The sequence below is a fragment of the Dryobates pubescens genome, chromosome 27 (assembly GCF_014839835.1).
Source record: "Dryobates pubescens isolate bDryPub1 chromosome 27, bDryPub1.pri, whole genome shotgun sequence".
Lineage (NCBI taxonomy): Eukaryota > Metazoa > Chordata > Aves > Piciformes > Picidae > Dryobates > Dryobates pubescens.
This window is the reverse complement of record NC_071638.1, coordinates 1,838,392-1,967,462: the sequence shown is the minus strand read 5'-3', so window position 1 is coordinate 1,967,462 and position 129,071 is coordinate 1,838,392. Positions and strand designations below refer to the sequence as shown.

Genomic DNA, 129,071 nt, shown 5'->3' with positions numbered 1-129,071 from the left:
TCTTGAACTGGGGAGCCCAAAACTGGACACAGTATTCCAGGTGTGGTCTCACCAGGGCAAAGCAGATGGGGGAGAACCACCTCCCTGGACCCGCTGGTCATCTGGTCCAACACCCTCTGCAGTAAGCAGGGGCATACTCCACTAGATCAGGTTGCCCAGAGCCCTGTTGAGCCTCCCTTGAGTATCTCCAGGGATGGGACCTCAATCACCTCCACAGGCAACCTGTTCCAGTGTTCCACCACCCTCATGGTAAAGAGCTTGTCCCTGACATCCAATCTAAATCCAATTTGAAACCATTGCCCCTCATCCTATGCTTTTGTAAGCAGCCTCTCTTCATCCTTCTTGTAGGCCCCCTTCAGGTACTGGAAGGCTGTTATAAGATCTCCCTGGAGCTTCTTCTCCAGGCTGAACAACCCCAACTCCCCCAGCCTGAAGTGCCCCAACCCCCTGACCATTTGTGGGGCCCTCTTCTGGCCTCCATCAAATCCATGTCTGTACCCTCAGCTGAAGTTCCTCTCTATCATCAGCAGCTACCTACAACTAAGAGGCTGGCAACGATACCTTCCCACTCTAAGAATCTGTGACTCACATCACAGTGCAAGTGGAGAGAAGGCTGACTTTTTTAGCCATGGCTATGGCAAAGTAAGGCTGTGCCATGCTGCCTACACAGACAACACAACAGACAGAGCCGTGCTTTACAAGCAGCTTACACGGTAGGAAATGTTCAGGTTTAAATGCTCATTTGTTGAAAGTCTTAATGTTTGCATAAGAAATTTCAGTCACATCCCCAAGAAAACAAAAAAGGATCCCTTAGCTTGGCAAAGGCTAAAACTCAATAGAAAGCTATAGATAGTACAATCTGAACAGCCTATTTTACCATGGTTGGTTGGAATTTACCCCCCAACAAACATCTGCCAGACCAGCTCAGCTGAAAGGAAATGAAGCTATACTTACTAGCAAAGCTACAATCTAAACTACAAAGCACAATGAACATCCACAAAAGGTACAATATTTGCAGTTTATAAAGAGCACAACCAGGGGGTTACCAATGTCTTCCCCCTCCCTGCTCCCTTCCCTCCCCCTGCACATGAGACAAAAGAAAGAGCAGAGATTTAGTACTTAACCACAACAAAGAACACAGCCAAGGTCAGCAGAAGCACCAGTCAGTGTCTGCCAGAGTGAGGAAGCCAAGTTAGTGTACAAAACTAACTCTGGTAGATATCCCCTGTACTCTGCACTGGTTAGGCCACACCTTGAGTCCTGTGTCCAGTTCTGGGCCCCTCAGTTTAAGAAGGACATCGAGACACTTGAAGGTGTCCAGAGAAGGGCAACAAGGCTGGGGAGAGGCCTTGAGCACAGCCCTGTGAGGAGAGGCTGAGGGAGCTGGGGTTGTTTAGCCTGGAGAAGAGGAGGCTCAGAGGCGACCTCATTGCCCTCTACAACTACCTGAAGGGTGGTTGTAGCCAGGAAGGGGTTGGTCTCTTCTCCCAGGCAACCAGCACCAGAACAAGGGAACGCAGTCTCAAGCTGTGCCAGGGGAGGTTTAGACTCGAAGTGAGGAAAAAGTTCTTCACTGAGCGAGTCGTTCATCATTGGAATGTGCTGCCCAGGGAGGTGGTGGAGTTACTGTCCCTGAAGGTGTTCAAGGGGAGATTGGACGTGGCACTTGGTGCCATGGTCTAGCCATGAGGTCTGTGGTGACAGGTTGGACTTGATGATCCTCAAGGTCTCTTCCAACCTTAGTTGTGATACTGTGATCAGTCCAATGGGATTCTTTAGACCCTATCATTTTCCCTTCTGCATCCAATGGTAATTTATTTACATTCTATCACTTTCTGTTCAAGATCTGTGGAAAGTTTTCTAGGCACAGCCTAAAACTAGCACATTTACTAACTGTATTACAGAATCTTTTAGGTTGAAAAATGCCTTTAAGACCACCAAGCCCAAGTGCAAACACTACCAAGTCCTCCATTAAACCATGTCCCTAAATACCACATCTATCACAGTATCACTAAGGTTGGAAGAGACCTCGAGGATCGAATCCAACCTGTCACCACAGACCTCATGACTAGACCATGGCACCAAGTGCCACATCCAATCCCCTCTTGAACACCTCCAGGGATGGTGACTCCACCACCTCCCTGGGCAGCACATTCCAATGACGAACGACTCGCTCAGTGAAGAACTTTCTCCTCACCTCCAACCTAAACCTCCCCTGGCACAGCTTGAGACTGTGTCCCCTTGTTCTGGTGCTGGTTGCCTGGGAGAAGAGACCAACCCCTTCCTGTCTACAATCACCTTGCAGGTAGTTGTAGAGGGCAATGAGGCCACCCCTGAGCTGCCTCTTCTCCAGGCTTTTATATCCCCAGGAATAGCAGCAACCACCCACCCAGGGGAACATCACTTGGAGATTGCAGAGATCAGCCTCTGGAGCCAAACCATCCCTGTGGCAGCTCAGCAGAGTGGCAAGGCTTGGTGTGCTGGATTGGAAGGCCAGCAGAGCAACCCCTTCATCGAGCTGGCTGCTCGAGAGAGGTGGTGAAGTGGGGGTGGAACTGCAGCCTCAGCAGACTGTTTAAATGTCCTCAGGAACCAATCAAGGTCAAACAAGATGGGGTGGGTGAGTCATCTGGGCATGTGGTGGAAGTATGCCAGTTAGTCACATCGGTGGGGAGGGATATGGTTGCAAGCCAGGCAAAAGCTGCTGACACAAGAAATGTGGTGACCCAGACAGTGGTCCCAGGTAAACTGGTCAGTGTCCAGGCCCCTGGCTGTGGGGAGCACCACAGCCTTTCCCTTGCAGTGACAGACTGCACAGACAATGCCTGCCTGAGAGCAGGTCAATGACCTGATCGACCTGCTGGCTGAGCTGCAAGAGGCAGTTGAAAGGCTGAGGACTCTAAAGGAGTGTGAGAGGGAGATAGGCTGGTGGAGCCAAACTCTACCTGCCTTGAAACACTCTCAACCAGAGCAGAGAGCTAAGGATGCAGAGAGCTCTCAATCCTCTCTCCAGCTTGCTGCACAGGCTGACTTACAAGACAGGGAACAGTGGTGACAAATTCCTGCCAGGTGTGGTAGGCATCACCTCAGAACCTACCCCACCTCCACAGGTGCTCTTGCAAACTGATCCACTGCTCTGCAGGGGGAGTCAAATACCAGTGAGGATAAAGAGTCACCTAACTCAGTGAAGCTGCCAATACTAAGTCAGACTAAGCCTCAAAACTGCCCCAGTAAAGAGAAAAAGACATGTTCTTGTCATAGAGAACCTTTGAAGGGGACAGATGGCCCTGCCAGCAGACCAGACTTAATTCTTAGGGAGGTCTGCTGCCATCCCAGGACAAAGGCCAAGGATGTAAAAAGAAAACTTCCCAACCTGCTTCAGTCTTTGGATTACTGCCCAGTGCTAATTTTTCAAATAGGTAGCAATGAACTCAAACCAAGACATTCACAGGCAATGAAGAGAGACTTTAGGGCTCTGGGATAGCTGGATAGGGGATTGGGAGCACAAGCAGTGTTCACTATCCCACCAATTGCAGGGTGTGATAAGGGCTTTGGCAAAAAGAGCCATCAGATGGATTCTTGCCTTTGAGCCTGATGTCACCAGCAGAACTTTGGTTTCCTTGACCACGGGTTGGTCTATAAGACCCCAGGTCTGATAGCAACAGATGGAGCTGACCTGTCTCAAAGTGGGAAAATGATCCTGGGACAAGAATTAGCAGAGCTTAAAAAAGAGCTTTAAAATTGGATTGGAAAGGACATGGGGATGCGAAGGGAGAGAGGGAAGAAATCAGGCTTGCCTGCAACACACAGAGCATCACCTCACTGGGGGCACCTGAGGCAGTAGAAGCCAACAAAGAAACTCCCATGAAATCACAGTATCATCACCAAGGTTGGAAGAGACCTCGAGGATCATCGAGTCCAACCTGTCACCACAGACCTCATGACTAGACCATGGCACCAAGTGCCACGTCCAATCCCCTCTTGAACACCTCCAGGGATGGTGACTCCACCACCTCCCTGGCAGCACATTCCAATGACGAATGACTCGCTCAGTGAAGAACTTTCTCCTCACCTCCAGCCTAAACTTCCCCTGGTGCAGCTTGAGACTGTGTCCTCTTGTTCTAGTGCTGGCTGCCTGGGAGAAGAGACCAACCCCTTCCTGGCTACAACCACCTTGCAGGTAGTTGTAGAGGGCAATGAGGTCACCCCTGAGCCTCCTCTTCTCCAGGCTAAGCAACCCCAGCTCCCTCAGCCTCTCCTCACAGGGCTGTGCTCAAGGCCCCTCCCCAGCCTTGTTGCCCTTCTCTGGACACCTTCAAGTGTCTCGATGTCCTTCTTAAACTGAGGGGCCCAGAACTGGACACAGGACTCAAGGTGTGGCCTAACCAGTGCAGAGTCCAGGGGCACAATGACTTCCCTGCTCCTGCTGGCCACACTATTCCTAATGCAGGCCAGGATGCCATTGGCCCTCTTGGCCATCTGGGCACACTGCAAATAGCTCAAGGGAATCCAGGGGAGCTCTGCTAAGAAAATGATGCAGATAACTGCCCAGCTGAAGTGCCCCCACATGAACACATGCAGCATGGGCAACAAACAGGACCAGTTAGAAGCTACTGTATGGCTAGAAAACCATGATCTGAACATTTTGCCAGGCCAAGAGATTTGGTATAAAAATAGCAATTAGATGCTTTTGCACTTCAGTCTGGTAAAACAAGAGGAAAAGGTCATGCAGAACTGGTTTCATTATGGTGGCTGCAAAACTGAACACTGTCTCTTAAAAGGTGCTTGTTAAAAATAGGATAGGAGAAACTGAGTCATTCAGCACTCAAAGGATAACTGAACTATTGAAGATAAAGCTTCCCAGATGACATTAACAGAGAGAAAAGTCAGTTAACACAGAGCAACCCAAGGACAACTCAGTTTTGAACTAAGGTTTCTGATAGCTGTTATGGCTCACAAAGTCCTGCTCATGTCTTCTGCAATTGTCCATGTAAACCACAACTCACACCAGCTCAGCTTTTCTGCAACACTCACCTTATGTCAATAGTTCAAGTAAGAGAGACACATCAAAGCCACGTGTGCTGCCTGCCTCAGCCCTGGTGTTTGTTTGGTGAAGGAACCTAAGCACCACAAGGCAGTCCAAACTTTGGAATTCTGTAAGAAAAGGCCTGAAATGCAGAGTTTGCAGTAGCACAAGTTCATATTCTAAGGCCTCAGTCCTGTGCGCCCTACTCAGAGTGTTGAAATCGCTATAGCGTGTAAGGCACCTTGCCTGCTATCCAATCCCTTACAGTACCCGAAAGCAGAACCTTAGGAGAGACAAAAACAAACAAACAAGTAATCCAGAACAGAGCAAGCAAGTTTAGATACTTCTCTAAAACACTTCCAAGAGCCTGCACCTCAGCCTTCCTAAATTGAAACCGGCATCCTGCTAATTAGAAGCTGTCAACACATTCACTTTCCAAGAACTTCTCCTTTGCCCCTTGAATATGTGCAACCCCCACCACTCAACAGGGAAGAGATGAAGAGCATGGCATCCCCCTGCATGAAGCACCACCTCCTGTTGCTGCTCAGACCTGCAAACAGCACCTTCTCCTGAGGTATCCCCACTATGCACAATGCAAAGGACAGCAGTTGATTCATAGAATAGAATAAACCAGGTTGGAAGAGACCTTCAAGATCATCGCATCCACCCCTCACCCCAATCCAACCCACCTAAACAACTAACCCATGGCACCAAGCACCCCATCAAGTCTCCTCCTGAACACCTCCAGTGATGGCGACTCCACCACCTCCCCAGGCAGCCCATTCCAATGGGCAATCACTCTCTCTGTGTAAAACTTCCTCCTAACCTCCAGCCTAAACCTCCCTTGGAGCAGCCTGAGACTGTGTCCTCTTGTTCTGGTGCTGGCTGCCTGGGAGAAGAGACCAACCTCTGCCTGTCTACAACCTCCCTTCAGGTAGTTGTAGACAGCAATAAGGTCACCCCTGAGTCTCCTCTTCTCCAGGCTAAGCAACCCCAGCTCCCTCAGCCTCTCCTCACAGGGCTGTGTTCCAAACCCCTCCCCAGCCTTGTTGCCCTTCTCTGGACTCGTTCCAGCAAGTCAACCTCCTTCCTAAACTGAGGGGCCCAGAACTGGACACAGGACTCAAGGTGTGGCCTAACCAGTGCAGTGTACAGGGGCAGAATGACCTCCCTGCTCCTGCTGGCCACATTGTTCCTCATGCAGGCCAGGATGCCATTGGCCCTCCTGGCTGCCTGGGCACACTGCAGGCTCATGTTCAGCCTACCATCGACCAGCACCCCCAGGTCCCTCTCTGCCTGGCCGCTCTCCAGCCACTCTGACCCCAGCCTGTAGCTCTGCATGGGGTTGCTGTGGCCATGGTTTAGTTGATTGGGTAGTGTTGGATGATAGGTTGGACACAATGATCTCAAAGGTCTCTTCCAACCTGGTTTATTCTATTCTATTCTATTCAATGTGCAGTCTCATGCCCTTGGACTCTGCCCATCTTTCCAGCCTGTCCAGGTCCCTCTGCAGAGCCTCTCTACCCTCCAGCAGATCAACTCCCACCCCCAGCTTGGTGTCATCCCTAAATTTACTGCTGATGGACTCAATGCCCTCATCCAGATCACACTATTCACATCACTGTTACTACTGTGTGACTATCCTACATCCTCAACAGTCATCTCTCTCCAAAACTGAAGAAACACAACTTACATCTCACTTGTCCTTCCTGGGGAAACCACTCTGCTGCTTTCTGAACTCTCTCCCAGTGCTATCATAGTTTTCTTAAGTGCTGGGAAGCAGGCCTGCAGGAAGGCGCGCTGCAGCCTCTCATCATTTGCTGTGCTGTTCCCCGTTCCTAAGATAATTTGCTGTTTTAGATCACCGTTTAGCACCAAGTCAACAGTTTAACAGACCTATTACATCCCCAAGATCTTATTCCTAAATAGCAGTGCTCTGCTAAGAGCCCATCGGGAGAGCTGGAGTCGGTCGTCCCCCACCCCCCTCCTTGTTCACTTCACATTTACTCAACTTGATTTCCCACCCCTCAGTACCTGGAGGTGCAGCTCCTTGGCTTTTAATAGACTCCTTGCTTATTACTAGTAATCAGTATTCACAAGCAGGTTTTCATGTGACAAGTTCAATATTTGTGAGGCTTGACACTAGACAACAGCATTTCAAAGGACAACACACTGCAGGAACAACAAAGGGGAAGACAGCTGGGCTGGGACTCAGCCGTGGGGTTAGGTGTTTAAAGAGAAACAGGAAGCTATGAAAAATTTGGTTCCTGCATGCAAGCTTCCATGTTAGCCTCATTCAGCCTCTGCAGCCCACCTTCCAAATCTGCTGTTCAGAGCTGTGACTCACAGGCTGTTTTTCCCAGCTTCCATGCTCCTGCATGTATTATTTACCAGTGACTGGAGAAGTGATCGTTGCAGGAAACAGCAGCTTGAATGCCTTTCACAATGGCATTGCTAAATAAGACTGAGGGTTCATTACTGGCTATTCAAATGAAATGGTATCATTCCATCCTTCATTCTCTGTTACTGAGACAAGGTCACAAACAGTACAGGATTGCCTTTTGCCAACTCAAGTAATGTTTTATTTCTCCTCTGTCACCTGCTGAGCAGCCAACAAGCGAGTGTGTCTTAGGTCACGAGCTAGAGTATCGCAGCATTGCAACGCCACAACTACCTATAAAACAGCTCATTCTCTATGTGGGTCAGAGCAGCTCGCTTTTCCTCCATGAGCCTTCACACATTCTGGTTCCCACATAGCCCCAGTGTAAAGCACTCATGAGCTGCCAGAGGTTTCTGGTATTTCACCTGCTGTAGAATACACACAAGGCACTTACCAACCATACCAAACTGTTGCAGATGTTTGATTGTCTGTTTGAAAAGAAACCCCCTGCTCCTGCCTAGGAAGGCATTGCCCTAGCAAAAGCTGTCAAGTGAATCTCACAAAGGAGGAGAGAAAGCCTCATTAGAAATGCCAAGATGAACAGCAATACTTCTGCCTTCAGAAAGCCAGAAAGAAACAAAAGTCCTTTAAAAAATACACGCTGTGTGCCCAGTTTCAAACTTACTTTTACTTCCTTGTTTAGCACCAGACTTTTCGAGAGCTGTGTTTGTTCATAAGCATCAGAAGAGATGTCATCCTAGCATGAACAGTCCCTGTGACACAGAAAGCCTTGCAGTTTAAAAAAGAAAGAAAGAAAAAATGGAAGGGGGAAAAAAAATGAATCTCTGAGGAGCCCAAAGAGCTCCTGCCCCAGACTTACAATTCCCTCCTGCAGTACTTCTCCAGCAGCTCACCCAAGATCTTCTCACAGCAGGTATGATGAAATCTACAGGGAGAGGAGACTGACTCTGCAGGCTGTGTCCCCTGCACCCAAGCTGCAGCCTGCCATGCGGGCTGGTGCCAAGCACCCAGAGTATGGCAGAGGGAAGCTGTGCCACGCGCGGCTGCCTGCTCTCAAAACCGAAACCACGGCCGCGTCCGGAGCTTCATTGTCTCTCTGCCTGCTCCCTGCTGGAGACTAAAATAAACAGAACGACAAACACAGGAAACATGCAGCTCCACAACTCCTGAAACACATGCTTGCCCTTCCACGGCACTGCATGGCAGAGCTGGTTGCTAGTATGCACCTGGGGCAACACAGTGCAGTTTTTCTTTGCATGTAACAGCCAACAGATGCAATCGTCATGCTCCATTACACCTCTGTCATGATCATTGGAGCGTTCTCTAAAGCTGATCAGCACTACTCTTAGTATCATAGTAGTATCATAGTATCAGTCAGGGCTGGAAGGGACCACAAGGATCATCTAGTTCCAAGCCCCCTGCCATGGGCAGGGACACCCCACACTAGATCAGGCTGCCCACAGCCTCAGCCAGCCTGGGCTTAAACACCTCCAGGGATGGGGCCTCAACCACCTCCCTGGACAACCCATTCCAGGGCTTCACCACTCTCATGGGGAAGAACTTCCTTCTCACCTCCAGCCTGAATCTCCCCACCTCCAGCTTCATTCCATTCCCCCTAGTCCTATCACTCCCTGAGATCCTGAGCAGTCCCTCCCCAGCCTTCTTGTAGCCCCCTTCAGATCCTGGAAGGCCACAATGAGGTCACCTCGGAGCCTTCTCTTCTCCAGACTGAACAGCCCCAACTCCTTCAGTCTGTCCTCACAGGAGAGGTGCTCCAGCCCTCTGCTCATCCTCGTGGCCCTTCTCTGGACACCTTCCAGCACCTCCAGATCCCTCTTGTAACAGGGGCTCCAGAACTGGAGGCAGTACTCCAGGTGGGGTCTCAGCAGAGCTGAGCAGAGGGGGAGAATCACCTCCCTTGACCTGCTGGCCACACTTTAGCTTGGAGGAGACCAAGGGGTGACCTCATCCATGTTTATAAATGTGTAAAGGGTGAGTGCCAAGAGGATGGAGCCAGGCTCTTCCAGGTGATGCCTAATGACAGGACAAGGGGCAATGGATGGAAGTTGAAGCACAGGAAGTTCCACTGAAACATGAGGAAAACCTTTTTCCCTGTGGGGGTGACAGAACACTGGAGCAGGCTGCCCAGGGGGGTTGTGGAGTCTCCCTCTCTGGAGATATTCAAAACCTGTCTGGATGCGTTCCTGTGTGATCTACTCTAGGTGATGCTGCTCTGGCAGGGGGTTGGACTGGATGATCATTCTAGGGCCCTTACAGCCCCTAACATTCTGTGGTTCTGTAGAACAGCACTAGCAAAATCTGTCAGAGGTGCACTGATTTCATGCTTGTGTGCATACCTTCCTGCCAGAGTCTTTGTGCATTCCCAAAGCACATCTCATGCACAACCCCCCGTGGCCCTCACATAAAAATAGCCACTGAAAAACAATTCAAGGAATCAACAGCACTCCCATCAATAACATGTTCTGATAATGCATCTTCCTGCTTCTCCACACAGCCTTGCTTTACTGGAGAGCCACTGGATGCTCTCTCCGTATCAGAGCACAGGGAAGCACGTAGGCATCCAAAGAGCAGAGGTCAAGAGGATGGGGCTGGGCTCTTTTCAGTGGTGCTCAGTGATAAAAGGAGGAGCAACAGATGCAAACTTGAACACAGGAGGTTTTGTTTAAACATAAGGAAAAACTTCCTCACATAAAGGGTGCTAGAGCACTGAAAGAGGCTACAGAGAGAAAATGCAGATCCTCCTTCTCTGAAGAATTTCAAAGCTTGCCTGGACACATTCCTGTGCAACATGATTTTAGGAGAACCTGCACAAACAGGTAGGTTGGACTCGATGAGCTCTGGAGGTGCCTTCCAACCCCTACCATTACAGTATCACAGCATAACTAAGGTTGGAAGAGACCTCAAAGATCATCAAGTCCAACCTGTCACCACAGACCTCATGACTAGACCATGGCACCAAGTGCCACGTCCAATCCCCTCTTGAACACCTCCAGGGATGGGGACTCCACCACCTCCCTGGGCAGCACATTCCAATGATGAATGACTCGCTCGGTGAAGAACTTTCTCCTCACCTCCAGCCTAAACCTCCCCTGGTGCAGCTTGAGACTGTGTCCTCTTGTTCTAGTGCTGGCTGCCTGGGAGGAGAGACCAACCCCTTCCTGGCTACAACCACCTTGCAGGTAGTTGTAGTGGGCAATGAGGTCACCCCTGAGCCTCCTCTTCTCCAGGCTGAACAACCCCAGCTCCCTCAGCCTCTCCTCACAGGGCTGTGCTCAAGGCCTCTCCCCAGCCTTGTTGCCCTTCTCTGGACACCTTCAAGTGTCTCGATGTCCTTCTTAAACTGAGGGGCCCAGAACTGGACACAGGACTCAAGGTGTGGCCTAACCAATGCAGAGTCCAGGGGCACAATGACCTCCCTGCTCCTGCTGGCCACACCATTCCTAATGCAGGCCAGGATGCCATTGGCCTTCTTGGCCACCTGGGCACACTGCTGGCTCACGTTTGGGCAGCTGTCAATCAGCACCCCCAGGTGCCTCTCTGTTTGGCAGCTCTCCAGCCACTCTGACCCCTAAGACATTCTATGATTCCATGGGATTTCAATATCACTCTGGATTTACTTGGGCTTCCAGCTTCCCAAGTCCTCTGAAGACACACAGGGGACTAGCTTTGGCATACAAGGCTTCCCTCCTGTGTGTCTGTGGAGGAACTGGGCCCTAAGTCTTCCAACATTGTCAGAGAGTGTAATTCAGTTTATTTTTGTGGAAGGAAAAAATCAAACAACTTGACCAGGTCCAGTAGCTGAGTAGTACAAAAAAAGAAGTGGATGATGAAATCACTCATTGGTGCCTGCTCACACAGCCCTATCACCTGTACTGAGCACCAGAGATCAGAGATCACTGCTTCGCTCATCATCTACCTAGGACCCTTGATGAAGAAGAGAGCTGAAGCTCACCTTTCAGGAGTTCTTCCCATGGACCTACAAAACAAAGAAGAAGAAAAAAGCAAAAGGCAGAAAGCCAAGTGACTGATATTTATTTCTTTATTTCCTGGAATAAATAGCACAACTGTCACAGACCATGCATAACACTCGTGCTGGCATTTTTAGCAAACATAGCATTGCATTTTGACTTGCTCACAGTACACAACTCTTGTCACAAAGGCCATGACAAGTCCAGAATTTTATCTGTAAGGCTGGTTTTAAGTAGTTAGAAATCCAGAGTAAACACTGTTAAAAAAGAGTAGAAAAAAACCTCTTTAAAAAAATCCATTAATACTGAAAGCACTGGGCTGGGAGGAAGAGGGGTTAAAAGTCCCAGGAGGCTTAAACTGATCTCCAAAAATCTGCCACTGTTGGGTTTTCATCTTCAGAAACAGGATGCAGCTGAGGAGTAGCTGTGCTGCTTCTGTGCTAATAAGGCTCACTGTAAGTCAGTATGTCGAGCAGATGCATCTAAAAGGCAAGTGCTGTGGACTGGAAAAGACAGATGTTCCTTAAGTACTGACAAATGTGGAAGCTGTAATGCTGCAGAGCATTCAGCTCTCCAGATGAACTCAAGAGCATTCAGATCCATCCCACTGACTCCCTGGGAACAGATCTAAAACTCCAGTATCACAAAGAGGTCTTGAATAAAAATGTTCACATTGACTTATCTTTTTGAGAGGAAAAAGTACCACACATGGGCAGCAGAAAGGAGAGAAGAGCAGGAGTTTAAGGCAGCTTTACCCACATTGCTCTTCCTGGAAACTGGATTGATCAGGATGAAGCTCCAGTTCAGTTAAACCCACCCTACTGTGAATCTGGTTAACAATAAGTGTAGTACCTACAGGAAGAGAGACCTGGCTAGACAGCAGGGCAACAAGGAATGCAAAACGTGTTTTCCCTCTGCAACATTTATCCACAGACCTCTGCCCAAGTGATTTCTAACACAGTCCTCACTGACCCAGGGAGAGTTTTCCATTCTCCAGACTTCCTCTCTTACCTCCAGGGACTGGGATTCCAGCCTGTGCCCATCTAACCAGTTCCTGACTGACCTGATTGAAGCTCTATGATTAACAGGTGACAGTGGCTCTAGCAAATAAATTTCTCCTAGTCAGGAGATGAATTAAAAAGTGGACATCAAAAAGATTAGCTGCTGATCCCATTGCAAGGTATATTCTGTGTAAGCAGTGTATGGAAATAACACTGAGTAGCATATGATTAACACAAAACCTGAAGCTTTTGCCATCAGCCTCAGACAGTGCTTGTAATTCCCCTCATCCCCACTCCCCCAACAGCACACAGAAACCCTTATTTCTAACAGAAAAGGGTCACCTTCCAAATAAATGTCAGTGCTGACTTTCTATTGATAACAATTAAGATGGGAAAATCATCAAATACCAGTTGCAACCGAGGAGTATGTAAAAGAAAGTGAACTGTAGGACTGAAGACTCTCCAGCCACGAGGAAGGTCTGATGTTTTCCCTGCTCAGTGGGATAGGGGTTAGTGGTATATTTCCTTTATCAAAAGAACATGTTGATCATCACAAACAACAGAACCAGCAATATCTTTGGGTAAAAGTGTGACATACCTACATATTTTTCAAGTGACCTAGAGAATACACTTGTATTACTTCCAGTGGGAATGTCAGGCAAACAGCTATAGAGAGACCACAGCTGTAGAGAGAATGCATAAGTATAGCATAAGGCACAATGGGAGCATGCAGAGGGAGTTCATTGTGATTTCTGCCTCAGGAGGTTGGAAGAATGAAGACCTCAGCAGCTTCCAGGATCATTCAACATTCTTGTACTTTGTGAACAGGTTGTATAGAACCCTGAGAGTAGACTTCAGATCCAAGTTGACAACATCTGTGGAAGTAAAGGAGAAATTCTTAATTTGCTTTTTATTCTCCTTTGTTTGTCTTCAAAGGAGGAAAAGTCCCCACGTGTCTGCACCTGTGAGATCAGCAACAAAGATCTCCAGAGCTCTGATCTCCCCAAGCCAAGCTTCTTAAATGTCCCATATGATGTACTCCAAACCAGCTTCATGATAACACAGCCACAGCTAACTTCAATGGAAAAAAGAGAAAGAAAAAGAAGAAGAAGAAAGGTAATTCCCCTCCTCATCTTCAATTGGTTACAGAGAAAGTCTGCCTTCGTCTGAGACCTGGGATAAAGACTTGGGGAAACGCTTCCACTGACCTGACTGGCCAGAGAAGCAGGAAACAGCCACACACATCATATGAGATGCTGAATCTCACACATTCACAAGTCTGCAATGTTACAGCCTACAAATAAACAAAGCCTGAATTCTCCTAGCAGAGTCAAAGGTTTCTATTACCTCATAACCCTTCTTACCCTCCTAGGCCAGGGAACAGGTCTGAAATAGTTCTCAACAACAAAACCCCAACAGTTTTCTGCCAGCGCCTCCCAACCTATCACTATACTAAAATGCCAGGAAATACCACAGACATGTCATCCAGAAGCTATGGGGGGGAGCATAGCACAGAGAAGGCTGAAGAGGTAAAACAGCTGAAAATGATGTTGTAAGAAAGGAGGAGGAAGAGGAAGCACAAAGACCATAGTAAATAATATACATGGAATTAGAAGTAAGGAAGGGCAGATAATTAAATCATTCAAAGAACTAGGGAGACATCAAACAGTTACCAGATGAAGTACAATGAATGTGACAGCCAAGGTAAACATCTGCTGCCTGTTTGGAAGAATCATTGCTAGGACCTCTCCACCCTTCTTTCCCACCCCATACTGGATAGCATGCTAACCCCCACACTTTACCTGTTATTTTCAATAACCTCTCCAGCTTTCCTTTCTATCCCTTTTCCTGTATAATTTTACACATTTCACTTAGCATTTGCTGTTGTTCCTCCTGCCCCAAAGACAGGAAACATCCTAACTCCCTGAAAAAAACCAGCTCTCTGCCCTGGGTAACTGAAACACAAGCTGCTGATCTTTCCAGGCATCATAGAAAGTTGCTTCCAACCATAGCATTCCCAGTTAAGGTAACATCCAGAATCAGCATTAGTTTCTCTTCAAAGACCCAGTTTCTCTTCTAAGACCCAGTACATTTTAAATCCCCAGATGCATTTAAAACATAAATTCAGCCATGGGAAACAAGACTTTGCAACAGCCATACATTTCTTTACCTCAGTTTTTACTACCTGGAAAGAACGTCTACCAGACAGCTGGCCTGCAGAACTGGCAGAGGGAGCCAGGGAGCTGCATGGTTTCCCTTTGTTCCATGAGCAAGTGATAGGAGCTCTCCTCAGCAGCTTGGACCCCCACAAGTCCATGGGACCAGATGGGATCCATCCTAGGGTGCTGAGAGAGCTGGCAGATGAGCTGGCCAAACCACTCTCCATTATTTTTCATCAGTCCTGGCTCACTGGAGAGATCCCAGCTGACTGGAAGCTGGCCAACGTGGTACCCATCCACAAGAAGGGCCGGTTGGATGAGCCAGGGAATTCCAGGCCTGTCAGCCTGACCTCAGTACCAGGAAAGATTATGGAGCAGGTCATCCTGAGTGCAATCACACAACACTTAGAGGATGGCCAAGGGATCAGGCCCAGCCAGCATGGGTTTAGGAAGGGCAGGTCCTGCCTGACCAACCTGATCTCCTTCTATGATCAGGTGACCCGCCTGGTGGATGTGGGGAGGCCTGTGGATGTAGTCTACCTGGACCTCAGCAAGGCCTTTGACACCGTTCCCCATAGCAAGCTCCTGGCCAAGCTGTCAGCCCATGGCTTGGATGGGAGCACACTGCGATGGGTTAGGAACTGGCTGGAGGGCCGAGCCCAGAGAGTGGTGGTGAATGGTGCCACATCCAGCTGGCAGCCAGGCACCAGTGGTGTGCCCCAGGGATCAGTGCTGGGCCCCATGCTCTTTAACATCTTTATTGATGATCTGGACGAGGGCATCGAGTCCATCATCAGTAAATTTGCTGACGACACCAAGCTGGGCGCAGGAGTTGATCTGCTGGAGGGTAGAGAGGCTCTGCAGAGGGACCTCGACAGGCTGGGCAGTTGGGCAGAGTCCAACGGCATGAGATTTAACACATCCAAGTGCCGGGTTCTGCACATTGGCCACAGCAACCCCATGCAGTGCTACAGGCTGGGGTCAGAGTGGCTGGAGAGCAGTCAGGCTGAGAGGGACCTGGGGGTGCTGGTCGACGGTAGACTGAACATGAGCCTGCAGTGTGCCCAGGCAGCTAAGAGGGCCAATGGCATCCTGGCCTGCATCAGGAACAGTGTGGCCAGCAGGAGCAGGGAGGTCATTCTGCCCCTGTACACTGCACTGGTTAGGCCGCACCTCGAGTACTGTGTCCAGTTCTGGGCCCCTCAGTTTAGGAAGGAGGTTGACTTGCTGGAACGAGTCCAGAGAAGGGCAACGAAGTTGGTGAGGGGTTTGGAACATAAGCCCTACGAGGAGAGGCTGAGGGAGCTGGGGTTGCTTAGCCTGGAGAAGAGGAGACTCAGGGGTGACCTTATTACTCTCTACAACTACCTGAAGGGAGGTTGTAGACAGACAGATGTTGGTCTCTTCTCCCAGGCAAGCAGTACCAGAACAAGAGGACACAGTCTCAGGCTGCGCCAGGGGAGGTTCAGGCTGGATGTTAGAAAAAAGTTCTATACAGAAAGAGTGATTGCACATTGGAATGGGCTGCCTGGGGAGGTGGTGGAGTCGCCATCACTGGAGGTTTTTAGGAGAAGACTTGACAGGGTGCTTGGTGCTGTGGGTTAGTTGCTTGGGTGGTGTTGGATTGGTGATGGGTTGGACACGATGATCTTGAAGGTCTCTTCCAACCTGGTTTATTCTATGTATTCTATGTATTCTATGTATTCTATAGCTGGGAAATCAAGGCAAACACCTGGAGAAGAGACAACTGCCAGCACATTTGACCCATGATGCTGTTTGGATAAACAATTAAATGCCAAAAACCTGGCCCAGACACTTAGGTTTGTAGTGGCCAGAGATTTGTAGTGTGTGCTTGCCCCATTCCACTAGGAGAGGATAGGATAGGATAGGATAGGATAGGATAGGATAGGATAGGATAGGATAGGATAGGATAGGATAGGATAGGATAGACCAGGTTGGAAGAGACCTTCAAGATCATCGCATCCAACCCATCAACCAATCCAACACCACCTAATCAACTAAACCATGGCACCAAGCACCCCATCAAGTCTCCTCCTGAACACCTCCAATGATTAGTTTTCTTTTCCTCAGGCTTGGAATGCTTCCAGAGAGGGAGAGTCCACAACCTCTCTGGGCAGCCTGTTCCAGTGGTTTGCCATCCTCAAAGGCAAGAATTTTCTCCTTATGCTTACGTGGAACCTCCTGTGTTCCTCTTTGTGCCCTGCCACTGGACACCACTGGGCTCCATCAACCTGACACTCCCCCTTTAGACACTGCTAAGCATTATTGAGATCCCTCATCAGCCTCCTCTTCTCCAGGCTAAACAGCTCCAGCTCTCTCAGCCTTTCCTCATAAGGCAGGTGTTCCATAGGAGTCCCCCACTCCAAAACCAGCAATAGACCCTGTTCTTCCACGTGGCAGTGTACTGGTATAAAAATATAGGGTCAGAAGAAACTGCTGTGGTCACACAGTCTGACCTCATGTACAATACAGTCCTTAGAGAGCTTTACCTTGGAAATCCTGCATTAAGCATGAGCCAACCAGTGGCTGAATTAAAACATATGGTTAACATTGCATGGTTTGGGGTTGGGTTTTTCACCTTGTAAATCCTCCAGTAGTGGAGATTCCACATCCATCCCAGAATGACAGAATCACAGTAAACATCTGGTTGGAAGAGATCTCCAAGATCATCCAGTCCAACCTTCAGCCCAGCACTTTGGGTCAACACTAAACCACGTCCCTAAGTGCCAGGTCCACATGCTGCTTAAACACTTCCAGGGATGCTGACTCCACCACTGCCCTGGGCAGACCATTCCAATGTCTAAGAACCCTTTCTGTGATAAAGTATCTCCTCACATCTTAAGCCTGAGCCTCCCCTGGAGCAGCCTGAAACCATTTCCTCTACTCCTGTCGCTTGCCACCCAGGAGAAAAGGCTGCCTCCTCCTCGCTCCAACCTCCACTCAGGCAGCTGTAGAGAGTGAGGAAGTATCCCCTCAGCCTCCTCTTCTCCAGACTCTCTAACTTCTATTTATAATTACATTTTCAATCAATAAATACACTTAAGCATATTCTGCTGCCTACCAAATGTACACACCTTATCCAGAGCAAATAAAAGATCTGCTCCACTGGTGCTAGTGTAAGGATTACCTCATGGGAAGGAAATCTACTCTTTTAGATCAGCCAATTAAGCAATGAAAATAAAATACAACCACAAAAAACAAGGACAAGCTTTCAACTGGAGAAGTCTTCTCCTAGTTTTTTTGAAAGTCTTTCTCTCCCAGAACAGGTTTATGCAGCTTCCCCAGTCTGGTACTGCACCCTCCTCCACTGTTCTACTCCAAAAACTGCCGCTCCTGACTGGGCACTTGCATTTCACCAGGTTCCTTGTCCTCCTCTTGCATCCACTGACTCAGCTCCAGCACTCAGAACACTTAGTTACTTTCCCAAGTTAGTCTTGTTTCACTGAGTTCCTCAGAAGGACTTTTCACCCCCAGATTCAAAAGAACAGCACTGACAGGATACACATGCATTTAATATTGGCTTCTGCCCTTTTCCCCTCACCATAACTACCTCCACTACTTTTTAATCTATTTATTATCACCACTTTGTCTCATTTTAAGTCAGACTGAACATTTCTTGGGGGCTCCTTTTCCTTTTCCTTCATTCTGCAGAAGCCTCTAACATATGTAGCTTGTAACATCAGGAATAAAAGTTGCTCATTTAGCAGTCATGAAGTTTGAATTCCTCTTTTTATTCCTAGCAGCGTGTCCATACCTTCAGGGCGAGCTTTGGGCTTCTTCAGTCCTCCATCTTGCATCAGCTCAAAAGCAAAGGAAACATTATGGACCTGAAAGAGGCAAAGTGTTAGAGAGGCATTAAGAACCCTCCAGCCAGATTTTATCACTGCTTTATTCTCTCTGCACTTGACACAGAGAATGATCATTCTGTTTAAATCAATATTAAACGTGAAGGTGTTTAAGTGCGGCAGAAAGTACATATCAGGGACTAAGGCACCGAAGTTTGCATCTTTGTAGGGCAAATATTCACTTTCTGATACAAAGGAAGTAATTTAAGATTTCCCAATTTAAAATGTAGAAATGTGAGTAGGTACCACATGAACCAAGAAACTCTATTAAGCACTGATCTCAGTCTCTATGGCAGAGGCAGAGTTCCCAGTAGCAACTACAACAGAGTTGCATTTGTTGAGTTCTTCCTGCCTGTACCCAAGATCAGAATTTCACACGACATGGCAAGAGATCATTTGCCATCCAGACCACAAGGGACTTAACAGAAGTGAGATAACTGAGCAGAGATGAGAAAATATACATGGGTCTGTAAGAAATAAGATCACTAAATGGAATTGTTTTCCAACAACATTAGTCTTTCATACATTATCCTCAGCTGCATATCAGACAACATCACAACATTAAGGAGCCAGGCTGCATGACCTTGTCCTGCTCCCTTAGCCTCTCAGTGCTCTGGCTTCCTCTACTTGAAAAGAGAGATAAAAGTCAAACTGAGTTTCTCTAATGAAGCAAATGCTTCAGACAATGCTTGATGGTGCTAGTTCCCAGACTTCCTCATGCAGCAGATCTGTAAAACAAGCTAAGTACCACTGTACAGAAGAAGCTTCCTGAATAAGCCACCAAGGATCACACAAGAACATAAAGCCAAAGGAAAGAAAATGAACCAAAAGGAAAAATGCAAGAACCTGGGTGTCCTTTAATCTCTGCTTTGAGAAGCAAACCTCACGGTGTAAAGAGATCTGCACAGCATCTTTCTCATCCATGCTCACTAAATTTTGAGCAAGGCAATTTGCATTATAAAATCTGTGCATTTTTGTTACTGCAAATGACAGTTCTGGAGACACATAGCAAGGGGAAGAGATTTAATTAAAGCTACTCATCTAGAAAATCAGAATTACACACACAAAGCTCCCCTGTCGGCGCTCGCTGCGCAGGACACTGCTAAGCTCTGTTTACTTGCCACAGCTCATCCTCATCCATTGTGACAAAGCCAATCATTGTAAAGACACAACTATTTATTCTTAGACTAGAATAGAATAGAATAGAATAAACCAGGTTGGAAGAGACCTTCAAGATCATTGCATCCAAGCTACCATCCAACACCTAATCAACTAATCCATGGCACCAAGCACCCCATCAAGTCTCCTCCTAAACACCTCCAGTGATGGTGACTCCACCACCTCCCCAGGCAGCCCATTCCAATGGGCAATCACTCTCTCTGTATAGAACTTCTTCCTAACCTCCAGCCTAAACCTCCCCTGGTGCAGCCTGAGACTGTGTCCTCTTGTTCTGGTGCTGGCTGCCTGGGAGAAGAGACCAACCTCTGCCTGTCTACAACCTCCCTTCAGGTAGTTGTAGAGAGCAATAAGGTCACCCCTGAGTCTCCTCTTCTCCAGGCTAAGCAACCCCAGCTCCCTCAGCCTCTCCTCACAGGGCTGTGTTCCAAGCCCCTCACCAACTTTGTTGCCCTTCTCTGGACACATTCCAGCAGGTCAACATCTCTCTTAAACTGAGGAGCCCAGAACTGGACACAGGACTCGAGGAGCGGCCTAACCAGTGCAGTGTACAGGGGCAGAATGACCTCCCTGCTCCTGCTGGCCACACTGTTCCTGATGCAGGCCAGGATGCCATTGGCCCTCCTGGCTGCCTGGGCACACTGCAGGCTCATGTTCAGCCTACCATCTACCAGAACCCCCAGGTCCCTCTCCAGCCACTCTGACCCCAGCCTGTAGCTCTGCCTGGGGTTGTTGTGGCCAGTGTGCAGAACCTGGCACTTGGATGTGTTCAATCTCCTGCCCTTGGACTCTGCCCATCTGTCCAGCCTGTCCAGGTCCCTCTGCAGAGCCTCTCTACCCTCCAGCAGATCAACTCCTGCCCCCAGCTTGGTGTCATCTGCAAATTTACTGATGATGGACTCAATGCCCTCATCCAGATCATCAATAAAGATGTTAAAGAGGATGGGGCCCAGCACTGATCCCTGGGGCACACCACTGGTGCCTGGCTGCCAGCTGGCTGTGGCACCATTCACCACCACTCTCTGGGCTCAGCCCTCCAGCCAGTTCCTAACCCAGCTCACTGTGCTCCCATCCAGGCCATGGGCTGACAGCTTGGCCAGGAGTTTGCTGTGGGGAATGTGTCAAAGGCCTTGCTGAGGTCCAGGCAAACTACATCCACAGCCTGCCCCACATCCACCAGGCAGTCACCTGCTCATAGAAGGAGATCAGGTTGGTCAGGCAGGACCTGCCCTTCCCAAACCCATGCTGGCTGGGCCTGATCCCTTGGCCATCCTGTAAGTGCTGTGTGACTGCACTCAAGATGACTGTTCCATGATCTTGCCTGGCACTGAGGTCAGGCTGACAGGTCTGGAATTCCCTGGCTCATCCAACCGGCCCTTCTTGTGGATGGGCACCACGTTGGCAGCTTCCAGTCTCCTGGGACCTCTCCAGTGAGCCAGGACTGTTGAAAAATGATGGAGAACAGCTTGGCAGCTCATCTGCCAGCTCTCTCAGCACCCTAGGATGGATCCCATCCGGTCCCATGGACTTGTGGGGATCCAAGCATCTGAGGAGATCTTTTCCCCAAACCCCCAGAGTCCACCTCTCCTTCTTTGATTTACAAATCCCCTTCCCTCAAGGCAGAGTCTCCACATAAAAACTAGCACAACATTTATGAATTTGCCCCATTAACAACAAAATCCTACGTGACCAGATGCCACCACTCAGCAGCCTCCATTTCCACAAGAGTGAAAATTCAAGATATTAGGATAAAAAAGCATGAGAAAGCTCCAAAAGAGAGCTTCCATAAGACAGAATAGATAATAATTTTCCCATTATTCTGTCAAGTTCCTCTGCAGTATTTAACATTCAGAAAGAACTCATTCCTATCCTGTTCATAAACTCCACGCCTAAAGAAGCTTAATTTCCTGCCTTCAGGGAGCCCCTTCAAGCTTACAAACAGCAGCTAGTCACCTCCTGAGGAAGCCAACAAACCCTGTGGAACCTTCAGAACCAGCAGACTCAGCACAGCAGCCTGAGTCAGTAATGGTGTTTGTTTGGAGCTGCTCAATCCTCTTGCTATGATCCACCCAGGCAAAGCTGGGTTATCTTAATGAAGATGAAGTCCCATTCCTCAGACAGGATGTACCTTTGCTGAGGGGTGCTTGACAGTAACAATCTGCACAGAAGTCATGATGAAAACCTCACCATTTTAAATAGTCCTGCCTCACAAAGCATTTCATCTTTCAACTTTTGCCAGGCTTTCCACCACTGATCTATCCATCTCCTGCTCCAGCTCAGCCAGCTCAAGACTTGCATCCTCTCTACTGCAAAGCCTGGCAGAATATAAAGCAGGGGCATCACTCCAGCACAACCAAGCCCAGAGTATTCTGATACCAGGCACCAAATATGCACAGGTGTGTGTGCACATCCAGGAACAACTGCAGAAAGAGGCAAACTTCTGCTTACAACAAAAAACTGTGTTCCTCTCATTGTCAACACTAGGAAGGACACAGGACAATGGAACAAGTGTGGGACTTGGACACTTATTTAATGTCTTTCTATCTCTAATACCCTGATTTTAAGTTAGACAATCTAAGGCTGCAAAGAATCTGCTCTTCTTTCTCCTCAAACCTCATGCCTCTCAGTCTGAGGCACTGCTAGGCAGCAAGTTATTCACTCCTTAGCAAGCAGAAGGAAAGAGCCAAAAAAGATAAGCTAGCACATTCTTTCAAAAGTTAAAGTCAGCAACACTGGCAATGATTCTGCCAGAAACTGGACACACCACTAGCTGTCTGTGCTCACAAACTGACTTCAGACAGGCAATTTTTTGCATGCTCTTCCCCAGCAGGATCAGGGCATCCATTTGGCTTCAGATCAGCTATAGTTTGTAACTCCAGATCAGCCAACATCTATGGCCCAGGTACTTCTGCTGCAGTATCTCATTTATTTATCAAGTGCTTGTATTTATTTGCTTTGTTGGTAGGAACATTAAACAAACTATAGGAAAAGAACTAATGGGTGTTAGGTAACTGATACTAATGAGGTGAGGGGGCAGTTTTTAGGGATGGTATTCTGTGACCTTGGGAAGAAGCTCTATCTCCATGTCACTACCAGTGTATAGGATGCAGCTAAAGCAGCGCTTCCCATCTCTCACTTTTTGTCTTTCTTGCATATTTACAAAGCACACACTGTGCAAAGCCAGACAGCAGCTCTGATGTCCAGCACTATAAAGCATCCCTTCAGGCAGTACCACAACATAATAAACCACTTTGATTGTGCATCACTTTATTGACAACCTTGATGAAGACATAGAGTGTGTCATCAGTAAGTTTGCAGCTGACACCAAGTTAGGTGGAGTGTTGATCTGCATGATGGTAGGGAGGCTCTACAGAGGGACTTGGATAGATTGGATCAATGAGCCAATGTTAATGGGATGTGTTTCAACAAGGCCAAATGCCAGGTCCTGCATTTGGGTCACAACAACCCCAAGCAATGCTACAGGCTTGGGGAAGTGTGGCTGGAAATCTGTCTGGCAGAAAGGGACCTGGGGGTTCTAATCGACAAGCAACTGAATAGTAGCCAGCAGTGTGGCCAGGTGGCCAAGAAAGCCAATGGCATCTTGGCTTGGATCAGAAATGCTGTGTCAGCAGGAGCAGGGAGGTGATTGTCCCCTTGTCCTCATTGTCCTCACTCAGCTCTGGTGAGGCCACACCTTGAGTATTGTGTCCACTTTGGGGCACCTCAATACAAGAGAGACGTGGAGGTGCTGGAGCCAGTGCAGAGGAGGGCAACAAAGCTGAGGAAGGACCTGGAGAATAACTCTTATGAAGACTGGCTGAAGGAGCTGGGGCTGTTTAGTCTGAAAAAGAGGAGGCTGAGGGGAGACCTCATTGCCCTTTACAACTACCTGAAAGGACATAGTAGAGAGGCTGGTGCTGATCTCCTCTCACAGGTGATTAGTGATAGCACAAGAGGGAATGGCCTCGAGCTGTACCAGGGTAGGTTTAGACTGGATGTTAGGAAAAAACATTCACAGGAAGAGTGATCAGGCATTGGAATGTGCTGCCCAGGGAGGTGTGAGTCACCAACCCTGGAGGTGTTTAAAGATCGCTTGAATGTAGTGCTTGGGGATGTGGTTTAGGGGTTGGCTTTGTAGAGTAGGGTTATCAGCTGGACTTGGTGATCCTAAGGGTCTTTTCTGACCTGAATGTTTCTGTGATTCTGTGAAGCATACAGTACAAACCACCTATTTATTAGTTCCAGATATTTGTGAACTTTAAGTCTCATATGATGCTGCTAACCAAATATTTTTCTTCCTTAACTGTGGTAAATTTACCCATCCATTTCACAAGTAACTTTAGTCACATTAACTATCAGGTGTCACAGCCAGTGCATCTTTGCTAAAGCTAAATATCCTGAAGAGAAGAACATACCAGGTTCTGATTTACTGGGCACAAAGAGAAAGAGCACCCTGTACACTGCACTGGTTAGGCCACACCTCGAGTACTGTGTCCAGTTCTGGGCCCCTCAGTTTAGGAAGGAGGTTGACTTGCTGGAACGAGTCCAGAGAAGGACAACGAAGCTGGTGAGGGGTTTGGGACACAAGCTCTATGAGGAGAGGCTGAGGGAGCTGGGGTTGCTTAGCCTGGAGAAGAGGAGGCTCAGGGGTGACCTTACTGCTCTCTACAACTACCTGAAGGGAGGTTGTAGACAGGCAGAGGTTGGTCTCTTCTCCCAGGCAGCCAGCACCAGAACAAGAGGACACAGTCTCAAGCTGCACCAGGGGAGGTTTAGACTGGAGGTTAGGAAGTTCTACACAGAGAGAGTGATTGCCCATTGGAATGTGCTGCCTGGGGAGGAGTCACCATCACTGGAGGTGTTCAGGACCATGCTTGGTTGCATGGTTTAGTTTATTAGGTGGTGTTGGATGATAGGTTGGACACGATGATCTTGAAGGTCTCTTCCTACCTGGTTTATTCTATTCCTTTCTATTCTATTCTATTCTATTCTATTCTATTCTATTCTATTCTAATTGGAAAACATGTGATAACACAGCAAAAAAGAATATAGGGTTTCTACCCACCTTTTGATCAAAACTTTCAGGTGTTAAGTAGAAGTTGTGAAGTGGAACAAAATAGTCTTCAAGGAGACCCATGAGCAAAACCAAGTAAACACCATCTGCAAACTAAACAGAAATACTGCTGACATGCCTGGGTGAAAGCATCTGTCTTCAAATAAGCATTCACAAACAAGCAGAACAAAGAATGCTTGGCCCAAATTATGTACCTTGATTTCTACCAGTGCTTCTTGCTAGTACAGAAGGGTAAGATGGTTCAGGAGTCAAAGACTGTTTGACAGCAGTGTCAAAAAGTATTTAGGGCTTTGCATCATCTGTTCCTTGGATTCACCTAAACCATTGCATCCATCAGTGAATCAGTCTTTTCTTAAGAGCCTGCTGATATAACTGCTTTAATATCAGTTCTCTAAGAAAAGAAGAAAAACACAGGACACAAAGCTTTCTCCCTACATCTGGAAGCATTATTTCCCCTGCTCTCATTTCCCAAGCAGAACAAGGCAGCCCATCAGTTACTGCTATAGCATTAACCCATGCAAGATCATAAGCCAATGACTAAATTGCCTACAGACAGTAAATAGTCCTAAGCAGAAGACATTAAGAGCAATTCACCTGTAAGTTATTTACAATTTGTGCTCTGTAGTTGTACAGATTATTTGGTCTGAACAGGTGAGGGCTGAAAGCAAAATCTTTATCTCCAGCCAGTTATCTATTTACTAGGATACTGAATACTCTGGGCTGAGGTTAGACTGGGTCTCTGTGTTCTTGCCTTTCCTCGTGTTCATTTTGTTTGCTTGAGGAAACTTATCACCTTTGCCACAGTATTTATCAACACTTTTTTGATGGGAAAAAAACCCACAACAACCAACAGGAACAAACAAGCCAAGAGACCAAAAAAGAGAAACCCACTTCCTGGGGAATATGCTTGCACATTGCATACTCCCAGTTTCACTACTACAGTACCTGGTCATTTCAGTCAACATTCCTTTTAAGCTGTGAGTGTTGGACATTCAAATCTCTGCCCTTAATCAGAACCTGAAATTAAGTCACCCCTCTCACAAGTAGGAAGTTTAACTTCACAAATGAAGTATTTTGTTTCAAGTCAGAATAGATTGCTGACCCTTTCACTAAATACTAAATCATATCCTAAATGCTTTCAGCAATACCCTTCAGTATTGCTTGCAGATAGGACAACTGCTCCTGGCTCAGGGGGGTAATGTTGTGATCCTCATATGGCCTATGTGATATCCTTTAACCCTTTAGAAAATACATTGTTGGGGACTTCCAAGGCATTAAGCAACAATTCCTTACAACACATCAGATTTAGCCACCCATTTACTTCAGCAAATCTATAAAATAGCAGTGAATGAGTGGTATTAAACTAACAGCAGCTTGGGTTCAAATCAATTACCCATATTCCTGATTTAATTCTCTAGAGGTTGTGCTTATTTTATAAGTGGGTGAGTAAGATAACCATTTCTCCACAGTTCAGCAAACTCTGGGAATACTATCTGCTTCTGCTTAGCCAAGCCCATCCCTGAAATCTGCTTCATTTTACCTGTAAAGTGAGAACAACCCCGCTGACACTGAAATTCACACTCACTTAAGGTTTCTAAGCATATTCAGTACCCAGCTGTGCACTAGAAAGAGGGAACTCCACAGAGGAGACAGTGGTTGTTGACAGTCACCTCCACTAGCTTTAAACAAACTAACCTGGATGCTACTGGCAGTCAAGCCACTACAGTATAGGAGTTCCAAGTCATTAATCCACACTGCTGAAAAGCAAGCATAGTGCATGTGCTCACAAGACAGCAAGGTAAAGAGGAGGATATGAAGGCCTTTGCTGCAGCAGCAAAATTGTTTCCAGTCCCACTCTGATGTGATCAAAGCTCTCACTGGTATCTCTACAATGAGCTGCATGCTGCAGTCTGCACTCCTCCCAAGAACTGCAGACAGCTCACACCAGTTCACCATGAATCACCACAGCTAGAAAAAACACAACCCATTATCCAGCCATAACTGCACCAGCTGCTTTGCAGCACTCCTTTCATCCAAGAGACAGGCTGCCCTGAAATCCACCCATGTTCTACAGGCATTACTAGGACCCAAGAATCTCACATTATAATACAGATTTCTACAGCCTTTAATAGGACCCAAGAATTTCACCTTACAACAACATGAAGTAAGGAAGGAACAAAGAAAGGAAGCATAAGTGAATGTCATTGCTACTTCAAAGACAGAGGCCTTAACCCATAAATTAATGTGCCCAAAGATAAACAATTCCATCACAAGGTTTTATGAAGTGAGGGCCTAGATTTGTAATTCACAGTCAAACATGACATACAAAACCCCCAAAGCCTCCTACCTGGGTTTCTAACTCTGTTACTTCCAAATTCAGTTTATTCAAGTGCTTGTTCACAAAGGTGATCAGAGACTGTAAAAGGGAACAGCAGAATCAGCGATGTTAGACAGGATAGTCAGTGTGGGTGTGACAGGGTTAACATCAAATGTTAAGATTTTCTAATGAACCTGCACGTGTGCTGTTTGTTCTTGTGGAACCAAGCACACAAACCCGAAAACCATGTAGCTGAAGTCATTTCATTGCAGCATGTGCCAGAAGTCACCAGATGGTGCTATAACACGCAGCTTACTAGCACATAAAGCCGACTTCAGCGCCACAGGTAAAAGCTGTGATGACATTGGTTCTTTTGTAGGTCCTTTACGAAGACGAAGCAAGCAGTAGGTGCGCTGATTGTCCACACTACTCTCTTCAGGTTCCTAGGGAAGATGCACTGCCTGGCAGCAAGGCATCTACAGCACTGTGCTGAGACTCCCAAGAGAAGATGCCAACACCGCCCTGCAGGCGCCTCGGTTCCTGGGTGATGTGCGCATAGCAATTAGCAAATTACAGTCAGGATACAAACCGAGTCTGGCATTTCTGTCTCCCCACAGAGCAGACACATGAGATCCTGTTGCTATGAGCCAGACACATGCTAATATGTCAAAGCACAGAGACCTGCCAACCTGCTTACGACAGCTTCAAAAGGGACAGTGTTAACACTTCAATTGCATGGACAGAGTTATCTTCATTCTTTATCAGCTTTCGAAACACTCTTCTAGAAGATGCTTCAGCCTGGCAAGAAAAAGTCTTCCAGAAACTTCAAAGCATTATTTTAAATGCATACATCCTCTGTTTCACACAAAGAGAAGGGGCAAATTACAGCACTGATCTTCACATACCACTGCTCTAATAACGAGCTTAACAGCCATGGTGGAACTCGCTGATGGAGCAGTGTGGAGTCTCTTCTTTATGTGCTCTCTAGAGCTAAAAAGCTGTCAGAAATCAACAGCTACTTCACTCCTCCACTATGGCTAGCACAAAGAGCAATGTCAAGAATATGTTTGCAGATGTGCTTTGCAATGATGCACAGCCTTGGAGGAGAGACCAGAGGACCATATGAATTAGTGTTAACTAGAAGAGCTCTGTGACAAAAGCAGCTCTTCTGTAAGAGCTTTACATAAACACAAGCCAGTGTACTCAGGTGGCCAAGAAGGACAGTGGCATCCTGGCTGGGATAACAAATCACATGAACAGCAGGATTAGGAACGCCCACACCTTGAGTACTGTGTTCAGTTTGGGGTCCCTCAGTACAAGAAAGACACTGAGGTCCTGGAGCAAGTGCAGAGAAGGGCAGCAAAGCTGGTAAAGTGTCTGGAGAAAAAGTCTTGTGAGGAGCAGCTGAGGGAACTGGCGATGTTCTGATAGATAGATAGAGTGAGGGAGAGGAGATTCGAGGAGAGGAGATTCGAGGAGAGGAGATTCGAGGAGAGGAGATTCGAGGAGAGGAGATTCGAGGAGAGGAGAGGAGAGGAGAGGAGAGGAGAGGAGAGGAGAGGAGAGGAGAGGAGAGGAGAGGAGAGGAGAGGAGAGGAGATTCGAGGAGAGGAGATTCGAGGAGAGGAGATTCGAGGAGAGGAGATTCGAGGAGAGGAGAGGAGAGGAGATTCGAGGAGAGGAGAGGAGATTCGAGGAGAGGAGAGGAGATTCGAGGAGAGGAGAGGAGAGGAGAGGAGAGGAGAGGAGAGGAGAGGAGAGGAGAGGAGAGGAGAGGAGAGGAGAGGAGAGGAGAGGAGAGGAGAGGAGAGGAGAGGAGAGGAGAGGAGAGGAGAGGAGAGGAGAGGAGAGGAGAGGGCTGAGGGGAGACCTTGCTCTCTACAACTTCCTCAAAGGAAGTTGTAGCCAGGTGGGGGTTGGTCTTTTCTCCCTAATATCAAGTGATAGAATGAGAGAAAATGGCCTCAAGTTGCACCAAGGGAGGTTTAGGTTGGATTATTAGGAAAAAAGTGTTTACTGAAAGAGTGGTGAGGCACTGGAACAGGCTGCCCAGGGAGGCTGTGGAGTCACCACCGCTGGAGGTGTTCAGAAAATGTGTAGACGTGGCACATTGCAACACGGCTTAGTAGGCATGGTGGTGTTGGGTGGATGGTTGGATGTGATGATCTTAAAGGTCTTTTCCAAGTGAAACAATTCTATGATATTTAGCAAACCTGTTTACAGGTGAATCACATTTCAGGGCACTGTGGAAAACATCTTCCAGTTGTGGAAAATCATCTTTAGTACAGGAATGAGCTGAAAACCAAGCAGCGAGTGTCTCTTAGGGAGAATGAGGCTGAAGACACGCACAACCCTGGCGGCCAGAGCCTAGCAAAGGGGTCACTACCACCAGATGCTCAAATACTGCCAGAGTAGTTTTTTATAGCCTGCATCATTTTTATTGCCTCTAGCAGCACTACCTAGAAAAGCCCTGGCCAATAAACCTGAGTAATGAGACAAGCCTGACCGAAGATAATGAGTCCAGGTATCATCCAGCTTTGAAACAAGCAATCTTTGGGGGATAAACACCATTTTCACTATTTCAGAATCCTCTTTTGGATCCTTTTGGATAGCTCTCCAAAGCATAAGGGGGGGGAAAAAAAAGGTAACATAGCAAATAAAACCTGAATTATAATTTTTTACCTTTTTGACTATGCTGAGTTTGTCTGGAGCGTGATCGAAAAGAGTGTCAAAGGCATCGCGCTCTGGTTTGGGGGGGAAGCAAAAGCAACATAAAATCAATATGCCTCCAACAGCTGAGTATGAGAAGCAGCTTATGCTGCCAAAGCTTAAAGGTTGTTCTCAGAAAGCCACACAACAAGCTAGAAGTTATCATCTTAATTTGGTGTCTGTCTAAATGCCAGAGTGAACTGCCCTGGGAAACCTAGAGGTAACTGGAAATAAATACATCATTCATTGATTTCCTTCTTATGCCATGCGTGACAGGTACACAACACAGGCAGGTGGAAGAAAAATGGAAATGAAAGATAAATCCTAACTTAAGTAATGAGCTGGTTTAAAAATAAAGGGCATAGAAAGTGCTGGAATCTGAGAGTTTTTCCAGGTTTGAGTTATTTCCACTTACAGAGCATATTTTTATAGTTCAATGGGCAAACATGTTTACTGTCCAAATGTCTTTGGTATCTGATGTTACTTAGCACCTTCTTCTCCAAGTATCATTAATCACTAATATAGATGCTCTGCAAAAGGAGGAATGGTAGGGTGCACACATTTTAACTGGGGAACAGAGAAGCTAAACGATTTGTTCTTCATCACAGACAGTCCCTTAGAGGACCCCACACCTCTTTGGTGAGAAGTGACTCCATGTCACTAACAAAACTGAATGCAAAGAGAGAAGGCTCTCAGCTGCAACAAATCTTTCTTTAGAAGGTCTGTGATTGGTAAGATCCAAAACCTAGTCAACACAGAAGAGACAAGATGCTTCATGCTGAAGAATTAGAGAGGGTTGACTGGTCCTGGAAAGTGGGCAGATAGGCAGAGCTTTCTTAGGTCTGTATCACAGACATTAACTTCAGTAATTTCCATGGATTTGCTTCCACAGAACTGAAAGGGTCACCTTATGAAGCAGGTGTTATTCTTGTGGCTGGGGCTTACAAACATTTTCACTTACAAGCCACTAACAACAGCACTAGGAAATACTGCCCTGTGTTGTGGTTTTGCTATTTCTTACATTGTAATTAAAACAAATCAATGGCAAGCAGTCTACAGAGCAGAAGTAGCACACCGGAGGATCGGGTTCCTCTCATTGTGCTACACAGCTCTGCAGAGTAGCAAAATCTGCCCCTGCAGTGCATTCCCCCCTCACAGAAGTGCTCAATCCATTGTCTTCATCAGCTGATGGAAACCAGACAAGATGCCTTTGCCTGGCATAACAAGAAATTTCACAGACAGCTGGTTTACTTACCGAATCTTCCCATCATCATCCTGCAAGTGAGAAGATGCAAAAATATCGCATTAGTTCATGAACAAGACAAGACCCTGAGCTTCACAGGCCTTGTCCTACAAGATGCTGAGGGCTAACCACTCCCACCAAGTCAGGAGGCTGAGCTGATAGATCAGACCCAACATGCTGCAGAATGTCCCCAGCAGACCACCAGTGATGTCAGGGAGACACATTTGAAATGAATGGTTATGTACTTACATTGCACACGTAAGTATGATGTCTCATCCACAACGATTTTAATGATGAAGAGTGAATGAACAAATGGCCTTCTGTGTACAGTTTCCATATACACAGTCATAGAGTGGTCTGGGTTGGAAGGGACCTCCAAAGGTCATCCAGTCCAACCCCCACTGCAGTAAGCAGGAGCATCCTCAACTAGATCAGGTTGCCCAGAGCCTTCTTGAGCCTCACCTTGAATATCTTCAGGGATGGGGCCTCAACCACCTCCCTGGGCAACCTGTTCCAGTGTTCCACTACCCTCATTGTAAAGAACTTGTTCCTAACATCCAATCCAAATCTACTCTTCTCTAGTTTGAAGCCATTGCCCCTCATCCTGTCACTGCAAGCCTTTATAAGCAGCCTCTCTCCATCCTTCTTGCAAGCCCCCTTCAGGTACTGGAAGGCTGCCATTAGGTCTCCCTGGAGACTCCTCTTCTCCAGGCTGAACAATCCCAGTTCCCTCAGCCTGTCTTTGTAGCAGAGGTGCTCCCATCCCCTGATCATTTTCGAGGCCTTCCTCTGGACCATCATGTCCATGTCCTTCCTATACTGAGGGCTCCAGAGCTGGACACAATACTCCAGGTGAGGTCTCACCAGAGCAAAGTGCAGAATCACCTCTCCAGATCTGCTGGGCAGCACATCTTTCGATGCAGCCTAGGATGTGATTTGCCTTCTGGGCTGCAAGCTCACACTGTCTGTTCATGTCCAGCTTCTCATCCATCAGCACCCCCAAGTCCTTTTCCACAGGGCTGCGTTCTATCACCTCATCCCTCAGTCTGTATTGATAGTGAGCATTGTTCTGGCCCAGCTGCAGAACCTTGTGCTTGCTTTTCTTGAACCTCATGAGGTACACCTGGATCCACTTCTCCACCTTGTCCAGGTTCCTCTGGATGACATCCTGTCCCTCTGGTGTATCAACAGCACCACTCAGCTTAGTGTCATTTGCTAACTTAATGATGGTGTCCTTGATCCCACTATCTATAGCATTAGACAGTACAGGTCCCATCAGATACTACACAGCTCAGCAAGGACATCTAGCTATCTATCCATCCATCTGTCTGTCCATCTGCCTCAATGTAATCTGTTTTCTCTCAAGAAAGAAAACACACATCCTACCTGGATATTATGTATATAAAACTGCCACAAATGAATTACACACACAGCTAGTGACATCACCAGACATACACAGATGTTTATCAGCTGAGAATCAGGCTCTGGTTTGCACAGAGGAATCTGAAAATGTTCAATGAATGTTGAACTCTGCTACTCGTTTTCTGTAGCTGCACAAACATTAAACAGTGAATTTCTTAACAGAGTGCAGTATTAACTAATTCAATGGAATGTGTGTATGAACACACACACACAAATCTGGAAACAGGGCTCTTGCTAACAAATGCCTAAACCCCACTCCACAGATTACACCTTACAAACCACATGTGAAGGAGAGGACAAGCACAGTGCAAGAGCATAGGAGTGAGGGGAGGAATTTTGGCCCACAAACCTCAGGCAGAGCTCTCATCCTACAAAACCCACTAGGAGATCTTTAATGCCTGTGCAGAGATGTGGTGATCTCATTTGTGAGCGTTTCCATCTGAAAGATCACCCCCACTGAGCTAGCCACATGGTACTTCATTTATCTTCAGAGTCATGAAAAGCTGGGCCAACTTTACAGGGAGTCAATGCACTGATAAATTGGAGGAGGGCTCAGGTAAGCCCCTCATAGATGAGTTGCAAAGGAAAATCTCAGATTTATTTGCAGCCAAAGTGCATGTCTAGCCTTCTCATTATAAAAAGGCCTGTAAACACATAAAGCAGAGTGACCTGTTACAAAATCCAGAGAGGAAAGAGGCTCATTTATTTATTTTTGCAGAGCTCTAGCCCTGAGGCACTATAAAAAACAAGTGATAATCTCTCCTTACAATTTTAACAAGGAAAAGTATTTCAAAGCTGCATGTTTCATAGCATAGCATAGCATAGCATAGCATAGCATAGCATAGAATAGAATAGAATAGAATAGACCAGGTTGGAAGAGACCTTCAAGATCATTGTGTCCAACCACATCATCCAGCACCACCTAATCAACTAAACCATGGCACCAAGCACCCCATCAAGTCTCCTCCTGAACACCTCCAGTGATGGTGACTCCACCACCTCCCCAGGCAGCCCATTCCAATGGGCAATCACTCTCTCTGTGTAAAACTTCCTCCTAACCTCCAGCCTAAACCTCTCCTGGCGCAGCCTGAGACTGTGTCCTCCTGTGCTGGTGCTAGTTGCCTGGGAGAAGAGACCAACCTCTGCCTGTCTACAACCTCCCTTCAGAGAGCAATAAGGTCACCCCTGAGCCTCCTCTTCTCCAGGCTAAGCAACCCCAGCTCCCTCAGCCTCTCCTCACAGGGCTGTGTTCCAAGCCCCTCACCAACTTTGCTGCCCTGCTCTGGACACATTCCAGCAAGTCAACCTCCTTCCTAAACTGAGGAGCCCAGAACTGGACACAGGACTCAAGGTGTGGCCTAACCAGTGCAGTGTACAGGGGCAGAATGACCTCCCTGCTCCTGCTGGCCACACTGTTCCTGATGCAGGCCAGGATGCCATTGGCCCTCCTGGCTGCCTGGGCACACTGCAGGCTCATGTTCAGCCTACCATCGACCAGCACCCCCAGGTCCCTCTCTGCCTGGCCACTCTCCAGCCACTCTGACCCCAGCCTGTAGCTCTGCATGGGGTTGCTGTGGCCAATGTGCAGAACCTGGCACTTGGATGTGTTCAATCTCCTGCCCTTGGACTCTGCCCATCTGCCCAGCCTGTCCAGGTCCCTCTGCAGAGCCTCTCTACCCTCCAGCAGATCAACTTCCTGCCCCCAGCTCGGTGTCATCTGCAAATTTACTGCTGATGGACTCAATGCCCTCATCCAGATCATCAATAAAGATTTTAAAGAGCATGGGGCCCAGCACTGATCCCTGGGGCACACCACTGGTGCCTGGCTGCCAGCTGGCTGTGGCACCATTCACCACCACTCTCTGGGCTCAGCCTCCAGCCAGTTCCTAACCCAACACAGTGTGCTGCCATCCAAGCCATGGGCTGACAGCTTGGCTGACAGCTTGGCTGACAGCTTCTTTCCCCCAAATACCTGCATTGTCCCTTCACCTGACAGGCAACAGCACTAGGTAGAAATTAGTTTCTCCTCCAGAAGGAAAGGGACCCAAATAACCCAAGAAAGGCCCACAAAGATCACTTCCAATGAACAGCTAAAAGCTTCTGCAACTCCAGACCGCCCAGACCACAATTTTCCCTCTCACAACACATTCCCAGAGATCAAGTTATTTCTATATGTTTCTATTCACTGCCACATTAAGGGATTCTGTTAAATTTAGCAGGGGCTGGGGGAAGATTAAAGTCTCTCCTCTTTGTAAGCTGCCTCACATCATGCACCACAGACATATTCACAAGCTGAAGTGTTTTGTGCTTACTCTGTTGTAGTCGTCAGCTCCTCCGTAATGTGCGTGGTCTGAAGGAGGCCTTCGCGCTTCTGCAAAGGAAGATGGAGTTAGAAACTGAGATGGCATTGGTGAAGGAGAAGCTCCTTAGGGGCTCTCTAGCATTCAGCATCTTTCAGAACCCCAGAGGAGAAAACTGGATAAAGCTTGCTCACTAAGTTTTGTAGCGTTAGAGGTGAAGCAGCTGACACAGGAGGGCTCGCTCCCATCACCGTGGCATTTATCAGGCTGGCGGCCAAATGGATGTTTGTAATATGGATATGTGTGTGCATATATAGATGGGGAGAGAGAGAGAGAGAGAGATTTGTAGCCAACAAACCCACTAACAATTCTGCTCCTCAGGCCAGAGCCAACATCACACTGGAAGCCAAATCAGAGAGAGTTTGTCATCCCCATCTTAAATTCCCCAAGGGCACCCATTCATCTCATGGGGTCAACCAACAATTTCACACAATTGGCAGCCTGTCTCTCTGGAGAGATCTGGAGCTGAACTAACATGAATGGCTGCCCCAGACCAGGGCTCTGGTGTGCCAGCAAAGCTTTTTTGGCATGAGGGCAGCTCTCCTGGAGCTCTCCTAGCGCCTACGGAGGCCACCAGTCCGAGGAACACATCCACCAAGGAAATGTAGGGAGCATAAAACACCCAGCCAGTGAGGTCACAAAAAATAGTGTTTTCCTGTTAACAGATTTCCTCTGCTTGGCATCATTTTCTGCATGAATAAGGAGTCCCTTACCAAACAGAGATAGCAGGCAGTGAGATTCAGCCTGAAAACAGCTTTATAACAGCTTTCTCAGGTCTTTGAAGACACAGCCTCCTGACACAGGTAGGATCAACTGTCCCTGAGCCTCTCTACAACTTTGGAGACATAGCATGTGCCTCTCAGAGGCAGGAAGAGTTTTCACCTGAGTCAAAACCTTTCTTAACATCTCTATGGGTGCCTTCCCAAACTATGGGATGTGACTATAACTGAATGGCAGGATTTCTGTGCTTCCTGATGTATGCTTAAAACGCTGACACAAGTTGCTCAAAGCTCAGCAGCCATCTAGGAATCGGATCTGTCAGAATGATTTATGGCAGGGTGAATAAAGCTGCTAGCTCAGATCAGCAGGGAAACCACACCTGTCAGGCACAAGCTCCATGCCTATAGGACACTGCAATAATTTTTCACTAGCTGAACCCCAAACAAGAGCTTCTTAGGGAGAACAGATTTGAAGAGAAAGACATCCTTCCCCAGAAGCAATGCAGGAAATAAAAACTGAAATCTAGATACCAGTAAGAAGAAGAACTGCCCTTCCCCTGCCCTACTCAACAAATGAAGGCAGCATTGCTTTCTCAAGCCACCACCCAGGGAACCTGGCTGAAAGCACAGTAGGAGCCAGCCTCCCAGTGCTGTGCTCTTACAGCTCCATGCCTGAGCTGGGCCCTGTGCTGGATGCTGCCAGCTGGCCACGTCTTCACAGCCTCTCACTTCCCTGCCATGCATACAACTCATCCTGCTCCCACGAGGGAGCCATGGGAATAGTACCAGAAGGTTTAGGGAAACAAGCCAGGATGACAGCATGGATGGAAAAATGAAGCAGCATCTGACAGGACAAAGTTTTCTTGCATACAAAGCAATGTTGTCTTTATTCCACCCCACCACATCTCTACTTTAATTAACACAGGTTGTGGACCTTCCAAGCATCAGGTACTCAAAGGAGAAGATCCTATGAACCTTGAACAAAAACTCAGTAAGTGGTGACTGGTGTGTAATGTCCCCAAATGCCTGACTTCCCCAGAAGTGGAAACAGCAGCATTTCTGCTAAGCCCCTTCCAAGGCAGCTGAGCACGCTGCTCACACAGCAGGCTCAGATCCCCTGGCCTTGTTATCCAAAAGCAAATGTCATTCCTTGATAAAACTTTGAATCCTTACACCACTGCCACCAGACTCGTTTGTTCTTCACCGTGCCTTGCCTCTGACCTTTCAGTCTGCAACTCAAACTGCAAGGGAATTATTGTGAAAATACCTCAGATCTCCCAGCAGTACCAAGGTGGTACAGGCTGCAATTAAAAGCATTAGGATGAGGAAAGCTAAGTGCAAAAGATGGCAGTTCCTGAGCCCTGTAAGAATAACTAGCACAGTGAGCCTTAAAAACAATTGTCATGCTGGTTTACACTTGGTTTGGTTTGCCCCAGGTAGGGCATTTCTTTGTCCTGCAAGTTTACATTTCACATGCTCTTTAACATCTTTATTGATGATCTGGATGAGGGCATTGAGTCCATCATCAGTAAATTTGCTGATGACAACAAGCTGGGGGCAGGAGTTAATCTGCTGGAGGGTGGAGAGGCTCTGCAGAGGGACCTGGACAGGCTGGACAGATGGGCAGAGTCCAAGGGCAGTAGACTGAACACATCCAAGTGCCAGGTTCTGCACATTGGCCACAACAACCCCATGCAGAGCTACAGGCTGGGGTCAGAGTGGCTGGAGAGCGGCCAGGCAGAGAGGGACCTGGGGGTGCTGGTCGATGGTAGGCTGAACATGAGCCTGCAGTGTGCCCAGGCAGACAAGAGGGCCAATGGCATCCTGGCCTGCATCAGGAACAGTGTGGCCAGCACGAGCAGGGAGGTCATTCTGCCCCTGTACACTGCACTGGTTAGGCTGCACCTCGAGTCCTGTGTCCAGTTCTGGGCCCCTCAGTTTAGGAAGGAGGTTGACTTGCTGGAACGAGTCCAGAGAAGAGCAACAAAGTTGGTGAGGGGCTTGGAACACAGCCCTGTGAGGAGAGACTGAGGGAGCTGGGGTTGCTTAGCCTGGAGGAGACTCAGGGGTGACCTTATTGCTCTCTACAACTACCTGAAGGGAGGTTGCAGACAGGCAGAGGTTGGTCTCTTCTCTGAGGCAACCAGCACCAGAACAAGAGGACACAGTCTCAGGCTGTGCCAGGGGAGGTTTAGGCTGGAGGTTAGGAAGAAGTTCTACACAGACAGAGTGATTGCCCATTGGAATGGGCTGCCTGGGGAGGTGGTGCAGTCGACATCACTGGAGGTGTTCAGGAGGAGACTTGATGGGGTGCTTGGTGCCATGGGTTAGTTGTTTAGGTGGTGTTGGATTGGTTGATGGGTGGATGCGATGATCTTGAAGGTCTCTTCCAACCTGGTCTGGTCTATTCTATTCATGCCCTTGGACTCTGCCCATCTGTCCAGCCTGTCGAGATCCCTCTGCAGAGCCTCTCTACCCTCCAGCAGATCAACTCCTGCCCCCAGCTTGGTGTCATCAGCAAATTTACTGATGATGGACTCAATGCCCTCATCCAGATCATCAATAAAGATGATAAAGAGCATGGGGCCCAGCACTGATCCCTGGGGCACACCACTGGTGCCTGGCTGCCAGCTGGCTGTGGCACCATTCACCACCACTCTCTGGGCTCAGCCCTCCAGCCAGTTCCTAACCCATCGCAGTGTGCTTCCATTCCAAGCCATGGGCTGACAGCTTGGCCAGGAGTTTGCTGTGGGGGATGGTGTCAAAGGCCTTGCTGAGGTCCAGGCAGACTACATCCACAGCCTGCCCCACATCCACCAGGCAGTCACCTGATCATAGAAGGAGATCAGGTTGGTCAGGCAGGACCTGCCCTTCCTAAATCCATGCTGGCTGGGCCTGATCCCTTGGCCATCCTGTAAGTGCTGAATGATCTTCTTAATAATGGGAACAATATTAATTTCATTACCTCTCTTCTGTGTGTCATTAGTGCAACAAAGGCTAAATAAAATCCCTTTAAAGGGATCTGTGTTACACCACCAGTGGTATTTTGGGACTGATTATGGATGCTGAACTACAAAAATTCAATCACCAAACTACAAAGCAAAAGTTGTTGTTCCAGCAGAAACATTACTCAGTTTATTCTGTGCCTTGCTTTCCATTTAAATAAACTCTTCAGAGCTGCAAGCTTCTTCTAGCAGTGGGACAGCAGGGTCAAACTAAGACCTCTTGCGTGGGGCCAGCTGAGCCAGGCTCACAGACAGACACTGCCATTACCATGTCCAGGACTCCAGGCTTTAGCTCTCACAGCCTTTCAAGCTTAAATTATTGGGGACACAGGAGCTCTTCCTTTCCCTTTCTTTCCCTAGTTTCTGTCAGCCTTCACCTCATTCTGCCTTCACCTCAGCCTTATCTAGTCTCCACATGCAGTGACTCTGGTGAACCAGATGCTGTCAGTAGGTATCTTCTCTATCCCTTCATCAGGCAAAGATGTGAAAACATTTTCTTCACAGCCTTCCATCTCTGCTAGAGGTGAAGGGTCCTGAAGCTTGAAACAAGCACAAGGAAAGGGAGGCTTTATCTCTTTGCCTAAAGTTTTTTCCCAATTTACCAGTTACAGAAGACACTTTGCTGTGCTGGACAGGAGGAAATTTCTAGCATCAGGGGGCCAGAGGACTGTTGACTGTCTTATGTTTACATTTTCCTCCTTACCTTTCCAAGACATTCAAAAGGAATTAAACAAAACCCAAGCAGTCTCCTATCGCCCTTCATGTTGCTTTATACCTAACCCATCATTATTTAAATGAATCAAATACAGAAGCCTAAAAGCAGTTCAAAATCACCTCTTAAAGATTATACATCCATTTACTGTGAGCCAACAGTTGTTCCTTTACATCATACCCTGTATCTCCAGAGCACTCAGGCAGGGAGCCTGGAAAATGCCATTATTTAAATGTAAAACATAATGAGGCTTGCTTTATCAACCACTGTGCAATCTCATCTTCTGAGGAGATCCACATTGCCAAAACAGAGTCTGAGATCACTTCATCTTCTTTGTGCTTTAAAAGAAACCCACTGCAGCCTGACAGCTCTAAGAGTAAATGACACAAACAGAAAGCACTTCCACAACCCGCTGCCAGCAGCTGAGCTGGCCTTGCAACAATGGCACTGAGCACCACAGCAGTCACGGCATGATCAGTGCTGGCTGGAAGAGCTGTGGCTGGTGTTTCAACAGCTGCTGAGAAAAGCTGGGTTTGCATGCTACAGACTGTACTGCCACAGGGTTTCATCTGGGATAGAAGGAGAGATAAAAGGCAAGAGCACATCTGCTCCAACTGTCTTTGCAGAGCGAAAGGAAGCGGTCAACACCAAGCACAGAAAGGAATTAGTATAGCATAGCATAGCATAGCATAGCATAGCATAGCATAGCATAGCATAGCATAGCATAGAATAGAATAGAATAGAATAGAATAGACCAGGGTGGAAGAGACCTTCAAGATCATCACATCCACCCTATCATCCAACGCCACCTAATCAACTAACCCATGGCACCAAGCACCCCAGCAAGTCTCCTCCTGAGCACCTCCAGTGATGGTGACACCACCACCTCCCCAGGCAGCCCATTCCAATGGGCAATCACTCTCTCTGTGTAAAACCTCCTCCTAACCTCCAGCCTAAACCTCTCCTGGTGCAGCCTGAGACTGTGTCCTCTTGTTCTGGTGCTGGCTGCCTGGGAGAAGAGACCAACCTCCACCTGTCTACAACCTCCCTTCAGGTAGTTGTAGAGAGCAATAAGGTCTCCCCTGAGTCTCCTCCTCTCCAGGCTAAGCAACCCCAGCTCCCTCAGTCTCTCCTCACAGGGCTGTGCTCCAAGCCCCTCACCAATTTCGTTGCCCTTCTCTGGACACACTCCAGCAAGTCAACCTCCTTCCTAAACTGAGGGGCCCAGAACTGGACACAGGACTCAAGGTGCAGCCTAGCCAGTGCAGTGTACAGGGGCAGAATGACCTCCCTGCTCCTGCTGGCCACTCTGTTCCTGATGCAGGCCAGGATGCCATTGGCCCTCCTGGCTGCCTGGGCACACTGCAGCCTCATGTTCAGCCTACCATCAACCAGCACCCCCAGGGTCCCTCTCTGCCTGGCAGCTCTCAGCCACTCTGACCCCAGCCTGTAGCTCTGCATGGGGTTGCTGTGGCCAATGTGCAGAACCCGGCACTTGGCTACAGCAGTGTCTAGGGCAGGAGGTTCCTCAGGTCAGACGTCTTCTCCATATCTAAGGGAAGCTAACTAAAACACAATTCTGTGAAAGAAATGATGGAAGTCCATTAGCATGCCAAGGAAAACAACATGTCTAAGTCTATACAATCAGCCACTGAAGAAAAACAACATCATTAACAGTCTCCCCCGACTAGGGAGATTCTACATGCTGACACTCTTTCCTGTGCTGCTTGTGTTTTAATGTCTTCCCTGCAAAAAAAGGCATGGCAAAAACTAATTCCTAAAGTTCAAGAGATTAGAGATACAACTCTCTCTTCCACAACATCCCACCACGTTTTCAGCTGGGTACTACAATAGGAAACGGTGGTCCCAAACATAAGGGCAATGAAGTTTGTGAGGGGTTTGGAACACAAGCCCTATGAGGAGAGGCTGAGGGATCTGGGGTTGCTTAGCCTGGAGAGGAGGAGACTCAGGGCAGACCTTATTGCTCTCTACAACTACCTGAAGGGAGGTTGTAGGCAGGCAGAGGTTGGTCTCTTCTCCCAGGCAGCCAGCACCAGAAGAAGAGGACACAGTCTCAGGCTGCACCAGGGGAGGTTTAGGCTGGAGGTTAGGAGGAAGTTCTACACAGAGAGAGTGATTGCCCATTGGAATGGGCTGCCTGGGGAGGTGGTGGAGTCACCATCACTGGAGGTGTTCAGGAGGAGACTTGGTGGGGTGCTTGGTGCCGTGGGTTAGTTGTTTAGGTGGGTTGGACTCGATGATAGGTTGGACACGATGATCTTGAAGGTCTCTTCCAACCTGGTTTATTCTATTCTGTTCCATATTACAGATACGATGTTCTTGGGACTCACACTGAAGCACACCAATAAATGCATTCCTGGGACTTGGATTAATGAAGCAGCTTGGACAAGAGTTTTCTAAATGACAAGAGACTGAAGTGCAATGGGTGGAAGCAGCCCAGTACTGCAAGATCCGAACACCAGACCGATTATGCCGATCAGTCTCTCTTATGAGCTCATACTCACCCGCACAACTACCACTTGCACTGACACATGTTCAGGCAGTCGAATGGGAGCCCGGAAATGCATTGCCAACGCTACCAGAAGGTGAAGAATGGAAATAAGATTTTTGCCATGGATTGCTGCAAGAAAGAAGGAAAAAGAAGCAATTGAAAAACTACTCAGGCCCTGTCTTAAACAAACATCTCTGGGAAAAAGGCAGCAGAAAGACAATGCAAAATGCCTTTGGTGAACACCAAGGCCTGCAGTATAATTTTACAGGCAGCAAAGCCTAGAACCAAGCCTCTCCTTAAGTTACATGCCTAACTTAAGAGTCCAAGCAGTTAGGCTCCCTCTCTAACCTATGAAGACAAGCAGACTCAATGGCTTGCCTTCCACTGTACTGGAGAGTATCCTTTGATGCTCACTGTGGTGGTCTGAAGAATTAGATCACCCTCCAGAACTGAATGGCTAACACATTGTTCCTATCTGTAGAGATTCAAATTCAGAAAGTGAACAAAAACTTCCTAATAAAAGCATATCCTTAAAGGAACAAATAGCTTCAATTATCCCTTGTACAGCCATGCACATCTTAAAGACCACAGAAGAAGAGAGCAGTTACAATCCATATGTGGATGTGGTGATGCTCTACACAAGTAATGACACCAAGCTGGGTGGCTGTGTTGATCTGCTAGAGGGTAGGGAGGATTTGCAGCAGGACCTGGACAGGTTAGATCAATGTGCCAAGGTCAATTGCATGAAGTTTAACAAGGCCAAGTGCTAGGTCCTACACCTGACTCACAACAATCCCATGGTAAGCTACAGACCTGGGGATGTGTGGTTGGAAAGCTGCATCTCAGGAGAGGGACCTGGGGGTTCTGGTTCATAGTTGACTGAACATGAGTCAGCAGGGACAGAGAGGTGATAATCCTCCTATACTCAGAAATGCTGAGGCCACACCTTGAGCATTGTGTTCAGTTCTGGGCCACTCACTACAGGAAGGACATCAAGGTTCTGGAGTGTGTCCAGAGAGGAGCAATGAGGCTGGTGAAGGGCCTGGAGCACATGGCCTGTGTGGAGGGGCTGAGGAAGCTGGGGGTGTTCAGTCTGGAGAAGGCTGAAGGGAGACCTCATTACTCCCTACAACTCTCTGACAGGAGGTTGGAGAATGGGGAGGGCAGCCTCTTCTCCCTGGTGGCAAGCACTAGGACCAGAGGAAATGGTTTCAAGCTGCACCAGGGGAGATTCAGGCTTGATGCTAGGAAATATTTCTTCACAGAGAGGATTCTCAAACATTGGAATGGTCTGCCCAGGGCAGTGTCAGTGTCACTGACCCGGGAGATGTTCAAGCAACGTGTGGACCTGGCACGTAGGGACATGGTTTAGTGTTGACCCTTCAGTGCTAGGTCAAAGGTTGGACTGGATGATCTTTCAGATCTTTCCAACCAGATGTCTTCTGTGATTCTGTGATGTTAAAAAACTCCTTGCAACAGAAAGAATATGCTTAACCTATTGATTGCCATGTCCCCCTTGCCCATGAGGCTGAGTCAGACAGCATAACAGAGTCCTTACAGTCAACATTCCACTTGATTGTCCAGCCGTGGGGTCGGAGTAAATCATGGACAGCTTCCAGGACTGTCTGCAGCTTCTGTTTCTGCCCAATTTCAGACTGTGTCACTTCTGCCACGTTCAGCTTACGGTCAGCCAGTTTTTCTGTGTTTGAGGAAAAGAACAAAAGAACAGGCAGCATTAGACTGAACAAAGGCTTGAATGGGAATAATGAGCACAGAGCACTGGGCAGAGCTGGACTCTGCTAGAAAGTTTCCAAGAGAATAATTTTCCTTAGGATGCAAAATGGCTGAAAGCAAGCCTTTAATCCAAGTGTGTCAGGTCCAAAACCTGTGACAGAAAACTAATGAGGTCTGGCAGAATATGCTTAGCAATCCAGACTCAAAATATGGAACAACTTTCAGACAGGCATCAATTTAGTGCTAATACTTATTGTACTTTCCATTGTCTTTCACTGTTGCATATTGGCACAACACAGCCACAGGGTTTAATGGACTGCACAGGTTTAATAGAGTTTTCTTGCAACAAGTTCTGCCAGGTGCTGCACATTGGCCACAGCAACCCCAGGCAGTGCTACAGGCTGGGGTCAGAGTGGCTGGAGACCACAGCAACCCCAGGCAGTGCTACAGGCTGGGGTCAGAGTGGCTGGAGAGCAGCCAGGCAGAGAGGGACCTGGGGGTGCTGGTTGATGGTAGGCTGAACATGAGCCTGCAGTGTGCCCAGGCAGCCAAGAGGGCCAATGGCATCCTGGCCTGCATCAGGAACAGTGTGGCCAGCAGGAGCAGGGAGGTCATTCTGCCCCTGTACACTGCACTGGTTAGGCCACACCTTGAGTCCTGTGTCCAGTTCTGGGCCCCTCAGTTTAGGAAGGAGGTTGACTTGCTGGAAGGTGTCCAGAGAAGGGCAACAGAGTTGGTGAGGGGCTTGGAACACAAGGAAAGACTAAGGGAGCTGGGGTTGCTTAGCCTGGAGAAGAGGAGACTCAGGGGTGACCTTATTGCTGTCTACAACTACCTGAAGGGAGGTTGTAGACAGGCAGAGGTTGGTCTCTTCTCCCAGGCAGCCAGCACCAGAACAAGAGGACACAGTCTCAGACTGTGCCAGAGGAGTTTTAGGCTGGACGTTAGGAGGAAGTTTTACACAGAGAGAGTGATTGCCCATTGGAATGTGCTGCCCAGGGAGGTGGTGGAGTCACCATCACTGGAGGTGTTTAGGAGGAGACTTGATGGGGTGCTTGGTGCCATGGATTAGTTGATTAGGTGGCATTGGATGATAGGTTGGATGTGATGATCTTGAAGGTCTCTTCCAACCTGGTTTATTCTATTCTATTCTATTCTATTCCATTCCATTCCATTCCATTCCATTCCATTCCATTCCATTCCATTCCATTCCATTCCATTCCATTCCATTCCATGTTAATTCAGGACAAAAAAGGGGGAATATTGTGTTACTTGAGCTTGGGAATCTTTACTGCAGGTTAGCTGAACATATGAATTTAAGACAAAGTAAATATTGTCTTCTCAAACCATCACGTCAAAGACTCCTGTTGCCCCTAGATTTGCACTGGCTCAATGGAACTCACAGAAACCCATCATTTGGTACAATTTTGTCATGTTCTTATGGCTCTGTCAGATCATGGTCAATTACTTCTAAAAATGAACTAACACAGGAAATTTTGCAAAATGCTGATATTGGCTTTGAATTCTATTCCTGCAATGTAACTATCTGTTGACAAGGTCATAGACAAGTCACTCTGCAATTCCTTTGCATTGTGGCCCTGCCAGAGACACTGGAGATGAATTTCTCTCCAAAAAAATGTTAAAAAAAAAAGAAGAAAGAGGCCTGAGGAAATTGGGGTAGAGTCCTCCAGACCCCAGAGCAAAGGGAACAGTTGATCTCTTTTCTCCCTCCACACTTGGGCAAAAAACAGTCAAGCTCACTCTCCTACTAGGACTAAGAAGACAGGCATCCTGGCCTGCATTAGGAATAGTGTGGCCAGCAGGAGCAGGGAAGTCATTGTGCCCCTGGACTCTGCATTGGTTAGGCCACACCTTGAGTACTGTGTCCAGTTCTGGGCCCCTCAGTTTAGGAAGGACATTGAGATACTTGAATGTGTCCAGAGAAGGGCAACGAGGCTGGGGAGAGGCCTTGAGCACAGCCCTGTGAGGAGAGGCTGAGGGAGCTGGGGTTGTTTAGCCTGGAGAAGAGAAGGATCAGGGGTGACCTCATTGCTGTCTACAACTACCTGAAAGGTGGTTGTAGCCAGGAAGGGGTTGGTCTCTTCTCCCAGGCAACCAGCACCAGAACAAGGGGACACAGTCTCAAGCTGTGCCAGGGGAGTTTTAGGCTGGAGGTGAGGAGAAAGTTCTTCACTGAGAGAGTTGTTTGTCACTGGAATGTGCTGCCCAGGGAGGTGGTGGAGTCACCATCCCTGGAGGTGTTCAAGAGGGGACTGGATGTGGCACTTGGTGCCATGGTCTAGGCATGAGGTCTGTGGTGACAGGTTGGACTCGATGAACTTTGAGGTCTCTTCCAACCTTAGTGATACTGTGATACCGTGACTGGTTGAACATAATCCAGGTAGATATTGTAATTCCAGTCTTTAAACCAAAACCCCATACTGCATCAAAACTGTTGTGACAGTTTAGGCTGGGCCCTTAAGGAAAGGACAGCTGCAGAATTCTCTAGCTGAATGTTTGGGTGCAAAAAGGAAAACAGAGATTAATTCTAAACGAATTTCATTGGTCAGATGTGAGATGTACCACAGCAAATCTCTCTCACATTCTCTTCTCTCACTCACCCCAGCTTCAGTCTGTCTTTCATTTCTTGGCCAGAGTGCATGCTGCTTACCCTGGGCTGAAACTGATAAGAAAAACTAACTTCTTAACAAAGCTTTGTCCTAACAAATTTCCTTAATATCCTTTTCTCTCTCTTTCTCCTTTATCATCTAATTAACTGGACAGAAAGGGAAGGGGGAGAGAGGTTGGGGGGAGCCCAAGGTGGAATCCCCCTGCAAGGAGGCTTTCTGTATTGTGTTCTTCCCTGTGAATTCTTGTCCAGTATTTGTCAATACTGTGTATTTGGTATATATTCATTGCATTTCATTGTTGTTTGTAAAATACAGCTGCACTTGCTTCTCCCACTGAGTTTAGCTGTGCTTTATGCTGGTGGGTGGCTTAAACCATCAAACCACTACAACTGTTTTCACAAAATGGGCTGGCCTTCAACCCCAAAGATTCTTTCAGAAACATTTCAGAGTTGCCAATAACTTACTATGCCAGCAATGGAAATATTTCTGCTCTCATGCTCAAGATTCTTTTGGCCATTGTGCCTAGCTGAAGACACATACATCCATTTAAGACAAAAAGAAAAAGAAGTGACAGAAATCCAGAAGCACTTTAATCACTGAAACAGAACAGACTCACAAATACTTTGAACAGTTTGACTGCTTCTGTCCATGTACAGTGGGAAATTTTTACCCATATCTGAATAATATGCATGGGAAAAATGTTCTTTAGCCAAGATGTCTCTGAGTCTTCTTTAAACTGACTGCCAAAGCATGCCAATAGTATTTTCAATTATTTTAGACTGTTTTACAAATATAAAAGGAGATTAATGTTTTGGTCACTGTTATGGCTCCTATCTGTCCTCAGCCCAGGTTAGCTGCCAGGCAGGAAGTGCAGATTTACTTCGTTTCTTAACACCACGTGTACCAAGCCACTCCAGTCTCTCTTTGTGGCACTACTTGCACCTTGGTAAAACTAACTGAATAAGGAGCTTCACCACTTAGCCTGCAGAAGAGGAGACTCAGGGCAGACCTTATTGCTCTCTACAACTACCTGAAGGGAGGTTGTAGACAGGCAGAGGTTGGTCTCTTCTCCCAGGCAACCGGCACCAAAACAAGAGGACACAGTCTCAGGCTGCGCCAGGGGAGGTTTAGGCTGGAGGTTAGGAAGAAGTTCTACACAGAGAGAGTGATTGCCCATTGGAATGGGCTGCCTGGGGAGGTGGTGGAGTCACCATCACTGGAGGTGTTCAGGAGGAGACTTGATGGGGTGCTTGGTGCCATGGGTTAGTTGATTAGGTGGTGCTTGACTGGTTGATGGGTTGGACGTGATGATCTTGAAGGTCTCTTCCAACCTGGTCTAGTCTGTTCTGTTCTGTTCTGTTCTATTCTATTCTATTCTATTTGCTAATTCCTTACTCCAAACTGCTTTAAAACAAACCCACTGACAAGCTGTTTGTCTTTCACCATTTTCGTGTGTGGCTGCCTACCAAGACAGTTCTTCCTGAAACGTCTCTCACACACAAGGAGTGATAACTACTACCTCCAGTTTAATGTCCCTACCTTGTTGGCCATTCCTTCAGGCCCCAGAAAAGACAACATGCACAACAAGTCAATCCTTAATTCTGATGCCTGAAGTATCAGGAACACCACCACAGGCATAGCATTCTTTGCCTCTTGCATGAAGATGGATAGATTCAGCACAATCAGTCTTGCTCTTGCTGAAGAAACCAAGGCACCACTGAAGAACGACATCAGACTGGGGCTGAGCTGTGATAGATTTAGGTTGGGGAAGAATCTTTTGTTCTCCAGTCAGAGGCCCAATAGGAAGAAAATGAGGAAAAATCAATCCATTTGAGGTCTCAGGCTGCAGGGTGCACATGCCCACCTTTCCTAAGGCCAGCTGAGCTGCGTATGTATGGATTAATGGATTCGTAACTAAGCACTCTCTAAATGCATGCAGGTCTGAGGGTGGAACTGTGGCCTTCACAGAGAGCATAAGAAAGCAGTGATACCCACAACAAACAGCTACTGTGAAGTGCACCACCACCTGCTGAAGCAGTAGTGTCTATATGCTATGAAATACAACTGCATTCAAATACTCCCCAGCTAAAATGAATCCTATGCTTCTGCTCCCCACCATGCCTAGAGGGTGCCCACTGCAGTTTGACCAAGCAGTGGTAAAAGTACTCTTCTTTTACTCCTTGAGCTTTCTTTGAGGAGTTTTAATTGCACACAAAGTTAATTGCTGTAACCAAAATGCTGCAGACCTGCTATTTTAAGGGCATACAAAAAGAACTCGGTAAGCAGCATCAGTGGAGTTAGCACCACTAAATCCTCTAGCCCTGCTCTGACATGTACATCCCACATCCCAGCTCACTCCTCGAAACATGTCAGAAGTAAACTGAGAGCAGCCTGACTCTCTGCCCTCAAGAAACTGTGCCTACGGCATGAGATTGAACACATCCAAGTGCCAGGCTCTGCACATTGGCCACAGCAACCCCAGGCAGAGCTACAGGCTGGGGTCAGAGTGGCTGGAGAGCAGCCAGGTAGAGAGGGACCTGGGGGGTACTGGTTGATGGTAGGCTGAACATGAGCCTGCAGTGTGCCCAGGCAGCCAAGAGAGCCAATGGCATCCTGGCCTGCATCAGGAGCAGCGTGGCCAGCAGGAGCAGGGAGGTCATTCTGCCCCTGTACGCTGCACTGGTTAGGCCACACCTTGAGTCCTGTGTCCAGTTCTGGGCCCCTCAGTTTAGGAAGGAGGTTGACTTGCTGGAACGAGTCCAGAGAAGGGCAACAAAGTTGGTGAGGGGCTTAGAACACAAACCCTATGAGGAGAGACTGAGGGAGCTGGGGTTGCTTAGCCTGGAGAGGAGGAGACTCAGGGGTGACCTTATTGCTCTCTACAACTACCTGAAGGGAGGTTGTAGTGAGGCAGAGGTTGGTCTCTTCTCCAAGGCAACCAGTACTAGAACAAGAGGACACAGTCTCAGGCTGCGTCAAGGGAGGTTTAGGCTGGAGGTTAGGAGGAAGTTTTACACAGAGAGAGTGATTGCCCATTGGAATGGGCTGCCCAGGGAGGTGGTGGGGTCACCACCGCTGAGGGTGTTCAGGGCGAGGCTTGACAGGATGCTTGGTTGCATGGTTTAGTTGCATGGTGTTGGATGATAGGTTGGACATGATGATCTTGAAGGTCTCTTCCAACCTGGTTTATTCTATTCTATTCTATTCTATTCTATTCTATTCTATTCTATTCTATTCTATTCTATTTACAAAGCCACTTGAAGCTTCAAGTCTCTTTGTTTGCTAAAAGCACTCCATAAATCACTGCATCATCCTAAGGTTTTCTCCACTGAACACACACATTGCAAAGATGTAAGGGGGTAGCAAAATGTCAGTTGCTTAACTGAGTGTATCCTTTAATGAATCATTCACACAGAAGTGCACATCATGAGTATGTGACTGCTGCTATGCATTCTCCTTTTCCTTCTCCCCTAAACACCATTCTGTCAGGACTTTAGAAAAGAGCTCTCAGGCCAAAAGCTCTCAGAAGCAAACAACACAGACAAAATTTTTGACCAAAAGGCTTCTGCTGTAAGCTTCATCTTTTTTTCTGCCACATATTTCAGCAGTCTAGACTATACTTAGTCCATGAAACAGATATGTAGGAATCATCTAGATTTCCTCCCCTTTTAGCAGACAGCCTGAGAAGAACAGATGGAGAATCTGACACTGTAGCTGTCGGTGAAACAATTTGCATCCTTAGTGAGATGGTGGCTTACTGCACAGCTCTGCTGCTGTCTGCAGCTTTGGAAGAGATCAGCTTTGGGCCCCTTCCCTTGCATGAACTCACCTAGCAGCTTTTGCAGCACCTGCCCATCATAAAGGTCTTCTTCAAGTTGTTTGACAATGATTCTTTCCTCTACCAGCACATCATTAATCCAGTCAATTAGAACCTGGAAAAAGAAGGCAAATGTCTAAAACCAACTGGTATAAACCAACTGGTATGTGTTCCTTCCAATCAAGGCAGTGATAAGGAGCAGAGAACAGAGCAAGAGTACCTATATTTATGCATTTCCAAGTTACAGAGAAGTAACAAAGACATGCTTTTGCTCTGTTGTCTTTAGTTCAGGTCTCGCAGCATTGCAGTTAGAATTACCTCCATTTTTCCTCATTAAAATGTTTCCTTATTGCAACAATTCCAAAGCAAGTAGCCAGCAGCAGCTCTGCAACATTAATCTTTGCCAATATCCGTGTTCTCCAGGTCCCAAAGCTCAAGTCTTACCTGGTTTATGTGAAGAGCAGACCTGCCAAAAGATGACAACACATGTGCCCACGCTCCCACCATGTTGTCTGCCCTGAAGAGGTGTGAGTGGTGCGCCAGAAAAAAGAGGTTCAAAGAGTGAGATGCTCCTGCTAACAGAGGCTGAACAGACTCACTGGCTAGATTTCTGCCCTTACCAACAGGACGAGGCATTTTATCTCAAGCTACTGCAGCATACAGAAGTTTGCCATTAACATTTTGGTGAAAGTGGCCAGATAAGCATTCTACACATACATATTCATCTCTGTATGCTGACTACTGTAACTAGTGAGATCACTCCATCACCTGCAATGAACATAAAGAACCTTCCAAAAAGAAAAGGAACTGAGTTAAGTTTTCCAGGTGCCAAAGACAATAATTTCCAAGCAGTTACAGGAAGAAGCAGCCTTGACCACTGGAAGTTGGCAGTAGTGCTTTCCTCCAGCTTGTCATTTGAAAAACTGAATTACTTTCTCAAAAGCAATACAATTCTGTGAGGGGAAGCAACGGCAAATCCTGCTCAATTTCTGTCTCCACAAGAGGCAAGAGTATTGCCAATGGCAGACATGCCAAATCCAGCAATCAGAGTGACCCAAAGCAGTAAGCCTTGTTCAAAAACTCAACACACACACAAAAAAATCATATAAAATTGTGGATTCTTTACATGCACTTCTGATTAGTGAGACTTGGACAGACTGGAGAGCTGGGCAGAGAGGAACCTCATGAGGTTCAACAAGGATAAGTGCAGAGTCCTTCATCTGGGAGGGAATAATAAGCTGCACCAGTACAAGTGGGGAGGTGATCTGCTAGAGAGCAGCCCCATGGAGAAGGACCTGGGAGTCCTGGTGGATAACAAGATATCCATGGGTCAGCTATCACAGTATCACAGTATCACCAAGGTTGGAAGAGACCTCAAAGATCATCAAGTTCATCCTGTCACCACAGACCTCATGACTAGGAGACATGACAACGTGTCCCTGTGTGCAAGAGGGCCAATGGTATCCTGGAGTGCATTAAGAGGAGTGTGATGAGCAGGTTGAGGGAGGTTCTCCTCCCCCTCTACTCTGCCCTGGTGAGACCTCACCAGGAATGTTGCATCCAATTTTAGGCTCCCCAGCTCAAGAGGGAGAGGGATCTACTCTCCCTATTGGAGGGAGTCCAACAGAGAGCTACCAGGATGATTAAGGGACTGGAGCACTGCCCTATGAGGAGAGGCTGAGAGCCTCTGGAGAAGACTGAGAGGGGATTTAGTAAATGTTTATAAATATCTGAGGGCTGGGTGTCAAGAGGGAGGGGACAGCCTCTGCTCAGTTGCACCCTGTGATAGGACAAGGGGCAATAGATATGAACTCCAGCACAGGAGGTTCCACCTCAACCCGAGGAGGAACTCCTTCACTGTGAGTTTCACAGAGCACTGGAACAGGCTCCCCAGAGAGGCTGTGGAGTCTCCTCTGGAGACTTTCAAGAGCCACCTGAATGCATTCCTGTGTGACCTGTGCTAGATTCTATGGTCCTGCCCTGGGAGGGGTTGGAATTGATGATCTCCAGAGGTCCCTTCCAACCCCTAACATCCTGTGATTAGATCCCACACTTCTGCCTTCTCTCAGCAGTGATGACAGATTAAGAAAGGTTTTTTTGGGTTAATACACAAGACACTGGGAAACAACAGCAAATAAACAATAGACAGACAGAACTGCACTGGGAAACACCCACCTTTGCTATCATAGCAAGCATGTGAACATATTGGTCACAAGGGCATTGAAGTAACTCATCCTGGTTACTGCAGTTCATTGAATTTACCAATCTCAAGCAAGTCTCACTAGTGTCCATAAAGAAGTTTATAATCCAAACATGAAGTATTAATCCTTCTAGTACTTTGAAGTATTAATCCTTCTAGTACTTTCAAAGCATGCTGAAAATGTGCAGGGCTGAAACTCAGCTCTAACAAAAAGTGTAAGAGGCAAATCTTAGCTGCTTGACTTTAGAAGGCAGCTGATGGAAGTCAACCAATGGAAAGCAAGGATGAGCATCAGCGCCCACTTATGTAAATCACTTCTGCCCTCTAAGCTGCCCAGGGGGGTGAAAAGCTTTCCTGAGAAGTTCACTAGTCAGTACCAGCAGTTTGTATCAAAAGTGGTCTTCTCTAGAGCAGGTAAAGTGGAAGTGACATTGCAAGGCAGAACTTGATACACGAGGATGTGCTCTGCACCAGTACTACTGACCCGCTGCTCTGCTGGGAATGCAGGGATCTTATCCATCACCCAGGCCATTCCCTCTATGATATGGCCTCTGCTGGGCAGTTGCAGCTGCCACCACTGCTCTAACACGTGCTGCCAACTTCTGCCACATTCTCACACCCACCTAACACCGTTCGTTAGGCAGGAGCGCCACCCAGCTTCTCCGTCTCCTTCCCCTGCTTCATGGGCCCCTCCTGCAACACCTTCGTGGTTTGCACTGAAAATGAATTGACAATTGCACTTTGTCTTGAGCAGCCCAGCTTGGTGCCATATTGGCTAGCCTGTGGCACCTGGGGTCCTAATTGAATAGGGGGTATTGCAGCACTATGCCCTCGAAGGTACAGTCATCAAATTCAAACACATGCTTTAAGTTAGTTTTGCACTTGTCATTTGGCAAACATTGGGCAAAGAATAACGTTTTTCATCATTCCTGGCTCACTGGAGAGATCCCAGATGAGTAAGCTGGCCAACGTGGTGCCCATCCACAAGAAGGGCCGGTTGGATGAGCCAGGGAATTCCAGGCCTGTCAGCCTGACCTCAGTGCCAGGCAAGATCATGGAACAGGTCATCTTGAGTGCAATCACACAGCACTTAGAGGATGGCCAAGGGATCAGGCTCAGCCAGCATGGGTTTAGGAAGAGCAGGTCCTGCCTGACCAACCTGATGCAGGGAGGCCTGTGGATGTAGTCTACCTGGACCTCAGCAAGGCCTTTGACACTGTCCCCCACAGCAAACTCCTGGCCAAGCTGTCAGCCCATGGCTTGGATGGGAGCACACTGCATTGGGTTAGGAACTGGCTGGAGGCTGAGCCCAGAGAGTGGTGGTGAATGGTGCCACAGCCAGCTGGCAGCCAGGCACCAGTGGTGTGCCCCAGGGATCAGTGTTGGGCCCCATGCTCTTTAACATCTTTATTGATGATCTGGATGAGGGCATTGAGTCCATCATCAGTAAATTTGCAGATGACACCAAGCTGGGGGCAGGAGTTGATCTGCTGGAGGGTAGAGAGGCTCTGCAGAGGGACCTGGACAGGCTGGACAGATGGGCAGAGTCCAAGGGCAGGAGATTGAACACATCCAAGTGCCAGGTTCTGCACATTGGCCACAGCAACCCCATGCAGTGCTACAGGCTGGGAGAGCAGCCAGGCAGAGAGGGACCTGGGGGTGCTGGTTGACGGTAGACTGAACATGAGCCTGCAGTGTGCCCAGGCAGCCAGGAGGGCCAATGGCATCCTGGCCTGCATCAGGAACAGTGTGGCCAGCAGGAGCAGGGAGGTCATTCTGCCCCTGTACACTGCACTGGTTAGGCCACACCTCGAGTCCTGTGTCCAGTTCTGGGCCCCTCAGTTTAGGAAGGAGGTTGACTTGCTGGAACGAGTCCAGAGAAGGGCAACAAAGTTGGTGAGGGGTTTGGAGCACAGCCCTGTGAGGAGAGGCTGAGGGAGCTGGGGTTGCTTAGCCTGGAGAAGAGGAGACTCAGGGGTGACCTTATTGCGCTCTACAACTACCTGAAGGGAGGTTGTAGACAGGCAGAGGTTGGTCTCTTCTCCCAGGCAGCCAGCACCAGAACAAGAGGACACAGTCTCAGGCTGCGCCATGGGAGGTACAGGCTAGATGTTAGGAAAACGTTCTATACACAGAAAGAGTGATTGCACATTGGAATGGGCTGCATGGGGAGGTGGTGGAGTCACCATCATTGGAGGTGTTCAGGAGGAGACTTGATGGGGTGCTTGGTGCCATGGGTTAGTTGTTTGGGTGGTGTTGGATTGGTTGATGGGTTGGACACGATGATCTTGAAGGTCTCTTCCAACCTGGTTTATTCTATGTATTCTATGTATTCTAAGTCATATATTTCAGATACCAGGAGGAGATGCTTTTGTGACTAATTATTTCTACATATATATATATATATGAATAAAACTCATCTCTCACTCCCTGACCTGAATTTTCAGCTTTAGTGATGGTGCTGCTCAGCCATCTACCACACTGTGCTTGGTTACACAACAGAGCAAATGAAGTGAGGAGAAGAAAGGCTGCTGGCTGCAGATGGAACTTAATTGAACTCATCCTAATGTCAAATTATGGCCAACTGTTTTTAGAGTACCATTGGTGGTGATAACAAACAATGCTTTGAGGCATCATTCTGGGTCCTGACAAATTTCATATGTACAAGAGGATTTAAAGTGGTTATTGCAGCACCCAAACTAAGCAGCCTTCCACGACAGGCTGCACTGTGTCTTTCCCTGAACAAGAGTGAGGAATTAGGCTTTTCACTGGGATTTTTCATTTGATTTTTAATTGCAGATATTTTAGGTTTGGTGGGGGTTTTTTTCCTGTGGGTGTCTCTGTGTTACCACAACACTACACAACCTGTGTCTCCAGTGCATCTCCAGAGTTACAATGGCTCTGTCCAAATCGCTTCCAAACACTCACACAAGCTCTTCCTGGTCAATGCACTATGCTTGTAATTTCTATGGTGTGAGGCTAGCAGAAACTAAAGCAGCATTTTGTGGAGACAAAGAGAGATTAAATCAGGGTCAGTATCAGGTATCTCTGCTGCTGCTTTGCACTGAGAACCATTTACCCAACTGCATGTGAGTACAGAACAGAAACACTCAAAATCAATGATGGCAAACCATTGGCAAGTCTGACCGGTGTCGAAAGAGATTTGGGTTGGCAGGAGTGAAACCAAGTGATACTGCCAAATTTCAAAAGGCATGAGGCTCTGTTGCTGCTATTGACTCATTCCTCTCTAAGGGGAGAAGAGAAAGAACCACTTTGAACTAAAAAACCTCCATCTATTAATCTCCTCAGTCACCAGTCAGTGGAGATCTTGCATTGAAATTCTGTGGAACAAGCACTCTCTTCTGCTGGCTGCTCTGTATAGCACTTACAACAGCTAATTCTCACCCATCCCTGGGGTTCTTGGAAAATGTCATTAACCACAGAAAACAAGGAATAAATTGTTCAATTTTTGGCACTACCAAACCCTGGTTTTGCCAACACAGCTCCAAGCCTCACAGATTCACCCCAACATAATGACAAATATTTCCCTAGCTGAATCTCTGTAAAAGCTCTCAATTGCTGAGAAGTATCCAAATGATTAGCAACTCTCTAAATGACATCACTTTCAAGTAGGCACTCCACAGGACACATCTTTCCTTTGAGGATGATCTCAAAGAAATAATCCCCAGCTACATGCTCTTCCCTGCACCAGCCTCTCCAGTGCAGCTGGCATTAAGTTTCTCTCTTCATGCAAGTGCAAACTGAAGCAGTGAACTGAAGTCTGATCCTGCAGCATGCTGTAAGCACTCACACGTGTTCTCGAGTGCTGCTCCAGCCTCGGTTTTCTTTCCCCCTGAAGGCTTTCAAACTTCTAAACTGGGAAATATAATCTTGATTGAACGTGGCATCCAGGGAAGACTCACCAACTCATACCAAATTCAACAGCAAAATTGACAGTTCAAAAGTGATTCCAATCTCAGGATCCAGTTTCCTGCACCACAGAGCGGTTCTGGCTTTTTCACTGCAACGACTCTGCTTCAGTTGAATTGCTCCTGCTAACACTGCTGCTCCAACAGCAAGGAAACCACAGTCCATGCTGCAGGAGTGGTGCAAGGCCACTGTAGCTTTTGAGAGAACTAATGGATTTGGATACTAACAAAGAAAGAATGTGCAAATTCACTGCATTTAAAACTCTAATGTACACCCGGTGAATTAGAGCAACAAATGTAAGCACAGCTCCTCGCTAAACTTGGTTTGATGTGGGTTTGTAATCCCAAACCTGTTATTGCAGAGTTAATAACAGCTCACTGGGCTTGTTTTAAAGAGGCACCAGACAGCAGCTTGTTGAGGCATTCTGTGAAGCTGTATGTGTGCAGCCAGGTTGCACAGCATTTCCTGAAATGAATGTGCCACAGCTCAATATCCTATCTGGAGCCAGGACACACTACCCAAATTCTTCCCATCCACCCTGCTACAGATGTAGCTTTATTTCTAACAAAAACAGCTTTAAAAAATAACAAAGAGGAAGAGTACTGAGAAGCACAACACAAGCATGTTTGCTGGAAAGAGATCACATTTGTTGAGAGTTGTCATCCCTTCTCTTCCTCTTCCAGATTTCACCATGTTAACCTTAACAACTTACTGCATAGAACAGGTTCTCCAAGACACTAGTCCCTCAAGATCAAATCCTGCCAGAAACTATGAGCACTGCTGAGGCAGAAGCCACACTTCACAGCAGCACAGCCAGGAACATTGTTAGCAACACCTTGGGAGGGGTCTTCAGTGACAATCAGATTCAGGACAGTCCAACCCCTGCCACAGAACACAGGTAAACTGAGGACTTGGTAAAAAAATCAGCAGAATACAGGGCAAGAAGAATCCCAGTTCCAATTTTCCTATAATATCAGAGGCCTCCCCATTTTCACCTATCATGCCATGGCTCATTTCAGTCCTACTCTTTCTTCCCCTGAAATCCCACTAATGTTTTCCACAGCTCCTTCCCTGTTTTGATGAACAGAAGGAATGCAGGTTATATGTGCAGTGACTGCAGGTAGATTCAAGCTGAGCACTGATCCTCACCGTGATAATCACAAGAATATAAATGAACAATGGAACTTTACTCCAGAACTACCAAGACAGCTCTGACTTCTAGGATTTGCTTGCTTCTCTCAGTGTTGCTTTCAGCCTTACCTTGTTGATCTTTGTTTTCATTTTCACACATATTTCAGTAACAAATGATTCCTCAGCAGTGTTCTCAGTAGCTATCTTGTAACGACTCCATCTCACTAGTTAAAGATTTGAAGGATGTAACAGTGATTTCCTACCTTGATCAGTTCCTTGAACTTGGGGTCTTCTTTTGAGTTAGGATCAATCATAGTGCGTTCCTCATTCTCCTCTGTCCAAGTAAAATGGGAAACTTTAGTGAGAGCCACTTTAAATGCACACTGCTGAAATACTCCTAATCATGAACTGGCCCATCAGCTGATCAAGAAATGACAATGTATAGTCATCAACAAGGAACTATCTGATGATCAAAGTCTTAGGCATATTTGGACACACACAGGAAGACAATGGAGCCTTAACTTCCCTAAAAGAAGAATAGTTTCCACTGACCATCCCCAGCTCAGACCCTGCCACTGCAGAACACCTCAGGAAAATCACTGCCCTCTGTACCCTGTGAGGCATGTTAGTATCAACATGCCAAAAAGTGCTATAAACTACCTTCCTCCCTCTCCCCCACTTGTATTTCATTTCTGTTTGAAAATATCTGTCCCACATTACACCATCTTCAAGAGTACAGCAAGCTGATGGCACTACACTCGGTGCAGCTGCTGAGACTCGGGCTGACAGCTTGTGCCTCCACTCCCTGGTTCCCTGAAGTCTGACCATGCATGCAGCCCTGAGTCCATTAATTCCTTAAGCTGTGGTTGAGCTGGAGAATGAAAATTACTCCAACCTGTATTTATGCATGGGGGGAAAATACAAACTAGACCTCTCAGATGCAAAGTCTTCTATTTCCTCTTTAGCTAGGAGATGAAAAGACATGGAGAGCATTTGTCAATAGCCAGCAGGACAGCCACAATAAGCATGAATAAGATTAATTTTCAGAAGGGATGATTTGCTACAGAAGAGTTGGTAGCAAAATCAACTTAAGCTCAGTAAGGCTAACAACCTGACAGCCTTGGGGAGAACGACCCTCACATGTGTACCTGGTACCGTAGGTACGGACACCGGTGTTCAGGAAGCAGCTGGAGCAAGCCTCACATTCCAAATTCTGGTGCTTGCTTCCAGGTAGCCTCTGTCTCTCCCTGTACCCTTCATTTTAGCTCCTTTAGTAGCCAAGTGGTAGCTGTGATCTTGGTTAGATTTGCTCCTTTCATTGGAGAGCAAACCTTGGCTACTGCAGAACAGGAACACAAGGATGGGTGGCAGCTAACAGCGACGTGAGGAAATTCCTTTCCACTGAAAATTGTTCATAAACCCCACGGATTTATCCTCAGTTGCATCTCGACAGGCCTTACAGAATCCTATTTTCCTACTGATTTCTCAGTTCTTTCCAGCATGGCAACAAAGGAGGGGTTTTGGTGTGACTGTTGGTCAGGCTATTGCCACACTGCATGGAGGACTCTACCATCTAACTGCTTACCTTAGACTTCCTCTGGACATTTGGGTTCACAGTCTCACAGTATAACTAAGGTTGGAAGAGACCCCAAGGATCATCAAGTCCAACCTGTCCCAACAGACCTCACAATTAGACCATGGCACCAAGTGCCACGTCCAATCCCCCCTTGAACACCTCCAGGGACGGTGACTCCACCACCTCCCTGGGCAGCACATTCCAATGACGAACGACTCGCTCAGTGAAGAACTTTCTCCCCACCTCCAGTCTAAACCTCCCCTGGCACAGCCTAAGACTGTGTCCCCTTGTTCTGGTGCTGGTTGCCTGGGAGAAGAGACCAACCCCTTCCTGGCTACAACCACCTTTCAGGTAGTTGTAGAGGGCAATGAGGTCACCCCTGAGCCTCCTCTTCTCCAGGCTAAACAACCCCAGCTCCCTCAGCCTCTCCTCACAGGGCTGTGCTCAAGGCCTCTCCCCAGCCTTATTGCCCTTCTCTGGACACCTTCAAGTGTCTCGATGTCCTTCCTAAATTGAGGGGCCCAGAACTGGACACAGGACTCAAGGTGTGGCCTAACCAATGCAGAGTCCAGGGGCACAATGACCTCCTTGCTCCTGCTGGCCACACTATTCCTAATGCAGGCCAGGATGCCATTGGCCCTCTTGGCCACCTGGGCACGCTGCTGGCTCATGTTTAGGCAGCTGTCAGTCAGTACCCCCAGGTCCCTCTCTGTTTGGCAGCTCTCAGCCACTCTGACCCCAGCCTGTAGCTCTGCATGGGGTTGCTATGGCCAAAGTGCAGCACCTGGCACTTGGACTTGTTGAATGCCATCCTGTTGGCCTCTGCCCATCTGTCCAGTCGGTCAAGGTCCCTCTGCAGAGCCTTTCTACCCTCTGACTGACCAACATCTGTTCCCAACTTGGTGTCATCTGCACACTTGCTGATGACTGACTCAACCCCCTCATCCAGATCATCAATGAAGATGTTAAAGAGGATGGGGCCCAGCACTGATCCCTGGGGGATCAGCGCTGTCCAGGCTCCCTAATCTTCATAACAAAACCCAAGCCTCTGCTGTCTGAACAAACTTCCACAAACCTACAAAATACATGAATTTCTATGCTGCTCTTAACTCTTTTCCTTTACTTCCTCATTACTGCCTAGGATGAGTCAGGCAATCTAGTCAGAAGGAAGTGACACCCACTACACACCCAAAATGCTGCTAACTGAAACCCTGAACAAGATTCGACCCATAATTGTAAACACTTCTCCACAGAGCACTGCTTAAGGCTCACTGATGGCCTTCAGGAGTGGTCCTACATCTTCTAAGCTCACACATACTTTTATTGGTACCCAGAAGAGCTCACCTGGGGACACTCCTGATCCATCCACACACACAGAGAGCAAACACCACTTTGCCCACATCTCAAAACTTTGGATTTCACACTGCTTTTCTCCTTAGGAAATCGAAATGACTAATGCTTTTTCTTCTTTTAATCTGCTCTTTTCTTTTGTATTTCCATGGCAGTTTGCTTCAGCTAATTTTGTAGAGCAAGAGAGACATGTCCAGGACAAATAAAAGTGGTTTAATTCCATCAAGTTTTAAACACTTTTTGCTATTAAATTACACAGTTGTTCTTGTAGGGACCTGGGGCAAGGGGGAACAGAGAGAACAGGAATTCAAGTATCTACCTCCTTTCTATATAGCACTGTTTGTTTTACATACTTCTAATCACATTTAATTCCTAGTTACAGCAGCCTAAATACTCATCACCTGTTCATTCACTATCAGGTTCTGTTTTGCTGTTATTTTCACTTGCAAAGCCACAGCAATAACTCAACAAGGAACATGACAGAATCCCAGAAGCCTTTGGGTGGAAAAGACCTTCAAGATCATCAGGTCCAACCAGTATTTAACTCTACCAAGTATGGTGCTAAACCATGATCTTGAAGGTCTCTTCCAACCTGGTTTATTCTATTTGATGATTTGATGATGATCTTCCTCTGCACCCTATCTCTGTGTCTTTTAAACACCTCCAGGCACAGTGATTCACCTCTCTGGTGAGTTTATTCCAGTGCTTGAGAACCTTTTCAGTCATGAATTTTCTTCTAATACCCAATCTAAATGTCCCCTGGTCCAACCTGAGGTCATTTCCTCAGAAGAGAAGAGGAGACAAACACCCACCCCCTCCAGCCTCCTCTCATGGCTGTAGAGAGTGAGAAGGTCTCCCCCCAGCCTCCTCTTCTCCAGATGGAACAACCCCAGTTCCCTCAGCTACTCCTCAGAAGTCCTCCAGGCCCTCCACCAGCTTCATTGTCCTTCTCTGGCCAAGTTCCCACACCTCAAGGTCTTTCTTGTAGTGAGTGCCCCAAAACTGATCCCAGTACTCAAGGTAGGGCCTCACCAGTGCTGAGTACAGGGGCATGATCACTTCCCTAGTTCTGCTGTTCACACTATTCTGGATACAGGCCAGGATGCTGTTGACCTTCTTGGCCATTTCAGTACATGCTGGCTGTCAGTCAGCACCCCCAGGCCTTTCTCTACTGGGCAGCTTTTCGGCCACTATTCAGCAAACCTGCACTGCAGTGAATGGGGAACCTGTAGCAGTTGAACCTGTGGCAGTGAACCTGTAGCACTGCAGTACATGCATTGAGGAAAGGCAGTCTAAGGGTTCCATGAGAACCACAACACAGATTTGTGCCACAGGCTTTCTGTGAGTTGGCCCTTTTGCACTTCACTTCCCTATGACAAGCAGAGTCCCTCAGGGATCAGTCCTGGGACCAGGCTTGTTCAACATCTTTGTGGGTGCCATGGACAGTGGCATTGAGAGCACCCTCAGCAAGTTTGCTGATGACACCAAGCTGTGTGGTGCAGCACACTGGAGGGAAGGGATCCATCCAGAGAGACCTGGACAGGCTGGAGAGGTGGGCACAAGCCAACCTCAGGAGGTTCAACAAGACCAAGTGCAGTGTCCTGCATCTGGGTCGAGGCAATCCCAGGCACAAATCCAGGCTGGGCAGGGACTGGCTGGAAAGCAGCCCTGAGGAGAGAGACTTGGGGGTGCTGGTGGAGGAGAAGCTCAACAGGAGCTCTCAGTGTGCACTTGCAGCCCGGAAAACCAATCAGATCCTGGGCTGCATCAAGAGAAGTGTGGCCAGCAGGGCAAGGGAGGTGATTCTCCCCCTCTGCTCAGCTCTGCTGAGACCCCACCTGCAGTACTGCCTCCAGTTCTGGAGCCCCTATTACAAGAGGGATCTGGAGGTGCTGGAAGGTGTCCAGAGAAGGGCCAGGAGGATGAGCAGAGGGCTGGAGCACCTCTCCTGTGAGGACAGACTGAAGGAGTTGGGGCTGTTCAGTGTGGAGAAGAGAAGGCTCCGAGATGACCTCATTGTGGCCTTCCAGTATCTGAAGGGCGCTACAAGAAGGCTGGGGAGGGACTGCTCAGGATCTCAGGTAGTGATAGGACTAGGGGGAATGGAATGAAGCTGGAGGTGGGGAGATTCAGGCTGGAGGTGAGGAGATTCAGGCTGGAGGTGAGGAGGAAGTTCTTCCCCATGAGAGTGGTGAAGCCCTGGAATGGGTTGTCCAGGGAGGTGGCTGAGGCTCCATCCCTGGAGGTGTTTAAGACCAGGCTGGATGAGGCTCTGGCCAGCCTGACCTAGTGTGGGGGGTCCCTGCCCATGGAAGGGGGTTGGAACTAGATGATCCTTGTGTCCCTTCCAAGCCTGACTGATTCTAGGATACTATCGATACACAGAGATGACAACACTTCCCTATCAAAGAAGGATGTCTGAGATGCACTTGGCCAGTGGGTTAATGGAACTGAAGTAAATCTTTTGTGGACAGATTCAGCAGTATTTTCCATCTATTTCTTTGAAAGCTTCAACTTCCTATCTCCTTTCAGGATGATCACAGATCATAGATGAACTCAAGCTCTCAAGTCAGGTTTCCCATAACCTGTCTAGGTTAAGTATCTGCACAGCTGACGCTGTTCTTTAAATGCCATTTTTGTCCCTTCTGATTTGTAGCCTGTGTGTGACATGCAACAGCTCTCAATTCTCATGCCAAATTCTCTCAGTTTCAACTGAGCACTCTATGATCAGCAGCAAAGCAAAGGATATGGGGGGTCACAGTGGCCACCTTCATTAAGAATCACTTAGTTGAAGTCTGCAGCACAAATACATTACCTAATAGTGTGTCTTCTGGATGGATGTCCACGGTGCTTGGGTTCATTGGTGCATTGATAGCATTTTTACCCTCTTCTTGGAGGTCACTCACTGAATAGGGGGGGAAAAAAAGAAAGACTGTAATAAATGCAAAGTTTGCAGATACATAGGGGTTTGTATTCAGAAAATGAGGAAACATCTGGTAGGTCCATTTCAAAACAGGCCCACAGTTTATGGAAGTAAGAACCACAGCCACAATGGAAAAGAAAATCAAAGTAACACCTTTGTATAGCTTCTTATCAAACTGGGCTAACAACTTGCTGAAAACATTGCCAAAAACCCCCACAATTCTGTGGTAAGAGCAGCATCAGAGTGCCTGTTGTGTGCAGGATGGCCCAGACCTGGAGCAGACAGCACACTGTACAAACAAACTCCTTTTCGGGTAGCACGCCCACCACCTCTTCCAGCTGCACAACACCAGGAACTGCAACCTGCTGCTGGTCTTACAGCAAGCCTCAGAGAATCACAGGGAGCCATACCACAGACAGATGAAAATGTGTTTAATTCTAGCATTGCCAACAGCTAGAAACAGAGTTTGATGAGGAGAACACCAATCTGGCATTTGTGATTTCATGCTCCTCTCTTAAATCTAGAGCTCTCCTTTGGGAAAGCACCCTTCATCAATAAAATGGCTATTAAAATACTTCTTGATATCCTGCCACAGGAACTGAACTTGAGGCCAAGTACTGCCCCTCAGTTTAAGAAGGACATTGAAACACTTGAAGGTGTCCAGAGAAGGGCAACAAGGCTGGGGAGAGGCCTTGAGCACAGCCCTGTGAGGAGAGGCTGAGGGAGCTGGGATTGTTTAGCCTGGAGAAGAGGAGGATCAGGGGTGACCTCATTGCCCTCTACAACTACCTGCAAGGTGGTTGTAGCCAGGAAGGGGTTGGTCTTTTCTCCCAGGCAACCAGCACCAGAACAAGAGGACACAGTCTCAAGCTGTCCCAGGGGAGGTTTAGACTCAAGGTGAGGAAAAAGTTCTTCACCGAGCGAGTCATTCGTCATTGGGATGTGCTGCCCAGGGAGGTGGTGGAGTCACCGTCCCTGGAGGTGTTCAAGGGGAGATTGGACGTGGCACTTGGTGCCATGGTCTAGTTGTGAGGTCTGTTGGGACAGGTTGGACTTGATGATCCTTGGGGTCTCTTCCAACCTTAGTTATACTGTGATACTGTGATGCTGTGATACTGAACAGTTCTTTAGTAACTTCACAGAGCTTGACAGGGAGAAAAGCTGTCGCAATGCCATAATGCTTTAACATTCTCCAAGGCCACATCTCCCCTTAAACTCAGCTACTGATTATCTACTGTAAGCCAGGCTATGGAAATAAGAGCATCTGAAATAGGAGATACAAAGACACTACCACAGCCCCATCTATTCAGTGACAATTCTGTGCTGGCATGGTCTGAGCTGGCTTTTGGCAGCATTTGTGGTGTTCCAGTGTCCCTTGGGAGCGGTCCAAGTGCCATGGTCTTTTCAGGGAAAACCAAGGACTTCCAAATAAAGAAGGTCTGCTAGACAAACTTTTCTGGGGCAAGAAAAGGAGGAACAGTTAATAAATAGTCACAGTATCCCAACAAGCACTTCCTTCAAGAGCAGTCACTGTTCCCCTTTCCCACTGGAAAAATCAAACCACAGGCTAATTGTTTGCACACAGTCTGCAAAGGTTACAAAACCCTGCCTCAGGTATTGGCTTTTTTCTTGCTTGATTGAAGGGGAAGGCACAGAGATCCTACTGCTCCAGAGGAGGACAGGGACACTATAATGCCCATTCCTTCTCTCATGGCTACCTGAAAGGGGTACTTAAAACAAGTTACCACATGTTTTTAACTGCAGTCCCCAAACATGAGTTAATTCTTGTTCTTGGCATGACATTGAACCTGACTAAAATCCTCACTTGTTAATTGCTATTCTTATGTTCTCCAAGCAACAAACACCAGGCTCATACTTTGAGACCTTATGGTTCACAAACCACACTAGGAGCAGCTGGTTAGAGAAAACATGGCACAAAGCCTGGGGAAAGGGGGGGGGGGGGGGGGCCTGCCAGCAGTAAGCATGGCTTGCTTGTTTTGTGTATGCTCCACAAAGGGAGAGAACAGCATCCTCAACTGCAAACAGAATACAGTGCTCCTACACTGTGATGCCCACAGGCATACAGCCACCAGAAGGGACAAGAAGAATTATGTGGAAATTGGATCTTTAAAATCCTGCTAGCACTATAAATGTTCACACTCAACTTAAATCAAACTTCTTTTAGCTGTACCAGCCTTGTTTCTAGGTGTAGCTCTCTTTTCATTCTCACAGCACTGCTGTAATTCTGGAAACTCCAAGCATTCCATGAGGTCAAGGCATTGCTGTTCTTAACAGAAGACAGCCACCCAGCTTCTCTGGGCAGGGAATATATAGCACTGCCTTCAGTGTGTGCTATGGAAGCAAAATCATGCCTACATTTCAAGCCAGAATACTTTTAAAGCAGTTGTATCACCAACAGTTGAATTAAGGTGATACACTTGCCTTTATTTTTAAAGATAGAAACGCTCTCCACTCTTCCTAACACAAATACCTTAGTTTTGAGCAATCTGCTGAACTGAAAGAAAGCATTAATACAAATCTGTGCATGAAGCCCCCAAGCCTCACAGCATGAAGAGCCACACAAAAACCCTTACAATTTGCCCCCAGATCCAGTGGGGCTGGGCCAGATACCACAGGAGCAGAGAGTCATGAGCTACAGCTACCAGCAAAGCAGGGTTATGGCAGCACAACCAAAATGCAGCTGCCCAAGGAAAGCCCTGCTTACAGACAGCCAATACACCAGACCCTAGGCAGCCAGCTTAGAAAGAGATTCTTGCTACAAACATGTTTCCTACCTCCTTTTTTGCGCCTCTTACACAGCAGCCCTGCCATGCCAGCCCCGGCAGCCCACACAGCTCACAGACTGTCTGGATGATGAAGGGGCAGCGGCGACTGCATAAGGGGTTGCCACCTAGGGACTGCCAAACCTATGTTAATTCAGGCATGGTGACTCAGGAGGAGGTACTAAGATAGCCTCCCAGCTGCTAGGTGGAGGGGGAGGGAGGACACAGCACTTGGCCACGGACTCCCCGTCAGTAATCCCTCCCTATCCCTGCTGCTTCTGTAGGCAGCCAAGTGCCTCCCTTGTCCTGCTGCTGGCCACCTAAGAGCAGGTACCACAAAGACAGTGTTTTCTCTGCAAGGAGCTTCCTGAGAAAGTCATCTGCACCCTCTGACCAAAGCGCAGCTGGGTTCCACACCTCGACAGCACGCCCCAGGAGCACACAGGCTCACACAGCAGCAGCCAGCATGCAGAGAAGCAATTGCCCTCAGGGACGTAAATTTGCCGGGGTATTTGCAGCTCCTGCTGCCCTCCAGGACCCTTTCATGTTGCATTGGAAATCTGCTGAGGACTTTTTCCCTGCTTGCTACTCTGCAGTAGTCACTTATCACTACAGAGCAAACAGAATCAGGAAAAGGAAACCCAGCCACAATGCAGAACATATGAAAAAAAACAACCAACCACCACCAAACCACAAAAGCAGAGAACCCTCCCAGGAGCAAGTGGAGAGGACAGGCCAAAGAGCCAGCACGGAGCACCACGTCGGAGAAAAAAGTGAGCGGTGCTCAAATGCAAATTTACAACAAAGCACAGCTTTTAGCCATGCTCTCCCAGCCCCAAAGGGACTGTAAAAATGGATGGCTGTTGTGGATTGTCAGGTATCAGCCTCCTCGACTTTGTGTGGGCAAAAGAAGCTTTGCTGTAAGGTTTATAACGGATCCTTACACCACATGAGCCAGTCATGCAAGACAGCATTTCACCAGTCGAGCAGAGCTGTGCTTGTGCAACAGATCATCAGTCACAGCAGGTCCCACACAGGGTATTACTGCTCCTGGCCTGCTCTCCCTCAATCTGCCCATTCACAGAAGGTACTCCTCTCTTCATTTTCCCTTACCCATAGGAAACATCTTCCTCTGTTGTGCTGGCATTGTCCTTTGCTCTCTAAGGTCTGTGTAAAGTACCTTTCTCCAAAGCCTGATCATTGAATTTCATAGATTGGTCAGAGGAAACCTGCAGCAGGGGAAGACAGGATGGGGCAGGAAATTGAGTACAGGCTGGAGTAGTATCACTTAGTCCAGGCTGATCTCCATCAGAAGCTTTCCTGTATCTCTTGCCCCAGGCTGTTTTGTTTGCTCCTGCTGGCACTCCATGCCATGCCAGGGCAAAGATCTCCCTCATACAAGCAGCACCAACATCCAGGGCATGCTCTCCTGCCTACCAAAAAATGTCTGCCCCCACCTTTTCCCACGACCCAGACTGTGCTGAATGGTTACAGCCTGAATGGAAAACTAGCTGATGGTCTAAAGGATTCAGCTGTGAATTTACACCAGACTAGTCAGGAGTCACTACAGGCACAGAAAGATACCTTGGAAAGGTATCTGGCAGAATTAGCTATGATTTCTGATAGATACCTGCTAAAGCCTCCCTCCTTTCTAGCTGAAGATCTACTGTCTGAGCAGATCCTGAACTAATAGGCAGCACTAGTCACAGAATCACATAACATTAGGGGTTAGAAGGGAACTCAAAAAATCACCCAGCCCAACCCCCCCCTGCCAAAGCAGGATCACCTAAAATAGGTCACACTGGAACACATCCAGTAGCGTTTTGAATGCCTCCAGAGAAGACTCCACAACCTCTCTGGGCAGCCCGTTCCAGCATTCTGTCACCCTCACAGTGAAAGGTTTTCCTTACATTCACATGGAACCTCCTATGCTCCAGCTTGCACTCCTTGCTCCTTGTCCTCTGAACCACTTCGAGACCCCTTTGGCCAGCAGCAGCAAATTCTAAATGAACCAAAGGCTGGGCAAGTGGCCAAGGTATTCAGGCAAAACCTGAGTATTTCTCTCAACCAGAAATTTAAATTCATGAGAAAAAGTGACTTCTCTGACAGGCCCCAGGAAAGCAGCTCTCTGATGCTTGAACAGCCTTCTGGCAGCATCAGCAATCAACATCATTTAGTTGCCCTGGAAGCTGTGCTGGCCTTTCAAACACACCAATATAAGGAATGGACTGTGTACACACAGGCTGTACAGCCCTACATCTCTAAGACAGGGAGTCTGTCTTGCTGCGTGAGAGAAAACTGCACAGAACAGAGGCAATTAGCTGCAGAAGGTTGGAAGTGCTACCAGGGCTGTCAAGTATTTCTCACAAGTCAGGAAATGGCTTTTAAAGTCATCAGGAGCACTGTAAAAAGAAGAGATGCCCCTGCTTTATCTCTTTTAGAAGAAAGAGCAAGCTGACATCAGCAGTTTGATCCTTTCTGCCTTCACTCTTCACAGTTTGAGTGTCATTTTCAAACATGGCAACAACAGCACAGTTCACCTCTGAAGTCTTTACTATTCACTGTCTTATTAGAAGATGGACTGCAAGCCTCTGCCTCTTACAAAAACAGATGGCAAATGCTACTTAATTTTAGCTCTAGTGGATTCTGCCTGCAAGGCTGAGTGCCACACGTCAGAAAGCAGCAGCTGCTGTGACACTAATCAGGGGGTTCTGGGTACGGTGCATTCCTTTGCGTTCAACAAGCGCCAAGCTGGCTACTCAGCATCACCCAACCACTATTTCTACATGATGGTGCTTTATCTTGTGATTAAAACCTAACTTTGGAAGCTACTAGACTGCTTTGTTACCTTTGGCTCCATTACAGATGACTTGCTTAAGTGACTTTGTCATCCTCTTCGGTGGGAGCAGCACAGAGACGGGAAACGTGCGAGGCCCACGTAACTTCAATGGCACAGGAAGCTCTCTTCCTGCTTCCAATGTCAGACTGCTTCCCAAGTTTCCTTGCTCTTCCCAAAGACAAAACCATGACTAGCTGCACTTTTTCAGACAGTGACTCACCTGCCTGTAATTCATATCCCAAGAGTTCAGATAATCACAGGGGGAAAAACTTAAAACCAGAAAGTCCGTATTCAAGAATATTTCTGCTCAGTCTCACAGTATCACCAAGGTTGGAAGAGACCTCGAGGATCATCCAGTCCAACCTGTCTCCACAGACCTCATGACTAGACCATGGCACCAAGTGCCATGTCCAATCCCCTCTTGAACACCTCCAGGGATGGTGACTCCACCACCTCCCTGGGCAGCACATTCCAATGACGAACGACTCGCTCGGTGAAGAACTTTCTCCTCACCTCGAGTCTAAACCTCCCCTGGCACAGCTTGAGACTGTGTCCTCTTGTTCTGGTGCTGGTTGCTAGAGAGAAAAGACCAACCCCTTCTTGTCTACAATCACCCTTCAGGTAGTTGTAGAGGGCAATGAGGTCTCCCCTGAGCCTCCTCTTCTCCAGGCTAAACAACCCCAGCTCCCTCAGCCTCTCCTCACAGGGCTGTGCTCAAGGCCTCTCCCCAGCCTTGTTGCCCTTCTCTGGACACCTTCAAGTGTCTCAATGTCCTTCCTAAACTGAGGGGCCCAGAACTGGACACAGGACTCAAGGTGTGGCCTAACCAATGCAGAGTACAGGGGCACTCCCTTCAGCCCATAGAATGGTAGAATTGTTCTGGCTTGAAAAGACCTCAAAGATCATCGAGTCCAGCCCTCAACCCAAGACCACCATGGCCACCAAATCATGTCCCAAAGTGCCATGTCCACATGTTTCTGCAACATCTCCAGGCATGGTGACTCCACCACCTCACTGGGCAGCCTGCCCCAACACCTGACCACTCCTGAAGGAAAGAGACCGGTGACACAACCTTCATTCACTCACACCTCAGGTGAGGTGTGGCCAGGACAAATCCCCCTGATGATGCAGCCAGGCTTTGTATAAAAGATCAAATGGCTGCTGCAGCTCCCCCTTTCCTCAGGGGGTGTCAAACCAGAAGGCAACAAGTCCCTGGTGGGAAAGACCCTGCAGTTTCTATCTCCTAACCTGCTGCTCTGCCTATCACAGTATCACCAAGGTTGGAGGAGACCGCAAAGATCGAGTCCAACCTGTCACCACAGACCTCATGACTAGACCATGGCACCAAGTGCCACGTCCAGTCTCCTCTTGAACACCTCCAGGGACGGTGACTCCACCACCTCCCTGGGCAGCACATTCCAATGACAAACGACTCTCTCAGTGAAGAACTTTCTCCTCACCTCCAGCCTAAACTTCCCCTGGTGCAGCTTGAGACTGTGTCCTCTTGTTCTGCTGCTGGTTGCCTGGGAGAAGAGACCAACTCCCTCCTGTCTACAACCTCCCTTCAGGTAGTTGTAGAGAGCAATGAGGTCACCCCTGAGCCTCCTCTTCTCCAGGCCATGGATATAGGCAGACCAAGACATGCAGACTTTTCACCTGACACCTACAACTCTTTCACACACAGAATTGGTTTCAAAACTGCAAGCCTTCAAGGAACACTGAACAAAAAAACCTTCACAAAACCCTGGCATTTTCCAAGAAAAACTGTTGCATTGAAAGGCTTCAAAACGAGCCCCAAACCCACTGCAGGCTGATATGGTGGCACTCTGCCTGTGCAGACAAACCACACACACAACTCATAGCTCTGCTACTGCCTTAGTAACTGCTGAACATTTACAAAGGGCTCCAAGATCTTTTGATAGAGACTCCAGGAGAAAGACAGAGCCTCCTATAATTATAATAGAGAATTAATAATCCCAGGCAGATCCAAGCCTTGATCAAATCCACATAAAGGCATTGTATCAACAGACTGCATTTAAAGCAGAACTGTGATGAGAAAGGCAATTATTCACACGTCTCAGTAGGCAGACAAGGCACTCACAACAGCCATGGACCACACAACAGCCAGCAAAGCAAGACCAACTAACCATGCTGTTACACTGCTGGAACAATTGAACAGAACAGATAGATCCTTGCTCTGGTATTAATCTGGCAATGATAGCAACCAGCACAGCCAGAGCCAACCCACAGCTGCCTGGCCATAAACAGACAGTGATAAAAGCCAAGATGAGCCCACAGTACCAACACAGAGCCATCATATCAGCAGGAGGCTGGCCAACTTAGTCAAGAGGGCTTTAAACTGAAGGACACAGGGGATGAGGTCCAAAGTGGCAATGCTTATGCTGTTGCATTCAAGTGAGGAATAAGCCAGGCAAACCACAGCTGCAACAAATGCTGCTTAGCTGCCTTCCACAATGAGAGTCAGAGGGCAAACCACCTCGAGGCTGGGCATGACTGTGGCAGTTCTTCCTGCTCCCTTCCAGAGCTGCTTGTCTTTCCTAAAGAGCTTGTATCTATCCATTCCCACCCTCCAGTCACAGGAGCCATCCCACCACATCTCAGTGATGCCCGATGTCATAGCCCTGTAGGCATACTGGGTTCAGTTTTGGGGCCCTCACTACAAGAAAGACATTGAGATGCAGGATCAGGTCCAGAGAAAGGCAACAAATGTGGTGAAGGGTCTGGAGAACAGGTCTGGGGAGAAGTGGCTGAGGGAACAGGGGACTGAGGGGAGACATAATCACTCTCTACAACTCTGTGAGAGGAGGCTGGAGCAAGGCAGTGGCTGGTCTCTTCTCCCTGGGAACAAGTGAGAGGATGAGAGAAAATGGCCTCAAGTTGCACGAGGGGAGGTTTGGTTTGGCACCAAGCACCAACAAGAATTCTTTAACCAAAACCAGCTCCAGAAAATAGAATCAACTCACTGCTTAAGGTACCCATGTTTGATGCATACAGCCAAAGCAAATCAAGGGAGAGACAGCAGGAGCTGTCAGAAGCAGAGCTAACAGCATCACCCTGGAATAGAGATACTTAGTTCATTCACACAATTCTTGTCTTCTGCACCATGAAGAAATCTGGGAGAAGTAAGTACTTCAGTTTACTGCCTCCTACAAGCTCTGATCCCACACACAAACCTCACTGTGCAAGCTTTGCCAGGCAGAACACATCACATCAAAAAAGTCACTACTGAGGCCTGTGGTAGCATGTTTTACAACTGAACTGGTTTCCAACCCTCCCCCAACTTCTTTCCACCTCCTTCTCATGGTTTGACACTTTGCATGTATTTTAATGGAAGCCCCTTAGGTAACTGCCTAAGCAGTTTTGCCTCAGCTCACTGCTTTCCCATTCCTTTCCTCCCCACTGCCACTTTCCAAAGGTATAATAATAATAATAATAAACCAGGTTGGAAGAGACCTTCAAGATCATCGTGTCCAACCCATCAACCAATCCAACACCACCTAAACAACTAACCCATGGCACCAAGCACCCCATCAAGTCTCCTCCTGAACACCTTCAATGATGGTGACTCTACCACCTCCCCAGGCAGCCCATTCCAATGGGCAATCACTCTCTCTGTGTAGAACTTCTTCCTAACATCCAACCTAAACCTCCCCTGGCGCAGTCTGAGTCTGTGTCCTCTTGTTCTGGTGCTGGTTGCCTGGGAGAAGAGACCAACCTCAGCCTGTCTGCAACCTCCCTTCAGGTAGTTGTAGAGAGCGATAAGGTCACCCCTGAGTCTCCTCCTCTCCAGGCTAAGCAACCCCAGCTCCCTCAGCCTCTCCTCATAGGGCTGTGTTCCAAGCCTCTCACCAACTTTGTTGCCCTTCTCTGGACTCGTTCCAGCAAGTCAACCTCCTTCCTAAACTGAGGGGCCCAGAACTGGACACAGGACTCGAGGTGTGGCCTAACCAGTGCAGTGTACAGGGGCAGAATGACCTCCCTGCTCCTGCTGGCCACACTGTTCCTGATGCAGGCCAGGATGCCATTGGCCCTCCTGGCTGCCTGGGCACACTGCAGGCTCATGTTCAGTCTACTGTTGACCAGCACCCCCAGGTCCCTCTCTGCCTGGCTGCTCTCCAGCCACTCTGACCCCAGCCTGTAGCACTGCATGGGGTTGCTGTGGCCAATGTGCAGAACCTGGCACTTGGATGTGTTCAATCTCATGCCCTTGGACTCTGCCCATCTGTATGAAAAGGTTAACAACCACCACCAAAAGCAGTCTGCTGTGCAAATACAAAAACATTTGATGTTGCCTGGTCTTCTTAACATGTCAAGAGCAGTACAGAGTAATAAACTCACTTCTGAAGGCAGCGACGGCAGGTGAGCACAAGACGCAGCAGAAAGCCTCCGTCCTCTCCAGGCACAGCTCCAACGTTCAACAAACCAACTTCACACGAATGCAAACGAAGCTACAGCTATGACTTGCAACTCAAAAAAAGCAACATTTTGCTTGTGCAACATGATTCTACAGGAAGAATAAGCTGAGATAAATGAGGCTGCAAACCACAAGATGTGCACGTGCCTAATTGCTGGAGCTGCCCAAACGTCACCCAGAAAGACAAGGAAAACCCTGGAAAGCAAACCCTGTTGGCAACACACATGGTAGGGTTTGCTGGTTTTCAGGTAACTTGCTAGCTTTCAGCTCAACAGAGCACAGGACCAGTGGAGGGATAGGCAGCACTCCAGACTAGAAGCTTGAACCTGAACACTCAACACACAGTTCTCAGAGTACCATATATTGAGGCTGCTCGTGCCTAGCTCTACCTTTCCGGAGTCCTACCTGCATCCAAGACACTAAAGCAGTGCACTGAAATGTCTCCTTGTACATGTAGATGCTGCAAAATATAAAGAAGTTCTCTCAATGGTTTCCAGAGAAGTAATGTGTGAAAAAATATTTCAGTTGCTGCTTTGAGCACCAGAGGAACATGCCGAGGGAAGCACTTCAGTGATAAGCACTGCACTACGGACCTCACAATAAAAGAAAGGCTGGAACTCAGAGCCCACAGCCAGACAAAAGCCAGTCCATGAGGGAAAGATGCAGGGAAGACAGCAGCTGCCATAAAAGCATTCAGATACTCAACACTGACAGGTTTAAGTAAGGAATCAAGGGGTTGGAGCACCTCTGCTACAAGGACAGGCTGAGAGAGCTGGGATTGTTCAGCTTTGGAGAAGAGGAGGCTCTGGGGAGACCTAATAGCAGCCTTCCAGTACTGAAGGGGACTACAAGAAGGATGGGGAGAGACTGTTTACAAAGGCCTGCAGTGATAGGACAAGGAGCAATGACTTCAAACTAGAGAAAAGAAGATTTAGATTGGATGTTAGGAGCAAGTTCTTTACTATGAGGGTAGTGAAACACTGGAACAGGTTGCTCAGGGAGGTGGTTGAGGCCCCATCCCTGGAAATATGCAAGGTGAGGCTTGATGAGGCAGTCTGGTCTAGCTGGGGATGTCCCTGCTGACTATGGGGAGGTTGGATTGGATGACCTTTGGAGGTCCCTTCTGGCCCAGACCATTCTATGATTCTATGAAACAGACACCACCATGTCTTAATAGAGCTGCTGAAGATCACACAGAAAGAGCAGAGCTCAGGCATCTGATTGCCATACCAGTCCAGTCTCCCAAACACAGCCCTCAAGGGACAACAGAATGCCATCTTTCAACAATAGCCAGCCCAAGAATCAAATGAAAACAATTCCAAAGGACAAGAAAATGTCACATTTCATGAGGTATCAAAAACCCTGCAGCTGTTATCATTTGTTTACTTACCCAGCACACAGAAGTTTGACATGATTTGCAATTCTAGCTTTCTGTGGTCTCTTTTAAAGCCTTTGCACTGATAATGCCAGGACCTATGAGATACACAAGGTGGTGTTTCACTGGGGCTAGACATCTTAAAGACTTTCAAACTCAGCTACTGATCAGTCCTAAAGTGGCTTTCTAACTACATGTCCTCTCTGACTCACCCTCACCCAAAGAAGCTGGCAGAGCAGCAGCCCAGTGAAATCCAATCTCTCCTCCTCACTAAACGATTAGACAAGCAAGAAAACCAACCAACCAACCCACAAACCCAGCAAAAATGTTGTATGCTTACCACTACCTCAGTGCAAATCCAATAAAATACCTTCATTGATGGTCTGGATGAGGGCATTGAGTCAGTCATCAGCAAGTTTGCAGATGACACCAAGCTGGGAGCAGATGTTGGTCAGTTAGAGGGCAGAAGGGCTCTGCAGAGGGACCTCAACTGACTGGACAGATGGGCAGAGTCCAACAGGATGGCATTCAACAAATCCAAGTGCCAGGTGCTGCACTTTGGGCACAGCAACCCCATGCAGAGCTACAGGCTGGGGTCAGAGTGGCTGAAGAGTTCCCAAACAGAGAGGGACCTGGGGGTGCTGATTGACAGCCACCTAAACATGAGCCAGCAGTGTGCCCAGGTGGCCAAGAAGACCAAGGGAATCCTGGCCTGCATTAGGAATAGTGTGGCCAGCAGGAGCAGGGAGGTCATTGTGCTCCCGGACTCTGCACTGGTTAGGCCACACCTTGAGTCCTGTGTCCAGTTCTGGGCCCCTCAGTTTAGGAAGGACATCGAGACACTTGAAGGTGTCCAGAGAAGGGCAACAAGGCTGGGGAGAGGCCTTGAGCACAGCCCTGTGAGGAGAGGCTGAGGGAGCTGGGGTTGTTTAGCCTGGAGAAGAGGAGGCTCAGGGGAGACCTCATTGCTCTCTACAACTGCCTGAAAGGTGGTTGTAGACAGGTAGGGGTTGGTCTCTTCTCCCAGGCAACCAGCACCAGAACAAGAGGACACAGTCTCAAGCTGCACCAGGGGAAGTTTAGGCTGGAGGTGAGGAGAAAGTTCTTCACCGAGCGAGTCGTTCGTCATTGGAATGTGCTGCCCAGGGAGGTGGTGGAGTCACCATCCCTGGAGGTGTTCAAGAGGGGATTGGATGTGGCACTTGGTGCCATGGTCTAGTCATGAGGTCTGTGGTGACAGGTTGGACTCGATGATCTTTGAGGTCTCTTCCAACCTTGGTGATACTGTGACACTGTGAAAATTACCTCGATGAGAAGCACAGTTGCACTGCATCATTAACTCACAGACTTCCTGCTGTTTAAGAAATGTTCTTTCTTTAGTTGTTGAAGGGTCCAAGCTGCCAAGGGAAGCTGGAAGGCTGGAAGGGACCTCAGGAGGTCTCTAGCTAATCTCATCCTCAGAACAGGGTCAGCTCTAAGATCAGACCAGTTAGCTTATAGCTTTATTGTGTCACATCTTCAAACCTTCAGAACAGAGGCTGCACAAACTGTTTGCATCCTGTCCCACTGCATCAACAGTCCCCAGCACAACAAAGTGCATCCCATTATGCAGACTGAATTTCATTTCAGTTTGTATCTGCTGTCTTTCTGCTCTGCTATGCACAACAGTGAAGAACTTGGCTCCATCTTCTCACCAGTCTCCTGCTGTTTATTCAAGATGTCCATGAAGCAGTCTCTTCCAGAGACTGAAGAAGTTCAGCTCCCTCAGCGTTCATTGCAGAGACCAGGCCTACTGCTGAAGGTACCCCAGTTTAGTCATGCCTTTCCTGTATTGGGGAACTGGACTTAGTGTATCAGATGGGATCTAAGTACTGAGTAGAGTGGGATAATGACTTTGCTCACTCTGCTGGCTGTGCTTCTGTTAATACAGTCCTGGGTATGGTTGGTTTTCTTCCCAGCAATGGCAGACTCCTGGCCCATGGTCACCTTGCTTCCCACCAAGGGCCCCCTGGGCCTTTCCAGCAGTGCTGCCCAGCAGGAAGGCAATCTCCAGCCCATAGCATTGCAAGAGGCTCTTCTTTCTGAAGTGCAGGACTTTCTACTTGTTCACACTGGATTTCAGAATGTTCCTATCTGCTCATTTCTCCTGCCTTCTGTATATCTCCCTGAACAGCCCTGCCCTCAAGTGTATCAGCTGGTCACCCAGGTTAGTGGCATCTGCAAACTGTATGAACAGGCACTTCATCACCTCATCCAGGTCATTGATGAATAGGATAGGATAGGATAGGATAGGATAGGATAGGATAGGATAGGATAGGATAGGATAGGATAGACCAGGTTGGAAGAGACCTTCAAGATGGTGTCCAACCTATCATCCAACACCAACTCATCAACTAACCCATGGCACCAAGCACCCCATCAAGTCTCCTCCTGAACACCTCCAGTGATGGTGACTCCACCACCTCCCCAGGCAGCCCATTCCAATGGGCAATCACTCTCTCTGTGTAAAACTTCTACCCTCCAGCCTAAACCTCCCCTGGCACAGCTTTAGTCTGTGTACTCTTGTTCTGGTGCTGGTTGCCTGGGAGAAGAGACCAACCCCCACCTGGCTACAACCTCCCTTCAGGTAGTTGTAGAGAGCAATAAGGTCACCCCTGAGTCTCCTCCTCTCCAGGCTAAGCAACCCCAGCTCCCTCAGCCTCTCCTCACAGGGCTGTGTTCCAAACCCCTCCCCAGTTTTGTTGCCCTTCTCTGGACTCGTTCCAGCAAGTCAACCTCCTTCCTAAACTGAGGGGCCCAGAACTGGACACAGGACTCAAGGTGTGGCCTAACCAGTGCAGTGTACAGGGGCAGAATGACCTCCCTGCTCCTGCTGGCCACACTGTTCCTGATGCAGGCCAGGATGCCATTGGCCCTACTGGCTGCCTGGGCACACTGCAGGCTCATGTTCAGCCTGCCATCAACCAGCACCCCCAGGTCCCTCTCTGCCTGGCTGCTCTCCAGCCACTCTGACCCCAGCCTGTAGCACTGCATGGGGTTGCTGTGGCCAATGTGCAGAACCTGGCACTTGGATGTGTTCAATCTCCTGCCCTTGGACTCTGCCCATCTGTCCAGCCTGTCCAGGTCCCTCTGCAGAGCCTCTCCACCCTCCAGCAGATCAACTCCTGCCCCCAGCTTGGTGTCATCTGCAAATTTACTGATGATGGACTCATCCAGGTCATTGATGAATAGAATAGAAAGGAATAGCCCAGGTTGGAAGAGACCTTCAAGATGGTGTACAACCTATCATCCAACACCACCTAATCAACTAACCCATGGCACCAAGCACCCTATCAAGTCTCCTCCTGAACACCTCCAGGGATGGCAACTCCACCACCACCCTGGGCAGCCTGTTCCAACACCTCACTACTCTTCCAAATAAAGACATTTTCCCTAGTATCCAATCTAAACCTTCCCTGGCACAATCTGCACCCATTTCCTCTAGTGCTATCACTAGTTATTTGGGAGAAGACACTAGCACCAGCCTCACTACAACCTCCTTTCAGGTAGTTGTAGAGAGCAGTAAGATCTACCCCTAGCTTTCTCTTCTCCAGACTAAACAACCCCAGTTCCCTCAGCCACTCTTCATGCAACATGCCCTACAAACTCCTCACCAGCTTCACTGCTCTTCTCTGGACACACTCTGGAACCTCAATGTCTTTCTTATACTGTGGTGCCCAGAACTGAACACAGCACTCAAGCTGTGGCCTCAGCAGGGCCAAGTACAGGGACACAATCACTGCCCTACTCCTGCTGGACACACAGGTTTTGGTACAGGCCAGGAAGCCATTGGCCCTCTTGGCCACCTTAGCATACAGTATCACAGCATCACAGCATCACAGTATAACCAAGGTTGGAAGAGACCTCAAAGATCATCAAGTCCAACCTGTCTCTACAGACCTTCACGACTAGACCATGGCACCAAGTGCCACATCCAATCCCCTCTTGAACACCTCCAGGGACGGTGACTCCACCACCTCCCTGGGCAGCACATTCCAATGACGAATGACTCACTCAGTGAAGAACTTTCTCCTCACCTCGAGTCTAAACCTCCCCTGGCACAGCTTGAGACTGTGTCCTCTTGTTCTGGTGCTGGTTGCTAGAGAGAAGAGACCAACCCCTTCCTGGCTATAACCACCTTTCAGGTAGTTGTAGAGAGCAATGAGGTCTCCCCTGAGCCTCCTCTTCTCCAGGCTAAACAACCCCAGCTCCCTCAGCCTCTCCTCACAGGGCTGTGCTCAAGGCCTCTCCCCAGCCTTGTTGCCCTTCTCTGGACACCTTCAAGTGTCTCAATGTCCTTCTTAAACTGAGGGGCCCAGAACTGGACACAGGACTCAAGGTGTGGCCTAACCAATGCAGAGTCCAGGGGCACAATGACCTCCCTGCTCCTGCTGGCCACACTATTCCTAATGCAGGCCAGGATGCCATTGGCCCTCTTGGCCACCTGGGCACACTGCTGGCTCATGTTTAGGTGGCTGTCAATCAGTACCCCCAGGTCCCTCTCTGTTTGGCAGCTCTCAGCCACTCTGACCCCAGCCTGTAGCTCTGCATGGGGTTGCTGTGGCCAAAGTGCAGCATCTGGCACTTGGACTTGTTAAATGCCATCCTGTTGGACTCTGCCCATCTGTCCAGTCGGTCGAGGTCCCTCTGCAGAGCCTTTCCACCCTCTGACTGACCAACATCTGTTCCTAACTTGGTGTCATCTGCAAGCTTGCTGATGACTGACTCAACCCCCTCATCCAGATCATCAATGAAGATGTTAAAGAGCATGGGGCCCAGCACTGATCCCTGGGGGACGCCACTGGTGCCTGGCTTCCAGCTGGCTGTGGCACCATTCACCACCACTGCTGCCTCATGTTCAGCCAGCTGTCTACCAGCTGCCCCAGGTCCTTTTCCACCAGGCTGCTTTCTATCCACTCCTCCCCAGGCCTGTAAGTGTTGTTTGGGGTTGTTGTGACCAGAGTGCAGGACCCAGCACTTAGTCTTGCTAAACCTCATTCCATTGGCCTCAGCTCATTGATCTAACCTGCCCAGATCTCTCTGCACTGTCTTCCTAGCCTCCAGCAGATCAGCACACATGCTCAGCTTAGTGTTGTCTGCAGAGCTGCTGAGGGTGCACTCAGTCCTCCCATTCAAATCATTGAGAAAGATATTAAACAGAACTGGCCCCAGAGAGCCAAGGTCCCTGGCAGACCAAATTCAGTACAGATTCAAGATGTATCTATAGTGATAGCACTCTTGCAGCCTGCCTTATTTTCCCGTGAAACCAATTCACTGCAACAATATTGGGAGCCACGGAGAAGGCAGCCAAGGATAGGCCCCCAAGGGCAAATTTTACAGCTCCAATCCTAAGCAGAAAATACAAGCTTGGATGCCCTCAGACTTGGTCCTCTTCTACCATTTCTGAAGAAAATCTCCTCAATTCTGCAAAGCCTCTAAATCCATCTGCTGGGCTAGGAAAGTCAGAGAACAAGCCACACTACTCTGGTTTAAAATGACAGGAGTGTCTGCATCTGTTTAATAACACACACACATACATCTGCCAAGCAGGCACAGTGGAAAGACACTTTCTGAGGATTACACATTCTTCTAGTTACACACAGTAAAAAGCCACCATGCCTCTATACAGACCTCAGAATAGCTCTCCTCCACATCCAGCTCTCGCAGCCTCCTTCCTTACTCCAGATAAATTGTGTATGCAACCATTTCAGCTAATTCAGAACCAGCAGTAAGGCCATGGCAGCTACAATGGAAAATGCACTACTCCTTTTTTCAGGGGATTTCATTAGGGTTCAGCCACACACTGAAAGAAGTACTAAAGAAGAAGCTGGAAGTCCAGAAACCAGAACAGCCTGCATGTTTTATAGCCAAAATGCAGCATACAGCGAAAAGAGATGGCTTAAGAGTTTAGGTCTGGCCACCAGAAGGGCCTTGGGGACTATTGTGAAGCCTTTTTAACCTTGGGATGTAATCACTGAGAGGCAAAAATGAATTCCCAAAGAGGCTGTTGCTCGCTGCTAGCAAAGTCAAAATCAGAATCCCACCCCCACAGTCTCTCCTCCAGCCTAAGGGCTCTGGAGAAGGGTCTGCAGTGGGTGCATGGAAAAGAACCATGTGTGCAGGACTTGTAATTAGAAGTTTCACTGTGCAGATATCTGTTCCTCCAAGAGGAGGAACAGAGGTTTAAGCAGTGACTGCTCTCAGGCAGTACACGCTGCCAGGTGTGCGTGTTATCTCCACATCTGTTTTTCAGAGCAAGACTTAATCAGATTCCAATTACAGAACCCCAGAACTATGCATGTTAGCCACAATATTTTTCCAGCTAAACCAGACTTACAGCACAGAAGTCATGGATTTGGGGTTGCAGCTTTCTACTTAGTCAACAGAAGAGTACAAATTAGCAAATTTACTCCTGAACAGAACAGACTTCACCCTGGAGGAATCACTTGGCCGTGACCAACTAGTTGTGCAACACAGAGGTTCCTGTTCCCACTTCTCCTCTGAGTTCAGCTCAGGCCCAGAGAAAAATGGGAGTCACTGCCACCCACACTAGAATCATAGAAGAATCATAGAATCAATAAGGTTGGAAAAGACCTCAGAGATCATCAAGTCCAACCTATTACCTAACACCTCATGACTAACTAAACCATGGCCTCAAGTGCCACATCCAATCCTTTTTTGAACACCTCCAGGGATGATGACTCCACCACCTCCCTGGGCAGCACATTCCAATGGCCATTAACTCTTTCTGTGAAGAACTTTTTCCTCACCTCAAGCCTAAACTTCTCCTGGCCCAGCTTGAGGCTGTGTCCTCTTGTTCTGGTGCTGGTTGCCTGGGAGAAGAGACCAACCCCCATCTGGCTACAACCTCCTTTCAGGTAGTTGTAGACAGCAATAAGGTCTCCCCTGAGCCTCTTCTTCTCTAGGCTAAGCAACCCCAGCTCCCTCAGCCTCTCCTCACAGGGCTGTGCTCCAAACCCCTCCCCAGCTTTGTTGCCCTTCTCTGGACACCTTCCAGCAACTCAACATCTTTCCTAAACTGAGGGGACACAGGACACAGGACACAGGACTCAAGGTGTGGCCTAACCAGTACTGAGTACAGGGGCAGAATGACCTCCCTTGTATAGGATAGAATGGAAGCACTAGCACTGTTGGTGTGGATCACCTGAAGACAGCGAGTCCCGTGGTGGTGGGGATGGCATGCACCACCCCTGCACAGCCTGTCCTGCAGCAGAGGTCCCAGGAGCCAGTGCTGCTCCTCCTGATGGCACCTGGAAGAACCCCCTGAAAAGCAGAGGCTTTCCCATTTCTCACCCTTCACCTCCCTCCCTTCCACTTCCCTCCGCCCCACCACAACAAATACCACAATTCTCTCCACCCCTCAGCCCAGAGTGAGAAGCACCCACACAGCACATGACAACAGCCAGAGGCAGGTGCACCACAGCCACCAGGATGGGTCATAAAGCAAGGACCAGTCCATGCAGACCCCAGGCAAAACCTGCTGCAGGTCCACATGCTCTGCAAGTCAAACAACTCTGACAGCTTCATCAGCTGATTTTGCTGTGCCCTGAGGAAAAAAAACGAGCTTCATCAGTGATAACTCACATATATAACACATCTCACAGAGCAGGCAGGAGACATACAAGGGAAAGCATAAGCAATGACCAAAGGCACCGTGCAGAAGAGGTCAGTCAGAGGGTTGTGCAGAGTAGGGCATGTGGGCAACTTGACAGCTGACCAGAACAGAGTCCTTGCCATCAGTCACATCCAGCTAATAGTACTGGCTGCATCCCATTCTGGAGCCACCTGCTTTGACCTTCAGGCAGCTGGCTTCTGCAATAAAAATACCCAGATCCCATTAGGTCAAAGAACCTGAAAGGTTGCTGTCATGGGTGGTATAATGAGCAGAAGTCAGCATGTTGGGCGAGATTTATACTTTTACATCAGCACAAAGAGAAGCCTTCATTCTTTCTTGGTGGCCTTAATATCTCCTAAAATGATGGTGAGGGGGTTTGAGAGCTGGCCCTTTGCCTGCTGCTGCAGTGCAGACTTATGCCCACATGCATAAGAACATGGACTGAGAGGTGGTTGTAGCCAGGTGGGGGTTAGTCTCTTCTCCCAGGCCACAAGCAAGAGAACAAGAGGACAGAGTCTCAAGCTGCACAGGGGGAAGTTTAGGCTTGATTTAAGAAAGAAGTTCTTCACAGAAAGAGAGATTGCCCATTGGAACAGGCTGCCCAGGGAGGTGGTGGGGTCGACATCCCTGAAGGTGTTTAAGAAGAGACTGGATGAGGCACTTAGTGCCATGGTCTAGTTGATCAGTTAGGGCTGGGTGATGAGTTGGACTTGATGATCTTGGAGGTCTCTTCTGACCTAGTTGATTCTGTGAAAATGCTGAAAAGGGAACAAGACTCCAGGGCTGAGAAGGCAGGCACAGAGCCTCCTGGATTAACAGTGTGAGCAAGGGTGGCAAGGATCACAAACAGGCCCAGGACTGGGGCCAATTCCCTTTAATGTCTTTAGCAAGGGCCTGGACAAGAGGATTGAGTGCACCTGCAGTAAGTGTGCAGATGACACTAAGCTAGGAGGAAGTGCTGGTATGCTTGAAGGTAGGAAAGCTCTACAGAGGGACCTAGACAGGCTGGATCAATGAACTGCAGTCAGCTGTATGCGATTCAACAAAGCCAAGTGCCAAGTCCTGCACCTGGGTCACGACAACCCCATGCAACACTCAAGGCTTAGGGAAGAGTGGCTGGAAAGCTGCCTGGCAGAGAAAGAGCTAGGGGTGTTGACCAACACCTGGCTGAACATAAGCCTCTGTGTGCTCAAGTGTGTGGCCAAGAAGACAAACAACATCCCAGCTTGTATCAGGAATAGTGTGACCAGCAGGGCCAGGGACGCGATCATGCCCCTGGACTCAGCACTGGTGAAACCACACCTTGAGTACAGGGATTAATTTTGGGGCTCTCACTCCTGGAAAGACATTGAGCTACTGGAGTGGGTCCAGAGAAGGGCAATGAAGCTGAAGGGTCTGGAGAACAGAGTTTATGAGGAGTGGCTGAGGGAACTGGGGTTGTTTACTCTGGAGAAAAGGAGGATGAGGGGAGACCTTCTCACCCTCTACAACTAAGAGGAGGTTGGACTGAAGTGAGAGTTGGTCTCTTCTCCCTACAAGAAGAGGAAATGGCCTCGTGTTGCACTGGGAAAGGTTTAGATTGGATATTAGAAGACACTCCTTGACAGAAAGGGTTCTCAAAAATTGGAATAGACCCTCCAGAGTGGTGGTTAAATACCCACCCCTGGAGGTGTTTAAAAGACAAAGAGATGTGGTGCTGAGGGACATGGTTTTAGAACTAGGCTTGGTAGAGCTACATAGTGGTTGGACTTGAAGGTCTTTTCCAGCTGAAACTGCTCTGTGGTTCTGTGAAGTTATGGGTGAAGCATAAAACTCCTTAAGGTACATGTCAGTGTCTCGGTCACACGGCCCTGTCACCTCCATCACGTCCCAGGAGCTCTGACACAGACAACCCCCTCAGGTGCATGCTTTCAGGCTAAGATTTCTGATGGTGCCAAAGAAATTTGCACACTTGACTTCCTTTGAAAACTAACAGTAATTGGGCCTCCAGATCTCTCAGAGCATCAGCAGCACTTGTATGCATAAGACACACACACCAAGTCTCCTTCCCAGCTGTAACTGTTGAAGCACCTCTTCCTGCAGCTAGTAGTCTCTGCCTTGCACTGGCCTTGCCATAGACCACATAACCCTGAATCCCTCAGCAACACGTTGTTCTGACATGCTTTCACAACAGAAGCAGCTTGCCAGCTCATCTCCAAAATCTCCCAACATCAAAGTATGATCCAAAGCTCAAAGCAGTCCATTAGAGCGCTCCACCAGCTTCATGTTTTCAGCTCAGCTGGCCTGTAACTGTTCTTGAAGTATATAAAAAGACATTTGGCACTGTTGTGCCTAAATACATTACTACATCCATGCTCCTACATTGCTGACATGCAAATCAGTGAGATGCATTTGTATTAATAAAGAAATCTAACTGCCACAACTCTTAAAAGCCCAAGCACTGTGTGGTAGTTTTCATTCACTTCCAACTGAGCTGGTCTGGCAAATTTAATGGGGGGGAGGGTGGGGGGTGGAATTTCAACCCACCACACACTGAAGTCAAGATTAAAGCGTTTACAATAACACATCATAGAGCACAGCCTGATCTGTCTGCACAGACCCACCAGTGGGACCTTCACATCACCTAGCAGAGAGCACCTGCACAGCCTTTGCCTGAAGGCGTGCCTTCGCAGCTCTTTCCATTCCTATCAGCTCCACATGCAGCCCTCTGCACATGAAAGTCTCACAGGGCTCACCCACACACTCCTCCAACAGAAACAGCCAGATGCCTGCTTCTGGGAGTATCATAGTATCAGTCAGGGTTGGAAGGGACCACAAGAATCATCTAGTTCCAACCCCCTGCCATGGGCAGGGACACCTCACACTAGATCAGGCTGGCCACAGCCTCATCCAGCCTGGTCTCAAACACCTCCAGGGACAGCGCCCCAACCACAGTCTCACAGTATCACCAAGGTTGGAAGAGACCTCAAAGATCATCGAGTCCAGCCTGTCACCACAGACCTCATGACTAGACCATGGCACCAAGTGCCACATCCAATCCCCTCTTGAACACCTCCAGGGATGGTGACTCCACCACCTCCCTGGACAACCCATTCCAGGGCTTCACCACTCTCATGGGGAAGAACTTCCTCCTCACCTCCAGCCTGAATCTCCCCACCTCCAGCTTCATTCCATTCCCCCTAGTCCTATCACTACCTGAGATCCTGAGAAGTCCCTCCCCAGACTTCTTGTAGGCCCCTTCAGATACTGGAAGGCCACAATGAGGTCACCTGGGAGCCTTCTCTTCTCCAGGCTGAACAGCCCCAGCTCCCTCAGTCTGTCCTCACAGGAGAGGTGCTCCAGCCCTCTGCTCATCCTCCTGGCCCTTCTCTGGACCCCTTCCAGCACCTCCAGATCCCTCTTGTCATAGGGGCTCCAGAACTGGAGGCAGTACTCCAGGTGGGGTCTCCCCAGAGCTGAGCAGAGGGGGAGAATCCCCTCCCTTGCCCTGCTGGCCACACTTCTCTTGCTGCAGCCCAGGATCTGATTGGCTTTCCATGCTGCAAGTCTCTCCCAAGCTATTAGCATTAATAAAGCATTTAGGAAAAATGCAAACAGGTATCACTGAACAATTGCTTTTAAGCAAGGGTAGACTTCAATGAGAAAAGGAAGTCCCTTTCCAAATCCTTGCATTAGCATTTGTAAGAAAAATGAGGATGAATAATACCACCAACAGGTAATAATAATACCACCAACCCTCCAAGTGAATGAAGAGTGAATCAAGGAGTCCTTACAGCTTTGCATGGTTTTAGGATCTATTTAACAGGCATCTTTCAGCATCATTTTAAAGCTAAGTATCTCTGCTGGCATTCTTAAGCAGCCACCAGGCAATAGCTGCAGCAAAGGTGCAGCATGCAGAGACAGAGAGGTTTGGGGGTTTTGCAGTTTGTTTACACAGACACCCCCCTGGAGATCAAATAACATAGCATTAACAAGAGATTTTAACTATTCTGAGTATATCATATTGAAATGAAAGCTGAGAACCATTTTCTACCCAATTCTCCTACCTCACTGCACCCAAGGGGATGCCTTACAGACTTGAGATGTACTCACCAATACAGAAGCAAGGAAGCAGAGTTGGTTTTAAAGGACTTTTCCCTTCAGAGAGGAATGACCTGCACAAGCAGCCCCATCAGTTTCAAAGGAATGATACAGAAACTGTTTCCTCCAATTTAATTCTGCTGTTGATCTTATTTCCCCATGTTCTCCCCTCCAGAAAGCCAAAGTGGATCAAGCACCACGAGCAGTCCCACTTGAACAACTCATAGGTGGGTTTTAGCATATGTAGAGCTGTGGGAAGTGGGCAGATTATGCAGCACCTTTGCCTAAGGATCAGGGCACCCGAGATGACTCAGGAGATACAGTTTCCTTCCAGGGCTTTGTCACTGCCTTGCCAGATGACTTTGAACAAGTCACTTCACTTCCCCACCCTCCACCTCTTCTCCCTGAAGAAGAGAGGCACCTACTGCCATCTTCCTCTGGGATTAAGACCTTGCCATCTACTGATGAGCATCTCCCGAGCTATTTGCCGAGGTGGTGTGCCCGCAGACAAATGCAACAGCAAACTTTTCACAGGCATGCCATCTCACTGTGACACTGAGCCACAGGCCCCAAGAACAATGCTTCAACCTCCCTTGATATGCATAAAACCTTCACGTTATTCAGCTGCTGTTGCAGTAATTCCACCCCCTGCAGCACTGTCATCTCCTTCCTTCTTTCCCCCTCCTGTTGAACACACCAGGAATAATAGATGACTCTTCTCTGGCCCAGTTTCCTCAGCCCTGTGCCCAACCTCAATCATGTCACCGAGAAACAACACTAGGCAATTAAGTCTGTTGTATTCCCTTCACTGACTCCTCCATATAGGCTGTATAAATACCCACACGTACACAAGACACAACAGCCAACACCCGCTGCTCAGATCTGTTATACAGTGTGGGATGAGGAAAAGAAAACAAAGCTTAGCAAGCAGGCTTGGAGCAAAGATTACAGAAAAGCCCCTTCCCTTCACTTCAGTACAAAGGCATCACTCTCACCAATAGGAATGGGGAGAGGTTTATTAATCTGGCACTATGTGAAACTACCTTTTGCAGGGTCTCAGAAGAAGCTAGGGGACAGTACCCTGCTATAGGCCCTGACAGCATGCCAAGAGCTTCCTGAGGGATTCAAAGCAGATTTTGGAGCTCCTGAACATTATGAATCACATTACAGATACAGCACATCTTGAAAATCCAAGGTAGAGCGAGACAGAGCCATACCACAGTAACATCAGGCAAACTTGGATTCTTGCAGAGTTCCACATACCCTAATGAAGGGCAGGGTGGGAAGTAAAAATCAAGTGGTCACAAGGATCACTAGAACTAACACATCCCACTTTTTGAAGGATGTGTGTCATGACTGGCTGTAAGTGCACATCTTCATGCAGTGTTCTACCCACAGACAGGTCCTTTCTCCAGCTGTGTCCCTCCCACATAAGCCCTCCAGCAGCCCATAAGGGTTGGGCTCATCTGCAAGTTTTCCTGCTGCAGGACTTCACTAAGGTCTTTCTGTAGTCATCTGTGACCTATTCTTCACACAATCCACAGCCATTTAATAACCCCTAAGACCAGCAGTTGCCTCTCAGGGGCATTTTTAGCCAAACTATGGGTTAAAAGTATTCCTGGAAAGGAAGAGGAAGGGAGGAGCCAAACAGACAGCACGACACCCACCCTGTACTTCCATAGGAAACCGGGGTAAAAACGGCTTCCCCATACGAGCAGCAGTGGCTACTGCTTCTTTTTAGCCACATCTGCCTAATACATCAGTTCAGCCATAACAATTCTGAAACATTAATACAAGGTGCAACAGCATAAAGCACACGTTTGAGGTAGGAATTCAAAGGCTTCTTCAAAGAGTTTAAGCGAACTATAGAATTGGACTTAAAACGCTGACAAATTTGGCCTGAGGTCTTAAACCTCTCTCACATTCCAGCACTTACAAAGCACTGTGTCACACCACCACGTTAAAGCAAGAGCAGCAGCAAAGCCATTGACATGCCACAGTAAATACTTTGGATGCTGCCACAATGACTATCACCAGTGTAGCTAGGAACCTTATCTAACCTCCTGTAAAAAAGCAAGGGTATGAGCTCACAGTGTCTGCCCTGAGAAGCCTGTCACACCTTCCTCTCCCAATACAGCCCTTCTAAAAATAGATTGCAGTCTGTTATGAAGCAGTTAGCCCCAAAAAATAATGACATCGAGTTGTTTCTGGGTTGCCAGACATACCTTGTAGTTATTTACTGCATGGCTGCCACTCATGATTAAACAAAGAAAATGGCTTGGGTAACAAAGGCCAACTTCTTCAGCATCTCTATAAGGATCATCAAGCTGTGTGGCTCAGAAGCTGTGCACAGAGACACACAAAAGAAAGGATAAATATAACTGGATTATAGCTCTTGCCATGACTGGGTTAAAGGTCATTAGATGAATCCAGCTGAGATAGCGACAGCAAGCCCACATTCATGATGCAAAAGACAGGCTGTGAAAGCAAGAAGTATGTATAAAGAACATGCCAGCTTGCTTGCTAGCAGAGGCAGAGTATGCAAGAATGGTTTGTTGTTGTGGCAAATCAGCAGACAACATTCACATTTGCTGCTGTGAAGTAGTTGGTGGAGAAGGCAGTATTTACTCAGGGAAGATCACTCTGACCTCTGCTGGGCCCCTCAGAGAAACCCAGCAGAAACCACCTGAAGGGAGGGAGAGAATCCCCCATGGGCAGAAGGATTCCTAAGAAGTTGATTGCATGGCTCTTGGGTGGTTTTATCAACTCATTCAATGAACACCACTCAGAGGAGCTTCCAATTTCTTCCTGCTTCACACTCATATACAAAGGTTTAGTTTCTATCCCTGAAATTTGTTCCTGCAGCTGCCCAGCTCCTACCACAAGTCATGGAGCAGTCTATCTCCCCACCCCGACACCTCATCACTGCTTAGCCCTTTGCCTCCTCCAGTTTCACAGCCATGGTCTGGACAGCCTACATTTGAGAGCTAACTCACAAAGAAACTGCAAGATAGAAAAAGGCAATAAGCAGTTTCTCCTTACAACAAAGGGCCAAAGCCACCTGCAGCATCACAGCGTGTCACATCCAAGGGGTGGTTCCACAGGCCTGCAGATAGCCTTTCCTCTCTTCACACACTCAGACTGGGAGAAATACTCATAAATACTCTTTAACATCTTCATTGATGATCTGGATGAGGGGATTGAGTCAGCAGCAAATTTGCAGATGACATCAAGTTAGGAGCAGATGTTGGTCAGTTAGAGGGCAGAAGGGCTCTGCAGAGGGACCTCGACCAACTGGACAGATGGGCAGAGGCCAACAGGATGGCATTTAACAAGTCCAAGTGCCAGGTGCTGCACTTTGGCCACAACAACCCCATGCAGAGCTACAGGCTGGGGTCAGAGTGGCTGGAGAGATGCTGGGGGTGCTGATTGACAGCCGCCTAAACATGAGCCAGCAGTGTGCCAATAGCATCCTGGCCTGCATTAGGAATAGTGCGGCCAGCAGGAGCAGGGAAGTCATTGTGCCCTGTACTCTGCATTGGTTAGGCCACATCTTGAGTCCTGTGTCCAGTTCTGGGCCCCTCAATTTAGGAAGGACATTGAGACACTTGAATGTGTCCAGAGAAGGGCAACAAGGCTGGGGAGAGGCCTTGAGCACAGCCCTGTGAGGAGAGGCTGAGGGAGCTGGGGTTGTTTAGCCTGGAGAAGAGGAGGCTCAGGGGAGACCTCATTGCCCTCTACAACTACCTGAAGGGTGGTTGTAGCCAGGAAGGGGTTGGTCTCTTCTCCCAGGCAACCAGCACCAGAACAAGGGGACACAGTCTCAAGCTGTGCCAGGGGATGTTTAGACTGGAGGTGAGGAGAAAGTTCTTCACCGAGAGAGTCATTCGTCATTGGAATGTGCTGCCCAGGGAGGTGGTGGAGTCACCGTTCCTGGAGGTGTTCAAGAGGGGACTGGACGTGGCACTTGGTGCCATGGTCTAGGCATGGGGTTTGTGGTGTCAGGTTGGACTCGATGATCCTCGAGGTCTCTTCCAACCTTGGCGATACTGTGATAAAGCTGCACCACATGCTTCAGTTTCCTCCCCATCACACTGACAGAAGCATGATGGTTGTGCTTCATATGACCACAGTAACAGTTCCCCACTAAGTACTGAGGGTAGTAACCAAAACAGGCCCTTCCATTGCCAAGAGGAGCTGCGGCCAGCAGAGCAGGCAAAGGAGTGGGAAAACTCAGCCAAGCGAGCGGGCGGCCCCTGATGAAAGTGGTTACCTCAAAAACATCACCTAGCAATGCCCAAATCTCTCATCTGAGAGAGACACTGTCAACCTGTGGAAGCCTAGAGGCCACCTTTGAATGAAATACACTCTTTCACAGTTTTTCTCCACCATCTTCCTTCAGAAGCAAATGAGATCACAAGGCAGACATGGCCATTTCTGCTGCTCCCCAGCAGAGCCAGTGGGAAAACTTGGATTAAAAATAAAGGGAATGCTAGTAAGCCACACCAAAACAGCCAGATGAAAAGTAAGCTGAAGTGTGACTTATGCCCCTGCCACACCTATCAGGCACTAGAACAAAATCAACACCAGTTTTAATCAGCCAGATAGTCAAAATTGTGTTAAACCTCTAAGGCAAGGACGATCAGATTTCCTGCTAGCAGATGGCAGCAGTCTGGGGGTGATGCAGGGGAAGTTTCTCCACAAAGCCAGTATCTGGTGAGTCAGGGGAGCAGAGGAGGACAGAGTGCATCATCCTCAGAGGAGACAATGCTCAACAGAACAGCACACCATGAATACAGAGCTAAACTTTCTTTATCAAATCTAGCAGCAAGATGCTGTCTTCCTATCTACAAAGCGGGGGGAAGAAAAAAACAGTCGTGCTGCTTCAGGGTAAACAGTGCTATCTCCTCACAGCCTCTGGTGTGAGCAGACTGCCTTGCATGCATACCCATGTGAGAAGGCTGCTCCAGGGATGGAGTGCCCAGGCAGGTCCAGCCAGGAATGGGTGCATGGTGATGGCTGAGCCACGCTGATATGGGTGCCAGTCCACTGCGCTTAGAGTGAAGAAGCTTCTCCAGTCACCCCACACTGAAGAGGGAGGCTGATAGCTCCCTGCCTGGCTGGCACTGGCAGTGACAACCCCAACGAACACACTCTGGCATACCCCAATGAAAGCATACCCATTTACACATAAACTTACCCACACAAGTGTATCTTGTGATCAGGGGCTAAGAGGTTTTGCTGAACATACCTGGCTACGAGAAACAGTCTGAGAGGAGTACCCATGTTACAAGCCTAGGGATGAAGTGGGCTCGGGGTCCCTCGTGCCTCCCTCAACTCCTAGGCTTGAAAAAATGATGCTCACAGTGTCCTCGGTCACCAGAACTTTATTTGACAGCAGAAAGTGGGTTCTGGGGTTCCCTTCCTAGCTGCGGGCAGGCGGACGTGGGAAAAGCAGAGCTGGGAAGCAGTAGTGCCAAGTGGCCAAGCCCGTTCCCGGCCCTAAGGAGATCCTAGATCAATGAATGGCCACCTCCCACCTGCTCCCAGACGCAGCTACCTCCCGGCAGCCCCGCCACCAGCCGACTCCCTCAAAGCTCGCCTAGGGCCCCGGGGATCCCGCGGGGCGCAGGAAGCGCGCTCCCGCCGGGCTGGGGCGGGCGAGGTCCCGTTCCTCGCCGGGTCCGCTGCGGGAGCAGAAAGCAGGCACATCGCCCTCCCTGCCGCCCCCTCCCCAGGCGGCGCGGGGCCTGGAGAACAAAGGAGGGGTTCTGCCCCGCAGACCGCCCCCAGCGCAGGCTTCCCGCGGCGGGACGGGACGGGACGGGACGGGACGAGACGTGGAAGCCGCTGCCAGGCACGGCGGCTGGGTGCACTTTCCTTCCTCCGCTCCGCGCAGGCGAACTCACCCTCCTTGGCTTTCTTCTTCCTCGCCAGCGTCCCGCCTAGCTTGCCTAGGAACGACTCGTCTTTCTTCATCCTGTGGGGCCGCAGCGTCGGGGATCGGACGGGCGCGGCAGACATCGGCTTTGTCGGAGGATGCCCTGCGGATGAAGCGGCCGGCGGAGCCGAACAAAGCCCGGGAGCTGCCGGATCGCCCGGGCCCGCCGGGAACCGAGGCAGGGGAGCCGGCAGGGAGCGGGAGGCAGCGGGGTGGGCAAGCCGGAGCCGCACGGAGGGCAGGGGACGGGCTGGGAGCCACTGCCGGCGGCCACAGCGCCCTGCCACGGCCTGGAAGTCTGCGGGAGGCGGGGGCGGGCCGCCACACAGAGCCGGCCCCGCGCCGAGGGGCCGCGGGGCGGTGGCCGCTCTGAGCCCGAGCCCTCGGGCGCCTCTGCGACCCTCCAGCGAAGGCTGGAGTTTCACCGGTAGAGAGCCGGTTGTGCTCAGATGGCCGGGAAGAGAGCCAGTCCGCAGCCGTGTGCGTGCAGTGGCAGCCTGGCAGGGCTCTGCGGCCCCATGCACCACAAGACGAGGCACCGGCCAGCCCCACGGGGTGGGGAGAGACTGCAAAGCCCCGCGTGGCGGCAGAGCCACGCCACAGGGCAAACTCGAAGGCAAACTCTTAGCCTGTGCCGTTTGACCCGGCTCCCCTTTGCAGTTTCTCGCAAAACTGTGTGAGGGCTTTGTGGAATACACAATAAAAACAGATCCTGAAGAGTTTATAGTGCTGGGCTTGGACACACCACAGAATGGCAGAGCTCGGAAGGGACCTGTGGAGGTTGTGTGGTCCAACCTACCCGCTGAAGCAGTTTCACCTCAATCAGGCTGCATGTATTTAACTTTAGTCCCCTGAAATAGTGCTATTGACTTCAACGAGACTAGTGAGTACCTAAAGTCATGCACAGCCTTTGGCCATGCTCTTACAAGCATCTCCCTGTCAGCAGCCCGTCCCCTAACAAAGAACCACATTGAATTAATGTGACTTGGCACAAGAACTTTTATACCAAGACAGATTTTCATGCTTGACCTGACACAGAGTAACACTACACACTGTATCCTGAGCATAAGTTTCCTGAGCATGTAGTTTCACGAGAGAATCAACCCAAAACAATCCCTTGTCATGAAGAGCTATTATTGCTCCTCACCTCCAGTTGCTTGTTGCTTTTCTTGTAGAATTTAGGCAACTAGTGGAAAAAAAAAACAACACAACCCAACAAACCAAAACCACCCTGCCCAGCTTTCCGGTGTTACTGAGCATGAAGTAACTCAAGTGCAAGTGGCAGCAGAAGGGAAGCGGAGGAAACACATGACTGTTGCTGTGAAGATCCTTTCAAATAGCAGTGCACACTTCCATGAACTTAAGATCATGATTTGCAGCCTGATCCTATGATGGAATGGTTTGTTTTTATGATTATTATTTTTTGGAGTAGCTATTAATACTTCATAGATGCAACTCTAAGTGCATTCAACAAGGAGCACTAACTTCTTTCTTCCCCTCCCCCCAAGATAACGCTCTCAGAGAAAGGTGCAGGACTGGACAGGCACATTTTAATACAGCTTTGCAATTATAAAGACATTCACAGCATCACACAAACATTCAGGTTGATTGGATGGGAGCACAGTGCCTTGGGTTAGGAACTGGCTGGAGGGCTGAGCCCAGAGAGTGGTGGTGAATGGTGCCACAGCCAGCTGGCAGCCAGGCATCAGTAGTGTGCCCCAGGGATCAGTGCTGGGCCCTGTGCTCTTTAACATCTTTATTGATGATCTGGATGAGAGCATTGAGTCCATCATCAGTAAATTTGCAGATGACACCAAGCTGGGGGCAGGAGTTGATCTGCTGGAGGGTTGAGAGGCACAACACTTAGAGGATGGCCGAGGGATCAGGCCCAGCCAGCATGGGTTTAGGAAGGGCAGGTCCTGCCTGACCAACCTGATCTCCTTCTATGATCAGGTGACTGCCTGGTGGATGTGGGGCAGGCTGTGGATGTAGTCTACCTGGACCTCAGCAAGGCCTTTGACACAGTTCCCCACAGCAAACTCCTGGCCAGGCTGTCAGCCCCTGGCTGGGACAGCAGCTCTCTGTGTTGGGTTAGGAACTGGCTGGAGGCTGAGCCCAGAGAGTGGTGGTGAATGGTGCCACAGCCAGCTGGCAGCCAGGCACCAGTGGTGAGCCCCAAGGATCAGTGCTGGGCCCCATGCTCTTTAACATCTTCATTGATGATCTGGATGAGGGCATTGAGTCCATCATCAGTAAATTTGCAGATGACACCAAGCTGGGGGCAGGAGTTGATCTGCTGGAGGGTGGAGAGGCTCTGCAGAGGGACCTGGACAGGCTGGGCAGATGGACAGAGTCCAAGGGCAGGAGATTGAACACATCCAAGTGCCAGGTTCTGCACATTGGCCACAACAACCCCATGCAGTGCTACAGGCTGGGGTCAGAGTGGCTGGAGAGCAGCCAGGTAGAGAGGGACCTGGGGGTGCTGGTTGACAGTAGGCTGAACATGAGCCTGCAGTGTGCCCAGGTGGCCAAGAGGGCCAATGGCATCCTGGCCTGCATCAGGAACAGTGTGGCCAGCAGGAGCAGGGAGGTCATTCTGCCCCTGTACACTGCACTGGTTAGGCCACACCTTGAGTCCTGTGTCTAGTTCTGGGCCCCTCAGTTTAGGAAGGAGGTTGACTTGCTGGAACAAGTCCAGAGAAGGGCAACAAAGTTGGTAAGGGGCTTGGAACACAGCCCTGTGAGGAGAGGCTGAGGGAGCTGGGGTTGCTTAGCCTGGAGAAGAGGAGACTCAGGGGTGACCTTATTGCTCTCCACAACTACCTGAAGGGAGGTTGGAGTCAGGTGGGGGTTGGTCTCTTCTCCCAGGCAGCCAGCACCAGAACAAGAGGACACAGTCTCAGGCTGCACCAGGGCACATTTAGGCTGGAGGTTAGGAAGAAGTTCTACACAGAGAGAGTGATTGCCCATTGGAATGGGCTGCCTGGGGAGGTGGTGGAGTCACCATCACTGGAGGTGTTCTGGAGGAGACTTGATAGGATGCTTGGTGCCATGGGTTAGTTGATTAGGTGGTGTTGGATGATAGGTTGGATGCAATGATCTTGAAGGTCTCTTCCAACCTGGTCTATTCTATTCTATTCTATTCTATTCTACCTCTGCAGAGATCGCCACCGGTACTGATAAAGGCACAGAGCAACAGCACACTCGTGCTGCCATGAGGCCAGTCGTTTTATTTGTAACGCTTGTGTTTTTAAAACCTAGTTATGCTCTTAATCCGATAGCAAACCTGATCCCTAGGTGCCATCAACCTCCTGATTTCCCCTTTCATCTTTCCCCCAAACTCTCTAGCAGCCTACTCCTCAGCAGCTAATACAGCAGATCTCCTAAATATAAAGAGCATCTTCAGTGTGTTGATGTAGGTGTAACAGCACCAAGAAATTACTCACTGTCTTCCAGCTGGTGATACAAGCATTAGCCCAAATCCTGACTCACTATTGCCACCTTCTCAATGGCTCTGAGGTGCTCCCAGCACAAGATGACTATAACCATTATCCCTAAAAGCCCTTCTCTGCTCCCCAGGCTTCCTTTAGCCCCTGGAAAGCGCTGTGAAGTAACAATGCAGCTGAAGAAGTTCTGTGCTTCAGTGGTACTCCCAAACTCGGCACCTTTCACACAGGAGGAAGAAGTCCACAAGCACACAGGCATTTTGGCCATACCATTTGGAGGCATTTATCTCCATCTTACTGTCCCTAATGGTGGGCATGGCTACAAAAGCAGTGCCATTATAAATGTTCAGTAGGTGAAGTGATATCTGAAACAGGTTAAGAATTTACCATGCTTTTGAAACACAATTATGGCTGCAGGACATCCTTGTGCCTTTTATCCTGTCACAGACAGACTGGCCAAACACACAACTCAGCCACAAAGAGAACTGCATCTGCTCTGTCCAGAGCTGTTCTACCAGAGACTGCTTAGCACTAGAGGGGACTAAGATCTCTTTCTTAGTGCAGTACAGGTAGGCAAACAGTAACCCAGAGCCAGCTGAGCAGTAGAGCAGCTTCTAGGGGGACTTGGATTTCTGTCTTAGTGCAGTACAGGTAGGGAAACAGTAACCCAGGTAAAGGCTCATGTAAGATTTTTCTCCCTTTAATTTTACTGTATAATTCCGTAGTGTGCAGGACAGTGTGGTCCAGCAGCAGAAGGCTGCTTCAGCCTCAGGCCACTCATCCCTGATTTCTCACAAAGACCACACTTCCCTCAAAATTATATGGGGACAGGCTGCTCCACAGAGTGCAGGCAGATGTTTACTGCTGCAGGCCTGCTCAACTCAGGAAGATTACTACACCTCCTAAAACGGCCAGCTTAGGGCTCTGTCATGTAATGTTGAAGTACAGAATAGAATAGAACAGAATAGAATAGACCAGACCAGGTTGGACGAGACCTTCAAGATCATCGCGTCCAACACATCAACCAATCCAACACCACCTAAACAACTAACCCATGGCACCAAGCACCCCATCAAGTCTCCTCCTGAACACCTCCAGTGATGGTGACTCCACCACCTCCCCAGGCAGCCCATTCCAATGGGCAATCACTCTGTGGAGAACTTCTTCCTAACCTCCAACCTAAACCTCCCCTGGTGCAGCTTGAGACTGTGTCCTCTTGTTCTGGTGCTGGTTGCCTGGGAGAAGAGACCAACCCCCACCTGTCTACAACCTCCCTTCAGGTAGTTGTAGAGAGCAATAAGGTCACCCTTGAGTCTCCTCCTCTCCAGGCTAAGCAACCCCAGCTCCCTCAGCCTCTCCTCACAGGGCTGTGTTCCAAACCCCTCACCAACTTCGTTGCCCTTCTCTGGACTCGTTCCAGCAAGTCAACCTCCTTCCTAAACTGAGGGGCCCAGAACTGGACACAGGACTCAAGGTGTGGCCTAACCAGTGCAGTGCACAGGGGCAGAATGACCTCCCTGCTCCTGCTGGCCACACTGTTCCTGATGCAGGCCAGGATGCCATTGGCCTTCTTGGCTACCTGGGCACACTGCAGGCTCATGTTCAGCCTACCATAAACCAGCAGCCCCAGGTCCTTCTCTGCCTGGCTGCTCTCCAGCCACTCTGACCCCAGCCTGTAGCACTGCATGGGGTTGCTGTGGCCAATGTGCAGAACCTGGCACTTGGATGTGTTCAATCTCCTGCCCTTTGACTCTGTCCATCTGCCCAGCCTGTCCAGGTCCCTCTGCAGAGCCTCTCCACCCTCCAGCAGATCAACTCCTGCCCCCAGCTTGGTGTCATCTGCAAATTTACTGATGATGGACTCAATGCCCTCATCCAGATCATCAATAAAGATGTTAAAGAGGATGGGGCCCAGCACTGATCCTTGGGGCACACCACTGGTGCCTGGCTGCCAGCTGGCTGTGGCACCATTCACCACAACTCTCTGGGCTCAGCCTCCAGCCAGTTCCTAACCCAGCTCAGAGAGCTGCTGTCCAAGCCATGGGCTGACAGCTTGGCCAGGAGTTTGCTGTGGGGGACAGTGTCAAAGGCCTTGCTGAGGTCCAGGAGACTACATCCACAGCCTGCCCCACATCCACCAGGCAGTCACCTGAGCATAGAAGGAGATCAGTTCAGGCAGGACCTACTACAGTTGAGCAGCACTTTACTAACAACATGCACAAAACAAGTTCTTAAGGCAACAGGATACATCTAATTTATCAAAAGGTTCAACTTTGAACTCCCAGGAGAAAATCCTAACAGTATTTTGGTATCTAAACATTCCCATTCTTTTTGTTTTTCCATGTCAAAGTGTAGATGGTGCTGGAGAAAAACTAGCAACAGTTGTTGACATTCTTAACATAGTGTCATGTTTTATCTCATAACAAGGAAAGAACATGGAGAAGGCTTTGTTAGATATGTATTTGCTACAGCAGCTGGGAGGTACACACACTGGGAACGGCTCTTTGAAATGAACCTGACTTCTGTCATTCACACAGAGTGTTTTGAACATCAGTGAACCTCTTGCTACAGTTTCACAGGAAGGGAAAGGTTTTTCATCCAATGGAGCTCTGCAAAACTAGGCAGAGCAGTTTCCAGCCTTTGTCTTTCAGAAAGTGAGTTATCAAATAAACAGACTTAGTCATGGTGTTACAGCACCAGCTACCAATGCTAAAGCAATGTGTTAAACTGGGGTCTCTTGAAAAAGTGTGGAGTCTCAGTGCTAACATGACTGGGAAAAGGAATTCAGTCTGGTTCCTTGAAGCTGGCCAAGCAGAGAGGGACCTGGGGGTACTGGTTGATGGTAGGCTGAACATGAGCCTGCAGTGTGCCCAGGCAGCCAGGAGGGCCAATGGCATCCTGGCCTGCATCAGGAACAGTGTAGCCAGCAGGAGCAGGGAGGTCATTCTGCCCCTGTACACTGCACTGGTTAGGCTGCACCTTGAGTCCTGTGTCCAACTCTGGGCCCCTCAGTTTAGGAAGGAGGTTGACTTGCTGGAGCGTGTCCAGAGAAGGGCAATGAAGTTGGTAAGGAGTTTGGAGCACAGCCCTGTGAGAAGAGACTGAGGGAGCTGGGGTTGCTTAGCCTGGAGAGGAGGAGACTCAGGGGAGACCTTCTTGCTCTCTACAACTACCTGAAGGGAGGTTGTAGCCAGATGGGGACTGGTCTCTTCTCCCAGGCAACTAGCACCAGAACAAGAGGACACAGTCTCAGGCTGCACCAGGGGAGGTTCAGACTGGAGGTTAGGAAGAAGTTCTACACAGAGAGAGTGATTGCCCATTGGGGAATGGGCTGCCCGGGGAGGTGGTGGAGTCACCATCACTGGAGGTGTTCAGGAGGAGACTTGATGGGGTGCTTGGTGCCATGGTTTAGTTGATTAGGTGGTGTTGGATGATAGGTTGGACATGATGATCTTGAAGGTCTCTTCCAACCTGGTCTATTCTATTCTATTCTACTCTATTCTATTCTACAGTCAAGTAGTGTGCCCGTAAGTCGGAACCTGTGCCTTTAGAAGACATCAGGAGTATAATTGCTTCTGTATTTCTGTTCTGCTCTCCCAGAATCTTCTTGGTGTCATGATTTTAAATTTTCCTACACTCCATAACAAAAAAAAATATTAGAAGTTTCTCTGCAGGGAAAATGGATTCTAGGTTCAGATTCCAGGTTCAGATTCCCGGTTCAGATCCTAGGTTCAGACTCTTCTAGGATGACAACTCAGGATTGACAGAAAGCGAAGGGGAAAAAAAGTAACCCTCTTCAAAGAGGAGTTGTTAGGACTAAAGCAGGGAATCAGCCCAACCTTAACACACTGGAATACATGCCAAGTGATAAAGCAGGAGGTCACTTGTAACCGGAATCCACAACTCAAGAAGTCAGTCAAGAGGCATGCCTGACACACAAGCAAGGCCGGCAGCTGCCACACCATCGCGTGGCTAGGCATTCCCTTTATGCAGCCGGTACAAAAAGATGCTTCCAAGACCCACATCAATGGCTTCACTGCCAGCACTGTAACACTCAAAACCATCTCAGAGCTGAGAGCTCTGAACCCATTTTTTGTGCTGGACAACCGACTTCAGTTTTCACAGTATGCAATTCAGGCTGTAGAAGCCATTTCAACATAATTTCCACTCCAGCCAGACTCACACTTGGTCACCCCAATACCTGTGAGACTTGTGGTTGGAGGAGTGAAGGCTATGCAGGCCAACGAGAACTAAAATCATGTGAACTGTATCCAAAAGCCAATCTTTGACACAAATCCCTACTATTTTAAGTAACAAATAATAACCAAAAGCTGTAAGCTAAGAGTAACTCAAATCCTACAAACACTCTTCCATCTTTGACAAGAATCAGAGTACAAGAAACCTTTAGAGCATAATTGTTTAATGTAGTTTCTGGTGGAATCTGAGAGGTAAATCACTCCAATGTGTATCCATAGTTCAAGGAAAAAAGTTAGACCACATCTTAGCTATTGGAGAGTCTTGATTCCAATGACAGAGCACAATTTCATATGCTGATGCAACACATTTGTGAGCTATAGAAATCTAATTCCTGCTCCAAACTGAACACCATCACATATCCTGAAAAGAAACAAAGAGATCATGTAAGTGATACATCAGGTACTGGTTAAATGAAAATAAGATCTCCCTAGCTCCAGATTTTCAGCCCTTGGAAAGTCACAATTAGAATTTCAGCTGCCCAGGTGGGGTTTTTGAATAAACACTTAGCCAATCTGTCAGCCACAGGGAGTCCTTACATCTGCAAAACAAAGCCCTTCATTTCCCAATTGCTATTACTCATTCACATTTCCCATGAGTGACAAGCAAGAAACACAATCCAGCTCCTGTGCAAAACATAGAGCATCTCACAGGCAAGTACTCAACAGTACTGAGACACAGTACTCACAGTACTCCCCTGAGCTTTATTGTGTACTCTTGTGTTTGCTGGATGTAAGATAATTGGTTACTAACAAATTAATTTATCTATGGTTAAACTTGGTTTCATTTTTTAAGCCAAGATACTGAACTCAGTATTAATCTAATCAGGAACAGTGTGGCCAGCAGGAGCAGGGAGGTCATTCTGCCCCTGTACACTGCACTAGTTAGGCCACACCTTGAGTCCTGTGTCCAGTTCTGGGCCCCTCAGTTTAGGAAGGAGGTTGACTTGCTGGAAGGTGTCCAGAGAAGGGCAACAAAGTCGGTGAGGGGTTTGGAACACAGCCCTGTGAGGAGAGACTGAGGGAGCTGGGGTTGCTTAGCCTGGAGAAAAGGAGACTCAGGGGAGACCTTATTGCTCTCTACAACTCCCTGAAGGGAGGTTGGAGCCAGGTGGGGGCTGGTCTCTTCTCCCAGGCAGCCAGCACCAGAACAAGAGGACACAGTCTCAGGCTGCACCAGGGGAGGTTTAGGCTGGAGGTTAGGAAGAAGTTCTATACAGAGAGAGTGATTGCCCATTGGAATGGGCTGCCTGGGGAGGTGGTGGAGTCGCCATCACTGGAGGTGTTCAGGAGGAGACTTGATGGGGTGCTTGGTGCCATGGGTTAGTTGTTTAGGTGGTGTTGGATTGGTTGATGGGTTGGATGCGATGATCTTGAAGGTCTCTTCCAACCTGGTCTATTCTATTCTATTCTATGCTATTCTATTCTATTCTATTCTATTCTATTCTATTCTATTCTATTCTATTCTATTCTATTCTATTCACTTGTTTTTGGAAGACTTTAGCAAAATCCCATAAGCTGTTTGAGGGCTCATTTCCCCTACAGAAATGAAACCTGCTACACAGCTATTCACACATTTCCACAACTGATCTGGAGTTCAGTGAACTTTGAAACTTGAGAAGGAAATTGTTAAAGCAAGAACTCCTGTGAAAGCATCGCAAAGAAAGCAAGCTGAAGGGAGAGCACCAAGAGATGAAAAAATCTGTTCATTTTGTTGGTTCTATGCCAGTTTAAAGGCAGCAATTCTCTCTGGCAAAGTCAGATAGAAGTGCAGTAATCTTTAAACCAGTCACTACTGGAGAAATGTCTGTGAGACACAAACCTGTCACCAGACTGTACTCCCAGGGGGAAACAGTAGTTAAGTTCTAATCTGGCAATGTTTCCAAGTCGGAGAACGATTCCAGTACCGTAAGACCATCGGATATACTCTGCCAGTTTCTGCAGGTGAGCTCTGGGACCATCACCTGAAAGCAAAAGAGCAGAAGATGAAGCCTGAAAGCAGACTGTAAGTGTAGTCAAGGGCTACCTGGATTTTCAGAGCTAGAATACAGTCTACTTAGGAGCACGTCCTGTAGGTTCTTTGTTTAGTTACTGCCCACAGCTCCCATAAATGCCAAGTACCTTGGACTCAAACCACAATCATTTTAGCTGGATTGCTGTCTTCAGTTCTCACTACAGGGTACCCACCTGCATGCATCTGGAAATGGGTATTAAAGACTTAAATATCTTTAGTAGGTCTCTACCAGTTTCAATCGATTCATCTACTTTTCAATTGTGCATGAAGTGTCTCACTCCTACCTGCAGGCCGCCTCTCTTCCACCAAGTGAGGCAGACATCACATATCAGTATGTCCCAAAGGTGTTTGAAATTATATTGGAAAGTCAGGCACAAGTACTCTCAAAGAAGTTTGGAATGGAAGAAGAAACCAAAAACCAAGAGTGACATCAGCTACCACACCCTCATACACACTGCAACGCCACCAGTCTTCACTGAGTCCATCCCAGTAAATGGCACAATCCCACTAAAAGATCATCTCCCAACCTCCCTTCAGAATGGTGTAAGATAACAGATGGTAGCTGCCAGACTGGACTCTCAACATTGCCAATTCACTGGATCTCTTTCCTCCAAGTTGTGCCAGCATTTATGGAGAGCTCACAAAAAATAACTGCCTGCCAACCTGTGCCAAATGCACGAGTTTGTAGCAGCAGCTTTCTGAGAGGAACCAAAATACATGCAGTAAACAAAGTGCTTCTGAGTAAAGACACAGAATAACTCTCCTTTCTGCTTTCACATACAGAGAGAAGCAGAGGTTTTGTTCTACTTCTACTGAGTCTTACCATAGTTAAGATTGCAGAGGTTTCCAGCATTAAGGAAGAAATGTGTTCGGAAAAGGTCTCCAAACCCTCCCTGACCTGGCCGGAAAGGGAGAGGAGTATAGAGATGCAAGCCACCAGCCCAGTAGGCTTCTCCTCCCAGATAATCACCTGTTGAGGCAAAATGTTGGAATCAAAACATTACTGTGGAATATATTAAAAGAAGCAGTTGTTCAAGGCACAAGAACACATCCTGAAGCTATTTGACATTGCACTTCTACCCTTTACAACTGTAGGCATTTGCTTCTAGCCCTCTCCAACCTCACCGGCCGTAGCACTCACACAGTTCTCTAAGCCTTCCAAGGGAAGAGCCCTTTCATTTCATCCCCTCACCAGACCAGCCTGAGGCAAGCACCTACCTGTGCTTTAGAGAATACCTTCTCAACAGCTCTGAAATACCTGCCTTACTTTTAAAAATGAGAACATTGATATAATCTAACAATTAGCTTTAAAACCTACTGAATCTATTGACAACGGCAAGGCAGCAGCAAAGGATTTAACCTTTGCTGATCAGATTGGCTGAACATATTCTGTATCAAACAGATGTAATGTGACTGTTGCTATGCCCAGCTTTTGGGAACTTACTGAGGTTGCTTCCTAATGAAAGTGACACACAGGAAGTATGCAATTCTGAACACAGGCTTGGTTTACAAACTGAGCTCATGGCTTAACTAAGAACTGCTGGGCTTTATTCCAACTAATACACAAAGACAGATCAAAGACCTATGTTTTCTCTGATTCAAAATGCAGAATAAGTGCAATTCTTTTTCAGCTACATAAAGCTTAAGGACAGAATCTGACTGTACTGTCAGAGGGATGAGATCTAAAAGCTTCATACCTTCACTCTGGGGCCCGATGCTGTACATACTGAACCCACGCACGCTTGTTGGTCCACCAAGGTAAAACCTAGTGAAGACAGGCAAATTGAATGTAATGCTGCTCTTGGACAGCTGTATTTGAAACCATCTGGCTGTACTAGTAACAAGGTTTTTCAGAGTTACAGGTAGCTTTGCAGCAGATTTCAGTAGTACAAGAAGGTACAAGGTACAAGCACAAGCAGTACAAGAAATTAGATGTACATCTAAAACTTGATGTATTTGGCCAAAAAGAATAAAATGGAAGTATTAAACACAAAAATCAGTTTTCCACCACTTACAGAGATCAAAACAGAAAGATCTCCAGCACTGAAAAATCAGAATACTGCCTGACTGTGTTTGCTGTAATTTGAAGTTAACACTTAGTATTTATTGTAAATAAATCTATGTCTAAATGGTTTCTACTAATGACCTTTGAACACAAGTGTTAGAGGGTAAAAACTGTCTAAATAGTCAACCTAGTTACAGCATGGCTTTACTTCTAGAAGCACTTGCAGCATTACCTATGCCTCACACAAAATTCTGCAGATGGTAAAGACCATTTTTCAAGCCCAGCTGGCAGAGCTACTACACTGGGCCCCTCCGGTTAGGAAAGAGGTTGAGCTGCTGGAAGGTGTCCAGAGAAGGGCAACAAAGCTGGGGAGGGGTCTGGAGCACAGCCCTGTGAGGAGAGGCTGAGGGAGCTGGGGTTGCTTAGCCTGCAGAAGAGGAGGCTCAGGAGAGACCTTCTTGCTCTCTACAACTACCTGAAGGGAGGCTGTAGCCAGGTGGGGCTTGGTCTCTTCTCCCAGGCAACCAGAACAAGAGGACTCAGTCTCAAGCTGTGCCAGGGGAGGTTTAGGCTGGATGTTAGGAAGAAGTTCTACACAGAGAGAGTGATTGCCTGTTGGAATGGGCTGCCTGGGGAGGTGGTGGAGTCACCATCACTGAAGGTATTTAGGAAGAGACTGGATGGGGTGCTTGGTGCCATGGATTAGTTGATTAGATGGTGTTGGGTGATAGGTTGGACTCAATGATCTCAAAGGTCTTTTCCAACCTGGTTAATTCTATTCTATTCTATAATAATACACTGCTAATTCTGGATTTATACCACCCCAATATGAGAATCTAAACCAGAAAGCATGGCTCTGACTACTGCATGCAGTTAAAGGTAAGCAGAAACATTCTGTTCTCCTCAGAACCACAGCTGCTACTGCTCCTTCTCTTCTAATGCAGAGTTTTCTTTATGTATTGTCTGGGTTGATTGAAAACAAAAAGGAGAATCATTGAGAGCAACTTGCCTGTCAGCTATACTGGATGGCTTGTCTCCAATAGGCACCAGGATTCCACCCCAAAGTGATGCTGAGAAAACCTTTGGGGGAAAAGAGAAGTTGTTTATGAACACACATTACTTGGTTTTGCTAAAATGAGCATCAGGAAAATGTTGTGGCTCAGTAACAGGCAGAGCTCCCATTCACCTGCAAGAAAATTACAGCTGATCTGCATGTGTGTGCCTGTCTGTGTGTGTGCCTGTGCCTGTCTGTCTCACATCATCTGTAGTAAGTATTTTCAGGAAACTCTTGACCACTGCTGCCCTCTTTCTTTCATGCAGTGCTACACTCACCTAGCTTCACAGTATCACTAAGGTTGGAGGAGACCTCAAGGATCATCGAGTCCAACCTGTCTCCACAGACCTCATGACTAGACCATGGCACCAAGTGCCACGTCCAATCCCCTCTTGAACACCTCCAGGGATGGTGACTCCACCACCTCCCTGGGCAAACTTCCATGAGGAAGTTTTAATTCTTGAAATAGGACAGGACTGCTGGCATAAATCAATCCTGGCAATTAAACCCACAGGAGGCTAAGCCCAACAAATAGCTACCAAAAATGTACAGTTCTTATTTGTCTGTAAATTAGCCACCGCCTGCAACTCACTATATTGGCATCAAATACACCTACAGCTTTGCTGATTTCCTACACAGCAATTCTTGGGAGCCAAATCACTGTAACAAACACCTTTCATCATTTTGCTTGCTGCCTGTGTACCAAGTAGAAGTGCTACTGCCAGTGAGATCTGAAGGGCAAACCTCCCTTGGCAGGGGAGGTTTAGGCTGGAGGTTAGGAGGAAGTTCTACACAGAGAGAGTGATTGCCCATTGGAATGGGCTGCCCGGGGAGGTGGTGGAGTCACCATCACTGGAGGTGTTCAGGAGGAGACTTGATGGGGTGCTTGGTGCCATGGGTTAGTTGATTAGGTGGTGTTGGATGATAGGTTGGACACAATGATCTTGAAGGTCTCTTCCAACCTGGTCTGGTCTGGTCTATTGTATTCTATTCTAATTCTATTCTATTCTACTCTATTCTATTGGTATGAATAACATCTCTAATTTTTACAGCACACTCTTGCTCCCTTCTGCACGGAGAGTCCCCAGAAGCCTCCCCTGCCGTTATCAGACGTGACCTCATCAGACGGTGCGCACTTGTCTGGCTGCACAACGCACTGCCTAGGCAAAAGCCAGCTGTACAAAAGTCTACACATCAACTATATGACACAAAATGATGCACACCATGTGATGAGACATGCTTCACTTTCACTCACAGTGTGGGCATATGAGCAGCCATGGGAAAGAGCAAAGCCCTCTTTGCATAGCCATGAAGCCACTAAATTACCTCGCAGGAGAACGCACTGCTTTTCTCAGCTGAAGGTCAGCTAAAATTTGCATGGTGAGGTGTACTCACCAGGCAATGCCTCTTTTTCTACCACATGCCAGGTGCAAATATGATACAATAAAAGTGGTTATAGCAAGCAGCTTTTATGTGTCCTTCTGGGTTAGCTTCACTGCTCTAATCCAAAAGTTTAATTGCACTGAGTCACCTCCAAGTCAAAAGCGTGAAGCAGCAGTCGCACAGATCCTTACAGCAGGAGTATCTACAGAGGCAGCTTTGAGTTTTTCAGTTGTACTGCTGATGTAATGCTAACATTCCTCCAGTACCCTACCTTTTCTCTGTTATTTTAGTACTTCTCCAAAAGCTGTCAAGAGACAGAGATCTTCTGATCTTTTTGGGTTTGCTTCAGGGATTTTATTGCTTTATCGTATACCGGGATGCGAAGGTTTGTAACTTCTGATTTGTAAATCATCACAGAGAAGTCCTTATTTCAGCTAGGAGACAAGAACTTACTGCACACCTCCATGTGGTAAAGAACTTCTTCCTAGCTCCAGACAGATTATTTAAGAGATGTTGATTTTTTTGCAGAAAAACTGTTTCCACGTAACACTAAGTCTGTGCTGTTGAAGCTGCCTGAAACTTAGTGTCTGTGTTCTTGTAAGAAGCTGGACTTGCTGTCCTCTGAAGGACATGAAGTTGGTATGCACAAGAACTGCTCTGCCAACCAAACCATTGGAGGTGTTTAGGAGGAGGCTTGATAGGGTGCTTGGTTGCATGGTTTAGTTGATTAGGTGGTGTTGGATGATAGGTTGGACTCGATGATCTTGAAAATCTCTTCCAACCTGGTCTATTCTATTCTATAATAAAGAGCATTTCACTTTCAGAAGACCAAATCAAGGTGTCTACACCATCCATCATCCACTTCCATAACATTTTCCTAAGTGAAAAAAGTCCTAAAGACACAGATCAATAACCTCCTTTGTTAACTCAGATCAATGAGTAAGATCTCTTTCACAACCGTACCGAATCCCAGAGCAGTTGCTTGTTCAGCTGAAATTCAAAATCCTCTTTCAGAAAGCTCACATCTCCACCCGTGTAGCCAGCCAGCTCCTGCAAAGACAGAAGTTTAGGGAAGTTGTAATGGGTATTACATGGCTTTTTACTCTAAGAGTTCATCAGGTCTACAGGAGCAGTGTTTCTGTACTGCTTTGCACAGAGGAGATGGGCTGAAGAGAGACAACTGAATTTGAAACCAATGGAGACACCATGCATGACCCTCAGAACAAGGAGCTGCACTTTTCCATATATGTAACCAAGGTATTGCTGTCTAAGCCATTTGGTAAATGATGGCAAAGTTGAATGGAGCTGGTAAATCCAGCAGCTAAAATGAGACCTCTTACTGCATTTACCTAGACCTGAGAAGATTTCATACATACTAAATCAGGGCTGAAGAAGCAGCCAGCCAGCTGCATTACACCAGTGCTAGTCAAAAATAACTCTCACTTATATCCACCTTTCTCACTTGGAAACAGAATAGTTCACTGCTGCTTACAGGAACACTAGCACTTCTAGTTCCAATGGCATCCCAAAGCACTCTGCTTCTAAAGCATTGCAGAAGAGAATGCTTCTAAAGTATCGACCCCTACAGCAGAAAGCCAGCTTTTCCTAAAGCTCTGTAAGTAACAGGAGTGAAAGCCATTTTCTGTCCCAAAATGATCCCTGTGTATGCTCTTGGCAGTTAGTTTTACCTACTCTTCAATTTTTTCATTGTAAGACTTACAAACTCCTTAAGCTAGCAACAGGACCACAGCCTGGTGGTCTTACCTTGCAGCGTGAGAAACCAAAGACTAATACCTACTTAAAGGGTAAATGCTGTCAGGGATTAACACAACTCAGCTAACAAATAATTGCACACTCATGGTGAGATAAAATGGCTCTGCTGTTTATCAGTGATGAAAATCTGCCACCATCAAAAAGGGGTCAGGATTTTATCTTTACTTTGCGAAAGGCACACGGTGTAAACACTGAGCATCACTGCCTCCTAGTTAACATGACAATGAAATTCTAACTTCAGTAAGTTTAAACACAAACATCAATTAGATAAATAAAGCCTTGCTCAAACACACTCAGAGGTAAGCCCCAATCCTAGTAGAGAGTGATTTAATACTAACCTGATTGATTTTGAGCAAAGCACCTCGTCTTGGCAAAATCGAAGAGTTGCGGGAATCGATAACCATTGCATGCTGGAAAGAATCAAACAGCCATGGTTAGGTTCTTCTATCTGCTGAATACCACAGAGAGACATCTATGTTCCTGCAAAAACTCTGTGTGCAGTGGTAGAGAGCCACAGCTCCAGCAAGGGCTGCTGTAGCTCCAGGGACCTGGGGGTAACCTACCTCCAGACTTTGAAAGCCACATCAAATATATACATACGCACACCCCCCTTGTAGCCAAGGTACACACAAGAAATCACCAATTTGCAACCTGCAAATGAAATCTTCTGCAATTTGTCATCTAGCAGTTAAAGATGGCAAGTGGACAAAAACTGGTAGGGGAAAAAACTATTCAGAAAGAGCACTGTGGTATTTGTAAATGCCTGAGGGCTGGGGGTCAAGAGGGAGGGGATAGGTTCTCAGTGGCACCCTGTGATAGGACAAGGGGCAATGGATACGAACTACAGCACAGGAGGTTCCACCTCAACATGAGGAAGAACCTTTTCACTGTGAGGGTCACAGAGCACTGAACAGGCTCCCCAGGGAGGCTGTGGAGTCTCCTTCTCTGAAGACTTTCAAGACCCCTTTGGATTCATTCCTGTGTGACCTGCAATAGATTCTATGGTCCTGCTCTGGCACAGGGGTTGGACTTCATGATCTCAAGAGGTCCCTTCCAACCTCTGACATCCCCTTTGATCCTGTGACTGCAGGATCAGAAAATCTGATCCTGTGTTGACTACAAAACAGTTCTGGAGAAAGAGATGGCAGGTGTCAGGGAGGGAGGCTCTGCAGAAAGAACACACCAGCCCAAGCAACAGTCAAAATGCAACAGTCAGCTGGGAAAGTGTTTTCTAGCTGGACCTCCTGCATGACGGTGGGAATGACAAAAGCAAAAGATGTCTGAAATAAATCTCACTACCTAGTAAAACAAAAGCTACCATTTGTAAGTATTAAATGACTCAAAATAAAGTGCTTTAAATAATGGTGAGGAAAAGAGCCTTACAGAGAGGGAAGATTTAAGAGAGTGTCCGCTTTCTTCTCGAACAGAAAAGGATGCTGTCCTAGCAAGGCAGCCAAGCTCTCTCCACACACCCTCCCACTTCAGCGTGTGGTTGGTCTTCCAGATTGGAAACTACAAATAAAGAATTGAGTAAGACATGGGGGAAAAACATATTACTAAAAAACCTGAAATAACCATTTCCCTGAGAAACCCTCCTCTACAGTTCATTTACACACCAGTCTATGCTTTTTATTTCTACCTCTTGGATGGGAGAGAAGCCCTTTTCCAGTTCAGAGTAATGCTAATTCTGCTACAGCCAAGAGAGTTTCATCACACAGGTGCACACTGCTTAATCCAACCCAAGTGAAAAAGTATCTTGAAGTGAACTGACACAGTGAGTAGACAACCAGTTGCTTCCCTGGTGTGACACCACAGAACATTACAAACTTGGGAAAGAAACCCCACATTGGTATTTTGCTATGGCCAAAGTAAGACTGAATTCTAACAAAGAGACTAAGGTATATTATCTGGGGGTGTTCAGGACAAGGCTTGACAGGATGCTTGGTTGCATGGTTTAGTTGATTAGGTGGTGTTGGATGAATAGGTTGGACACGATGATCTTGAAGGTCTCTTCCAACCTGGTCTATTCTATTCTATTCTATCCTATTCTATCCTATCCTATCCCTGTCATTTGAAAACTGTTGACTTCTTTCAAATGAGGACAAGTCAGCCCTGTGAACAAGTGTTGCAAGCAAAACAAAGCAAACGAAACTTTTGCAGGAGCCAGCTGCGAGCGGTACCAAACACAAACGAAGTTTGTGCTACACTTACATTAAACTCTGTGGAGATTCCTCTATCAGTCTCACGAAGAGAGCTCCAAGGAAACTGCCCAGTTACTTTATAGAGGTTAACTGAAAAACTGAAACACAGCAGTATTGGCAGGTTTGAAGGGAAACTATTTGAGTAGGTGGAGATTTAAATTATCACACAAAAGGGCAGAAACCAGCTCTCCTACGTTAGCAAACCATCACAGGAGCAAAAGGAATTCTCCGTGGAAGATCTTATTAATTGCTTTATATTGCTTCATTAAAGTAAGAAGTACTCAAAAAGGCAACCCCTACTTTCTTTCAAACTTGCCAGGCTGTGGTTTGAAGAAGGACAGGCCGTAGGAAGTCTCCTTTGTTCCGTAGGAAAACTGGAAGGTTACCTTTTCTGCACGCCCAAAGAGATTTGGGAATTTGAGCCCAAGTACCTACAGCAAATAAATCAAACAAACAATCAGCTTCATATTTTATAGAGTTTGCTGCCTTGCATCTTGGTCATATGCTGAAGACAAGCATACCCACCATGAGAATGAGAAACAAAGCCATTACAAATTGCTCTCAATATCACACTCAGTTACAGCGATCTCTTTGTGCTGGCGGCAAAGGCCATCACAATAGCACAGGTTACAGTTAATCACTCAGTGTTTATTGCTGACCAGTAGCTGCTGACTAAATCTGCATGCTCACTGTATCATCAGAATTGCTATTATTTCAAGCCAAATCTCTCAGCCAGTCACAAAGCCCAGGGAAATAAGTTTTTGGCATAACAAACAGCAACCAGCAGCTGCTCTGCAACTGCATACTTTCCAGCTGCCCATCACAAAAACTACCGGCCAGGCAGAGTTCATCAAAACCACAGCAAAAGCCAAGGGGAAACTACCAATCCAGAGCACCTCCCTACATCAGTTTTGAGTAGGAAGATACTTTCACCATCAGTGCTGTTGGCACTACCCCAAATCATAATTCTCCAGGAACTAGTTAAACACTTTTGCCAGCTTTGACACAATTCCTCACATCCCTTTGGTAGCTCTCAGCCCTTCTGCCAAAAGGATGCAGCAGGTTTCCTTCAAGCACAGCCACTGCAGGATTTTCTACTGTTGTGTGTTCTATTTTAAACCAAATCCTGACTGCCTTTGTCTAACACCTGTTGGAAGCACATCAGTCACCTGAACTCCATGATGACAGCTACTATGCAATTATCCAACTAACCAGAAAGGGCTATTAGCATAAAGTATTAGATCTATAGCTTTCAGGTTCATTTAAGCAACTGGAATACATGTCAAAGCTATCCAGCTCTTAAGGAAACAGTTTCTGCTGCCAACACCAGTGCGTACAACTCATATTATTCTATCATTCGAATGTTTTACTTCTCTGTAACAAATTAAAACCAAATAGAAGAGTACAAAGAGAAACCCAAGCAGCATTCAGAATTTTTGAAGGCACTACAACCAGCAAGTAGACTCCCCACTGCTTTCCTTCAGCCCACACCACTCTGGACACTGCCCTCGGCAGCAGAGCTGCCTATGCAGCTCTCAACCCACTGAGCTCCTCTTCTCCTTGCAAGTGCAAAGCACCAGTGCCCAAGTCATGCAGTATCTTATCTAGGTTAAAAATACCCCTAAGTAGAAAAGGATGAGTCCCTTGATCTGGCTTATCTACCAGCCCCAGGCACAGCTGCACTGGGCACATGAGAAAGCAGAACAGGTGCAGGAACCAGCACCTGAACACGATTTACTTGCACCAGCACTTCTGTTGAAAGGACACTACAAGTACAACAGCATGGCTGTTACTTTTGGTGTCAACTTGTACATATCTTTCACCCAATATTTTAATCTGATGGATCCTTAATTGAATCAACAAGTTCCACAGCTGGGTTCTGGAAAACCTTTCATTTTACAACACAGAACCAACTGGACTAAAATACTGGAAATCAAGGACAGCTTCTCCAGCAAATATGAAGCATTTTGACTGAGAAGAAAACACTTCAAATACATCTCACAGAAATCAAATGCCCAACTGCTTACTAGTCTCCCCAGCAGACAGTGTCCTAAGTATTACCAAGAAATAATTTAAGTTCATTTTAATACTTAAAAACAACAACAACATACTGGGTTGGAAGCTACAGCATACTTCTCTAGGTCAAAATAGGCTTTTGCTGAATGAAAGCCTGCCTAATAGAAAGACTCTTTTGAGACAAAGGTCTTACAAAGCCTTACTAAAGCTGGACCAAGAAAGTAATTGGGCTTGGATCAACAAATTCCTTGCTGGGTTTGAAACATGAAAGGGAGAGGGATATCAAAACAAATCCATAATTATTTGAAACAATCCATACCATACTGCCTTCATTGTTGCCAACCATAGTGTTATAGCTCCCAGTTAGTCTTCTCAGTTCCGTTACCTCGAAGGTCACATCTAAACCATTTGGAAGGGCATCATCTCCTACACAAACAAATGTATGTTAGCTCTACAGACCCCCACAAAAACCCCACAAACAGAAGATGACTTGTTTGAAAACCAGTTGATTTTAATTAGCAAAGTCCACATGGCAAAGCAAAAGGGCTTGAGAAAGAGACATCATTTGGGTATGAGTGCACAGTGTGCTTTGACCATAGGACGACTGACTTTAGGCATCACACATCTTAGTTATGAAACAGTGACACTGGCTTGTTAGCCACCCACTAGAACCAAAGATGGACATAAATCCTACATCACAACAAACACAAATTACAGTGGCCCAGACATGGCAAGAAGAACACTGTCACTATGGCAGAGATCCCAGAGGGTGCTCCCACTTCCCTCAGGGCTCTGGCTACAGCAGCTGTCCAAGGTACCTAATGCTGCTGGAAGGAAATGGGACAGCATTCCATCACCTGTGGGATTACACTGCATTTCCTTAGAATCAGTAAGGTTGGAAAAGACCTCAGAGATCATCAAGTCCAAGCTGTCACCCAACACCTCCTGACTACTAAACCATGGCACCAAGTGCCACATCCAATCCCCTCTTGAACACCTCCAGGGATGGTGACTCCACCACCTCCCTGGGCAGCACATCCCAATGACCAACAACTCTCTCAGTGAAGAACTTTCTCCTCACCTCCAGCCCAAACCTCCCCTGGTGCAGCTTGAGACTGTGTCCTCTTGTTCTGGTGCTGCTTGCCTGGGAGAAGAGACCAACCCCCACCTGGCCACAACCTCCCTTCAGGGAGTTGTAGAGAGCAAGAAGGTCTCCCCTGAGCCTCCTCTTCTCCAGGCTAAACAAAGGTGGTTTAGATGTGGTGCTCAGGGACAAGGCTTAGGGGTGAACCTCGCAGAGCAGGGTCAGTGGTTGGAATTGATGGTCCCAGAAACCTTTTCCAACCTGAATGACTCTGTGATTCTGCAATACGTGGCCAAGCTCCTTCTCAGTAACAATTTTTGTCTACTGAAAGGAACAGCAACAAGCCTGAAAAGCAACCACCAGCTCAGGAACATCAGGCGGGCCTCACTGTGAAACCTACACACATCCATCTGGCCCATGTGTAACATAAGCCAATTCTAACCAAAAGCACTAACACAATTCCTGCTCTTTCCTTCAGCATTCAGTCTCTCATGCTGTATCAGTTCTGTGAGGTGGAATACATGGAATTACAGGATACTTTTAAAAGCTTTTTCTCAAGTGCCCCTCTGAAACTTTGACTTAAGAGACTGCACTGTAATTACTTTAGTAGTGGAAATTCCCTCATTTTTTCAAGTTATTATTAGTATTTACATACTTTTTAGATAAGGACACATGCAAACACACCTTTCACATAACAATCACAGAATTACAAATCCTTTCAGTTGGAAGAGACCTTCCAGATCACCGAGTTCAACCATTATCTACCTCTACCACATCCGGGGCTAAATCATGTCCCTCAGCACCACATCTCTGCCCCTCTTAAAACACCTACAGGCACAAGGATTCAACCACCTCCCAGGGGAGCTTATTCCACTGTTTGAGAACCCTTTCAGTGAAGAATTTTCTTCTAATAGTAAATCTAAATCTACCCTGGTGCAACCTGGGCAATCACTTGTTACTAGGGAGAATGGCCAACTCACTTGAACCCCCTTTCAGGGAGTTGTAGAGAGCAAGGTCTCCCCTTGGCCTCTTTTTTTGACAGTCTACAGAACCCCAGTTCCTTCAGCTGCTCCTCAGAAGACCTGTTCTCCAGACCCTTTACCAGCTTTGCTGCTTCTCCCTGGCCCCACTAACACGTATAGATACATACATTTGTATGCATAGCACAGCACAAGCACATCTGAAACACATAAAGGTGTCTGCCAAACAGAGAGGGACCTGGGGGTGCTGATTGACAGCTGCCTAAACATGAGCCTGCAGTGTGCCCAGGTGGCCAAAAAGGCCAATGGCATCCTGGCTGCATCAAGAATAGTGTGGCCAGCAGGAGCAGGGAGGACATTGTGCCCCTGGACTCTGCATTGCTTAGGCCACACCTTGAGTCCTGTGTCCAGTTCTGGGCCCCTCAGTTTAAGAAGGACATTGAGACACTTGAAGGTGTCCAGAGAAGGGCAACAAGGCTGGGGAGAGGCCTTGAGCACAGCCCTGTGAGGAGAGGCTGAGGGAGCTGGGGTTGTTTAGCCTGGAGAAGAGGAGGCTCAGGGGAGACCTTCTTGCTCTCTACAAGTACCTGAAGGGTGGTTGTAGCCAGGAAGGGGTTGGTCTCTTCTCCCAGGCAACCAGCACCAGAACAAGAGGACACAGTCTCAAGCTGCACCAGGGGAAGTTTAGGCTGGAGGTGAGGAGAAAGTTCTTCACAGAGAGAGTTGCTGGCCATTGGAATGTGCTGCCCAGGGAGGTGGTGGAGTCACCGTCCCTGGAGGTGTTCAAGAGGGGATTGGATGTGGCACTTGGCGCCATGGTCTAGTCATGAGGTCTGTGGTGACAGGTTGGACTCGATGACCTTTGAGGTCTCTTCCAACTTGGTGATTCTGTGACATATGCATGTGTCTGTGTGCACCAGAGGAAAAAGCAAGGTGAGGACTGATGAGGCAATACCTACCCTGGCAGGTATCAATCAGCACATCCACCTGCCGAAAGATTCCAAGGCGAAGCAAATTTTCACGAGCTTCATGCGATTTTCTCATCACCTACAGGATGAGAGAAGTAGCTCAGCCATAGGATCATAGAACACCTTGGGCTGAAAGGGACCTCCAAAGCTCATCTAGACCATTGGAGCCTTCCTGTTTACCAAAACCAACCAGGATAAAGCAGTAAATGCAGTCAAGGCACAAAGCATTCACAGCTTTTGTATATAAAGACACACGACTGCACCTTCAAAACAGGTCACAATCACTCCAACACTTGATTATGTGAAGAAATCAATTAAGTTCTAGAGTATCCAGTTCAATTCCTACCTTTTGCTAGCTTGCTTCCTAATTCTTGCAACACTCAAAGCAATTATTCACCTAAGTTTCAGTAGTTAAATATGATTTCCCTATGTACAGAGCCCATGCTTTTGGCAGAAAGCCCAAGCACTCTGTTGAAATTCAGACCAATTTACAGGTCCAGTCAGCAGCCACACTGCAGAATTACTGCAACCCAGGAGTGCAAGGACACACAGCCAAACTCACACTTGGATCCATTGTGGAGGTGGACAGCAATTATAACCTGCTGAGATCTGATAATTTATCTTAGGCAAATTAAAAGTGTCTGTGGTGGTTTCAGCCTTAACTGGGAGTTAAGAGCTCAGCTGGGGGGCAAGGCTGAGAATCTCTCCCCTGCTTCCCCCCTCCTCCCTCCCAATAGAGGGACAAGAAAAGGAAAGAACAAATCCACCAAGCAATAATTTGGAGTTGGCTTGGGATTAGAGAGGGAAAGAGTTTTCTTCAAACAAAATAAATATATATGTAACAGTAACAGGTAAGGTTCACAAGGGCAAGGAAGAAGGATGGATGGGAGGGGGACAAAGAAGAAGAATACAAAACCAGTCTCTCTCAGAAGAGGCACAGAGGCAGCAGGGAGCAGGATCAGGCCCAGCTCTCTGGCAGAAGAGCAGGAGGGCAGCCACAGTAGCTCTCATCCAGGAGAGGCAGGAGCCAAAAGGAGGCCTAATGACTGCAATGTCCTGCTTTTTATACCCCAGCTGGGCAGGGAGGGGGGAGTGGAACAGACTCAGTTTCCCAGGGGGAAAATGCCCTGCAGGGAGGGCAAAGCACTCACAAGCCCTCCCCCGTTTTGTTTCTTTTCAGAATGGGCATTAACCCTCCAGAGTGTCTCACACACAGTTAGCAATTTACAAATGGGAAGACTAATGCTGCAAAAGTACCAGAGAAGAGTCTGACATCTCAGAACATCTTTGAACAAATGAAAAAATACAGTATCTGCCAGTATTTCATGTTTAAGCTTGGCTTCTGTATCAGAAGATCAGAATCATTGCAAAACTTGTCAAGCTGCCCCATATCTGAAGGGTCTAGCCCAAAGCAGGAAAAAGGGGGGAAAAAAAGTAATCTGAATTTTTACCCAGTATTCAGGATTCTGGGATTCACTTGCAGTACTTACATCAATGAGATTCTTAGCCTTGAAAACATCAGCAATTTCATACATGATAATGTCATCTTTGGTCCTTCCAAGTCCATCAAAGTGCACATGCTGAACCACCACCTAAGCAGAACAGAGGTTTAAACACAAACACTGAGTTTGCATCTAGTGATGGGTATCCAGGTCACCATGTACGAAAAAATACTGCTGCTCAAGTGAAAAACCCTGAACATTCCCAGGGTAAGCACAGCTCAACCACATTACAGCCAATCACAGCCGGGGCTGCATCAAGAGAAGCAAAGCCAGCAGGCTGAGGGAGGTGAATCTCCCCCTCTGCTCCACTCTGGGGAGACCCCACCTGGAGTACAGCATCCAGTTCTGCAGCTTCTATTACAGGAAGGATCTGGACGTGCTGGAGCATGTCCAGAGAAGGGCCAGGAGGATGATCAGAGGGCTGGAGCACCTCTCCTGTGAGGACAGACTGAAGGAGTTGGGGCTGTTCAGTCTGGAGAAGAGAAGGCTCCCAGGTGACCTCATTGTGGCCTTCCAGTATCTGAAGGGGGCTACAAGAAAGTTGATGAGGGGCTTTTTAGGGTGTCAGGTGATGATAGCACTAGGGGGAATGGAAAAAAAATAGAAATGGGCAGATTCAGATTGGATGTTACGAAGAAGTTCTTCACCATGAGGGTGGTGAGACACTGGAGCAGGTTGCCCAGGGAGGTGGTAGAAGCCTCATCCCTGGAGGTTTTTAAGGCCAGGCTGGATGTGAGCAACCTGATCTAGTGTGAGGGGCCCCTGTCCATGACAGAGGGGTTGGAACTAGATGATCCTTGAGGTCCCTTGCAACCCTGACAATTCTATGACTATCTAAAATGTTGGGAAGTTGTTCTCATAACATAGAAACTGAAGGGAAAAAAACCTCTAACAACAAAGCCAACGCTGGTCGTAGCAGAAGGGTTTTAACTGTTGTATGGACAAATAAACCACTGCAGAAATCACACTGAGGTATTAGGATATATAAGACAAAACAAGTGGTTACTTATATTTACCTGCTTCTTGTATCAGCTACATATAAGCAAAGAGCTGAAAGAAACACCAAGCAAACCTACAAGCCATGAATATTTAAACTCAGTGAACATTTGTAGAGTCATATAATCATTTGGCTTGGGAAAGACCTTTAAGATCAGCAAATCCAACCACTACCTAACTCTACCAAGTCTGGTGCTAAACCATGTCCCAAGTACCACATCCCTGTGTCTTTTAAACACCCCCAGTACTGTTTAAAAATACACTACCACTGGAGCAGTGTACTTGAAAATGCATATTAAGAGCATCAGCCTCTCAATGTTTTGTATCTTCTTTAAACCATTCAGATAATTTAAAATCATGTTACACAAGGATCTGAGATAACTTTGTCTTGGAAATCACAACACGCTCCAAGTTAGCTGGTGCAAGCAGACTGCAGCGATGGCAGCTCCCTGGCTTCTCCAGGCTTTTCCTTGTGTTGGAATTTCAGAGGTATGCATCAAGCCCCCACACCTGCAAATCACAGTCTCACAGTATCACCAAGGTTGGAAGAGACCTCAAAGGTCATCGAGTCCAACCTGTCACCACAGACCTCATGACTAGACCATGGCACCAAGTGCCACATCCAATCCCCTCTTGAACACCTCCAGGGACGGTGACTCCACCACCTCCCTGGGCAGCACATCCCAATGACGAACGACTCGCTCAGTGAAGAACTTTCTCCTCACTTCGAGTCTAAACCTCCCCTGGTGCAGCTTGAGACTGTGTCCTCTTGTTCTGGTGCTGGTTGCTTGAGAGAAGAGACCAACCCCTTCCTGGCTACAACCACCTTTCAGGTAGTTGTAGAGGGCAATGAGGTCTCCCCTGAGCCTCCTCTTCTCCAGGCTAAACAACCCCAGCTCCCTCAGCCTCTCCTCACAGGGCTGTGCTCAAGGCCTCTCCCCAGCCTTGTTGCCCTTCTCTGGACACCTTCAAGTGTCTCAATGTCCTTCTTAAACTGAGGGGTCCAGAACTGGACACAGGACTCAAGGTGTGGCCTAACCAGTGCAGAGCACAGGGCACAATGACTTCCCTACTCCTGCTGGCCACACTGTTCCTAATGCAGGCCAGGATGCCATTGGCCTTCTTGGCCACCTGGGCACACTGCTGGCTCATGTTTAGGTGGCTGTCAATCAGCACCCCCAGGTCCCTCTCTGTTTGGCAGCTCTCCAGCCACTCTGACCCCAGCCTGTAGCTCTGCATGCAGTTGCTGGGGCCAAAGTGCAAATATGCTTCCCATATTCCCATATAATAAAACACTGGAACAAGAGCAGCCCAGCATTACTGCAAATTGCTTGGAAAAAACCTTATCAGAATATATATATATATATAATGAACTAAATAAAAATGTTGTCAGCAGCCCACTAGTGAGGATGACTTTGAACAGAGTAAGAGAAAGGAAAATTTTAGTAACAGATTAACATAATGCATGGTATCTCACCCCTAGCTCACCCCTAGATACCCCATGGTATCTAGCCCCTAGCATGGCTCAACACACCATGGGCCAAGACAGACATGGTCTTATGTACTTAAGAAGGGAAAAAGCTACTGTCCCCTGCTGAAATTAGCATTTCTCTTTGTAATATAATTCACCTGGTGGGACTTCACCCAAACCTGGCTCATAGTGCACTCCAGGAGACTGGGAGCAAACCAAGCAACTGTCCTTAAGCAGTGCTGCAGAAGCAATAATCTTTTATGAGAAGAGAAGGGAAAGCAGCATCTGGAAAGAGGTCTTTTGGCTCAAAGTTGAATTTTAATAACAGCTTCTGTGGCAGGGAAAAAAAGAACAGGAACTAGACAACATCAGGTTACATTCACAGCACTAAAGGTAACTCTTTCACATCTCAAATCTTAGTTCAGAAAGTTTCCTTAAGAAAAGCAAGCAAGACATCTCTCTCAGTGAAAGAAATGAGGATGTAGCTCAGCTACTTACATCTTTGTTTTCAAGAATTTCCTGCTTGGCCTCAGGTTCAACCTCAACCAGTTCAGCCTCCTCTCCCAAGGCACCGAAGTCTGGCCCAGGCATTGGAAGGGGCTCCAAACTCTGCAACCACAAAACAGAAACACATGCATTTGTGATTCATGATGTCTGCAAAGGAAACAAATTACAGCTCTTGACACTGTGCTCATCAGCTCTTGAGGGGAAAAAAGCAAAAGAGGAGGACTGAAGTGAGGGGAATCACCAGCACATTTGGTACCTGCCTGCTTGCTGACAGTTTTAATGGCAATAGCTTTCCTGCTGAATGCTTTCTCAAAGAATAGCCTTCCTTGCAAGGCACCTTTCCTGTGTTAAACAGAATTCCACCTTCTTAAAACCCAAAATCTAAAAAAAATAAATATTAAAATAACAGGGTGTCAAAACTTAGTTTGAGAGGTGAGTGTAAAGGTTGAACAATTAAAAGAAGGGGGAAAGAAATAGTGTTTTCACAGCATGTTACTTTGCATGTAAACATGTAGTGTATGAACAGGTAGTGATAGGACTAGGGGGAATGGAATGAAGCTGGAGGTGGGGAGATTCAGGCTGGAGGTGAGGAGGAAGTTCTTCCCCATGAGAGTGGTGAAGCCCTGGAATGGGTTGTCCAGGGAGGTGGTTGGGGCCCTGTCCCTGGAGGTTTTTAAGCCCAGGCTGGATGAGGCTGTGGCCAGCCTGATCTAGTGTGGGGTGTCCCTGCCCATGGCGGGGGGGTTGGAACTAGATGATCCTTGTGGTCCCTTCCAACCCTGACTGATTCTAGGATACTATTTTAATATTTCTTTTAAAAGTAACCTTCCAAGTAGTGCTCAAGAACTTCAGGCCCTTCACTTCCACAGAAGTGAACATCTTAATACAAATGGTTTCTACCACAGCATAGTTTTACTGTACCTGAAAGAGTCCTAAACCAAGATTTATCAGAAGCTAACAGATTAATGCAGGAGTGAATAAAGGGTTACCTTCAAAAGCAGAGGTCAAGATTGGATAACTCAGTAAATCTACTTGTGGTCTTTAGACACAAATAATGCAGCAAATGCTGTCTATATTTAAGGATAGCTGTTTTGCTGCAGCAGTAAGTTGCTGTTAGAGATCAGAATCAGGTTAAACAAAGACAGCATCCTCTTTTACTCTCCATGATTTTCAGGCAAGCATAGAATCATAGAATCAACAAGGCTGGAAAAGACCTCAGAGATCGTCAAGTCCAGCCTATCACCATGAAACGCTCTGCCTTCACACAATACTGTCTACAAGCTTGTATTACAGATGAATGCATAACCGAGAACAGAAGGGGGAAAAAAGAAGAAAAAAGAAACAGAAATTAAATTAGTCATGGAAATTAGATACTTGGAATCTTAAAAGCCTCCTGCAGCTGTTCATTGGGTTAATTAAATGCTGTATAAAAGCCTGCTGGTTTCCAACAGGCTCACAGAATGGAAGTATCCTATCTGGGATCTTGTGGAATCACTCAGACCATTCTTAGCCCCCCCCCCCCCCCAGCAAGTCAATCACTCATTAACCAGACTTGAATTATCTACATCACAGTCTCATGGACCCCTATGCAGGCACCCCATGGCTGCTTTAATGGGAAAGCAGTTTCATCCAAACCCACATGGTATTCCACCAAATGGCTGTAACAATGCTCTGGGATTCCTCTGCTTTACAGCCAACAGCATCACCGACCTCTTCAGCACCACACAGATATTCTTACAGCTTAACTTTGTTAGAAGCTGTCTCACATGGTCCTTGCACTTCTTCATAAGCCTGCTCAAGTGCAGGCTGCTCATCTGGACTACCTCGAGAGAGGTTTCCCTATTCTCTCCTTGAGGCATAGAGAATTCATGGCCTTCCTAAAGTATTCCAGACCCTATGTACAGCTTTACTCTCAGAAATTCTTTTCTGATGGTTAAGATGCTATTTTTACCTGTCACCATTATAACCCCTCCTTCCGATCCTACCATAATAAACACTTCGATCTTCACCTTCCTCCTTTAAGCAATTTGGAGATTCAGTATCTTTTCACGAGGATCTCCAGGTGCTTCAGCCATGCGAGGCACATCTTTCAGCAACGCTGCTGTGTACCGTGGAAGTGCAAACCTAAACCCTCCACTTCTCACTGTGCCAGCTGCATCCCAGGGACACTCTCCCTTTGCTCTGAGCAGGGGCGATCTGATTTTTTTCCGCTTTCCTTTATGCAACCTGGCTCTTACGGTAATGTCAACCTCGACCGCCACCATGGAGGAAGTACAGATCTGTGAAGGGGAAGCAGTGCTCTTCGGTGCTTCATTATAGCGGCAGCTGAGACCGGCCCAGGCGCCTACGCCTGCACCTGCCACCAGCCGAGCCGCAGTCATGCCCGTGGCGAGACGGGGGTCGCCGGCCCGGCTGCCCAACACTCTGCATATAGCCTCGGGCTGCCACCGACAGGGCGTGCGCGGAGCCCATCGAGTGAGGCGGGGCACGGCACCGCATGGCAGAACGGCCCGCTGCTGATCTCGGTCCTGTCCCCGGTGAACGGCGCTATACCCGCCCGAAGAGCACGGCCGCTGCTCGTCCCCCTCCCCAGGCTTGCTGTGAAGGTCGCCGACCGGTCCCCCGGCGACCTTCGGGAGAGGCCCAGAGGTGAGCGCCGGGCGGGGCCTCTGAACCGCCCTTCGACGGGCTCTTTTCCCGCCGCCCCGCGGCGCGGCGCTTACCCGTGCGTGCACCGTGCCCATGGCGGCAAAGAGCGGCAGCAGGGAGTCGTGCGGGCTGAACAGCTGTAGTTAACTCAAGGCCGTAGCACGGAGGCAGCCATGACAAACAGCCCCACCCCGACTCCCATTGGCCGGCGGAACGGGAAGAGGCGGGGCGGAACTCGCAGGCTCCAGTTGCTCCAGCCCTGCAGAGGCGCATGCGCCGCAGGAGCCGGGGACGGGGCACGCGGGGGGACAAAAGACCGTCCCGACACCGGAGCCTTCTCACGCGTACCCTCTAGCAGCAGCGCGCTAAAGCCTAGGCGCTGCTGCCTGTTGGAACTGGGTGAGCAAAACCTAGCGCCTCTGGGCTCACAGGCAACAGGAAACTCCATGGTGTGCTGCACCCCATCTTAAACTGACATCAAACTTGCTGTTTTAAATTACTTGGTACAGTTGTTTGGCATGGGTACCCGCGCTGCGATAAACGACCGAATGTGCTCTAACAAAGGAAAGCCTGAGAAAGACATCGAGGCGTCCACAGAAGGGCAGCAATGTTGGAGAGCAGGTCTTCCGAGGAGTGCCTGAGGGAAGCGGGGTTGTTTAATCTGGAGAAGGAGGCTAAGGGGAGACCTCGCTCTCTGCACCTCTCTCGGAGGAGGCTGGAGTAGAGTGGAGGCCAGTGCCTTCTGCACAGAAAACTGAGAATGCTAGAGGGTGGTGTTCACAAAGCAGACTGAGGGTGTCCTGTAAAACTATTGGAGAAAAGAGAGAGTCCACGGCCAACATCCCTGTGGGGTGTTTCAAATTGCCAGAGGACACAGCCTTCTTTTATCTGAATTCCCAGCCACAAGTGACCCCGTTGGCTGAGGTACTCCGAAGGTACAGACCACCTACTAAGTTTCCCCTTTATATATATTACCCCCCTGTATCACACACTTCATGTTCATTAAAATTAGGCTTTACAGCTCCCAGGGCAGCCCATTAAGCCTGCACACTGTCCAAAAGTTCAGGTTCTGTACAGTTACTCTTCATTTCTGCTGTCATTGAAGGACACTTTGTTAGCTAAGGAAAGATATATGAGGAAGCATCAGAGATGAGGATGCAGAGACTTTGCTAGTCACAGGCAACAAGGATGTGGTGAAGTTCCTGAGATAAACCAAGCTGTCCCAGCTCTTTCCTGCTAATTTGCTACTTGCAAGGCTACCTTCTCCAGGTCCTCTCTTTGTTATATCAAGTTTCATATAGTAGCATCTTCATTTGTAAAGACATTTTATGTCTGTCTGATCACTTCACAGTATCACCAAGGGTGGAAGAGACCTCAAAGATCATCGAGTCCAACCTGTCACCACAGACCTCATGACTAGACTATGGCACCAAGTGCCACATCCAATCCCCTCTTGAACACCTCCAGGGATGGTGACTCCACCACCTCCCTGGGCAGCACATTCCAATGACAAATGACTCTCTCAGTGAAGAACTTTCTCCTCACCTCTAGCCTAAACTTCCCCTAGTGCAGCTTGAGGCTGTGTCCTCTTGTTCTGGTGCTGGTTGCTAGAGAGAAGTGACCTGACCCCTTCTCTCTAGTAACAAGTCATGGAATGAGAGGAAAAGCCCTCAAGTTGCACCAGAGGAGGTTCAGTTTGGATATTAATAAGAATGTCTTTACTGAAAGAATGGTCAGGCATTAGAACAGGCTACCCAGGGAAGTGGTGGAGTTGCCATCCCTGGAGGTGTTAAAAAATCTGCAGACATAGAATAGACCAGGTTGGAAGAGACCTTCAAGATCATTGTGTCCAATCCATCAACCAATCCAACACCACCCAAACAACTAACCCATGGCACCAAGCACCCCATCAAGTCTCCTCCTGAACACCTCCAGTGATGGTGACTCCACCACCTCCCCAGGCAGCCCATTCCAATGGGCAATCACTCTCTCTGTATAGAACTTCTTCCTGACATCCAACCTAAACCTCCCCTGGCGCAGCCTGAGACTGTGTCCTCTTGTTCTGGTCTTAGAGATCTTTTCCAACCTTTATGACTCTGATTCTTCCTCCGGAACCCAGTAACAACTTCATGTGGTTTTAACTCAGTTGTAAGCAGCAAGTAACAGATCACAAAGAACACAGGTTTTAAATTGAGGCGACTTCCAGGTGCAGCTGGAGCACGAGCAAGCACACCTCTCACACCACACAACCATGAAAGCTTTGGAACATGCAATGAAGTGAACACATCCTGATTTAACTTGCATTAGCTGAAATACAGTCAAGAAAGCTCAGAAGACTTGGTAACAGAAGAGAGTTGTCTTTTTATTTTAGAAAAGGGAAACTGAATTGAAGTTGTACACAACACTGGTGATTAACGTTGGTGTGAGTGCAGTTACTGGAACAGTACACAGAAAGGAAGCAAAACTTGGCATTCCTGCTGAAATTCTAACACACACTGGTAAAACTAACATTTTGCAGAGTATTATAAAATTCCAGAAAGGTTACATATAAACAAAGCCAATATAAAACAGATCTTGTGTCTTTTGGTTGTAGTTAAAGAGTAACATTTCCAACTTTCCTTTACAGATTTGAGGTTCTATACACAGATGAAATCAAGAGAGTAAAATAGCACCAGTCTTCTGTAGTATGGAAAGGAGAGCTTGAGACTTTCTCCCATGTCTTCCATTGTTCTAAAATCAATTTGAAAGCTGTAAAATTTAGCACTTCAAGCTTAGGGAAATCACAGCTGAGGACTACTCAATGGCCAGTCCAATTAAGCAATGCTACAGTTTGCTATTTGACAGATTGGTGGACACAAAAGTTTGCACTCCAAAGTCCTCTCTCCTGAGCATTATCATCTCATCACTGCTTCTCCTTGCACGAGACACTTCATAGGTGTCTTAGTCTCTTCCCTGAGCTGCACAGACAGAACTCACATTCTTGAATGAGCAGCTTTCAGATGTCACATGCCAGCCCCCAAACACATGCACACACTCGACTTCAAAGCCATCGTTTATTTACTTCTCCTAAGTATGTATCCATACTGTGTTGTCTTTATCAAAACCATGCAGAACCTTTGTAGTGAAAATAGTTTTTAAGAGCTCCTTGCTCAATACATGTGTGATCTGGCTAACTTTCAACCTATTGTTTGCACACAGCTCCCTGGATATTGATACTCCCACCAAGTCTTAATGTTTGCTGCTTCTACCAGTCAGCCTTGGAAAACTTCCTCTCTGAGACAGGAAGGGCCCCTTTTTGCTTCTTCTCTCCTTTAGTAAGAGGGAAGTGAAAGGAGGGAATAAAATCTCAAGGTGCATGGGGGTGTGTGTGAATACAAATAACTGAGAGCAACCAGGCAGCAATTAGAAGCTTACTTCACCACTTCCTATCTATTGATTTTTCTTTTGTTTACATGATATGTAAAGTTTAACACCACCTCAACTCAGTGGTTGCAACTAATCACAGTCACTATTTTACCTACTTTTCAATATTTAAGTATTAAGCCCTTATTAAATACAAAAAAAAACCCCAACCCTCTGAAATCACTGAAACTGTAGGGTGGTTACACTTCAGGAGAACAAATCCCATTTATTATGTCTTCCTCCCTGGAAGCGGCGGGAGAGCCCTGAAGGAGAGGCGCAACAAAGAGCCTGTACAACCACCTACAGTAATACTGCTTCTGTGCTATCTCCTGCATGCCACTTCTCCACAAACACAACACACCATGCTTAAACATAAGGCAAAGACACTGGAGGCCAATTACAAAAAACAGCTTTCCTGTGTTTCCCTTTAAGAAGTACAAGTCCAATTTCATGGAAGTGCTATAAAAGTCACCCGAAAACATAACGTTAAGGATTCTCTTCTTTTGGTTGTTAGCAACACTTGTCTAACAATCTCTAAAGAATTTACACTTTGTTTAAAATGTGTCTCCAGAGAGACACTCTTTACTACAAATATCCCTACCACTCATCAGCTGGTACAGGATTGTAGGCTGTTCCTTACCACAGCAGCCACTGCTTTCAGAATCCTTAAAACGGTAGAATTCCTGAGGCAGGTTTGTCAGAGAGCTGTAAACAAATCATCTCCCAAGACTTATTGGCAATAAGCAAAGTGATCTTTTAAGCCTTTAGAATGTAAATTTCCCTGCCAGATTGGAATTTTGAAAACCTTTGGAATCCAAATTAATACTCTGGAGCAGTATGGAAACTTGACTCGGAGGAAGAGTCAAAATCTACCTCCAACCCAGATTCCTCACAGCTTGGGAGAAAACTGGGATAGGAGTTTAAGTCAGAATGCTCCTGCATGCTGGCAGATGCACTTTTCAGAGGTGAGTGCATGAAGCATGAAGACTCCCAGAGCCAGGTTTCAAGGTCCACAGAAGAGTGAGGCACTTTGAGGTGGCAGTATGAAGAACGAAACTCCATAGTAGATGGGACAGTTTGATGCTTTCCCAGTGATGTGTAATTGTCTTTCCTGTTCAGAAAAGAAAAGTATTCTTAGTCTTTCAATGACATTTTTGTTACTGTTTATATGGAGATTCCCTGTCAGGCATCTAAGGAAGAACATTAGAGTAGAAGAGTCAATTGTAAATAAATTCAGTGAGTTAGGATATGGAACAACAGGAAAAGGATCTCAAAACAACTGTATCTAGAAGAGGGCCCTTCTGCCACTGCATGTCACTCTCAGCAGCAGGTATAAAAACAGTTACACTAAGTCATGCCATTCTGATAAGCTCAGAGGAGCCCCAAGTTTGTACATGGTTTAGTTGATTGGATGGTGTTGGGTGATAGGTTGGACTTGATGATCTCGAAGGTCTTTTCCAACCTGGTTAATTCTGTATTCCCTGCTAAACAGTATTGATTTCCCCCCAGCTATCTTCATGGAATTCCATTTGCTGGTTTACCAATCACAGCAATAACCAAACACTAAAAAGTCTTTGCAAGTGGAGTAGCTAATTATTACCAACCTGAAACAGCTGGAACAACTCTCCTGCACCTAAACCAGCACCTGAATCACCAGGTTCATCTTGACCAACTCAAGAAACGAGAAGCTGAATTTGTCACTATGAATACCTTTTTTTTGTCCCCCCTCCTCTTCTTTGAAGTTGTCTCCCCTCTCCTGCACTGCCCTGGGGACAAAAGCCAAACCAATCTGCAACACCCTCTCTCACACACAAAAATCCAACTTGTCATACACATACTTCAACACCAGCTCCTGCAGCGGAAGTTTAGGTGCACAAGATGATACCATCCACCAGGTTAAGCTTGCTAAAGGGATTTGCAAACTGTTAATAGCACAAATTCTCATGAGATTTAAGTTTGGCTCCAAAACACAAGCTAGACCTGATGACATAAGGGGGAAAGCATAAAAAAGTGGGGGGATTACATTCTGCAAGAGCAGCAGCAAGTCCTGGGCAGATGCTGAAACAGTACCAGCCCACAGAGTCACCTGTAGAATGCGACACGAGATTCTACACAAGGCCTTGGGACTTAGCTGCCTGTAGAGGGAATCCACTTCAGGAAGGCTTCAGAAAGCTTTGAAGTTTGACAGTGCAATCACTTCAGTGAGAGCTGGTCACTTTGATGCCATAAAAGCATTCAGCAAAACCCACATCAACTGCCAGGTTCTGGTTTATGGCCAGGAGCTTCTCTTTCCACAGGAAGAGAAACAACATTTCTGGCTCATCATAACTCAATCACCAAACCACCCCTCTAGAATTTAGGTCTGGGACAGTCTTGGGATGCTGTGTCTTCCAAATGCTCATTTCAGATGAAGAGTATCGCAATTGGCAAGGCTAGAATACCAGCAACATCAAGAAGCTGCTAAAGAAGGCTAAAAGCAAGAACATAACTATACCCACATTTATGGTGTGAAGGAGTCAGGAAACCTGCTTTCCATATATGCTTGTAAATATATAGCTTTGCTCTTCAACTGGGTTTAGCTGTGGTTTCTTACTGTGGAGGAGGGAGAGCTAAGCCCTCTCTCAACCTACCACACTCATTAACAAAATGAGAGGAAAATGAAGCTGGATGGCATGTGCTCTGAAATAATTGATGAGATGATGGCAGGATGGTAGCAAATAAACACCAAGAACTACATTTCTGCTCAGAGAGATGGCCTCAAAAGCTAAGCACTGTTGTACTAAAAAGCTTTAACTGATTTCAGGAAGAGAGAAGAAAAGCTATTTGCATACAGGAATTAAATACTTCTGAATAAAACTAAAAACTGTAAAATGCCAGCATCTTCACACCCTACTATTAAAAGGCACCATTTCCTATTTCCAGAGGGGGAAGGAAACCCAAGCTTCAACCTCATTAAGTCACCCATTAAAGCCAGAACCACTTCTAAAAGGATGGAACACGTGAATCGGCTCTTTCATGACACCAATCCAGAACCCAGCAAATCTTCTTAGAAGGAAGTAGGATCAAGCAGTTGTTCTCAGATATATCCAACCTGACTTTCTGATGAGTCTGTGTAAAGCACTGCCAGGGCAAAACCTGCACCTTTGCCGATTTTCCTTGTGTAATTTTGTTACTAAAACCAGGGATGCCAAAGCTCAAGAGCTCTGGGCTCAAATAAAATGGTATTTTACATTCTAATTCAGAAGGGTGCTGTACAT

The 129,071-nt window shown here is 47.7% G+C and overlaps 3 protein-coding genes across 3 annotated transcripts in view; all 3 read right to left on the bottom strand.

Moving 5' to 3' along the window:
• Positions 1-11,502: 11,502 nt before the first annotated feature.
• Positions 11,503-92,388, bottom strand: PARVB (parvin beta). The gene is made up of 13 exons (XM_054173896.1): positions 92,079-92,388; positions 62,875-62,964; positions 57,397-57,467; positions 49,885-49,987; positions 43,250-43,390; positions 41,705-41,820; positions 34,696-34,754; positions 30,974-30,993; positions 29,692-29,753; positions 27,040-27,108; positions 24,684-24,785; positions 18,352-18,424; positions 11,503-13,292 (listed from the first exon to the last, which is right to left on the bottom strand). The coding sequence occupies exons 1-13, from the start codon at positions 92,191-92,193 to the stop codon at positions 13,216-13,218; spliced, it is 1,098 nt and encodes a 365-aa protein (XP_054029871.1). The 5' UTR covers positions 92,194-92,388; the 3' UTR covers positions 11,503-13,215.
• A 7,556-nt stretch (positions 92,389-99,944) lies between these two features.
• Positions 99,945-122,507, bottom strand: SAMM50 (SAMM50 sorting and assembly machinery component). Its single transcript, XM_054173779.1, has 15 exons — positions 122,001-122,507; positions 119,755-119,865; positions 116,778-116,879; positions 115,279-115,366; positions 112,575-112,681; positions 110,540-110,670; positions 110,250-110,337; positions 109,422-109,550; positions 108,377-108,448; positions 107,229-107,315; positions 104,838-104,908; positions 103,521-103,588; positions 102,647-102,793; positions 101,632-101,773; positions 99,945-100,173 (listed from the first exon to the last, which is right to left on the bottom strand). The coding sequence occupies exons 1-15, from the start codon at positions 122,505-122,507 to the stop codon at positions 100,128-100,130; spliced, it is 1,896 nt and encodes a 631-aa protein (XP_054029754.1). The 3' UTR covers positions 99,945-100,127.
• Positions 122,508-126,329: 3,822 nt separating this feature from the next.
• The window catches only part of LOC104296337 (patatin-like phospholipase domain-containing protein 2), a 24,124-nt gene continuing 21,382 nt past the window's right edge, over positions 126,330-129,071 (bottom strand). The window contains exon 9 of the mRNA XM_054173844.1: positions 126,330-126,925. Coding sequence (XP_054029819.1) covers positions 126,634-126,925 — 292 coding nt within the window. The 3' untranslated portion in view covers positions 126,330-126,633. The remainder of the gene's footprint in view (positions 126,926-129,071) is intronic.

Excerpts from the sequence above, each read along its gene's own strand:
- PARVB (XM_054173896.1), bottom strand. The coding sequence starts at position 92,193 with ATGTCTGCCGCGCCCGTCCGATCCCCGACGCTGCGGCCCCACAGGATG. Across the intron at positions 30,994-34,695 it reads GAGCTGACGACTACAACAGA|GATGATGATGGGAAGATTCG; the intron begins GTAAGCACAAAA and ends TCTCACTTGCAG. Across the intron at positions 18,425-24,683 it reads CTGAAAGTTTTGATCAAAAG|GTCCATAATGTTTCCTTTGC; the intron begins GTGGGTAGAAAC and ends TGCCTCTTTCAG.
- SAMM50 (XM_054173779.1), bottom strand. The coding sequence starts at position 122,507 with ATGGGCACGGTGCACGCACGGGTAAGCGCCGCGCCGCGGGGCGGCGGG. Across the intron at positions 110,671-112,574 it reads GCAACAATGAAGGCAGTATG|GTACTTGGGCTCAAATTCCC; the intron begins GTATGGATTGTT and ends TATTTGCTGTAG. Across the intron at positions 101,774-102,646 it reads CCTCTGCAATCTTAACTATG|GTGATGGTCCCAGAGCTCAC; the intron begins GTAAGACTCAGT and ends TTTTGCTTTCAG.